Here is a 105,907-nt window from a genome sequence, read left to right on the forward strand (position 1 = left end):
ATCTGAATGACACACTTGACCCATGCTGCTGTTCAGTACCTCTATGGTGAATTCATGGAGAGAAGAGGAAAAAACTGTCAAATAATTGACCAAATTCTTTACGTTCTGATGTAATACCCGGCTTTCACTAGACAAGCTCAATGGGCTCTTTCTTCAAACCACTGAGCTGTAAATGGGTCAATGACATACAAGTTTGTCAACAATAAAGCAAAAGACCAAATATAGTTGAAAACAGATGTGGCAAATTCTTAGAAATGTACTATTTGTATTCACTTTGGTTTTATATGGGTTTGCTTTTATAGCATTTTCAGTTTAAATTGAAAGACTCTTAATCTTAAAATGTCATGTGGTGTGACCGTGAATGAAAGTGTACAATTAACCATTATTAATATTTTTAAAAAATCAATTCAAAAATATAATTTTGTTTTTAGAAGTTGCAGCACATTACATTTTAACATCTGACCTAACCTTGACTTGTCTGAAAAAAAAACAAATGATATGGTATTTTAAAAGACTTGTTGACAAAATCCAGATTTACTTTGTCACAAAAATATCAAAACATTACAAAAAAAAAATATTATTATATATACGCACCTTGGACCAAAAATTTATCCTCCTCTGAGAAAAACAAAATGAAGCCCAAACCCAAATGAGATTAACAAATTAAGTTATTCATCATCTTTTTAAGATTCTGGTAGCCTGCAAAAAGCAATTATGAGAACCTAACATCACATAGTTCATCTGTGGACCAAAATACAACGTGCAGCGTGTGCTGGCAAGACTCTCTAGAAGATCAAAACGACCATCGCCTGGTTTCCAGCATCCCAATAAATGGCACTTGGCTTAAGGCTTGCCAGTGAAAATGGGATTTACAGTAATAGTGTCCCTAGGTGGAAATGGATTAGACTTGAGCAGCTACCTAGGGATGATCAAATGAGCAATTTCTTCTATAGATGGTCACCATAGCAATGACCTTTACACATGCCACTGATGGCAACCAGTACAGCATATTTTAATAAAAATGACAAGACATTTTTTTGGATATCCTTTTCCCTATAAGCTTAAAGGAGTAGTTCACTTTCAAATAAAAAAATCCTGATAATTTACTCACCCCCATGTCATCCAAGATGTCCATGTCTTTCTTTTTTTCAGTCGAAAAGAAATTAAGGTTTTTGAGGAAAACACATCAAGTTTTCTCCATTTAATGGACTTCAATGGCAACCAACGGTTTGAAGGTCCAAATGTCAGTTTTAATGCAGCTTCAAAGACTCGACACGATCCCAGCCGAGAAATAAGGGTCTTATCTAGAAAACAATCGGTCATTTTCAAAAAAAAAAAAAAAAAAAAAATACTTTTTAACCACAAATCCTATTTTAGGTTTACAAGTAGGAGGACCATTCAAAGTTATTGTATGTTGAATGACACATATTTATATGTACTATTTGTGTCAGTTTATTGTTTAAAATGGTCCTTACGTGTGCATATCCTGGATATTTAACGATGTCACGCGTGACCTTTCCAACGTGATGACGTAATGCGTGGCACATCGATCTCAGAGATGGTACAAGACGGGCATTTGTGGTTAAAAAGTATATAATTTTTATTTTATTTTAGAAAATGGCCGATTGTTTCGCTAGATAAGACCCTTATTCCTCGATTGGGATCGTGTCGAGCCTTTGAAGCTGTATTGAAACTGACATTTTTTGGACCTTCAAACTGTTGGTTGCCATTGAAGTCCATTATATGGAGAAAAATCCTGGAATGTTTTCCTCAAAAACCTTAATTTCTTTTCGACTGAAGAAAGACATGGACATCTTGGATGACATGGGGGTGAGTAAATTATCAGGAAATTTTTATTTGAAAGTTAACTACTTTAAAAGGCACCTCTCTGGTTTACTATGATAACATAGTGCAAGCTCTGAAAATATTAGTCAATAGACATCCGAAGAATTTTTCATGTAGGAAAAGTCCCATACTGCCATTCCAGGAACCTTAAAAATTACATTGCTGAATAATTGTAAGACGCATTTTACCTAACCTTTCTAGCCTTGCAATCTGCAGCTTTACTCCCCACGCTAAGGCCTTGTTGAAAGTGAGAATGAAATCTCCAAATAAAGCTGATGAGTTCTGATGAGGACTGACACAAGCAAAGCAGAGCACCCACTGGAACGGCCCTGGAGCATGGGGTCATTCTTTATCCCCCTCTGGGGCAGCTCGTTCACACTATCACACCTGTCTGTCAAAAGAAAGACTTACAAGCCTCAGCAAAGGGAACAAGAGAAGAGAGAAGGTTTAGCTATGCAATGTACAAGTAGAGAGAAATAAAAGAACAGAACTGTGGACAACAGGCAGAAATTGGGTTAGGTTTAACCTCATGTCCTGCTTTGACTTCATGACCAACATGATTTTAAGACTGAACTAAAACCTCCAAGGAACCAAAGCAATTTTCTTCACACAACTGGCAAATTAATTTGCTTAAATCACCTCTCCCTCTTTCTCTCTTAATAAAAGAAAAGAAGAAAAACGAGTGTAGCCTACTGACTAAACCATAGAATGGACTATCCAAAACATGGGATACATTTGCGTTAGATATCATATACCACGTCATAAAAAAATAAAAAATAATTAATTAATTTATCACTTTAAAATAATAAATAATTAAAAATTAATTAATTATAATGACAGAAAGATCCTGAAAGTTTCTTACACAGTTTGAACGACAGACCATAATTTAATCCGCAAAAATGACAATAACAGCTATTTGGCGGAATGGCTATGGGTTAAATATTTGAGAAATTCGTTTTCTAAACACTTTTTACATGCTTAATATGAAATATGGTTCATCAAATTGATGGATCAACCAAAATAAACCAGGATTTGCGTTAATCATGAACCAACAACTCAAATTCACAACACATGTCACGTGTAAGTTAAGGCCTAACTCTTCACGCCGCCACAGCTGTAACGATTAGCCGATTATTCAACAAGTTTGTGTGAGATTATGCATATGAAAACCTTAAAACAATCCGTCCGCCAGACGTGCCTACCTTGGCCGGCTCAGGTGTTCAGGGTGGGCTGGAAATTATTTGGATATCATTTGAATTCCAACATCGTCTCTGTCGTTTAACTGCTTGATGATTGTTGATTTGTTAATTTACAGCGGCACCTTGTGTTAAATAGAGGTAAAGCACTTAAGGGCGTCGAAGGAAACGCTTCATTTTGAATATATTTCAAATAATAATAATCTGAAAATTAAAAAAAAAACGCATTTCACCTTCGTGATAGTAGGCTTATTTATAAGTAAATAATAATAATAATAATTTAAAACTATAAGGAAAAAGCAGTGTTTATTTACAATCAAGCACAAAAGCAGAACAGGCCAGAGAATGTGTATTCTTGCATGTTATCGTCAAGTTCATTTCCATGTAGCCTATGGAGCGACATGAAAATAAAATTACACATTCATTTACAACAGGTTTGAGACTCATCTTAAAACATCTCTTCTCTTTGTTCATAATACTAAAGCGGCTTTTAAACTAAGTTCACCCAAATATAAAAATTCTGGCATCATTTACTCAATTACACAATTGGAGATATCATGTTCAAGCACTTCTGTTGCTTACAAAACAATGAAAATGGTTGTTGACCAGGGACAGCTGCTCAAAAACAGCATTTAACATTTAGGTAAATCGCTTATAGGTAAATAGGAGTTTGGAATGACATGAGGGTGCGCAAATGATGGCAGGAGTTTCATGTTTGTGTAAACTATCCTTTTAATAGAGTTCATTTAGATTAATTCTGCGTAATTAATCAAAGGCTTTCAGCTTTATTGAATTCCTAGAAAGTCTGAAACAATAATAAATACATTTGCTTTATGCAGAGTCGAAATGTGACAATATCTGTGTATGTGAAGTTCTGTGTGTGAGTGCTTTATATGCTCAACCTTAAATGCATTGCAATCACAGTCCCATGGCAGTACACATGCTGACATTTCAACAATCACAGAGTATGCAGAGTTCCGTCAAGTTCCATAATGGCAATGGACTTTAATAGCCAGGTCAGTTCGTCTCTAGGGTAACATTAGTTTGACAGTAGATGCCAGATGAATACCAGAAGGCCCAGAAGGAAGCTGAAGCCCGTGGTGTTTCTGGTGGCGTGTCCTGCCACATTGCAGTCATCAGAGTAGCAGCAGTGAACTTTGACCCCTGGAGCTCTGTAGCCCTGGCTGTTAGCCTGGCTGCAGAAGGATTTGTATGAGCACGACTTCATTACGCCACCTAACAAAGACAAGACCGGTATGAGAGCGTGATTACATATTAATGTGCTTTGATCCTCCTCATAAGGAAGCTGTAGACCTCCTGCTATTTCTAAGCTTGTGCCCAGACAGAGCAGTCTGTCTTCCTTAAACACCACCCTGATCCAGTGCCTCCCCTTAAAACACACGCACAGTCGTTAATGGTTTTTCTAAAGATTTATCCCGCTGTGATTCATCACCTACATCCAAGGAAATAAAAAAATGTTCTCGCCCAGTTTCCTCTCATCCATCCATGCAGGAAGATTAACTATTAACTATGTACCCATTAAACTTACTCCCATGTCCCCGAACAACAGCACACGCATCTGAGTAGCTCGGACACGTTTTGGAGCCCTGGCGATTACAGTCTTCATCTGTAGAGCCCATGCAGGTGTAGCACCTCAGCGCCTCACCTAAAGAAAGACAAAGGGGAGGAATGCAGCTGAATATGAATTTTCCTTAACAAAAAAAAGGCCTAAAGTGTAAGTGCTGATATATACATTTTTATGACTTTTCTTAATCAGTATTTTTGTCTTGTTTTCCAGTAAAAAAATGAAATAGCATTTTTTACTTGAAAATAAAATGTATTATTATTATTAACAAATAATTTATTTAGATTTTGTATTGCTCATTTTATTTAATGTGTATTTATTTGTTAATAGGGTAATAAAAATTATTCAAGATACATTCTCTGAAAACAAGTCTATACATTTCTTTTGTTTTAAGGGTTTTATATTAAAATGTAAAATCATTTATTTAAAATAAAAAGAATAAATTACAATTTTAAAATTGATTAGATACCTCCACACCGTTTTTCTCCTTTGTAACACTATTTTTGTATTTCTTTTTCGACACTTTAATGATCAAAATTGTCCACGTGAACTATGGCTCAGTGCAATGCATGCATGTACACGAATGCCTATAGGCCACGGCTCCAACAATCAAGGCAAATTTCAATCTCCCAGGTGCCATAATAATTTGCATTTGACTAAACAAAGCCTCATATATTTTATTTTTAGTGTGGAGAAGGGAAAATTACACTACTTTACAATGACATACACAGATCTCAATTTCCACCATGAAGCAGCTTTAAGACTGAAGCAAATATGGCATCAACATGAGATCAATAAAAAGAGATAAACATTTTTTATCTAAAATCCCTGCTCTATGAAGTCTATAAACAGAACATTGACATTTCATCCTAGACAGATCTTTGCTTTTGCAAACCCAAGGGAAGTCAACAGAAGTCACAGCAGAGAAACATGTCAGTGTTTTTAACTGTCTTGTAAATGCCCAACAGTATATGTTATGGCTAAGCCTTTTTCATGTGCTTCTTTCTTATCATCTCCTAAAAGTGCTTTTTTTTTAACAAACATCCTTTCAAGTTCAAACCAACAACATCAGACACGCAAGCTCTATGCCAGCATGACTGTAACACCTTCAAAAACAGACATTGCTTTTTAAATCTGCTATGTGTGTTTTAGCACTGCTAGTTCACCCTAAAGACATCCTTCTGCTGCATCTGAGTCACTCTCTTTGATAGCAAAACCTTGAGTTCACAGGATAGACTCAAACTTATTTACTGGCAGGTTATTCGGGCTGTTTGGAATGAACTTTTAAAGTGCTTCTTGTTGAGTTGGTCTCAGTCTCAGAGTCTCAGTCCCTGTTGAATCCTGTACCTGGACTAATCACTAAAGGTATTATTCGTTGTCCTTTAAAAAGTAAACGCACACACATATGAACATTTGAGATAAATCACTGGTTTGGAACTAATGCTGTCTCCTTTATTTTGCCTACACCGAAAACCCTCCGACAGAGGTTAAGAATAAAGTTTGTACATATCATCTGCACACAAAATCCATAACAAGAAAGAACAAGCATACTGTATGTCTCACCTCAGCTTTCACTTGTCAAATATATCCAGACAGTTTCGTATTACAGCACATGTTGGGATATTTCAGCTGTCATTTCTCAAATATACCGGGATAGTTTTGGACTACAATAAAACTATTTTGTTTGTTGGGAGAGAATTTTTTTATAAAATGAATTGCAAGAAAATGTCCAATTATACAGTATCTGAGCCAAATTACCTCCATATACATTTAATATTAGCTTCAATGTGTAATTTTAGTTTAAAAAAAAAGTTTCAAAAAAGCAGCTTTTACTATACTCAATTAACACTTAGGTCTAAACATTTCGCAGCAGATGCATGTAAAGTTTCACTGAAGAATTGTGTTTTCCACCATTACTACTGAAAACGCTGCTGTTTTGGACAGTTCTAAATGCTAAAGTGATTTATTCACTCTTTTTTGGTCGAGCATCCCAAGTAAAATTACGCCACCAGACTTACAAACTCTTTTAATAGCCCTTGATCTGTTTAAGTAATTGATTTGCAACAATTATTTTTTATTAATTTTATTAATTAGTCCTTTAACACCGTCCTCAAGGCCAACAAGATATTCGCAGGCAAAAGGACACTTCAAAAAGGAGGAAATTGGATAATAATTAAAAATGATAAAACTGACAGAGAAGTCTAGAGTAAAAAGCTAATTAGGATTTGTGAGTGTGGCACACATATAGTAACTGAGAGGACACAAGCATAAAACTCTTAAAAAGTAGAAAAGTAAAAACGAGTACTCACTGTGAGCAGCGAGGAGGATGAGGCCCAGGCCCAGCAGCAGGGAGAAGTGGACCGCTCTCATGTCGCTGGTGGTCTATGGCTGTCAGGTTAGCACGATGAAAAGCAGGTTGTTTGCTCTTAAAACCCCTGAGCTTAAGCCCTGCTTTTGGAGAGCTAATACTCAACAGCAGTGAGGACACAAAGATTACCAGCCTTGTCCACTGAGGCCTGTGCTTCTGTCTTAAGATCTGAATGGATTCTCACCATCTTGACTAATCAGAGATGAGGGATCAGTGACTGTGCTCCACCCATACATTATGGGTGTGATACTGCCTCCAGATTTCATTCAGCTAATGCCTCCATGCACAGTGAGTTTATCAGTGACCAGACTCCCTTTGTGACATAGCAGACAGTGATCACAGCCAATCAAACAGTTGATGCAAAGGCTATTTGAATACATGCATGTGGTAAGGGTAACCAAAATTAAACCTTTACACCAAATGTGTAAGTAGATCAGCTTATAATTATATAACCTTCTTCCATTTTTATAACTTCTATTTTTCTTAGTTGTTCTTACAACTATCCTACAACTACTTCCTGTTTTGTATTACTTCTTTTATTACTACACTATAAAAAATTATTGTTGGCGTAACTTAAAAAAGTAAGTTACCTGGTCGCCTTCAAATTTTGAGTTCACTGAGGATACTGGGGATATTGGTTTAATCAACAGAAAAGCAAAATATTATGTTACCTGAACCACATTAATAAAGTATAATTGAAAAAAGAAAAAAAGGTTGATAAATCAATAATTATAAATATAAAGAATATTAATATATATATATATATATATATATATATATATATATATATATGTATATATATATATATACACTCACCGGCCACTTTATTAGGTACCCCATGCTAGTAACGGGTTGGACCCCCTTTTGCCTTCAGAACTGCCTCAATTCTTCGTGGCATAGATTCAACAAGGTGCTGGAAGCATTCCTCAGGGAGTTTGGTCCATATTGACATGATGGCATCACACAGTTGCCGCAGATTTGTCGGCTGCACATCCATGATGCGAATCTCCCGTTCCACCACATCCCAAAGATGCTCTATTGGGTTGAGATCTGGTGACTGTGGAGGCCATTTTAGTACAGTGAACTCATTGTCATGTTCAAGAAACCAATTTGAAATGATTAGAGCTTTGTGACATGGTGGAAGTAGCCATCAGAGGATGGGTACATGGTGGCCATAAAGGGATGGACATGGTCAGAAACAATGCTCAGGTAGGCCGTGGCATTTAAACGATGCCCAATTGGCACTAAGGGGCCTAAAGTGTGCCAGGAAAACATCCCCCACACCATTACACCACCACCACCAGCCTGCACAGTGGTAACAAGGCATGATGGTTCCATGTTCTCATTCTGTTTACGCCAAATTCTGACTCTAACATCTGAATGTCTCAACAGAAATCGAGACTCATCAGACCAGGCAACATTTTTCCAGTCTTCAACTGTTCAATTTTTGTGAGCTCTTGCAAATTGTAGCCTCTTTTTCCTATTTGTAGTGGAGATGAGTGGTACCCGGTGGAGTCTTCTGCTGTTGTAGCCCATCCGCCTCAAGGTTGTGCGTGTTGTGGCTTCACAAATGCTTTGCTGCATACCTCGGTTGTAACGAGTGGTTATTTCAGTCACTGTTGCCCTTCTATCAGCTCGAACCAGTCTGGCCATTCTCCTCTGACCTCTGGCATCAACAAGGCATTACCGCCCACAGAACTGCCGCTCACTGGATGTTTTTTCTTTTTCGGACCATTCTCTGTAAATCCTAGAGATGGTTGTGCGTGAAAATCCCAGTAGATTAGCAGTTTCTGAAATACTCAGACCAGCCCTTCTGGCACCAACAATCATGCCACGTTCAAAGTCACTCAAATCAACTTTCTTCCCCATACTGATGCTCGGTTTGAACTGCAGGAGATTGTCTTGACCATGTCTACATGTCTAAATGCACTGAGTTGCCGCCATGTGATTGGCTGCTTAGAAATTAAGTGTTAACGAGCAGTTGGACAGGTGTACCTAATAAAGTGGCCGGTGAGTGTATATATATATATATATATATATTTGCTATATACTGTATGTTTACTACATCAACTATACCATTAAGCATCGGTTTCTTTCCATGTTCCAAAATTATTTTCATTGTTTGCGTTTATTCTTTCTTCTTCCTTGATTTTTAATAAATTCTAATTCTGAATTCTAATTCTACTACTTTCATAAATTTCTGATCCTTCAGAAATCATTCTAATATGCTGATTTAATGCTCAATTTCAATTTCATTGTCATAATTATTATCAATGTTGAAATATTTCTTGATTTGTTATGTTTTTAAAAGAAGTCTCTTATGCTCATCAAGGCTTCATGACGAGTTATAATGCTGAAAATGCAGATATGCATCACAGGAATAAATTACATTTTAAAATATATTACCATAGAAAACAGTTATTTTAAATTGTCATAATATTTAACATTACTGTTTTTATCAAATAAATGCAGCCTTGGTGAGCATAAGAGACTTTTAAAAACATACAAAATCTTACCGATCCCAAACTTTTGAACTGCAGTGTATATATAAATAACATAATTTTGTTTACTTAAAAAATCAACAATGTTTTAACAAAACAAAAAAAAGTAAGGTCATAAAGAATATAAATATATAATGTATATATATATATATATATATATATATATATATATATATATATATATACACAAACACACACACACAGGCTATATATATTTACCATATTAGCTATACCATTAAGCATCGGTTTCTTTCCATGTTTTAAAATTATTTTCATTGTTTGCGTTTATTCTTTCTTCTTCCTTGATTTTTCATAAATTCTACTTCTACTTTTTTTCCCCCTCACAGACAGTTTGGTTCTGTGCCAGCATGTAATTGCCACTAATATAGCCTGTCTGGTGTGATTTTAAGACCCATCTGCCAGCTAACTAATCCATCTTTTTATGCACATACGTAGGTTCATGTCAGCAAGATTCATTGTTTGTTAATTAACAACATTATTGCTTTTTTAAAATGCCCTAGTGGGAGGCTAAAAACATCTGCTAAATGAATAAATGTAAATGTAATTATTATTGCATCAAACATCATGCCTTTACATTTTGTATAATTACTTTATTTCTATGCAATTTGGGTCAGATAAAGAGAAGAGCTGTATTGCCATCTTTTATTGCACTTTGTAAGCATGTCCTGTATAAATGACAGAGCTTCTGCTTTGTGAAACATCAGCTATAGCAGGACTGAGACGAAACCATTCAGATTAAATTAGCTCAGAACCACTGACAGTAACAAGTGGGTTCTTTTATATATCAAAATAAAATCCAAAAATAAAATCAAACATCAGTGTTGCTAGAAGACAACGAAACAAATGAACAACAAGTATCTACAAAGATACACAAGGAAGCAGATCAAGCTAACAGTATCAAAATCTGCAGTTGTTTTCCTTTACTATATTCAAGTCATTTTTATATTTACAAAACCGTCAAAGCCTACAACATGCATTTTATAATCATGATCATGAATACCACTTTGTGACAACTGAATGATTAATTCATCCGTTTTATATTATATATATATATTCTCTCTTGTCATTTCTGTTTTCAAGTTAAGAAGAGGGTACAACAGGAATCAGTTTAACAGTCGACTCCATCAGCGGTTGTCATGGCATCGACACTCATAACTTCAGACTCACTATAACACATACTCTCTGTCTGTGTGTGTGTGTGTGTGTGTGTGTGTCTGTCTCTGTCTGTGTGTGTGTGTGTGCGTGTGTGTGTGTGTGTGTGTGTGTGTGTGTGTGTGTGTGTGTGTGTGTGTGTGTGTGTGTGTGTGTGTGTGTGTGTGTGTGTGTGTGTGTGTGTGTGTGTGTGTGTGTGTATGTGTGTGTGCGCGTGTGATACAGACTCTCAAAAAAGTCTCTACTAATAGGAAGTACTTTCACAAGACCCTCAACACAGGTAAGTTGGTGTACATTAATACATCAAAATGAAGAGAAAATAATTACAGCCAGAATCTAGTGTGTCCTCCCAGTCGTAGGGACTCCAGTTTATGTGAAGACGTCAGTAGTGTGAGATCCTTTTGTTTAATTGGTTCATTGTTCTGTCCATTAGAAAGAGGAAAAACAATAACGAACCCTTTAGTCTTGCTCCTCTGTCTTTACTCTATTGTCCAGTCATTGTTCTTGTGTCTCTTTGTGGTTTGGACAGAACTCTGTCGATTGGACGGCTAGCTCTTCCCCATCTTGGCAATCAATTCATCACAAATTTTGGTCAGTTCCTCAATCTCTTTGTTCTGTAAAAAGATAAAACATCATGTCAACATCTGAATGTTGGTAAAAAAAAAAAGAAGTCTCTTATTTCACCACGGCTGCATTTATTTGAAAAGAAAATACAGAAAATGCAATCTGAAAATTCAGATATGCATCACAGGAATAAATTGCATTTTAGAAAACAGTTATTTTAAATTGTCATAATATTTAACAATATTATTGTGTTTTTTAACCAAATAAATACAACCTTGGTGAGCATAAGAGACTTCTTTTAAAAACATAAAAAATATATGTTTTTATAAAAAATAAAATAATGAGCAAACCTTTTGTTCCAGTGTGCGCTCCAGTGAGTCCACCTTCATCTGTTCTTTTCTCAGACTGGCCTGATGCGCTGCCTGCTCCTGCTTGGCTTTGGCTCTCACCTGAGAGATGTCAGAGTTCGCCCTGCGGGTGGCACACGGTCAAAGACATGCCGTCATCTCGTATTTCTAAGGACTCTTAAAGAACACTGAGTGCACAGTTTAAGTCTAACCCATAATTTGCCTAACAGTTGTTGTTCCAGGCAACAGAATTCCCGAACAAAGCAAAGCATGTTAAAAACAAATGCATGGATGGACTACCTGTGAAAGGTCTGTACTTACTTATCCAGTTTCTCCTCAGCGTGGATCTTCAAGGCCTGGTAGCGCTGCTCCTCCTTACGGACACGAGACAGGTACTCCTGCGCACATTTCTTCAGCACATCCTCATTCTGATGGAAAAACAAAGAATTGTAGTGAGTAAATTACTGATAATAATGATTAATAATGTTAACCAACCACCATAGTAATTTAGGCATTGTTTTAGATAGCTTGCATTCAGTTTGGCTCCATTTTTGGTAATGTAATGACCACAATCTCTTATAAAATCAAGTCCCGACCTACATTTTTCTCACTGAATATTCTGTTTTGCTCGGAAATACATCACAATACAGAACTGCATAGTAATGCACAATGTCTTTAACCTTTAACAATCTCAGTGCAAAATGACTTACTTTGCGGAAGCCTTCCAAAACATCTTTCATCTTCTCGTAGCGCCGGAACAAGTCAGCAAGAGATTTCTCCACAGAGTTGAGATCAGCTAAAGCCTGGTCTTTCTCCAGGATCAACTGTTGGATAGTGTGATGAGACAAAGTCTTCTCCCTCTGTTCACCCTCTGAGTCATACACACAAACACAAAAAAAAACATTATAGGTATATTATACGATACTCAACCACACAATACACTCAAACAGATGTGCAAATCTGCTTTTGGATGAGGCAGAGGTTAATTTTACGGTCCTCTGAGTATTTCAGATGTGATGTTATACTCTACACCACTATGTCTACATCTTTGATAATGACAAATGAAAATGCAGATTTCGACCCTGCATCTTTGTGATGCATGCAGACAACACACACGCACGCACACACACACTCAATGATGGGCAAACCACTGAAACACGGTGAGAGATGAGAAGACCTTTCAAAGTCTTACTTAGCACAGGACTACTGAATGATTCATTTTAATGAACTTGATAAAAAAAAACTGATTCACTGTTTAAAGGGATAGTTCACCCCAAAAATGAACATTTTGTCATCAGTTACTCACCCAAGTTGTTCCAAACCTGTATGAGTTTCTTTCTTCTGTTGAACACAAAATACTATATTTTAAAGAGTGTTTGTAATTTTCTTTTGTGTTCAACAGAAGAAAGAAACTCATACAGGTTTGGAACAACATGAGGGTAAGTAAATGATGACACAATTTTCATTTTTGGGTGAACTATCCCTTTAAACTGATTCATCGCTCAGTTGTGTGTCTGGAACTAAATTCCCGAACTTTTATTGGAGTTAAATATATATTAGTCTATCACATGTTTCTAATCAATTATATAAAACGTATTCTATTTTTATTCGTTTAGTTTGAATGTACGCTACCATTTAAAAGTTTAGGGTGAGTATTGGTTTTTTTTTCTAAAAGAAATGAATACTGTACCTTTATTCAGCAAGGAAAAATAAATTGATCAAATACAATAGATTCAAAAGATTTATATTTCAAATAAATGCTTTTCTTTTGAACTTTCTAAAAAAAAAAAAAAAAAAAAATCACAACACAAAAATATTTAGCAACTGTTTTCAACTGTGATGATAATAATAAGACATGTTTTTTTTTCTAAATGGTAGCTTGATTGTACTTAGGCTACTTTAAATGTAGTGTATGTAAATGTACTTTAGAAAAGTACAGTATCAAAGTAGCTTCCCCAACACTGATGAGCTGGCGATGGAAGAAGTTTGAGAATAGGCCTACAAAAAGACCTGAAGAGCAAAAACAGATGATGCTAAAAGGAGAGACACAATATCAGGCTATAGAAAGAGAAAACTCTCCTTGTCCGTCACTATCAGATGTGGTGGATTCAACACAAACAATGAAAATAAAGAGTTGCTGTTACTTACCAGGCATGCCTGAGTGATTTATCAAATATTTATGGGGGACAGAGGGAGCAAAACAGAAAGAAGGGACGGCATTAAGTCAAGCCAGCAGGGTGGGACACGTGAGCGAGAGAAAAGCGCGTCTCAAACATGGGAGGATTTTGAAATGAATGAAAGTGTCATGGAAGAAAGGTGATGAAAGCCAGAAAAGTGGCCAAGAAAACTGAACCAAGGAAAAATAAATTATTCAGAAGGTACATAATAGAAAATAGTGAAAATAAAATCAAGTGGAATATTAAGGATGGTATTTTATCACGAAGAATGAAAAAAGGTAATGAAAATATTTTTTTCTTTGTGCAAAGAGAGAAAAGCATGTCAAGGTTAAACCAAGATCCCAATCTGAATATGTAAGAATGCACACAGCCTATAGTATTTACATAGACGTAAATACTGAAGAGGAAAAGAAATTAGATTAATTTGTCAGTGAGTGGGTGAGGCCTGTTTAAGCAGAAGCATGTTTAAGTTTTCTGAGTAATGTGGAATATACAGGGAGACATGAAGGTTTGTGCTTATAACTGACCAGTGTTTGGGTCCGTAGGCACGAAAGATTTGTCTGCAAATTAAATGAGAAATTAACAAAAATGTGTTGGATATGTGTGTTGGTGTGGCATGACTGGGAAAGGGCTGTGGCTGTTCATTTATAGCATTGTAGCACAAGAAAAGCACAGATAAATAGGACTGAAAAAGATCAATTAGAAATCCCCAGGAGAAGATGAAATCATATTTAGCAATCAAGACTCACCAATCATCTCTGCAATGGTCTTTTCATACTCCATAACTATCCTCCTGTGAAGAATAAGCAAAAATCAGATCAGATCCTTTTAAGAATATTGTTTCCCATAAAAAGCTCTAAATAAATCAAATAAGCTGTGTGAATTTTCACAAATAAATGTATTAAAAATGCATATATATCTGTAGTGTAAAAAAGATCCTGTATTCAGAGGAATAAAATAGGACTGATGTACACCACCGTTCAAAAGTTTGGGGTCAGTAAGATTATTTTAAAAGAATTGAACACTTCTATGCAGCAAGGAAGAATACAATTGGACAAAAGTGACAGTAAAGACTTGTACATTGTTACAAAAAAATGTAACTTCAAATAAATGCTATTCTTTTGAACAAAAATGTCTCATGGTTTGCATAAACATATCAAGCAGCAACTGTTTTCAACATTGATGAGAAGAAGAAACATATCTTAATGCACCAAATCAGCATATTAGAATGATTTCTGAAGGATCATGTGACACTGAAGACTGGAGTAATGATGCTGAAAATTCAGCTTTGCCATCCAAGGAATAAATTACATTTTAAAATATAATAAAATAGAAAACAGTTATTTTAAACTGTAATAATAGTACACAATATTACAGTTATTATTGTATTTTTGATCAAATAAATACAACCTGTTAGCATAAGAGACTTCTTTTAAATAAACGTAAAAAAAATTCGACCCCAGACTTTTGAACTGTATAGCGTAATCCAGAAACCATATGTCCTAGAGTCCAATTAAACCGGGATCTGTTTCAGATGATCCAATCACAAGTGGCTAGCATTAAATACAAGTGTAAGCAGGATCCTAAATGTTTTGTGATCTGATCACTGAAACTACATATAGATGCAGAAAATGGGGTTGGGCTTCATCATACAGGTACTTTCGCTAAAAGAACTCAAAATGTATAGAAGGGGGAAATGTGTGCCATTTTTTGCACTTTCTTTCTGTTTCTTTCTGTTCTCTTTGTGATTTACCAACATGCAGTAACACACTGACATAGTGAGTGACACATGTATTCACGAAGTCAGAGACCCTCCCCTCGAAATCCGATCACAAGTGGTCAGTTTGAGACACATTACAACCAGATCTATCTTGGCTGACCACTTGTGATCGGATCACCCCAGACGGATGTTAATACCAGATGTAAACAGGATTTAGAACTGCATTTGAAAGTGTCCCAAATTGGATGTCAAACAATCCTAATTAGTGTTTTTTTTTTCTGTTTGCACGTATGCCGAAAGATCCGCTCTTTCCCAGATGTCAGTAAAAAACGTACGTAAATGTAAATGCAACTTAACAGCACTGACAACAATACATGCTGAGGTGACAATGACATTAAATACTTCTAAACAAAGTTGATTACATGAAAGGTCAGGAAATTGGCCTTTGTTATGTCATGTGTTTGACTACTAGAATTCGGCTGAAAGAAAAGCAGGTTGCCGGCACAGTAAGCAGATGGATTAGCTACGTCTTTCCTTAGCCTCTTAGGCCTTCCTTATCCTGAGCCCAATCAGGCTAATGCACTAAGCTCCATTCTTATCCACACTAACAAGGCCCAGTCCAGCTGGCTGGAATCCTCAACCCTCCCCGATTACCTTGTTCACTTTACCCCTTGAAAACAAAAGGACAGCTTTAAAACATGTCCTGTTCTTTCAGCTGTCTTGTGAATTAGACAACACTGAATTTTCTTTAATAGTGCAATGAGGTGATAAAAAGCTTCAACAATGCTGAACATGAACTGTGTAAAATGACTATCAACTGATTTAACCTCTCATTTAAAAGCTTCTAAAGCAAAAACTAATATAAACCCCCTTAAAATGGCAGTTAATTGAGTGACAAGACAGATACACGTGTTTTCCAAATGGTTTAAAAAACAAAACTACATTATCTTTCATCTATTCCCCCTCTTCTCCTGCCCCCACATCTGACGCATTAAGGCCTTCTTTAATTGGCTTTCTACTTACGCTAGACTTCAAAAAACAACAGGAAACAGATAAACAGATTGAGAGGTGGACTGAGGTTGATGCAGTGCTGTAAGCAGAGCCTTGCCAGGTTTAATGCACGGGGATTTTAAATTATGACCTGAGGGGTGTCATATCAGCTACGGAACATAAGTAGTGAAAGGACGTTTTGGACACTTATTGATTGGAAAAGTATTGAGAGGACAGGAAGTGATGGGAGAATGAAATGGTCGGGAAATGACGCTTCACTCGTCACATCTCACAAGGGCACAGGAATCTTTGTTCTGTGAGAACACCCACCTCATCTCCTCCACCTCCCGCCTACTCTCCTCATATTTTCTCTTCCATTCCATGGCTTCTTTCTCTTTCAAAACAACCTGAAATAAGAATAGCATAACTTCACACAAATGAGCCTTTCACAATTGAAATGGTTAAATCAGTGTCATTCTGATGTTTCAAACTAAAAATCTTCTTATATTAAATAATAATATTCGGCAAGTTCGGCGAGTTATGAGAATGAAACCGGTTTGAAAAAAAAAATCTGTGGAGAAGTAGCGACAGATCTTTTCGTCCTTGTTGTGAAGTACAGCCGAGTGTAATGGTTTAGGGACTTGGTTCTATCCATCGTTTTCATTTAAAGCTGACTTTAAATCTTCTGAAGTACAGAAAACATACTCTCTCATCACTCCAGTTAATATACATGAACTTCCCTCAGACTCTGAAACCAAGCACAGCATTATATGACTGTACAGAGCTCATGAATATTCAATAACATGATGTGTGCATTCAAACAGTTTATGATTTGTTGTCATCTTAGCAGAGCCTAATTTCACACTTTTTAACTTTAACAATTCAGATTTTTTTTATACAATGTGAAATGAAAACACTAAGATTTTCCTCCCACAATAGTCTATTTATTGTGGAGTGGCGTCATGCAATGGGTGAGCATATACCTCTTCTCGGGCGATGCCCAGAGAGTGGTCCAAGTCATGTGGCAGATGAGGGCTTTCCCCTTCAATGTATGATGCTCGGGAATAGAGGGAGCTCTTCGAAACGCCACTGTCCCCCGGTGAGGCCATTTCTCTCTGATGCCAAGGAGAGAGTTGTGAAGAAACCGTTAAAAAACCTGTGAGTATATTTCTGTACAAGAATGTTAATTTCACACATCCTGGAGGGAAGCAGTGCATCAGCTACAGGTTCTACTCAGCAAAGCCATAATGCCATGGAGAGCAGGCTCTTTGTTTGGGTTTCAAAAGCCTCCAGCAGTTTGCGAAAGGCCTGCTGCATTCAGCTGGGATGTTATGATTGACAATCCCCAATGTGAGATGGGTGTGAAAAGCTGTTTGTCATGAAAAGATAGCGGCTTTGACCGAATCCGGGTCAGGAAGTGAATGCTGTCAGATGAGGACTGCAGGAGTACAGGTTGTTTGGTAATTGGAGATAAAAGTTGATGATCCATTTTGAATCAAAGACAAATAAATATCCTTAAAATAAATAAAACTAAAGCATGTATCTGGGTAGTTCATGCAACCAGCCACTAACAAGCTCAAAAGTCTGTATTGGACAATTAAAAAAGAAACACGCTATTTTTTTATTATTATGTCCTATGGGAAAAGACTATACAAATTTCCACTTTCAAATATGAATCTACTGTAATTTAATTTTAATATTACAATAAAATGTTTATAAATGTACCATTTTTAGATGGTAATTGTATCCTCTTTATAGCCAGTGATGGGGTGTTGTTAGTGAATAATCATCATGTTTAGCCCTTAAACCCACTTGCTGATTAAAGCTGATTAATTCTTCCTAGCAGAGCTGGATTAGGAGATTAATTGAGTTTGACTCTTATACGAGGTAGGGGGCCGCGTGTTAGGGTACAAATACAGAATGCCCATCACATAATGTTTGGTCTGAAAGAAGCATTTATGTCTAATACCATTTATTGAGAATTATTGGGCTGCACTCAGATCATGGAGGGGGGCACATAGTACGGTACATACGGTACAACACACAAATTGAGATTACAAACCTGAAACGAAATTTTGAAAATTAAAATCAAAGTCGGAGTATTGATCTTGTGGTCTTGGATCTCTTATGACTACATAAATTAAACATGGTCTGGAGGGGCCTAGTTTTGGTATTGACTCCAACTCATCGATTTTCCCAATAATCAAATTCTGCACTGCATAATCTAATCTATAGCAACTCCTTGAATGTGTGATCCAGCCCAAGAGAAAAGCATGTTGGTCATAACCAATTATAAACACAGTCAGCAGAGGGTGAGAAATGAGGCAGAGGAATAACTCTAAATGTAAATGAGAAACAAAATCATTCTAATTGAATATTGACAAGACAGAGTTCAGTAGAGCAGTGGGGTTGTGATGTAATCCTGTCATCTTCAGAGCAGCTGTATATGTATTTGCATGAATGATAAATTATCACTAACGACAAGAAAAGGTATTTAAAAAAAGAGAACACCCTGGAGAATGTGCTGAGGCAGCATGTGAAATGTGTCTGTGGGACTATTTCAGGAAGAGCGTTATCTAAAAATGTATGTTAAAATACTGAATATTTTAAGAAGATCATCAATTCAGGCTAGCCATCACTAAACCTCATTACTCCATAATTCAGCTATATAATATAGTGTCACTCTTTTTATATATGAAAGTACTCCATAATCCTCAAATGTATCAGTACTATGCCAAAAATACTTTTGATGCATTAAAGCTCAATTCTATTTTGGAAATGAAGTCCAGAGGTTATTCAGGGGCAGAAACTATACCTGTGGAATGCGGGACGTCCTGTGACAGAGTTTGCTATCTGTCTGTGTGGATTTTCCTGCAGCTTTCTACAAAAATAACCACACTAGGTTTGACAGAGTGAGACAAAACCAACTATTATTTAGAAAAAAGCTGAGATCTATACAGTACAATGTTATGTGGATACTGGAGAGTCATTTTAAATGTGTCTGGAAAATGAGTTAGAGTTGATGTGTTTTTAATATGTAGGTGACTGACTTTTTTAGATTCTAATTTGAGGTTAGATTTTGCTGTTCCTTGTTTTAAAAAAATGAACTCTGAAAGGGCAAGAGCAGCACACCCATGATATCTTGGTTTACTGTTTGGTCAAAGTTTTTTAATATTTTAAAATGAAGTCTTATGCTCAACAAGGCTGCATTCATTTGATTAAAATACAGTAAAACGGTAATATTATGAAATGTGATTACAATAAAAAAAAAACGGTTGTCTATTTTTTAATAGTTTTTATTTATTCCTTTGATGGCAAAGCTGAATTTTCAGTGTCACATGATCCTTCAGAAATCTTTTCAAAAATGGAGATTTGCTGCTCACATTTCTTATTATTATCAATGTTGAAAATATTAAGTGTTGCTTAATATATTTGTGGAAAACTTTCAGGATTCTTTGATGAACAGAAATTTCAAAAGCACCACAATTATTTTACAAATCATTTGTAACAATGTACAAGTTTTACTGTCACATTTAATCAATTCAATGCATAGTTGCTGAATAAAAGTAGTGTATATACAAAAATTCTAAATCAGTTTTTTGCAGCAAAAATCTAAACACACTTAAAACAGGGTATTTGGTTTTAAGAATGTTTAGATAAAACAACAAAAATACTGACCAATAAAATGATTTTTGTAGTTAACAGAGAGGATAGGAGAAGGATGAGATGCTTTCTGTCTGTAGACCTATTTTTCTGACTAATGGTGGTTTAGTCTAATGGTGGTACAGGGACAATGGGATTAGAATATACGGACTAGACCTAGTTAGAATTTTAGAGGGATCGTTTTCTGTCCTTCTTACTTTAGCCATGTGGGAACCGTTGAGATTCCAGCGGCGTGGGCTGGGCTTCTTGAGGCGAGACTGTGAAGCGTGCAAGACAACATCATGAGAATGGAGCGGGAAGAATATAAGGCGTCGTGTTAGGGGTTGTAGTATGTATGTGTGCATGTTTGTGTATACCAGATTAGTCTGTTCATTCCATTTCCTGTACAAATGCTGAGACTGTGGTGACAGTCGCTCATCCAACATGACTGAAAGCAGATCTGAGCTAAGCTTTATGTGAAGCCACGCCAGCGGCCTCAGACCAGGCATACAGGTGATCCGTATGCTCACTGTATTCCAATGAGTTAGTGTAAATTAGTAACAAATCGAAACCAGGAACCAGCATGAATGTGACAAGGAATTCAGCTTACAATGTTTTGCTTAGGAAAAGCATATAAATGATGAAATCTACAAATCATTCAGATTTGAAGTAATAATACATAGTTTAAATACAGCATTAATTTCCAAGTCACATTGACCTTTGTTTCTATGGATCTCCTGTCCAGGCGAACATGCGGGATTGTCACAAAGCCCTGGGAGAAACACACCTCTTTTTGTGCAAAAGGGTGCTGGATTGGGAAAAAGGAGCACCAATCGAGGGACAGGAGCTGGGTTAGAGAACCGAGGGGGGGTGAGATGTCACGTCCACAGTATGGTGAGGTAGTTTATGGGTAGGTACTCACACTCATACCCAAGGGTGCAGTCAGGGGGCTCAGTTCAGGGAGTATATTGCATACACACACACACACACACACACGTGCTTGCACACACACACGCGCGCGCTCACACACACAGGCACGGGCTGGTTCAGCGCAATACCTGAGGGGACACAGTGGACAAAGTAGGGCTCTGAGAGATGCTTTTGGCTACCTGTAGAGCCTCTATCCTCAGGGCTGCGAGCACCAGCTCCTCCTGGGCCACAAGGGAGGGTGGGGGGAGGAAAGGGGGAGTGACCCATGGAGTGGGGGCAGGGGTAAGGAGGAGAAGAGGGGTTAGAGTTGTACTAGCCTCACTCAAATACTAAACCTGAAGGGGGAAAACATACATATACTGTACATACACACAGACACACATTTTACTATGAACATTGTGGATGTGGTGAGATCCATCCATCCTTTCCAAGTTTATTTCAAGTGTGTATTTTTAAAGGGATAGTTCACCCAAAATAAACACAAAAGCTATTTAGCAGAATGTCTGAAGAGCTGCTCTCTTCCATATAATCATAGCGAATGGGCACCAGAGGCTTCAAGCGGCATAAACAAAAACCATAACAGCAACAAAACGGTAGTCTATATGACTTATCATATTACTTAAGAAGACTTGAAGGTTTTTTTAAACGTTTTTTGAAAGTCTCTTATGCTTACCAAGGCAGCGTTTATTTGACCGAAAAATACAGTAAAAACTGTAATATTGTGAAATATTAATACAATTTAAAATAAATATTTTCTATTTTTATATATTTAAAATGTAATTTGTTCCTGTGATGGAAAAACTGACTAGTCAGCAGTCATTACTCTAGTATTCAGTGTCACATAATCCTTCAGAAATCATTCTAAATCAGAATCTGATTTGGTATTCAACAAACATTTCTTCTTCTTATATTATTATAATATTCTTATATAGTATTTTTGTTGAAACCATGATACTTTTTTTTTATGAATGGCAAGTTTAAATAAAGCAATTATAAAATAGAATTTTTTTTTTGTAATGATGTAAAAGTATTTACTGTCACATTTTATAAATGTAATGCATCTTTGCTGAATAAAAGTAATTTATTTAAAATAAAAATCATACTGACCCAAACTTTTGAACAGTAGTGTACTTTATGGTCCATTTTTAACATTTTGGAGCTTAACAGCCCCAGTTCCCATTTACATAAGAAAGTAAGGCCCTGTTTACACTTGTTATTAAGATGCGTTTTGGGCGATCGGATCACAAGTAGACGAGGGAGACACATACCCGTTTACACCTGGTGTTTCGTCTCTTTTGTCCACTTTCAACCACTTCTGTCCTGATTTCTTTGAGAGGAGTGTCTATGGGCGGGTAAATGTATGGCCTTATTTAGATCTTTCAATCTATTAGAAAAAATAAGCTCATGCAATTTACATATGAACACGTCCGGAGACGACAGAAAAACACACTGAGAGCTGCAGCTTTCGTTTCTCCGCTGACAGCCGCAAGACCACACCGAACGCCATGAGTGAGTGTTAGACACCAGGAATGGTGAGAGAATATTTTGTGCTTGGTACGTTTTTCATCTTCAAAACAAACTTGAGTCTCCAGCCAACAAATTTTAAATCCTAGAATTTTATGGCTAGCGCGCTTCCCATAATATTTGCGCATTAGAGGTTAGGGTTAGTATGCGGAGAGCTGAGGGTCTTTTGTGGCAATTCAAACACATTCAACCACATGAGCGTTAACGCTATGAAAGCAATCCAGTCGAATGCGACCTACCTCTGGAAGTGGTCGAAAGTGGACAAGCTAAAAAAGTTTTAGACCCCGTTTACACCTGTATTTAGCGTCGTCCACTTGTGATCTGATCGACCAAAACGCATCTTAATACCAGGTGTAAACAGGGCTTAAGTAATACAGGTTTGGAACAACATGAGGATGAATAAACATGAATTTTTGGTTGAACTATTCCTTTAACAATTCCTGACCCCAGCACTAGGGGCAGACAAGGTACATGAAAAACTGGAGGGACAAACAAACACAGTGAAACAAAGCTGAGTGAGGACACACACACACACATAGAAGCAAAGGCCCAGGGGAGAAGAGGTAGTGGGCACAGGTAGGCTTCTCTCTACACACCTGCAGTTTTTGAGCGAAGGCAGTGGGGTTGGTCTCTGCCAGATCAGGCTCCAGGTAGCTGAGAGGGGTGGGTGAATCAGACAGCCTGTCTAAGAGGGGCAGATCTGAGGGGTCCATGGGGCCCTGGATGGGGGACTGCATTGGGAGTGAGAGCAGAAGAGGGACAAGAGGAGTAGGAGGTGCCTGGGTGTCAGTGAGGCAGTGCAAGTTTGTATTTAGCCTAGTGCATCATAACACATCTATGATGGGTTTATGAAGCCTATGAATAAACAATATGCAGTACTGATCCAGGGGGGGAGATCCTGATTAATATAAGAAACATGCTTAGCAAAATAATGTTGTCTTAAAGGGATAGTTCACACAAAAAAAAGTTTGGCCATTATTTACTATTGTTCTAAATGGAAAACAAATTATTATATAGTAAAGAGGACAGTGTACATTCTTCACATAATTGTCTCCTCTTGTGTTCTACTGAAAAAAATAACAGCATACGAGTTTGGAAACGAGGTTGAGTAAATAATGTAAGAATTGGTTTATTCCTTTATAAAGGATGCACTGTCCCTTTAAGACTGAAAAGAAATAAAATAAAAATAAACCCATCTTCACACATTTGTGGTGTAATTCATGCATTTTGATTGTAAGAATACACATTATCTGAACTAATGAAATAAACACACTCTTGAAGGTGCAGATTTTATTTTTCAGTGCTTGACTGGTTTACACTTACCACTCCATCTCTCTCGTTGCTCTGCGTTCGACTCTGAGACTGACTGTCCCTCTTTCTGCTTTTCTCTGAGGCCATGGGGTCACGAGCGCCACGAGGTGGCAGCACAGGTGATTTCCCCTGCGAGATCTGAGCCTCCATCTCCTCAAAGCTCCTGTAAAGTGTCAGACCAATACAATTAAACACATGAAATACAGTCAAAGAGGACACATTGTTCTCACCCCATGAGAATTGAGTTTTGTGGCTCTCAGTTTATGGATGATGGTGGTGTAGTCTACGTGATACGCAAGTATACGCCGTATACCCACTAGAAAATGTCAAGGATTTCCGTATACCCACTAGGAAAGGCCAAGGATCTCCGTATACCCACTTAAAAAAGCGCGAGTATTCGTAACAACATCGTTTTGTGACAGAACTTTCATTCATAAATTCACCCCGCCGTCTGTGTTTGCGCAGCCGATCGAATCGCGGAATCCAGTCACAAATGTAACTTAGCCTACTGTAAAGCGGAATGTTATGGAATTTTTCTCTTATTGCTCTGATTTCAGTGATTCCTAATGATGGCCTCTTCTGTTCTCACGAATGTAGTGAGAGGGGGCCTTTGGGTGATAATTTACTGTGGTTGGGAGTCAGTGGAGGTAAGGAAAAGCAGGTGGTCAAGGGGTCATCTTGAGCATTTGTACTTTATAGCCTAAAGGGTTAAGGGGGCATTTACCTCTCAGGGCCAGGAAGAAATAGAAAAAAACAAAGTATATCTCTCCTGTGAGGGGAGGGCAGAAATAAGGCCTTGGAGGACACAAGATATAAAAAAGACAGACACTGCTTCTCTTTATCTCTCCTCACTGACTCACGGATGTGTATTGGTGACGAAGATCTCTCTTGCAAGAGAATAAATACTTTATAAACTATTAAATTGGACTCAGAGTGTCTCTTACTCAGTGATGATGTTTGTTGGACAGGAAAAAGCCACAACAGGAATTTGGCCATTTTTGAAAGAATAAATCAAAAGTAGGGATGTACAACGAATCAAATAATAATAAGTAATATCACAGTATACTCACTACAAAAAACTAGACTACACCACTGGATGGCTTTAAGGGCATCTATATGAAAGTGCACTTGTAAAAACTGACAAACTTCACCTTTAGCAAAAACAGAGATAAATATAAATGGCTGTGACTTTTTGCCAACAAAATGGTGCAGTTGTCATCTAACAGCAGATGCTAACTTCCTGTTTGAATAGAAAATATGTCAACACAGAAAAGAAAACTATGCCTATCAAGTCATTCATTGCATATTTTAAGTAATATATGATTGTGTGTGTGTCCTGGTTATGGCAATGTCCAAAATCCTTTTTTGGGGAAATGTTAGGGGATAGAATATACACTTTGTACTGTATAAAAATAATTATCTCAATAGAATGTCCCCATAAAACATGAAAACCCAAAGTGTGTGTGTCTGTGTGTGTCTGTGTGTGTCTGCGTGCGTTTAGTTTACCCGGTGCAGGGGGAGTTGGGCTCTGAATCGTGCATGTTGGAGGTCTTCTTTGGACTGTCTGTCACGGAGTCCAGTTTCAGATAAAGTGATGGTTTCTTCACTGAGAGAGGCTGTAAATAAATACATATATGCACTCACATAAATACAAAGGTCTGACTGTAATCTAACATTATTTTGGTGTTTGTCACACACACTTGTTTTTTTGGCAACTGCCCCAAGTTTAGTACATCTATAGGTCAGGTAGATACTCACAGGTGCAGAGGAGCCAATCTTTTCCATGTATTCAATCTCATAGTCTGTAACTGCAGAGAAGGGAAAACGAGTCATATATAACAGGTTCAATGTTTTATAAAGATTATATTAGGAATTGAAAATAATATAAGGCTTCCAAAGAATATTCTTTCTATGTTGATCATCAGTTAACAGACTGACAGAACCAACATGAGAGTGGCACTATAATTCATCTGCTTCTGTACCAATGACCCAGTTATATTCAGGCAGAGTGCCTCAGGGCCCAAATGGTTCCCTATAGGTCAAAGGCTAATAAAACGGGTCAGTGTGTGGTCATTTGGGGTTCCAGCCAAACTTGGATCACGTGGAAAATAATCTGATGGGTGAATATCACAAAAACATTTTACCCCAAAATCAAAAGAAAATAAATACTTTTGACATTTTTAGGACCATTTTTATTATTTTGCATTTTGACATTGTTTTTGAAATTGAAAACATTTTCCCACCAAATTCTCATTAGTACAATGTAACCAGACATTTTCAATGTTAATTCTTATTAAATTGTCATTTCTGCAATACAGTAGTTTATTACTGTAATAAAATTATTTAAAATTATTATATTATAAAAGGCTTCGCGTCGTGGCCACATTACCACCTTGGTTGTGCATTATTTTTCTAATAATTCACATTATAAACATACTCTGTCTGTGTGTGTGTGTGTGTGTGTGTGTGTGTGTGTGTGTGTGTGTGTGTGTGTGTGTGTGTGTGTGTGTGTGTGTGTGTGTGTGTGTGTGTGTGTGTGTGTGTGTGTGTGTGTGTAAAGAATTGGGATGTCACTATGCAAAAAAAATCTTTGAGCATAATATAATTGATAATAATAAACTTAATATAATTGATAAAATAAAATAAAATAAAAAAACTTGATGTTTACTCTGAAATCAATACTGTACTGACAGTCTCATTCTTACTCTTTAAAAATATCTATGTAAAGTAATGTAGGACCATGGACACAATCCTTGACTCATGATTAGAAATAAAGTAGTGACTCTTCCCCTCTCTCACCGTCACTCGGTGCAGGCAAACTGTTCTCGTTGACAAAAGCTGTGAAGTCTGTTGGCTGCGGGAAGTCTTGGAGGTCAGAGGTCAGCTCCACCTCTACATCATGTCTAGTCCATTTCTGATTGGTGGAGGAAGCCAGTTTCTCCTCATCTGTGGCGTGATCTTGTGAAGGGTCAGGATTGGCATTGGGCGAGTGCTCCTGCGGGTGATGATGTGTGTGTGAAGTGGAGGGCGAGAGTGGAGAACACACAGGACAACACTGTTATGATATGAGGTGACAGCAAAAAAAGAAACAGATAATCTTCAGACTGTATGACTGTACTGTAGGTGAATGTGCGCTCATGTCTTAACTTACTTGTGCAGATGGCTCGGTAATCTGAGTCCTCTTTGGAGACTTCTTCACTCTGAAAGTACTACTGTTTAAGAAAACAAGACAGAAGTAATGTTGTTAGTTTTTAAAATATCAATTTGGAATAAAAGACATAATTTTTCATGTGTCCATTTACTGTGTCCTGTCCAACCAATCAGAATATGAATCTTTTAAAAACCAAACTGTGTGCACACCAACCAACCTATGTATTAAACACAGCAGTTTTTAGTTTTTTTTTTTTAAAGACAGGAAGACACTGTACAGATAACGTTCTATTGAGTAAAAGTTTTAGTTAAATAATACATACCTGTTGTGTTGTTCTGATAAATGTTTTAGAAAACCTTTTGACAATGCAAGTATACTGTAATTCAACCAGTAAATGATGGTGCTTATTATTAAGGATTAAATCTCATCAGTTAAGATCTTACGAGTGCACAATGAAATGGATTATTCAGGGCTTACATTATGATTTACTCTTCTATTAGTGTTGTATATGAATGTTATATTAGCTTCTTTTTTTTGTGAATTGTGTTTTTAATAGTAAACGTTCTCCTTTGCTATAATGCCATTTTTATGCCATGTTTTTTTTCTACTCACAAATTGAACCATGGCAGGAAATTAAAGACATATAGCTATTAGTGATGAATTGGAAATATGTCTTGCAGAAGCATGATGATTATGCAGTAAAAATGTGTGCTTTTGAATTAGGAAATAGATACAAAAATAGATACTCTGCCTTAACACATTCACAGCTAATACTAATCCCTGTTGCCCCTGATAAATTGCTCAATGACCTTAGAAAATGACACATGTAACAAGTTAACAGACTTATATCAGATCCTATTATGTTGCTGTTGTTGACCTTGTTCCCATTTCAAAGTGTAACTGTGATGTAAATATTTAATTTCAGCAGTATTGTTGAAACTCAACCTGTAAAATCTGAAAAGACATCTGTGTTGAAAAACAAAGTTGAAAACAACCTTGAATTGTGTGAGAACTACGGAGGGAAAGTCTGCAGCTGAGAAATATATATTAGATGAATTAATCTGAAACTTAAAACTGCTCCCAAATAGCTGCATTAATGAATCGGGGTGTGCAGCGGGTCTTACACAAGAAAAGAATGTCTCGCTCAAGTGCGCAAAAAAAGATTCACTTGTCAACTTTTCAGGTCAAAGTTTCTGCTTACACGTAATAAAACCTGCAATGTTTATTTTCCACCAGTGTGTTAACCACTACTAAGGAGGGAAGCTCTCTGAAGGATAAAAATCTCTGAATTGAGTCTCTGTCTGGATAAGGAATTCGTTCAGAGATTAAGAGATAAGATGTCAGCCTTCACATCTAATTCATTGGAAGAAGTGTAGTCAACAAAGCTCAAATTGGATCACGTGTACATTGTAAGCAAAATCAGACAATGTTTTCTAGACTAAGTGTTCTGGCCTTGTGCACATTTGCACATCAGAACTTGTCCTCTGCCCATGTTCCTGGAATCGACTGCACTTATTGGGGGGGTCCACTAGATGGCAACACGTTCTCATTGGATAATATCAGGCATGGAGCAGAGGAAGGACTGACTAAGAATGATGTGAAATCAGTCGTATGTATCGAAATGAATGATTAAAACAAAACATTAAAATTGATGGTGAGCTCATGAGTTAAAACATGTTAAAATGACATTTTATGTTAATCTATATTATTACTAGGGGTGTAACGGTACACAAAAATCACGGTTCGGTACGTACCTCGGTTTTAAAGTCACGGTTCGGTACGTTTTCGATACAGCAAAAAGAAAGAAATGCCAGAGAAATTTCTTATTTGTTAAAAGAAAAAATATTTTTAAATAACTGAGTTTTCCTACATCTTGAAACTTTCAGGTTTATAAATGGGGGTAATCTTTGAAGGATGAACAAATAATGTTTTGGTCATCACATTAAAAATAACATTTAAATATATATATATTTATTTATATTTTATTTGAGTTTTGAAGAGCTGGAAAAAGATGTGTGAAGTACTTGAAAGCATTTCACTATTCCAGCCACACTGGTTACAGTTAGTGTTACTATATTAAATCCATGGTGAATGTTGCTGGTCTGTGGACGTAAAGTATTACTAGTTCATTCACGGCACAATGTTTCTCCTGGTGTCCACGTCAGCGCTGTTTGATCTAATAGAGATCTACGGTTAATAACGGAGAAATGTGAATGCTTCTCACTAGATCTCGCAGCGATGTTATTATTTCAGTGGCGAATTCAAATGTTTTCTTTACTGGATCTTAGCGCTGTGTTGTAACAGTGTCGCTTGATCGAGATCGGCTCGCGCTGCACATATGCTGCTGGTCAAACGATCCGTGAAGCACAATATAATGAGTAGCGCAGTTTCGTTCCGCTTTCATTACGTTTGCCATTTGATGTTGCGCAACGTTGTGGTGATCGCGCCAGCGCGAATTTTGTCGGCAAGAAAAATGGTCCAAGGAATCGTTCGGTTTGTATGCGTACCGAACCGGAAGCCTCGAACCGAAACGGTTCAATACGAATACATGTACCGTTACACCCCTAATTATTACTGATGTTGATTTTGCTACATCTCTCTACTTACACGAAACAACACAGAGAAGAGACATTGCTGGACTTCCTGTGATACATGAGATCAACAGACAGACATGTGACAGAGGCTGACAAACAACAAGTACTAACACCCACTCGTCCACTCACATACACACATGTTCAGAAATTTTACTAGAAAATTAACTAGAACTTACTGGTCTACACTGGATGAATGGCACACATTATGACCTAATTTGAAATGAAAATGGATTCATTAAAAGTGCAGACTTACGATTTAAGAGGCTTCTTTTTGTTTTTGGCAGGTTTGTTTTGGTTGTGATCCTCTAACTCAACAATGTTATCATTCTCATTCTCATTGTTGGACTGGTCAAAAGAGGCAGCTTTCGTTGGGGGGTTCCCCATATTGTTAGATGATTTGAAGGGATCGATTGAATCATCAAAGGAATCAGTATCAAAGCTGTAGGATCCTTTAGACAGATGAGGAGAGTTCGGGACACCACTGCTTGAAGAAAATGGATTAAAGTTAGGGTCATCCCACTTGCTGGGGTCAAAGTTATATGATGCCTTAGGGATTGGGATATCATCATTGTCATTTGAAAGTGCTGGAATAGGTGAATTGTCTAGCTGTTCAGTCTGGGGAGGAGGGGCCTTCTTAATCCCCAGTTTTGGCTTTCGGATGGGCATCTTGGCACCTAGTTTCTTGCCCAGGATTTTAGGAGGAGGAGCACTGCGTGACGCCTCTCCACTGTCCTCTGAATAGTCAAACTCCAGTCTGACTGGTAGACGCTTGGCGATTGGTTGTTCCTCAATGTTTAAGGGTTGCTCTTTAGCAGGGGAAGGGGCACAGGGCTCCTCTACAGCAACAGGGGTGCCTGAAACCAATGTAAAGTCAGCTTTCCTGCCTAAGACCGGCGAGTTTGCCACTTTACTGCCTCCTGTATGGAATGGGTCAATGTTCTCAAAGTTGTCCGGATCCCATTTGTAGGAGGCACTGGGAGGGATAGGAGACTCCTCGTCTGGGACAGTTGGAGCCTCTGGTACTGGATCAGGAAGCTCCGGCTGGAGTTGAGTTGATATTGAGGCGTTAGTGATCTCTTCAGCCAAAGGCGGAGGACTCTCAACTCGAGACTTTATTCTGTTTCTCCGTAGGGTACCAGCAGGACTAGGACTAGGGCTGGGAGAAGAACTAGGCCGCTCTTGGGTTTGCAAAGGGCTTTCAGGATGGGGTTTCCCTCTCTTTTTCTCTTCTGGTGTGCTGCTAGAGGACACAGTTTTAGGGGAGGAATGCTCTGGGTTTGAGTTCTGCCTGGAAAGAGGCTTCTTCTTTAGTGATCCTGGGCGGGGCTTCTTCACTCTACGAAGGGTTCCCGGAGCGCTCTCTGTTCCTATACTGAAGGACTCTGTTCGTGGGTGAATGGGTTTGTCGGAGGTTCCTCCTGAGGATTTGTCTCCTGGGCTCTCTAACTCACCAGACTGTAGGCTTAGAGAGCGGGTGAGAGGCGCTCGGCTTGATGGTCCAGACCCAAAATTTGATTCTGGCAAGGGGTCATTAGCGATTAAGTGCTCTAGGTTGTAGGCACCGCTAGCAGCTATTGGTTTGTCCTCATCAAAGACTGTAGATTGAGAGCGACTGGCAGGTTTAAGTTCTGGGTCTTGATCTTCACTGGCAGAGATGTCAGCAGTGGAAGCTGTGAAGATGGAGAATGACATGTTACTATTTAAAAAAATTGATTTGAAGCACATCACAGAATAGTACTCACAGATGTATTGATATTATTTTTAAGTTAAAGAGCTGAAGAATGCAGAAGTAGAGTACAAAAGAAGTTTGATTGTTAGTTTTTTTTTTTTTTTTTTAGGTATTTTTTGAAAATACCTTCAACAGCAATACACTGCATTTCCATTAGAGGGAGTACGAGTGCAGTGCTTGATAACAAGAACTACAATACTCCAAGTCAGAGATTAATGGAAAAAAAAAAGGCATTTTGTTTCTTGATTTAAAAAAATTTGGAAAATAAATCTGAGCAAGAAAAAAAACCATGAAAACACTGGGAAAATAAACTGAATTGAAGCAATGAATATAGAATAAAAATTTAATTGGACCTCAAACTGACATCAAAAATTAGCATATAAAATATTCAAGATCTAGTTTATATTTCTAGCTATAGTTACTTAGATAATGTGTTTTCCATAACATTTCTTGGGTTCCAAAGTTAAGAATCGTATATTATGTTGTTCTACACTCTCTGCTAATTAATACTGTCCTTTTTAATTTATATAAAAAAATTACAAAATTTGTTCAAAACAAGAAACAAACTATAGTTTCAATGTCCTACAATGTAAGCCTCGCCTTAAGCATTTAATTGCCAAATAAACCCTGCTGAAGCTATTCAGACAATAAATGAAACTATTTGACTCGATCATTGTAGTGTGAATTGTGATGTAATGAAGATCTTAAATGTACCTGTGTGTTCTGGGGACAATGCCTCTGAGCTGGTGCAGGGGTGTTCTGCTGGGGGCAGTGGTGGGGAAGCGGACTTCACAGGAGTGGTGGACTCAGGGGTTTCGAACGCTCCGTCTGAGTCTGAGCTCCTGCACAAGAGACAACGAGACAGAAGAGAGTCTGAATATATTGAATTAAGAGTTGATATAATAATCTTGTAGTATAAACATCAGGTCTGTTTTGTTTCCATACAAAGAAGTTGCATATCCAATCCAGCACTGATACAGCAAACAAGCAACATCCATTTACGAGGCAACGTAACACAGCTTAAACTTACATTACAGGATCAAATACATTCAGATACACCTGTGTATTAAACAATCAATCATTGTGTGCCAAACCTTGTAAACAAACGCCTGCCTCAGCATATGTCTAGTAGGCCCTGGTAGATTATTACAGATGGAAATCTGAACCTGAAGCTTGGAGACCAATAACAGCAGCTCAAACACAAATTACACTCAGCCATGGTGGCCATTTTCTCTCTCATTCACTAGATTCACTCATTATATGATTTTAACCTACTAAGTATCACAGTGAAGGTGTTATTTTCAAATTAACACATTTCATTGCCATTTCAGTAAAGACTAACGATTGCTTATTTAGTCAATGCAACAAAATGTCGGTTTGTGAACGTTTTTGGTCTTGGCATCAGTGTATAATACACAAATGTGACATAGTATGTGATGGCATAGGTGAACACATCGGTACAACCAAATCAACAGTCCAAATACGGCAACAAAGGCGCAGCCTCAGACAGATGTGCAGACCCCCACCCAGTCTCACCGCAGTAGTCCCTGTCCTCTCCCTGCTGTTACCCCACGCTCACCTCTGCCTGCCGTGGATCATGTAATCGTGTCTGGAGGTCCAGCTGAGGCGCCGGAGGAGCCCTAGGGCTGGGTCTGCCTCATCCTCTCCGGATGTCCCTCCCAGCAGCGTGTCCCAGCCCCAGCGAGCCCACTGCAGCGGAGACAGAGCCTGCCATGCGCTCACTGCCATATCTGCCACCGATCACAGGCTCACGGTCACTCTCACACGTTCCTCATACCTAATGCCGATTCCGAAAATCTGCCGCACCACCGTTCTATGGCTTTGTGTGCTATGTTCCCTTCTCCCTTTTACCCATCCCTCCCTTTTTTTATATTGTATGTTCTCTTTCTCCAGTATCTTGCTGAAGGTGGGCTTTATCCAAATGAAAACCGTTGCAGATACTCGCCACTTGCAGACTCACTACTTGGCTGTCTCTCTCTCTCTCTCTCTCTCTCTCTCTCTCTCCTCAGATCCTCAGACACGGTCTCCCTCCCCCACGTTTAGGAGAGAAGCAGACTTCTCACTCTGGCTCCTGTAGTATAAAGTAAAAACTGTTTTTCTTTATACTATATCCTGATAATTTTTCATTATTCCAAATTTCTTTTTCTTTCTTTCTACTACCCGAGCTGAAATTCCCAGTCAGTCTCTCCTACTCTACTGTACACTCAGAGAGAGCAAAAACAGGGGTTTTCTCTCAATTCTATGATTGGTTTCTCTGTCTGTACTGATATGCCCTATTAGTATCCACAGCAAAGACTTTGGCTGCAGTCATACACTCAGTTTTGCTGCATCAAACACTGATGAATGTATTGACGCCTTTACTTCAGTGCAGTGAACACACCCATTCCCTGCTGAAAAGACCAACACGTGTTTTGGATGCTGGTCCATGGGAAGCTAATCAGAGATCTTAACCAGCAAGACCAGCAGCAAATCAGCATAACTTAGCCTAGACCAACATGGAAATTTTCTTTCTTTTCAGTAGGAGTATTTCTGCATCTGACAAGAACCAGTGCATTCTTACAAACATGAATCACATTTGAGCATGTCAAAATGGTAGTGGTCTTCCACGGTGCTAAATCATATTTTTACGTGCATCTTCACAATAATTTTAGAGTAAATTTAAATTACAACACATGCAAAATATTAGACCACATATGTCCTCTAATGTGACATTTGGATCCAAATTCGAATGATACGCATCCAGCAGTTTATTAGCAAAATAAGAGATTTACTCTTCCTCAGAAGAATGACTGTAAAGGACTCATTCCTTTTCCCTGATCTGATCAGTAAACACAATGTCAACAAAAGAGGATGACACGTCTATCCTGATCATATAATTTAATGCTCAAACACACACCCAAGAACTACAAAAAACTACTCATTCGGACTACAACGAGTTTTTTCCGGATCTTGTGAAGTCATAATGTTACTCATTTAAATAAATCCGCCCACGGAATACGCAAAAAAAGGGGTCGAGGCCTGGTTGAGCTGCATTAGAGAAGAGACAGTGTTGTCGTCAAAGAGACACTGTTTTTTTCAGCTAACCAATCACAGGACATTTCGTACGTTCAGGCCAAACTGGGGAGAGATGTGCTGTAATACTGTAAAATATGTGAAAATAATGTTTTTTAAACAATCAAGCATGAAAACAATCTAGTACACCCCAAAAACTGAATCAAGACTTCGTAAAAGGGCATATTAGGACTCCTTTAATATTCATCTAAGTACATATCAAAACCAAAATGATTGCAATGTGTAATACTCTAATTTGATAAAGACAGAGAATTAGAGCAATACAAAAAGTACACTTCTTACAAGTGTTGCAATGTAAAGTTTAGATTATAATATAGATTTGTATTCAAAGATAATATCATTAATATGACATTCAATATCATTCAAAGACATGTGTGTGCATATTAAGTGCATTTTAAGTCTTCCTGTCTAATTTTGCAGCTTTCAGTGTTAATGACATTCGACGAGATAAGTATCAGTTAATGAGCATTTCAGCCCATGTAGTGATGTTTCCACATATCTGGCAAGCACACTGTTGCCATGGTGACGGTGCTCTCTAGACATATGCTCCCATGTGCTAGACAACGCGCACACTGGCAACTTCCATAAAATCCTGGACGAAGCCTCAAATTTCCTTCTCTTTCGCATAGATCCACACATGCACAGGAAGTCTATTAGAGCATATACAACCCATTTATTTCCTGGTATGGGAAAATAAAACACTGATTTATTTCTGAAACGTCTGCTGGGGTGGAATTAGATGGAGCACTGTATCATCAAGCTTATGTTCCTCTCGGGGGCTTTAAAAAAAAAGGGGTTTTCCACATCCTACTTGAAACTCTCCTCTAGATGATGGGGAAAAAATCTATTATAATAATATATATATATATATATATATATATATATATATATATATATATATATATATATATACATACACACAGTATTAATACATACAGTGTATATAATATATATATATATATATATATATATATATATATATATATATATAAATCCCTGTTTAATTAGTAAATCTTGTTGAACATTTTTATTAACGCCACTCAGACAGGAGCACAGTAAATACAGTAAGTTAAGATAATCAAAATCTGCAAATCTTCAGTACCAAATATCTACTAAACAGGTAAACATCTGCAATAACCATTATAGGTCTGAATATAAAATGAAAAGCTAAAGGAAACAGAAGAGGCAAGTCATTTCAGGTGAGTTTATCTGCTTGGAGACGGTCAGGCTTGTCTGGCACAGAACAGCACTGCTGGGTTCAGCAACAGACACTGCTGTGAGCACGACAACCCACAATGCTGTTCAAACAAAGCAAACCTGAACAAAAGGACAGCTATAGTGTGACAGAGAGGAGAGTAATCAAGAAATTGCTCTATACAAACAACTGCTAAAAGATATTTACACATAGGCCTGCATTAAATCATACTATGTGCATCTAAAATCCACATTATAAACATAACCATAATTAAAATGATCTTGGGAAGAAAAGAAAATAATCTAGGCTACTGGTTAAAAAAAGATTGTGATGTGCTCATTTTTATACCAGAGGGTACAACATGTACTAGAGATTGAGGTATTGACACAGGTTGACCAAAAGAGGGAGACAAATGAAACGGTAATAGAGGGAGAGCAAGACTGGCTGTGCTCCAAATAGACTACTAGCACACTGTCACTGTGTGCTGGTGTGTACATGCTATCCCGAACATAGACCCTGTTTCCAACCCGTCCCTTCAGTAAACTTCAATATATTTTCTTTCAAAGTCAGGAATGTATATCTACATATCTCAAAATTACCAATGGCTATAACAGTGTTTTACGAGTAGATCCCTCCTTTCTTTGGCAGTTCAACACCTAGAATTTATTCATCTCTTTATGAACTGATTAAGCATTAAGCAATCCTTGATTCAGTTCCAAATGAGATATGATGCTTAAAGGGATAGTTCACCCATAAATGAAAATTCTGTCATCATTTACTCACCCTCAAGTTGTTTCAAACCTATATTAATTTCTTTCTTCTGCTGAACACAAAAGAAGATATTTTAAATAATATGGGTAACCAAACAGTTGATGGGCCCCATTGACTTCCATATTCCATAGTTCCATTGTGTTTAGCAGAAGAAAGAATTTCATTCGGGTTTGGGAGAGTAAATGATGACGGTTTTCATTTTTGGGTGAACTATAAGCCTATATTAGATATTAGTTATGATTCATATTTCAAATCAGAAATCCTGCAGTACCATAAAACAGTTCATAAATCTACAGGACCAAGGTTCCTCAGTGGGATGCAGCGATGTACCAGCTTTCACCACCAGAACTATCAAATAATTCAGGCATATTCTCAATATTTTATGTGTTCTAGATCTCCAGCAGCACTGAGCTTATTTCAGGGTTTAAGGAGTGGTGAGAAACAGGGAGAGATAGTACTGGTCATACGCATCACCAAATGGGACGTCTCAAAGCTGAATCACAACTTGCTCATTTTGACACTAGGCCGTCAAAAGACAGGGTGAATTTCTAATGGGCACATGGTGATATCACATACTGTTGGAAGAGAAGGATACATGATCGCCGGATGCCCCTGTGACAGTCCTATTTTAACATGCCATGATACTGCATGGATGACAAGATGATCCTTACACAACAGCACACTCCAGATAACTCGGAAGAGGTGGTTGGCCAATAGTAGAGTACATGCCCAAACTGTCACAGTGTGTGCCAGTCAAACAGTTAAAGTTAAAGCAAGCTACTTGAGCTTGTATCTTGTTCGTGAAAGAAAGTGCAGGTCACATGGTTTCAACCTTCACCAAGTTGAATGCTTAGCAGTGCATGAAATCTCCTGCAGTCTACATGTTTCCCAGGAGAACTGAATGTCAGTGCTCATGGTATGGCTTCAGTGTGACTGCTGAAAATTCAGCTTTGCATCACAGGAACATTATTTACAAAATTAATATTACAACAATAAAAATAGAAAACAGTTTTTAAATTGTAATATTTCACAATACTACTGTATTTTTGATTAAATAAATGCAGCCTTAGTCAGCACAAAACCCTTATTTCAAAAACATTTTAACTGTAAAACATTTGACACTAGCGTATCCGCACTAAACTTTCAGATTTATTATTTATATCCAGTTTTATTATTTTTTATATAAAAATAACAATAATATATACATTTCCAATTATGAATGTAAGATTTTATAAATGACCTTCAAGCTCATGCTTGTTTTTCCATCAGATTGCACTCTGTCCTGATGAGCTACTGGTAGGTGAATGAAATGATAAATCTAATATAAAGCTTTTAGAGTTGAGGTTCAAACTCCCGTATAAACTATGCAGGTACTGTTATGTAAGAATTCTCAAAAGTGGGTTGCATAAGCAACTTTAAACGCTAAAATCTGTTAGTCATGGCTGAATGAGCAGGACTGTATGGTGCTACAATACTTGTACTTACAGCACAGACCTCAGAGCAGGTTCAAACTTTCTCATCATCCCCAGCTGTGTTGCCTAGAGCAACAAATTCCAGGCTTTTTTTGCACAAAGGTCAGTTTCAACAATAAAATAACTATTGTGGCCAAAGGGATGAGGATAAAATGTAGTATACAGTCTTATTACAATATGCTTTATAAACAAAGACACATTTTGAATTTGTTTTTGAAATTCACAAATTTAATTTGTCTCACAATTTACGCACCCTAATGTTGTTCTAAACCTTATGTAATTTCTTCTTTGGGACACAAAATAAACAGAATACCTTAACTCTTTTCCGTACAATAAAAGTGGATGGGGACCAGAGGCTGTAAAGCTACAAAAAGGACTGAAAAAGCACAATAAAAGCATCATAACACTAGTCCATATAATTTATTTAAAGTCTACTGAAGCGAAATGAAGGCTTTATGTAGGCAGACTGACATTTAAGTAATTATTTGTCACAAGTTTTTCAATTTGGCCTTGAAAAACTTGTTTGACAGCTGTGGTGAACATTTACTTTCATTATATGGAAAAGAGCAGCTTGGACACTCTACTAAATCTAATCTAAATCTTGTTTTATGTTCCACAAAAGAAAGAAAGAAATGTGTTTTTGTAAACGATGACAGAATGTTCATTTTTGGGGGCATTATTCCTAGATTTACAGCAGGCTTTTACCACAAACCAACAGAGGTATAGAACCCCGCTCCACCAACACAAAATTGCATATTTTTCATGGTCACTGCCATTCTGCTCTTCTGAATGTATACAACATAAATAGCCCCTCTCTCTCTCTCTCTCTCTCTCTCTCTCACTCGCTCTCTTTCCCCACCCCCTTTTCTCCAACACATTTGAGTGTTCTATTTCAGCACCATCGCTCTCATTCTCTCGGTGCTGCAGCATTAGCCTCCATCCCCCACAAAAACACACATCTCTCCCTTATTAAATACAGCCATTACTCCCCCATCCAGACGTCTGCAAAGCCCGCCAGACTGGAACGCACACATCAATATGTAGAAACACATACACCAGAGCCTTATTACCACCATCAAACGGCAAAATGTAAATAAACATCATGTCCTATTGTGACATCATGAAAACAATAACAATCCCCTCCTCCTTTGTGATTGGCGTTTCTCTGACAAATATTTCTGAATGGTTATTTTTCTTCTCTTTTCACAAGCTGAAAGAATACTTGTGAATACACATGCATTCAACTGACTCAAACCAGGTGAGCAAACCAGGTAGAACAACAACAACACCACCAGCGACGACAATGAGGTCATCAAGAACCCCCATCTCTTCTCCTCTGGTTCTTACTCACATGCTCTCGGGACGCTCCTGAGATGGACAGAGGGACTGTCCGTTCTCAGCGGACTCCACTGCTCCCATCCTCTGCTATATGATCTCCACTGGCACCCGTCTCCTCCTCCTCCCCCCAACCTGCGCCTCCTGTTCCTCCACGTCTCTCGTCCTGAGGGCCCTTGGGCAGGCGTCAGACTCGCGCTTATTCGCTGCAGTAGAGCCGGAGCAGATGGCATCAGGGGCATACGGGTGACCCACACTCAGCCCTCAGCATCACTTCCTTTCGCTCTCTCTGACTCCTTCTCTGTCCCTGTCTACATTGCATCAGGGGGAGGCTGTATCTCTCCGTGTATCCTTGACAACAATAGAACTGCTAAGCCTTATGGGTAGAGATGTGGAAGGATGCGAAGACGAGTGAACAAGAGAGAACGGAGGGAATAAGCGATGCTCCTGCTCTCTAGCAACTCCGTCTTCTCATTGGATTGTTGTGGCGTTTGGCAAAGTGGCTGCTGGTTTTCTCCATAACCCCTCCCACTCTAACTATCTCTCTCTCTCTCTCTCTCTTTCTCTCTCTCTCTCTCTCTACCTCCCTAGGGACCAGAGTGCTTTAAAAGATGAGCAGCTTTTCCCTGTCGATCTGAGCTCTCTTGTGGCTGATCAGCACAGCGAACGCAAACAATAGCCGACCCCACGCCAAGCCAAAACACACAGGTCTCTTTTTCACACACTGAGACACAGAAAGACACAGAGGCATGTGGTCACTCCTGTCTTTTGTTATGCTCTGTTGTTTCTCTGTGTTCCTACTATTTCGTGATTCCCTTAAATCATATCCATCCCCGTCAAAGTAGATTTCTCTAAAGAAACTTAATTGGATAAGAAACTTAACCCTTATGGTCTCTTTAGGGTCTTCCAAACCTGTATGACTTTATTTCTTCTGTGGAACATAAAAGAAGATATTTTAAATAATGTTGGGTCCAAACAACTTTGGAGCCCATTGACTTTCAACGTATCGATTACAAAACACTGAGGCATTTCTTAAGACATCTTCTTCTGTTCCACAGAAGAAAGAAAGTAAATCATGTTTTGAACGACATAATTGATGACAGAAATTTACATTTTGGGAGAATTATCCCTTTAATACAGTATTTGTTTCATTCTTCGTGATTTTTCATCATCTGATGAAAATTAATTACAGTATAAATACAATTTCAGCATGATAACATGCATCACATTAAAAATATTACATTACGTCTGTACATAAACATTCAATTCAATGAATTCAGTGGATTCTCTGATACCATGACATTTCTATAAAGTGCATTTCAAGAGTTAAAGCTTGAAAAATGTCTGTCAAATGGGTTCTGTTGGGGTCAATGAAACATTAAAATACTTCTTGCCTATCACAAGATCAACAGAGTATGTATCCAATAGCAACATCCAATAAAATCAACCAATAGAGCATAAATGAACTGCATGTACAACAGACCTGATTTACTACTGCTCTCTCAATGGTTTCAGATCTTTCTATTTGCTCAGGTCAAAGTCATGATTTATCGACCCCTCTGAGAACAAGAAGGGGTAATGACAGAAGGCAGCCATCAGTCCTGATGTTCTCAAATGACAGAAACAGATACATTCACTAATTCAACTGATATGTTGTGAAAGGGATTGTTGGTTTGATCTGGAAAATGAAATGAGAATGAAAACGACAGAGCATGAAAATGAGAGACAACTCAAAGAAAAGAGTTTATCAGCCTGAAGGGGAGTAACAGCAATTCATACCCGTCGAGCTAATCCATATTGATTTACAGCCTGAGACAGCAGCAGTTGTGGGAAATTGGGACATTGGTGGGGGGGGATCTGAAATATGAGGATTACAAATCTATTGTTCACTCATGAGAAAGCAGAACAAAGAGATTTTCACACAGATCTGCCCATTCACTTATAGAGCCTGAGGACTGGACACGGAGTAGGGAAGGGTTTCATGCCCCAAAGTTAACCGAAGCTTTGTTGTGCTCCTGTGTTTGTATACGACATTATTATGAACCTCTGAAGAAACAATTATTAGCAAAATTAAGATGAACCTGAAACTCTGAGCTTGAGGCCTTGACTCAGGAGTGTGACTCTTCAAGAAAGAATGAAAGAAAGAAATCAACTATAAAAGTTTTTTTTTTTTAAATATTATAAAATAAGAGATTAAAGAGTGCATAAAGCATTTATTTTTCTAAAGAAAGACTGTCCAACAGTGAGCCAAACAACAGATTATAGTAACAAATAAAATTCAAAAGTCATAAAGATCTATTTTAATGTATTTCTGCATTATTTTATGTAAAAAATGTTGAAAAACTTGGTTTAAAAAAATAGTATAAAAAAATAGTGAAAATCTCTTTGTTCTGCTTTAATAAACACAAATACTAGGTACAGGTAACAAGGTAAATGGTGATCCATATGCCTTTAACCCACATAAAACAAACTGAAATACTCGCTGTGGCGAGCAGGACGAGGCCGAGGGCCGTGAGAGAGCATTCTCTTCAAATCCACTGCAGGACAAACCACTACCAAAACATTTTTTTTTTAATATAAAATGATCCAAGAAAGCAAAAACCTCCACCAGTGAATCCATCTTCTATATGCAGCATTTGTTTTCATCTCAGCAGAAACCAGGGGCTACTTTTCTCTCACTCTGATTTTCAAGAGCAAGAGTGATGGAAAAAAGTAGATGATAAATTACAGCAACAGGAGAGGGGTTTTTAAAGACTTGTCACAAGTTTAATGTCTGTCTGTGTCATTCAGCTAGAAGACAGAATGGCATTAAATTACTTATTTTACAATGAAAGACATTTAAAATAATGCTGTCATACAGAGAGTCTATAGTGTGTACTGACAAGTTCATCCTATGCTCAGTCAAAGGAAATTGAAAATTAAGATTTTGATGTGGTGCAACCACTGAAAGATATTGCAAAGGCAGTTTTTTGTTTAAAGATTCATAACATGGGCTTTTAGTATCTAGGTTGAACTTACTTACAGCATCAAGTATAGTACAGGAGTAAAGAGAGAGCAAATTCAGTTATTCATTTTTGGTCTGGGAAAAATATTCATATTTGCTATGACTCTCAAACCCTTAAATCTGCCACCAGTGTGATATATTGATTATATTAAGCTTGATATATTGAACTATATTGAGCTACATTTTGCCATGACAAATGTGTAAACATGCCTGAACATGTCTTACAAACCAGAACTACTGTGTGTTTAAATACTGTTAATCAAAATCATAAATACTAACAAATGACCTCTCTATCAAAAGAGATAAAGAGAAAGACTGAAAAGATAAAGGAGGAATGCCCTTGGAGGCAGTTTCATTCCCCTAATGGAAGTTTTATGTTGAGATGCATCAAGCTGGCGCCTCAGGACATCAGTTTTAATGTGGCTGGATGGTGGGGGTCTTCCTAAAGAAATCTCATTATGCAAATGCTGCTTTTAGATTTTACATCATTTAGATCATTGTTTGTGCATATTTACACTCTCTTTATATAACATAGGTCTGTTTTTTTAACAGTTTGATTTAACAGGGGTCAAGTGTGAATTAGACGGGTAATTTGATTGAACTGTACACTGTCAAAAATGTACAAATATTGCTACAATAGCTTGCCACTCGAAGGTCCACCTCTGTGCCTTATATATCGCTAAAGAGTGCATGTTAGTAGTAATATGCATTCTGTTTCCTTTATGGGTAGATAAGATACAAAGGTGTACATTTGCCATAGTTACAGTGTAGAACAGTTTATTTCAAAACTGCAAACTATATGCCTGTTCTGATGTGTGTTTTTCAAACTGTGCTGCAGTGGGCAGCAGAGCTCAGGTCCAGTGCAGAAAGAAACACATGCACATACATGATCGCCCTCTACTGTCTGATAAAAGAAATGCAAGCTGAGCTCATTGCCTGTCGGCCATGCCAACGTGGCCGAGTCATCCTGCTCTCTAATCCAAACACTGCATAGTTTCAGATAGATGTATAAACTTTTACAACAATGTACACAAATGGAAATTAGTCACCTACAATAGTATCAAAGCACTTAATTGCAACAATTGTATCTTAAAGCAACAGATTTTTATGCATTTGTTATAATGAAATTATAGCATAAATACAGTGGCCACAAAAAGTATTTGGATACTTAAGCCAAGCTGTAAATTTTATGAATGTCATTGCATTAGATAACAAAATAAAAATGTGGCAAATAAGCACCCTTTTCAAGCAAAACATTTCAGTTTTAAATAATTGTTTTGGTACTAAAATACCGTAATAGATATTCTCCTCAAAATTAAAGACAGGAGAGGTGATTTATCCAGATTTTTTTTTTTTTTTGTTATGCTGGTTGAAAGTCTCTTCGCATCTTGATTTCAATCACTAAGTTAAGTGGTTTAAATGTATTTATATGTATATATCGTCTGTGGAAGGCATAAGACCATAAAATGTTCGTCCAGTCAATGAATTCGGTCCAAATGCAAAGATACAATGTCCTACCTTCTTGTCAACATATCTATTTCCATACCTCCGCACACCCTGCTTAAGCAGACATCACACATCATCAGCACGTTTCATACTATTCAGAGTCAGACAGACGTCAGTCAGCGAGCACCGCAACCAAAACAGCAGCCACCTTTTAAAGTTCCTCCTGAACAAAAACAAGCTTATGCTGCGTTCACACCACAATTTGGAAGAGATGGAAACCCAATACTATCAACGGCGAAATTAATCTGCAGCAGTCAGGTGGTCCAAGTCAGTGCTCTAAGTTGTTTTTTGTCCATTATTACTGTAATGTTATGTGCGTGAGACATGAGGTAGTTTAACACCGCCTCTTGCTTTTGTTTGCTCCCGAAGGGAGGATGGGATCTTATGCTTTTAAAGCTAGCTCTTCGAAAATTGTCTACTAGTATTTGAACACTTTCTAACTGTCAAATGTTAGTGGAACATATCCATGTATCATATGTGCTGACATCTGTGTAAACTTGAGGGGAAGTGACTTCAACCACTAAAAATCACCTTGAGGGCAGTTGGTTAACAGTAAATATGTCAACAGTGAATTTAGTCCTAAGGTCTAGAACCATTTGCTTGTAGATGCCACTTGGTTTTACAATTTGGTTTACTAATGTAATAATTTCAATACAATTTAATCGTGACTAAAGTGTCCAAATCGTTTTTAAAACCACCGTATTCTGCATACACAGTGCTGTGAAGATGCATACAAAGCCTGGTGCCAATAGACTTTATGTAAATTAATTTCTGGGTGCTACATAAAATGAATACAGACACAGGGGAAACGCAGCGTGTATTGAGGTACTACTCAGTGTACAGTACTGTACATACTGTACATCCTGTGTGTGGCACAAATGCCTCAGGATCATCACTGCTATTATTATCAGCACAATCAACAAAGACCTACAGACGTAAAGTGATGTTACTGATCCTAAAAGTCAGATGAATCTAAATCAATGTTCATAACTTCTCACCACATGTGAATAGTCATGCCCAAATAGGAAGGGAAGACTGTATAAATGGTAAAAACATTTCTCCTCATTATCTCAAACCATGAAGGTACTTTACAATAAACATGAAGCAAAAATAATAGAAACTGAATTCGAGTGAAACATCATCTCTGAAATTGGGCATTCTAACAATCTTTTAAAGAAGAAAAAAACTGTATACTGTTAAACAGTTAGCCCACTGGGTAAATGATTATATCCTACCTTGCTGAAGGTTCAGAGTGCTGGAGCTGTTGGATTTGAGGAGGCAGAGGGGGAGTCTCAGGTATATCAGAAGGAGCAGGAGGAAGGGTCTGAGGCTCAGGGGCAGCCCTGTCCGGAGGGGTAGGGGGTGGTGTGGGGAACTCGACTGTGTCCTGCAGCAGGTGGGCAGGGAGGGCAGGAGCAATGCTGTGCTGTGGTGGGGGTGATGAGGGAGAGGCGACAGGCTCACTCCTCTCAGCAGATTTTATCAGAGGGGGCCTGAACAACACATACATTTCCAAACATTAACACCACAAAAACACATGCAAACGCACACAGGGCAGGGTAAGGAGAGAAGCAGTGTCACCTATAAAATGGTTCATGTAAAAACCATTATTATAGTATAATAGAAGCAATAAGAATCTGATCTCACATCTCAGACATCAATGAAGTAAGATAAAAAACAAATATATATATATATATATATATATATATATATATATATATTGTTAATAATATTTCATAATTTTTAAACAATGACTCCCAAAATGTAACAAAATTCGAACAAAAAAAATAAATAATAAAACAAAAAAAAATCTACAAAAAGATTTTGTTTTTTTAAATAAATTTGTACTTTTATTAAACAAGGATGCATTAATTTAATCAAATGTAACAGTAAAGACATTTTCAATGATACAAAATATTTCAATTTCAAATCTGTTTATTTGAATATCTTTATCTTGATGAACGTTCTATTCATCAAATAATCCTGGAAAAATGTATCAAGGTTTCTATTCAGTGTGACACTAAAGACTGGAGTAATTGCAACTGAAAATGCAGCTGTGTCACCATTGGGGATAAGTTAAAATTTAAAACATAATAAAATAGAAAACAGTTATTTTAAGCTGGAATAATATTTGACAATATTACTATTTTTACTGTATCCCTGTATTGCAGCCTTGGTGAGCATAAGATGTTTAAAAAGTATTTTTAAAATCTTACCGACCCCAAGACCACTGATTGATTCATAATTGTAGATACATTTACATTGCATAATTGTTCATACAATAATAAATCACAAAACGTTATATCACTCCTACTAAATCACCCTACTACACTCTTGGCAGGGAAAAATGGCAATAGCTGAGCAATATCACAAACAAACCCTAATCCAACAGGCAGAGCAGGAGACAGCCCTTCAGCTGCTCCTATCAAGGGGTGTGCCTCATGTCACATCCTAAAAATACAACTCACTCCAGTCTCCACCACACTGCTTAAACAACTGCACATAGCATTGCGCTATCCTTTCAGTAACAGTTGTAGACAGTTAGCAGAGTTGCCCTCTAATCAGGCCTACTCTTATGATCCTCTCCTTATTTTGCTTTAGCCGGATAGTGGGAGATTGCTAGACATAACCACAAAACACAACTTTAATGTTGTACACAACAAGGTTTAAAATGCACCATAGTTAATAGAAAGAGCCCAAACACACAATCTGATCTCCCAGGAGCAGCTGTGTCTATAGGAATAAGTCCAGACAGGGTTTTTAATAGCAAACAGACTGCAGAAAATAAAGGCAGCAGGAGGGAGTTGCTGTTTTACCAGCCATAAAAAATAACAACGTCACTACTGTTAGCGTAGCCACCATCTAGCCTTTTCACAGACACACTCCATCAAACTGACTGACAGCAATATTTAAAGCATAATTAGACAAGTATTATTAGGGCCTTATGTCTTGTTTTATAATGTACAATTGTTAAACATTTTGACTAAGCACCTCTTTTAAAAGCTTCCCTAAAATAATTGTTTCATTAACTCAAAATAATTGCTATGGATAACACTTGTTGCCATGGTCACTGTTGCTTAGCTCTAGTCACGCATCATAAGGTTTCCAAGCCAACCCCTACCTCTCTCTCTCTCTCTCTCTCTCTCTCTCTCTCGGGAGCTTTTGCATCCACACAGAAACGTTCATTCACTTCAGATGTAAAATTACAAGTGGATTCAAAATAGATTGAATTGAACCCTCAAATGTGGAATAAGGAACAATCCATCCAAATTACATGGAACAGTTTGGAAATTACATATTCAGCTGCCCTGTATAAAATGTGTGAAGAGTTGGAAACAGAATCCTGTTGTATGCGACCTATAATGGTAACTGTGTGGTGGGCACTATAAAAATTAGCATGAGCTCTCAAATAAACTTAACCTTAAATTTTAATTCAATACAATTGCAGTCAGCTGGATATTATGGTAATTTTATAACACTGCTGTGTTTCCATTCAGCTGTTGAGGCACTAGTATAAGAAAAATTTGCAGCTTCCTAAATAATACAGAAAATAAGCTCTCTGGTTTCCTCTGAAGGGAAACCTAAGAGCTTTAACAAATGGTAGCTGCTCAAGCTTTTATTAAAATTGGCACAGTTACCTTAACAAGATAATATTAGCTCATTGATGTGGAAAGTTGGTAGTTAGCCTAAAACATCTGACTATATACTTCAGGCAATAGTTGTGCACTGTAATTCCTTTATACACTGTACAAACCCTCAAAAGCCACGTCTAGTTGAAAACACCATCTCTGATTATTCCAAAATTCAATAGAGTAAATTCACATGTCACAAACTATATGCATTAGCATTTTATCGGTTCAAGTCAAAAAACAGGTCTAGCGGTGACACAAGGTTTTTACAGATGTTTATCTCACATTACCAAGAGCAAAGGTATCTTGACTGCAACCATAAAGTCCTGTGTAATCTACTTCATTGCTTACAATAACGGAATTTAACCTTCTGTCAACACTGACCAAATCATTAGCATCAGTTGTCTGATGCTGTCAAAACAAAGCGTGAGCAAGCCAGCAAATTTGAAAGACATAAAGAGACACACTTCCTTATTTCCTCCCTGTCTTCCTACTGACCCTCCCCCCATCTATTCAGTGAGATCATCACAAACCATCTGTAATTAGCATCTCTCCAAATACCCATAAGCCTGTATTCTTCAGCAACTTCCACTATTAGTCAAATCAAAAGAGAAAAACATCATTTTAAACAGCAAAGGACAGTATAGAACTCACCCGAGATCAGCACCCAAAGTAAAGAGTGCGACTATTCTTTTAGGCAAGCCACTCAAAATTCCTCAGGCAGCCACTTTACACCCCCTCTCTCTTTTATTTCTCCCTATCTCTCTCCCTTTCTCTCAGTCTCTTGTGAGTATCTATCTATCTATCTATCTATCTATCTATATATATATATCCATCTATCCATTCACACGGAGTAGGCTAATATTCTCAACTGGAGCTGCCCTGAACGATGGCTTTTGTTCCAGACTGACAGACCTCTTGGTATGACCTCATGTGAGGGCGTTGGTGCAAATAGCAAACACATATGCATGCTTTAGCAAGACATGTGCATACACACACATACTGACAGATACAGGCAAAATTCCTTTAGTCCACATCTATGTCAAGTAACAAAGTGTGGGGCGCTCAGGGATACTGGGTCAAATGCACACAGTCAAAGTTTGTCTCTCTTCTTTCCCCTCTTTATCATTTTGTCCACCACTCTCTCTTTCCTTTTATCTTTCTGTCTCTCTGGCTCCCACGTGTCTTTCTAAATGAGGCTAAAATCTTTGACTGACAAGCACCAAGTGCTCCACTTTCATCTGTTGTGGCTGCTGCAACAGAGCAGATATAGAATGAAGAGAGGGAGTGGGGGGTACTATCAAAATGAGAGAGAACAAGAAAAGTCACCTAAAGGAAGCCAAGTACGATGCTCATTGATGTTAAACCTGTTCTTTAAAGACAATTCAAGAAATAGATCTTTGAATACCCACATAGCAATATGGTTAATTTAAGCAATGAAATAGACAGAATCCTTCACATGTATCCAATTTAGACCATCCAGACAAACATCGAACACAGACATTTATTTATTTTTAAAGAAAAGAAGTGATGCCCCCACCTGCACTGCATGAGCCTTCTATCATTAATGATATTCCCTGGACCTAAACAGCATTATTTTTACATCCTGTATCCTAAAATAGTCATTCACATTCCTGTGTGGTTTGTAGCAGTAGATTCAATAACAAACCAAAGAAAGTGCATAAGGGGTATTTACAAAAGTCTCACCTGCAGTCTTCTTGTTCTTCTGGCTGCTCAGTAACGGAGAGAAAACTCTCCTCAGGCGCAGTGGAAAAACTCTCCTCAGTAGCAAAGGGCAAACTCTCCTCAGGAGCAGGGGGGGAACTCTCATCAGGAGCAGGGGGGAAATATTCCTCAGTTGGGGTTCGGAATTCTAGTTCAGCCTGAGGCGAACCGAGGGTCTCAAATGGTCTGGAAAGAATAATAAACAAAAAGAGCAGATGAATAAATTATGCTTACTGTTTGTCTCAATGCAAACGTCTTATAGCCTGTATGCATGCAAGTGTATGTGTTGCGCTCAAATATGAGAAGCCCAGTGTGTGTTTGTGCGTGGGTATGAAAGGATTCTTTCTTGCCCTAAAGGGCACGAGTTGATGTCACTGTTGAGGTCACTCTCAGGAGATAATGGGCTTTTCACACAAAACATCACACAATCATAAAACACTTGTTTACATCTATGATTATATTCAATTCCAGGTTCTGTGATACACTGTTCTTAATAAATAATTTAATATGTATATGTGTGTGTCAATGAAAACCACTACATTTATTTTGACATTTCTGTGAGTGAAACAAAGTCACTTTCCCTCACTGTCTCTCATTTAAAAAAACAACCACATCGATTTGAAAAGTACCTGTTTTCTGTAGCTCCACAGGTAGTCTCATCTCTGTGCTCTGGAATGATCTGAGACATGGAGGCTGCTTCCTTCAGAGCTCTGAGCCAATCAGAACTTTCAGAAGAGTTGACTGAACTCTCACGTACAAAGACTACACTCAGGTCTTGTCTATCTGAACTGTCTCTAACCGGTGATACCTGAACGGTTCCTGGGTCTGAACCCAGAAACACATCTGCAGATTCTGACACCTTGCTGACTTCCGCTTCACTAACTTCACTGTAATCTTTCAGTGTTGCTTTTGCAGTAAGAAGCGATTCTATATCTCCACAATAGCTATCTGCTGTGTCAGGATTTTGCTTGCTACTACTTTTAGATGCATCTGTGACAGTTTCACATAAAGTTTGAATAAAAGACTTGTTGGTGGGCTGCTGACTAGACTGTTGATTGACTGTGAGAGGGGGCTGGAGGGAATCCTGAGGGTCAGTCACTAAGTAGACAGCGGTCTCAGGGTATGACAATGACACAACCTTTTTCATTTCAATCAGTGTCCCATCAGTGACTTCCTCTATTGGCTGGTCTACATTACCAACTATTGATTCATCAGGGGAAGATAAAGAGTGCTCCTCCAGCTTGCTTTGGTTTTCTTTGGATATGCTTTCTTTCACTGCAGACTCTGAAGACTTAGGTTCAGCCCTTTTGGACATCTCTATGCATTCTTTTTCAACTGTCTTATTCTCTTCTTCATCCTCTATATGTTTATTTATCTTTTCTTGAATTCCTTCTGGCTGTTGTCTGTCATTTGAACCGGTGTCTTCTGCTTTCATAGTACTGATTGTGTTTTCAGAGCCTGAACAAGTTCTTACATGTTGTGACTGCATGAGCTGCTGTTCAGAACATTGTGTATCCTGCTCCTCTGTGATTTGGGTACGGACTGGGACTTGCTCTGACAAATGCTTATTAAGCTGCTCCATCCTCCAGGCGGCTGTCTCAGATTGCTGAGAGGAATTAGGAGCATTGGACTCTACTGCATCTTTAGAAGCATGGTCCACAATTATCTCTTTTTCCTCTTCAATACTTTCCTGGAGCACAGAAGCAGATAAAGTGAATGTGGTGGAGAGCTGCTCATCAGAGGGCTGAAAAACTAACTCTTTCGCTTGCTGAAGTTGGAAAGTTCCTGCAGGAGACATCTGTGCAATATCACTCATTGAATCAGGATGGATCTCAGTGTCTCCAATGTCTCCAGGGGTAACAGAACCGAAATATTTCTCATTTGTCTTTAGTCCTGCTGCATGGTGTGAGAGGCTGGGAAGTACAGAGAATTCACTTGAGTCATTTATAGGAAGTTCTGAGCCTTTCTTGGTGTCAAGGATTTCATCCAACACATTTACATGCTCGTCCACACTAGTCTGTGATTTGGTAAATTCTGCATGTTTACTCACACTTTTCTGTGATGCTGAGATTGAAGGCTCTTTTACCTCTGTAGCCTCTATAACCTTTTTGACTACTGAAGTTTCAGAAGCTGACAATGCTGTGACAGACAAGGTGAGAGCCGGCTGTGTTTGAATTTCACTTGAAATACTTTCGACACAAACAGGAAAATTCCCACCACTAAGACCTATTTTTTGCATACTCTGCTCTTCATTCTGTGGACATACATTGTACACAGCAACATCTGTGTCATTGCTCCCCACCAATATGGCACTCTCTGATGTGCTGTTTAGGGAACCTTGAGCCTCTGCGCTACAATACACCATCACTTTCTCTTGCGTTTCACTTGCCTCAGCATCTGCATGATTATTGGTCTCGGCATTTTTTAAACCATTTCTTTTATCCACACTTAACACTGCTTCTGGGGCACTCATAAACTTATGTTGCTGCTGAAGCTCTTGGGATTGTGAAAATACCAAATCTGACTGGCTCAAGGCCCTCGGATCTTGTGTGTGGTCTCTCTCAGGAAAATCAGGATCAGGCACAAAACTAGACTGCAATTTTCCTCTTGGAATGGTTTCATTTAATAGTTTTTCTTCTCCTGATAACTTGAAGTGATTTATTAATGTCTGATTCTCTCCTTGTGTTTGATCAAAATTTTCTTTTGCCGCAGTCTTCTTCTGTTCTTCAGAGGTATTTGTCCTTTCTTTGCTGTTCTTTTCTGTGACAGATTTTACGTTGTGTCTCTCATTTTCTCTCACACACTCCTTGTTTTGCTCTCCTCCCATCACCTGCCTGAACCCTTCGGATACATCTTTATTAATTCTTACATTGTCTACAGACACATGTTGAACAAGTTCTTCAGTCAGAAGTGTATCGCCCTGTAAGTGCATCAGAAGCGAATCACATTTGATGTCATCATTAGGACTCTGTGTTGTCAAAGCAGATTGAGAATCAGCACAAGATGCTTCAAAGTTATTTGTTTCCACTCTGCTGTGCTCGGTAAAAGCCATACCTTCTTGTTCTTTTCTTTCATCCTGCTTCCCATTTTTCTGTTCATTTCCTTCTTCCTGAGAGGCACTAGTTTCATTTTTTGCACTGGATTCTTCTTCAGTTTCCTTCACACTCTCCTTGTTGTGATCTTCTCCTTTCGCCTGCTTGAATCTTTCAGATTTGTCTTCATTATTTAACTTATTGTCTCTAACATTTGTAGGTACATTGCATAAATCATTTTCATGTTTAGAATTTACATGTCCTTCTCTCTTCCCTTTTTGACCAATATCAAATTCTAGAGTGCCCGTATATGCTTCATTCTCTTTCATCTTTGCATTTACAACAATATCTGGGGTTTTTGAAATTAGCGGTGAACAACCTGCCTGTTCTAGTCTGTCAGTTGTGAGCAGAAAGGACCCAGATGATGCTGCAATTTCCTGTGCAGTATAGGGCGGATCATCTGCATTTTGTTTTCTTAACATGTTTTCATTTACATCTGACTGCTGATTCGTTTTGTCTGCAATATTATTTACAATCTCTGTATCAGACTTACACACAAGGTTCACACTGCAATGCTCCCCGGTTCCTGCTACAGCAATATCACAGTCATTAATGGACTCATAGTGACTCAGCATTGGGCCTGGAGCCTTTAGTACAATGACAGACACATCTCTGGCATCACTGTTACTGCTTTGTTTGGTGGTTGAGGAAAGATCACTTTGTGCTGGTACTATAGTTTCCGCTGCAGGAAGAGAGGGGACTGTTGTATCTCCAGCATCCACTGCATCACTTTTCATTATTTCACCACTAAACTGTGATTCTGTCTGATAGGTCAGCATGTCTGCACACTTATCAGCTTTTGACAGGAGTGGCACCTCTGAGGTTGTAGTAGGATGCTCGGTGTTGGATTTCTTGTCTGGTTGAGTGCAAGGACACATGCTGTCTGTGTCAGGGGCTGCTGCTGGAGACATGGAGCTGGTTTTAACCTGTGACTCCTCTTCATGTGTGTATTTTTCTATGCATAACTCATGCTCTCGACTGTCATTCACAAAATTCTTTGAATTACCTGGACATATTACTTCTATATCATCTGCTTCAGGTAACGCACCTCCCTTTATTTTGTCAGTCTCTTCATTCAGCCTTTCCTTGCTGCCAAATAGCATTTCTATATGTCTCTGTTCAACTCCTTCAGACACAGCAATATCAGCCCGCTCACCATCCACAGCAGGACTGCTGTTACGACCCTCTTGTAGAGAAACGTCCTGTAGTAAAACACTATTCTTCTCAGTGGATGCTGACTCATCTGTATCACTTGGACTGATCTGAGTAACATTCAAAGACTCTTTATATTCTTGGTTCTGTTTAATTGCTTCAGTTTCTTCCAGAATTTCATTAACCACATCCTTTGTTTCAGTAACCCCGGTCGTCTCATCTGCAGCTGACAGTGATGAAAATATAACATCAGTTTCATCTGTCACTTTTCTACTTTCTTCACAACCACCCACATTTACATTCACATTTTCTTCAAGTTTTACAGTAGTCTCACCCTGCTCTTGAGATGTGCTGGTCGTTTCTCTGCAGTCCTTTGACCCTTTATATGTCGTTTCCACTTGTTCCACTTTTTTTTGCTTCCAATTTCTTTCCTCTTTACCTCCTTCCTCAAAAGCAGTAGGTTCTTTTAATGCACTGGATTTTTCCTTTTCTATTTCTGGTTTGTTGGTGGTGAGAAAACCTTTAAAGTTAAAGCTAGTTTCTTTTACCGGGTGTCGTAGACTTTCAAATACCATCAGTGGAGGCAGAGAGGCACATTCAGTCATTTGGCCTTTCAGCGCTGTATCCTTTTGGTCCTCAAAAGAGGTCTGCATACCTTTTGGAGACATACGCCCTTCCACATTGGTACAACTTCCAGCGATATCCCTCATGTTCACTTGTAGCTTAGTTGATTGAGATGCGTCTTCACTTGTAGGAGTTGTTTCTTGTTTTTGTTGCTGTGTTTCTGTCTTGATGGATGTGTCACAGCTTGTGGTTCTAGTTTGTGAAGAGCTCTGTACCTGTTGATTGTTGACTTGCGCAGCAAGGCAATCGTTTTCCAAAGAAAATGCTGGCGGAAATGATCTATCACTGCCAAGCAATTCTGCTCCTGATGCTCTTGGGCTTGGATTCAGATTAGCCTCTTCCTCTCTCTGCGTTTCTGTCTCTGTAGAATTTATGTGGGAAAGAGGAGGGGGTGGGCTGATGGAGACGCAGTCGTTTATTCTGTTGATGGTCAGAGGAAACGGGGCTGTGCCTGCTGTGACAGGAAGGATGAGGTCACTCTCGTCTTGTGTCGCCGCTAGTGATGCTGTGATGCCGTGGGATGGACACGTCTCGGTTGCTGCCTCTGTCTGTGAAACCCTGCCGGCATGTGCTGCGTTCTGTGCCCCTCCTTTGCTTGTCTCTTTCCCCTCCTCTTCACTCTCTCCTTTTCTCTTCTTTGATCGGGAACTCCCCACCTTCCAGTCACATGTTCCAAGGACGCCTGGAGAGGAATATATGACCAGAGCTTTGTCCTCTGTGTCGACCGTGCCTGTATCCTTGTTTCCAGCTGGGGAGAGTGTGATCGGCAGACCCCCTCCCTTCTCCTCGCTCTCGGTCGAGTTGTGTGGCATTTTGTTGCCACAGCTCTCCTCAGTCGCCTCCTCTTTCGGAACAGGTGAGCACTTAATCTTTGGAAAGATTACTGAGGTGCATTGCCGTCCCTGTTCAGCCGTAATTTCAGTTAATGTTCCCTGTGAGCTTGGAGACTCATCTGCTTCCAGCACTGTCGATTCTCTCTCTGCTGCTTGTACTATCATTGCGACACTTTGGAGCGCATCATCTCTCTTCTTCTCTCCCTCACTTTCGATCATTTCTGGCATCGTGGGTGTTTGTAGCAATGTGGAGGCAGCGGACTCTGCTGAAGCCTGTTCAAGGGCACTCTCTTCCTCCTCTTCTTCTGCACCGGTTTGGTTCAGAGAGTGTGAATTCCCCCACAGTGCTGCGTTTGCATCGGCTCCACTGCCTAAAGAAGGTCCATTCTCCGGCTCCAGTGGACATGTCTCTAAGTCATATCTCCCTTCGGGCTCATGTTCAGGGGCTGTTTTAGCTTGGCAGAAATCAATCACAACAGCAGATGCATCAGACACATTTTTCTCATGTTTTACTTCCCCTGTCGTACAGTGGTTGTGGTGTATGGTTTCACCTTCTGATATTGATTTGTAGGGTCCATCTGTCTGATCCTGGTCATCATGTTGCTCTGGCCCCTGTGGAGGGTGCAGTATCAGGGCAGGTGGAGCCTCAGCCAGTGAAAAATTAGCTTGGTGAGCCTTGGGTTCTGGAGGTGGGGAGCAGATCAATTGTTTACCCACAGGACTCAGCTGTTCTGAGAGTCCTATATCCGGTCTTTGATGCTCAAGGCTTGATCCTACTTTTGTGTTTGTTTCTATCTGTCCACTTATCTGCTGCTGTGTCCCTGACTCCACCTGTTTTTGTGTGTTTGGTTGTAAGCTTATTTTAGCTTCTAAGTGTAACGTATGACCAGCATGTTTATCCATATGTGGGGATTGGCATGCCAGTAAATCACTAATTAACTGACTATGCATCTCTATTTTCATCTGTGTAGCTTTTGCAGAACTGATGACTTCTTCGATCACAGGATTTAACTCTTGAAGTACTCCGGTTTCTCTCTGGGTTGTGTGTGCTATAAAAATTATTTTGTTTTCATCTTGTGTGCTCTCACCTTCCAGGGTGTTTTTCGAAGGGCAGATATTTTGTGTTGATTGATCCTGGGTAAGTGTTTCCTTTGTTGTATCCATCTCTGATGTTGTTTGTGTACCTGTCCATATGCTATGTGTTGTTTGTTGGCCAGCTATGTTCTCAGCTGTGTCTATTTTTGTCTCTATCTCTGAATTTTTTTGCTGTTCTGCCTCTGACAGCTGGCTAGCTTCCTCACTGTGGTTTTCTGTTATATCCTTGATGTTTTTGACATCCTTAGCTCCAGCTGTACAAGTATTAGTTATCTTTTTTCCTAGAACATAATCGCTGAAGCTAAACACCCCCTCTTCACCTGCTGAGGAGTCATTTTTGTGTGCTCCATTTTCATGGCAATCTCCATGAAATTTGATAGGTTTATGTGAAGATGAACCAAAATCCTTCATGACTTCAGCCTTCTCAGTTTGTTCATTTTTCTCATCATTTTCAGGCAGGGCTAAAGAGAAACACCTGTCCAGATCACCTGCAGTCCATGTGTCTGCATGGGAGGTTATGCCAAGAGCAGTCATTTCATCCTCACATTCCTTTAAAGCTTCCTGGAGTTCATAATCCACCTGGGCAGCCAAAGGATTAAGGGATGGAACATCTTGCTGAGGTGTGCTAGACAAGTGGTTCTGGGTCAGCGATGTGGTCTCAGTAGAAACTTTGTCACCATCACAGCTAACAGCGTTCACCAAAAAAGAGACATTAGAATAAATCTGCTCTGAGGTACATTCAGTTGTTTATTCCACACCAATCCAAAGCACTCAACTTCACCTCATGCCAGAGACAGGATGAGAGTTCATGCATGGGCACAACTTAGTGCTTAAAAAGCAAAAGAAACTAAAGACACACACATTGCAAAACATGTTTGTTGTCTTAAAACTAGGAAAACTTTTCTTGAGAAGCAAAAGTCCATAAGATAATAAGAATATAACTTGAATTAAGCTTATATTCCTCATCTCAATAGCATTTTGCATTTTTAAAAACAAAATATAGTGGATTTTTTTTTATTGAAACATTATTTTTTTCATTCAAGTTTGCTTCTCAACTAAATGCATCTTATGTTAAGGATGTTTAGATAATTTTGTTGGAAAACAACGCTTAGAAAAACTGATGATAAAAAATATTGCTTAATTAAAGTTTTTTTACCAGTGCACAGCACATATCAAAAAGGTCTGACTAGTATACACTGTCATGATTTTTTCATAGGGTAAACCTCTTCAATTTCTAATTTCAACTTTATATATCACTTGCAATCATGTGTAAGAGTATAATCAGGATGCTGAAATATTATTGTAATTTTGAAAAGCTGAAATAAGAGTGTTTGCCAAGTAAAAGCCTTCATAGAATCCATAGCCTCAAGTCTTATAGACTTGGCAGAAAAATCACGTTTTATATGAAGGTTAATGGATCAATGCTTTTAGTGTAGTGTAATTAGTGTGAGTGGCTACCTATATGATATAAGAAAACCAGCCAAAGAAAACAACAAACAACCTTTTTACGGCAGACATTATACAACCTGGTGAATCACTGTGACTATATCACGTTTCCAGAGCTGAAACACAGTCAGTGACTAACATCCCAATAAAGTACGACAAGCATGCTTCCTCCACACTGCCTGTCTCACCTAGTGTTCTTCTCTCTCTGTGCCTCCAGGGGCATTAACAGAACAGAGACAGCATGGCTAACACATTTATGCCTGTCATTTTACACTTAAAATCTATCAATCACCTTCACCTCAAATGGAAACAAATGAGGGAGCAGATCCTCATGTGCTTTTCTATTGGACCACAGAGTGGTCATGTGATCAGCCAGCTTGGCTTGCTGATGACAACAGGCTCAACCACGCAGCCTTTTTCTTTTTTCAGGAAATGATTATGACTGGAAGCTGACACTCCCATTCAGAGGAGGCCAGGAAAAAAAGTTTATAACTCTTCTCTGGCATAACTGGAAAGTCAGACAGCTGTACTGCAGTTTAAGTTACGGCATTTATGCTTGTATATGCTAAAATCCTGAGGCCTTTTGGCATACTGCACGTCTGCATGAATTACAGAACTGCAGCCACTCCCTACTACACTGTCAGGCAGCATTTCAATACCCACAATCCTCTGCCCTTCGCCTAAGCGTTTCTATAGCCCTTTCAGCATAAAAACATGATGTGGAAAAAAATATGAATAAAAATATAAACAGTATTTAAAACAGTTTACTCTGACATGATACACCATATTTAGTTTAAAGAGAAACTAACATACCCTTAAAACATGTCAAGTATGAATGGAGATCCCATCTGTGTATGCATTAGCAACCAGATTTGTTAATGTGTTGCTAATTCTCTCAACAGGAAAAAAAATTAACACACACACACACACACACACGAAACCACCGCAAATATACACACACCACACTCAAACATGGCTTCCGGTTAAGGAGGACATCTCTCACGCTGTACATTGATTCAGCGTGGTAAACCATACATTTTCACAATGCAAGCGTGTTAAAGAGTAATTTCAGCTGGTCAATCAAAAATCAAACAAAAACAACTCTAGTTTAGTTCACAGCAAACAAGCTCAACCAACTGTAAAGCCAAACATATTCAACAGACCACCAACCCAGTAAGCACAGCTACGTTGTAAATGTTTTTTTAAGTTGTGAAAAGGTTGATAATGTTTTAAATACTTAAATACTTTTTTTAAATAATAATGTTTTAAATACTTACAAAATACTTAAATATGTAAGTGTAAATAAAAAAAAGAAACATTTTATATCATTTTATTACCACATCCAACCTTTGACGCTTACATTTTAAATGTGTTTAGACTGTTTACCCTTAAAAAGTAAGCTATTTCTGGTTGTATTTTGTTTATAAATATGCATTTATATAAATTATAAATAAAAAAAATCAGGAAAAATATTTTACGCCTTTTTCATTCAAATGTGCTGATTGCAATGAAATATAAACAAGTTTTGTGCTTACTGGAAGGAAACTCCATTTACACAGCACATATCATTTGCCACAGCCAGAACACAAAATGGAGCAAAAGAGATCTCACCAAAATCTATTACATCAATGAAAACATAAATAAACTTTGGCCCAATTAAAAATGTCCATCTATTGTGCCATAGCAGACTGGTATCTCTCTGTCTCCATTTTCATTATTACTCGGTTACCTCTTCATGAGGTCCACTACTGGTGGACTGGCCTCCATGTACTGCTCTAGGCCTGCCAGCAGAGGGTTGGCAGTGCCACCCAGTGCCACAGTCTCATTCTTCATCTCACCCAGGCCTACCTGCTCACAACTATACACACATTCACAAATAAATACTCTTTAATATATGAGCCTCATAACACCGGGCTCATTATTTTAAAGAATAAATGACTAATAAAGTTTTAAAAGAAATCAAAGCCGCCAGGTTTTATCAAAATACAAACATTATACGAACAGACTGTGTGATGCATTGTACAATTTATTTGCGTGAAATTCATAACATTTCCAATTTTTGCCATTTTAGTCTTAGAATTGACAACAGATATTTAAAGTGATCAGGTCGTAGAATAAATATTTAAGTACTGTAGAAAGAGATTTCTCCGCAAACTCTAGCTGTGTTCATCAATATGAACTGTTGTTAAAATCCCACTAATACACTACATACTAATAAAGACAGAGTATATTTCATAGAAAAAATATGTATAAATAATGTAATTCATAATGTAAAAAATGATGTCTGCAAACAAGCCTTTCATTTTCATAAGCATTACATCCATAAAATCATGTAAAATAAAAGTCACTGGATTGTACCTTGGCTGCACCACCTTAACAGCTGGTGAGGTTTGCGGCTCTTTTGTAGGCCTGCCAATAGTCCATTCAGTCAAGTTTTCCATAGGAATGAGTCAGAGATTAATGGAATTCACTCTGTGTTTATCCATCCAAGTGAGTATAAGAAAGGATCTTTATAGAATAAGTCCAGTGTTTTGTTTTGCTCTTATTGTGAAACAGAGTAAGATTGTAAAAATGTGGGCAAGTGTCAGAGTCCGATCCAATCTGTGGCTTCCAGTTTCAAGACAGATATGAACTTGCGTTATTCTTTGTGTCCTCAATTCCCAGGTGAGCTCACAATTTAATGGTCTCTTTAAAAGATAGTTCATCTAAAAATGAAAATTCTGTCATCATTTACTCACCCTAATCTCATTTCAATCCTGCATGTGACATTTTTCAAAATATCTTCCCTTGAAAGTCATTCAAATTTAGAACGATATGAGGGCGAGTAAACGATGAAAGAAATTTCATTTTTGGATGAATTATCCCTTTGATTAGACTAGACACATTAACAATTATCACGTCTTTAATCTCTTTATTTTTGTCTCTAGAGTACAAAACTTGCACACAAAAAAGAAAAAAAAGTTTTTTGTTTACCAGACATGTGTATGCAAAACATAACTGAAAGGCAGAAAAATTTGCATCAGACGTGTGAACAACTTTTCAACAGAATCAGCCATCCTGTTGAAACTTGCCCCTTGATAAGTGTCTGATGAAGGTCTACTACTCAACAAAATTCTTGAGTAAATTAGTGTGTGTGAGGGAGAAAGAAATAGTTGAGACTTACCCAAGTGAGGTTCCCCAGGTGAGATTGAACTCAGTGCTGAGGTCAAGGTCTATGCTGGGCAGCAGATCATGGGGAAACTCTAGCTCCTCTTTATCCTCCTCTTCTTGTCTTTGTGGCTTTTCTTCTTCGTCAGCAGGCACCTGTGGCTCCGTAGTGACTGAATCAGTGTGGACAGACTTTTCCTTCAGTGGGCTCACCTTGTCAGTGTTTACTGCGGCCTGAGAATCGCAATAAAAGTAGTAAGAGCACTGACTGGCGCAATCTGTTTTTAATCTGAGATCCGTAAATCACTCAGACCAGCTGCACACACTTAAAATGGCCTACTTGCCACTTAATGAACAAGTTAGTCGTTCAAACCGAGATTATGTTTCTTTACATGTACAGGGCTTGACTTTTAACATAAAAAGAAAACACACCCACCATGTCAATAAAATGCTGAGGTGATTAGACTACACACCCTGATCAGTGTGCCATCTGTATTTTTAGACAAATCTTAAAAAATAAACATGTTTTCAAGGAATCCAACATATCAGCAAGGCATTAAGGATAAGTTCAGACATGCTCATTTGCCCTCAGTTCAGACGTGCTCATACACAACATATGCTTGTAAACTAAAAAGGTAATTCAAGGTTCGCAGGGAACTTCCACAGAATTCATTCGCTTACTGTTTCTTTCCAAATGAGGCAAAATAAGCGACTGTGATTTCCTAATGAAAAAAGATGGCTTCATTCAACTGAACTACAAGATTAAATGCATTCTGAAGCATTTTGTAAAGGGTTAGGCCAGGCCAAACAAACACAAAAAATAAATGTAGAATTACTATATGCAGAATTTATTTACATATAGTGTTTAAATTTAGAATGCATTTTTCATACTGCAAGACAATTGAACTACAAAACAGAAGTCATATTTTTTAAGAAATTACTTCAATTAAATTAAGTGGTTACTTAAAATACTTCCCTTTATACGTTCAAAGAAATCTCCTTCACTCACATTTGGCTGTTCATATTAGGGGTCAAAATAGCGGATCATCCGCATATTTATTTGGCACAGGTTTTACGGCGAATTATACATTCTAAGAAAATATTCAACTAAAATCCTTATGTTAGGATATGATGTTAGTGACATGACAATTAGATGTATTTATTTAATTTTCAGTATCTCCTTTGCATAATAAAACCCTTCAAAACACAGACACACACTCATTTCACTCATTGATCGACAGTATGATTCACAGGCAAGTCTTTGTGCAGCAAAAGAAGATCATGTTGCAGGCTCTCTGGAACACAGGTCACATTAGAGATACATTACACAGAAGCCCCACATCCATTACCCATTGTTTTTATCATCTTAGACTCCAGTGCACACTCGATATACGCATGCATTCCCACCTCTGCTGTAGGTTACGTGTTATACTCTCTCTGAGCTTTAAGACATGAGTGAATTCATACATTGATCTACATTCCCAGGCCTTTGTGAGCACAAACACCACTCAATTTGAATCAGGTCAGAGTATCGAATGAAACTCCCAGATCTAAGTCCAGACAAACTCAAGGGTTCGGATTCCATTAGCGTATTCAGAATTTTAATTTGTTTGCCAAACCTGGAATAAACACAAGGGTTTCAAATATCAGTAAGATTTTGTAATGACAGACGGCTGGGTTTTCAACAGAAAACAGCAAAATCTCTGAAGAACAGTATGCACTTCACACACCGGTGAACAATCACTGTACTGTATCACTGTATCCCTAAATCAGTCTCCCTCAGCCCCCTGTGTGGACCCGACCCAGTGCTAGACCATTCCAAAAGTCCTGTCATCAAGCTGAGACGTTTACACTCCCTCAGACAACAAAACAAGGCATTATGATGTCATTTTTACTTAACAAATCAAGCTACATTTTTATTTATGCAATTGGGGAACAGAAGTCTGCCCAGTAATAGTAAAAATACTTCACCAGTTTATTTATTTATTGCAATAAACTACATTATCAATATCGTAAAACAATTTGAGTTAAAAGTTTAACTGAAAAGTTCACATAAATTTTAAATGTTCTAAAAGCATCTTGTTCTTCAATGGAAACACAGAAAATATATTTTTGGTATAAATGGGTTAAAGGGGTCAGTATCATAAATCTGCATAAACATAGCATTACTGAACTAGAAATTGTAAATAACAAAATCCTAAAACTTTTTTTCCAGGTTTAAATTAGATATTGAGTAATACACTAGATTTTGAATCATACACATTTTGTTGAGCTATAATGCTTTATACTGTATATTATATAACAAGTTAAATCATGAGCCAAATACATAATACAAATACCTGAATCATAAAATAATTACTTTTCCTTCATTGAATCATTGAGGTTTTGTTCATGCTGCATAAACCACATTCATTCACACCTCCACTAGAGTTTAATAGAATAATACCACACTTTATCTGTTTATGATCTTGTTTCTCATGGTTAGTTTCAAGTTCCACAGCTTCCTGTTTCCTGTACGCTGTTAACATGTAGCCTATCTAAACCCTAAAAAACTCAATTGAGCACACAGTAACTAAAATAAGTCACTCTCGATGAGTTACATTTGTCTGTGTGCTAACAATGTTAAAGCTGCATGTGGGCATCTCTTCCCCAGATATGAAATAGGCAACCTTTAAAAAAAAGAGCAGTCTATCATTGTCCTTTGACCTACAGCATGAGTGGCCCTGAAAAGCGGACCCCATATGGTCTCTTTTGCCCTGCCTCTTTAACAGCCCACATTGTCCTCCACTACAGTAAATCCCTGCTGTTAACTACCATGCGTCCTGACTGTGCAGGGTTACTGGTTGTCATGGCAATCATATAAGCCCAACACAGCAGAGTCAGACTGACCTCTACATAGTTGTGGGATAAATACACTACCCATAAATTATATGCCGTCCAGTTTTGAATTAGTATAGCCAATAAAATAGACCAAAATATTATCCCTCTTCAGAAAGCACACATTACTGTACTCAGCTAACACATGTAAATACAGAAGCAATACAACTATTACACCGTAAAAAATTACTTTATAATAAGCTTTTAATTAGTGTTTTTTTCACTTGTTAAGAGTCTAAAAAATATGTTAAAATAACATCTTAACGTTAAACTACGAAATACACTCTGAAAACAAGTCCTGATATCTCATGCAGCACTCACTGCAACATTGTAATACTATCTTGTTTTAAGGATTTGAGAGATTAAACGAGAGGTGGAAATGCTTGAGAATATAGGGATTTTTCAGTGTAAAACGCACTAAATGACTGCCAAACTCACCTTCTCTAAGGAGGAACACACATTTGCACGAGAACGCAGCGGCTCCACAGTGCATCAGAGACGTGTGTGTGTGTGTGTGTGTGTGTTTTGGTTCAGCCGGGTAAAGACATAAACATGCTGCAACACATGCTGCCTATGTTCCTGTCTCATCCACAGACTCCTGACTCAGCTCCCTTCACCTCTCCTGCTACAGATCCATGCCCTTCAGAAGAGAACTCTGCTAGTCCCTGAAAGTGTGAGACAGACTGTTCCTCCTCAGAAGCAGTACTAGGAAATCTCAGACTAGGACACTCACAGAGCAACTTGAGTAGTGATCCCTCCCCCTTCTCCGGGTAACTCGTTGAGCATGACGCTTCTGCCCTCTGATCCCTCCCTCTCTCTCGAGCTCCTGCTTCTGATGTGTGCTCTGCTGCTGTTCTGTCACTTCCTGCTGGGGGACTGAGAGAGGAGTCGGACTGCACTCTGATGCACACGCTGCAGGTGTACACTGGGAAATGGGCCAAAGATCAATCTCAAAGTAGCTAGCATGGGGGGGAACATGATATAGACTAACTTTTGAGGCTTTTGTGAACTAGAAACATATATTTACACTTAAACTCAATGATTTTAAACAGAATACAGACTTGTTAAATAATAGTAGCCTAATGCTGAATTTTAAACATTGAGGCTGACTCTGCAGTGGTTCTCAACCTTTTTGACTGCAAGGCCTCCCTTTGTCCTCCACAATAATATTCAAAGGCCCCATGACCTTTCCAGTTGTTCATGATTACTGCATAATAATTTTTTTGTAATATTCTTTACTCACAATTTTACCTGATAAAATATTTTAGAGCTTGGCATAACTAGAAAAATTAATATTTAACACGGTTCTCGTGCAAATGTGTGTGTTTCTCCTTAGAGAAGGTAAGTTTGGCAGTTATTAGTGGCTTCTTTTTTTAGTGGCATTTTCCACTGCAAAAATCCCTATAGGCCTATTCTCAAGCATTTCTATAATCTCTCAAATCCTTAAAACAAGATAGTTTTATAATGTCGCAGTGAGTGCTGCATGAGATATCAGGACTTGTTTTCAGATAATGTTGGCCTGTTCTAATACTAGAGTATTTCGTAGTAAAACTTTTTTATTTGTTAAAGATGTTCAAAAAAAATAATTCTTAACAAGTGAAAAAAGACTAATTAAAAACTTATTATAAAGTAATTCTTTGCAAAGCAAAGCTCATTCCTCTACTAATAATAATAATTTTTACAACAGCCTAAGCAAGTTTGCTGACATCCAAGGTTTGTCTGGTTTTGTAATTGTTTTATATGACCAGCACTATTCAGCTAGTCATCTATGGGAGACAAGTTGGCCATCCAACTAAACACCAGCTAGACAAGCTGAAAACCAGCTTGGCTATGCTGAGAGACATTTAAGCAAAATATTAAACTAAATCCACATGTTAACTGCCCCTATATGTTCTCACTAAATATTTTGTTATCCTGGGCTGTTTCTGAACCAAAGTTAACGTAGAAATACCATGCACACTGTTAGTGCAACTTCACACACACATGCTGAACCCCTCCAGCACCTCATTTACCACGGCAGACTGTGTTTCTTCTGGAGGAAATAACACCACGTTGTCTGGAGCGCCCTCCTGTGGCAGAGACATATAGGTGTAATGCAAAAGGAGAGATGGATACAGGTTCTGGAGATATAGGAACAGTCTTAGGAGAAATACATGGCAGATTTGAGTCATCATATACCTCAGGCAGTCTACGGTGCTGTTGTTGTTGTTGGAAGTTTACAGAGAGTAGCCTAGGCCTACTTAACGTTCGTTCTGGAAACCTACCAAACTGGTTGGAGTCATCCATGAAAAAGCACAGAGCCAAATAGGTTGATCCTATTAAGATAAACCCTGAATTCCAAGTTGAGTAGCCTTTCAGTTAGGCATAACATCGCCCAAATTATTCCTTTCAGGGTCCATTGAAGATCAAACCACATTTCGGAATTCATAAATGAATTTTAACTCTTTCCCCACCAGCATTTTTGAAAAAGATGCCAGCCACCGCCAGCATTTTTTTATTGATCATTTTCGCAAAAGTTTATGAATATCTGAATATGCAATAGCCTATATCAAAAGAAAGAATAGACCCTCTCCTTTAAAAAAAAAAAAAATATTCTAGCTTCATGCATTCCTTTTTTTATCAACACTTGAATGTGTGAAGTTTCATTTTAAAAAAAGCAACATTTTGAGCAAAAAACTGAGAAAATCATGTTTTTGTTAAAGACTAGGCCTACATCCTTCAGAACGATGATCAAACATAGATGGAGCGAGACCATCAACACCCCAACGCCTGCACAGTCCTACCTCGTCCTGGGTCGACATTTCATTCAGTAACATTATTAACCAGTTTTGATGCTGTTTAATGTTGATGGTCATGTTATTTTACTTGCTATCGCTTGTTTATGTCGCCTGTGTTTTGATCAGGAGATTCTCTACTCTTTCAGAAGTAGCCTAGAGAATCTACCGTATAGCCTAACAGTGAAAACACGGAAAGCCAGAAATTTCTGTCAATGGTGGGAAAGAGTTATTATCACATCAGCAGCAAAAGATATGTGCGAAAGATTTAAATTATGGGGATCATTGTTGGAGAAGCTACTTTGAAATAGTAGGCTAGTTAAACTAATCATTTTAAGCTACTGTTTTGAATAAATAATTAGCTAGGTTAATAGTAGTCAGATTATAGGCCTATTACCAAAAGTGTAGGCTAGACAACGTTATGACAAAACAAAAAAATCAAGTAATTTGTATTCAGTAATGGACTACTACAATTTATAGGCCTAATGGTGACAGTCATGGTTACAGTAGCCTAGATCACAAGTAGTCTACAGGTAAATCTATATTAACTATAGCCTAACAACAACAAAAAAATCCTATAACTTGGTAAAAAACAAAGAACCTGAAAGAACTGAATCAGTAGAATGAAACAGAGATCCCAGCGCTACAAATGGGCAGCGTTTATAACAAACCGATTCACTAGAATGAATAGGGCATTCTAGTGATTCATATGTGAGATAGAACCGTTTAGAATGAATCAATTCATTTTAATTAATTGAACCTTCCAACGCTAAGAGAGAGGACCATTGAGGTGAGCGCGTTTGATTATTTCATCTGCTCAGACATACAAAATTAAAATAAAAAACATGATGTAGCGGTTGGTCACGCGACACCACTAGCCTAGGCCTACTTGTTGAAAAATGTTACTCATTGAGCTAGCTACTGGAAAAGCTGCACGTTAAGCAGCCAAATGTCTGTCATGCTACTGAGAAAATGTAGTTAATATAGGCTAGTAGCGTCTCTACTTTTAGTGATGGAAACAGCATAGTGGTTAATACTGGGGGGAAAAATCCCACACAGAATGACTAGCCATACACTGACCATCTGCACTCTTTCAAAACGAAATGCAGTCAGAATGTTTGACAACACAATGAAAACAGCAGCGCATGATTTTTACCACAGCACTCTTTCTGTCTATATATGTGCTGTTATCTCAAGCACAGCTTGTCACCGGCAGTATGTCAGTTGTGTGGGAATGCTAACAGATGTCACCAAAAAAAGTCATAACAGCAAGTGTAGTTTCATTCAAGGCACACAAGCGTTGTAGTTCAAGCCTGGGAAGCATTTCAGAAGAGACGAATAATGCGGTGCTGCTGAGCCAGGTATGTCCCAACAGAAACCCTCTTACCGGAAGCTCTGAAGTGCTGTTCTCATTGCCCATCTTGTTGAGCGGGGCTGGCAGGGGACCCCTTCACATCAGACCGAGACCAGACCGACTGAGAGACCAATGTGAAGAAAGCAGACACTGTCAAGGAATTACAAACACTATTTCCTCATCAGACATCCAGTGAAACACTAAGCTTTGAGCGATCAGGGAGTGAAATATGTGTGCAAGTATGTCATGTGTTGAGATTAAGAGGCTCTGATGAAAGCAGAACAAAGTGCAGAGATGCTGTCCCGTAGAAAAACTTAAGAATATTAATATAGTCATGGCTTTCAGGCAACAGTTATACAATAATTTGTACAATAACTATTACGTAAAGGCCTGAATGAATCAAACAATCTGTTAGAGAATCCAAACTCTTCACAGAAGTTCAGATTTCAAGTGCAGGTTTTGAATCTATAATTCGAATGTTAAAGTCCAGAACACAGACTAAATAAACCAGATTGAAACCAAAGAATACGAAAACAAAAACCCAGAAGAAACTGTGACAATCTGACTCTCAAAAAAGAGGGACAGTATAGCCAACAGAGGAGTATTATACCCATTGCACTATATTTATCACTCAAACTGCACTGGGGCCGGTTCACAGTAAAGTTCTCGTTGCTGGTGCCATAGTGTCATATTCTAAATAATGATAATTTTAAATCAATAGACTGTGGGATAAAAGAGAACATTTTTGAATGTGATTATGCTGGGTGGGCAATATGTTAACTTATATGTCAAATACACACTACTGTTCAAAAGTTTGGTATCAGTAAAATGAATAGGCTACTTTAATTCAGCAAGGATGCATTCAATTGTTAAAAAGTGAAAGTAAAGATTTATATTTCAAATAAATGCTGTAAAAAAATTAAAAATAAAAAAAATAACGTTCTATTCATCAAAAAAATCCTATAGGGAAAAATTGTGTCATGGTTTCCATAAAAATAATAAAAATCTAGAGTAATGGCTGCTGAAAATTCCGCTTTACAGTTCTTTTAAATTGTAACAATATTTTCCAATATCACGGTTTTTACTGTATTTTTGATCAAATAAATGCAGACTTGGTGAGCATGAGAGACTTCTCTCACAAATTGCACTGACCCGAACATTTGAATTATAGTGTACATTTAATCACAACAATTTTCCTGGTGAAATATAAGAAAAATTAACATTATATATTCACAATAATTTGAACGCACTTTTTCTTTGACCATTAAGTCCATTCATTAAAAAATGTGTGTAGTTTTTATGATCCTTCTCTGCCAACTTGCAATTACGAGAATGACGTTTTAATACCATCCTTGATTTAAAGTTCATTATCGATTGATATCCATAAATAATTTCAAACTGTCCGTTTTTCACCAAGCCACAATAAGCGAATGATATTTTCAGGCCCATTGCACATCTGGCTTGAGAAGTTGCTCACTGTGTGAAGGTTAGTGAGAGTGAGTGGAGGAGTGCGTCTTATTAGCCCATAAAAAAAGCTCTTCTAGATGGGTCTAACAGAGCTCTGGCCAGAATCTCTTTTAAGAACACCACAAGCTCATTATAAACATAAATCAGCTTCCTGGAGCATTTCGCACACACTGTTGACCCGCGGCCAGCACTCTGCAGAAAGCTCCAGGGCCCATCAGTCAAGCTGTCGCCCCCTCAAACAACCACAACTACAGCATGTTCTAATGTGAAGAAACTCATACACGGGATCCCATCTATCTAAACCTTCTGTAAAACACCATATCCCTATCTAGTGCTGTGTTTTATTCTCCATGAGCATTCACTGAAGATTGAGGGTGTGATCTTAAATTCAGAAATACTAGTCCTCCTAGGTGTATAATATTAAACATTAAGGTTAGTTTTTTCATATGGGCACAAGAGAACTTAAGATCAGTGACATGTTGCATGGCACAATGGCACAGTTTTAGCTCTGTGAGTGGGAGTCTGTTTTTGTCCCATTAGTGTTAGTGGGTTAATCTGGTGCAGTAAGCTCATCATTTGACAGATTGTGCTAGTAGATGCGTGTGACTGGGAGATTACTGCCGAAATCAACTAGTCAAAAGAAAACCCTCTCTGTCTCCCCCTGCTGAGAGTCATTACTCTACAAATCTTGGAAATTAGACATGGTTTGAGACCTTAAGACTGTACTTCTATCCCTTACAAACACATTTTCGGTTATAGACACCAAATTAAATATGGTGTCAACCCTAACTGAAGGTCCATGATCACCAAAACATAGATGTAGAGTGGGAAGTGTTTGGAAGGAAGTCGATAAAATTATATAACTACTGGAGATTTAGCTTTAAAATGAAATGTAAAATACAATATCAAATACTTTTTGTGTAGCACCTTCAAAACACAAAACTTTTGTGTCAAACAATGTTCCAGATCATATCGAAGAGTTGATAAAGACTATGTTTGTGTGTCTATGCGGCTCTGCTGGGTGATCAGTGCCTGCTCAAAATCCTGGAAACCTGAATACGAAACTTGTTATAAATAGATGCTGTTCCTGACTCTGGGGCAGCGCCAGAGAATTTTTAACGCAGGTGCTGAGGGGGTGCTAGATCTTTGACAGGGGGAGCTGCGCAATTATATATATATATAATATATTATATCAATACTATTCATAAATGAGCAAAACTTGGCCACTCAATATTTAATATTCAATTATTTTAATTATCACAATTAAAGTTTTAATTTTATTAAATTGAACAAGCACAACATTCAGCATTCAATCAAATAGTCTTAAAGATTTATTATTATTAATGTTATTTCAACATAATATCTCGTTATTTCGACATAATATGTGTGCTGCAACAAGCAAGATGTGCATTTGTAAATCCGGTGACACGCGTGCATTGATTTTTATTAATAAACTAGTGTTTTCTATGTCAGTGTCGGCTGCAAAGATGAAGTTGATGATCGCCATCTCCATGGTGAACGTGCCTATAGAGAGAAATGCACATAATGGATTACATAATCAGAGAGTAGCCTATTTCTTTTCATTTTCAATTGTTTAGTTTACAGACATTTTAAGCTTTCTATCGATATATTTCTCATGTCTGTGAGGCATACACTGAGTTTCGGTTAATTTATGATGAGATCCGCTTCAGTTCACGCGCAATGCAAGTGACCGCGTCGGCGCCTCCATGTCATGATTATATTGCCTGCTCTATTTGCTTTTTATTTATTAAATCCAGGCAATTTGTTGATGAAAAATGTATTAAAATTAAGATACAATTTATACAAAACGAAATTCACTTTAAAGAAAGGCTTTCTACAAAACAAAACTTAATGAAGTGGTCAAAATCATGTCTGACCCACTCCATATGTCTTCCGATATATTGCGCATCCTATCTTACTCATACTGTTCACTTTTCATAATCAACATAGATGGAAAATAAATATACAAAAAAAAATAACATTATAAATGTTAACAAATATGAAACTAAATGCGCTTATTTAATGGCTACAACACATATAGTAGGCCTACAGACTCCCTATTTGTACAAATTGCTGCACATTCATTTAATTCTGAATCTTGCTCACATAAGTTGACAGGCATTTGTTTTGTGCATAGTAAAACATATTTGCAACATTTATCAGGTTCACGGATAATTGTGCATGCATTTACTTATCATTATGATACTAAAATCATATTAAAGTAGGCTTTGTGTGTACAAAAAACCAGATGAGCCCAGATGAACGCAACGCATTTAATTACACGTTAAGCATTTTCCTCCCATAGAAAACTATTATAAGAACGCTTAATATGGCTTAATGCAGATTAGAATGTCCCCTTATTATGTCGAAATAAGTTATTATTATGTCGAAATAACGAGTTATGTCGAAATAACGAGATATTATGTCGAAATGACGACTTATGTCGAAATGACGACTTATGTCGAAATAACGAGATATTATGTCGAAATAACGACTTAATATCTCGAAATAACAAGATACTCTTCACCATGCGGTTCAGGGCTCCCATAGAATACAGCCTGAATATAATTGTTTCCAGAAAAAAAATTTGGGGGTGCTATCGGGGTGCTTTGGTCTTTCTTTGGGGTGCTGAAGCCCCTCCCTAGCACCGCCAGTCTGTCACTCATTATTTAAGTCTTCCCATAAGTTTCCCTTCCAAACAAACTGTGCTATGTAATAAATAGGCCTATACAATGATTTCAATGCAATGTCTAAAGACAAGAGTCAAGTTTAGATTTGGCCGGGCTTTCAGAAACAACCGATCAATAAGATAAACAAGAGAGAAGACAAAAGACGGCAGTGTTTTGAGCATGTCGTTCTGAGCTATTTGAGTAAATGGAGGGTAATTCCATCCCTGATTATGTTTGTGTCATCCAACGTAATATAAACCGAAACAAAAACAGACTTCTAGATGTCGTATTTTTCACACACACACACACACACACACACACACACACACACACACACACACACACACACACACACACACACACACACACACACACACACACACACACACACACACACACACACACACACAAAATGTAAATATTATCCAGACCCATATCTTCCACTAATAATTTAAAATCACCTTCCTTTAGCATGGCTGAATCACTTGCAAGCATGAATGCCTGCTGACATAAGAACACCCCTCAAGCAGAACAGAACGGGTCCTCCTTATTCCTGGACTTCTGGCTTATTATTGAAAAGGAAAAAAAATATAGATTTCTTATTTCGTACAGAATTTTAATTAAATAGATAATAGCTACTGAGAAATGAATGACAGAATTTTCATTTTGGGGTAAACTAACCATGCATTTAAAGAGTTAGTTCACCCAAACATTTTAATTCTGTCAGTTTTTACTCACCCTCATGTTGTTCCAACCCCGTAAGACTTTCGTTCATCTTCGGAACCCAAATTAAGATGATGAAATCTGAGAGCTGTCTCACTCCTTCATAGGCTGCTAGGTAATTTCATCTGCCGGCCCAGGAAAGTTAGTAAAGACATCATTAAAATCATCATAAGAGCGCCACGACGCATGCGCGAGAACTGAGAAGATGACGCAGATGGGTCTTGATGTAGTGTTTAAAATGGTTCTAAAGTGTGCATTTCCTGGATGTCTGAATCCTGAGAAACCAACGAGAAAACGTAAAAGTGCCTTACCAATGCCGCTAAATGAATACCTTTCACACTTTCCCATCAAATGATCGTGAGTGTCATCTCAGTTCTCGCGCATGGGTCGTGGCGCTCTCGTGAACTCACTCAGAGGCTCGCACATAAGAAAATGAATAGTTGAATAAAGTATTGTTATTTTTATATATATAAAAATGTTGTTATTTTTGTTGTTTTTTGCGCACAAAAAGTATTCTCGTCGCTTGATAAAATTAAGGTTGAGCCACTGTAGTCACTTGGACTATTTTAACAATGTCTTTACTAACTTTTCTGGGCCGGCAGATGCAATTACCTAGCAGCATATAAATGAAGGAGTGAGACAGCTCTCAGATTTCATCAAAAAATATCTTAATTTGTGTTCAGAAGATGAACAAAAGTCTTTCGGGGTTGGAACAATATGAGGGTGTGTAATTACTGACAGAATTTTAATTTTTGGGTGAACTAACCCTTTAATAATTTGCTACAATGCACTTATTGTGTGCATGCATGTTTTTACATTGTATTTACATTTTTAAAATTTAAAAATTACCTGCATTTTATTACGACTGTAATTAATTATGTAATTACATCTATAATTACACTGACCCTTTCCTTAACCTACCCATACCACTAAACCTGTGCCTGCCTTACCCTTATCCCACTTCAACAGCAGCAAAAGTGTTTTGCAATACAGCATGAACACAATAAGAATATACTTAACCTCTTACAAAATTTTTTTTAAAAAGGTTAAGTACATAGTATTAAAAACACCTAACATAAAGTGTGACCAAATTTGATGTGCCACAATATTGCATAATACAACCTTAAAACAACAGAAATATGATTAATTTATATGGGCATTTGTTTAGTTTTTTCCCTATATCACTGATCTATGAAGTCTAAGTGTAAAAATGGACCAAAACCTAAAGTGAACGAAAGGAAATCTAAAGTGATACTAAAGATTTATGTCAGTTCAGTAAATCACCTCATTTGAACTAGTAATGGTCACTGTGTTAAATTCAAAAGTAATAACAGCATATAGTCACGTCAAATTCACTCACCCAGCTCACAGAGGCAGAAGCATTTATCCACACTGTCACAGAGTCAATAGAACTTTAGGTTGTGTTCTTTGCAGCTATACACCACGGTAAACAAACTTGAGACAACTGGCACATCGGGTTCTATATCTGCACAGAGTATGAGCAGGCAAGAGGGCAAATACAGGCGAGAGGGGGTAAGCAGTGGGTTGACAGAGAGACCCGTGTGGGGGGGGTGGGGGGGGGGGTGCACTGTTTCTGACGGGGTAGAGATGACAGAGTCAGCTGGACGGTACATGGCCCTTGGTAACACTTGTAAACAAACACAATGCCATAAACTAAGCAGAAAGGATTTTACCCTTCCCTCAACCCTCTTAGCCTGTCAACAGGGCCCCAAAGCAATTACACAGCACTTTTCTCTGAGCTGTATCCTCCATCTCTTTCTTAAAGGTGCACACAGTCGTTTCGGATAAATTAATTAAAAGACTGGAAGAGTCGTCATATCAGAAGCCTAATAAAATACATTTAATTTTACATAGAGCAGGTCACCTCAAATTGCTATCTTGCTTTCTCAGTAACCTTCATATTAACAAATATTTTGCTCACAGAAAACATTAATCATAGTTGATTGTGAATAGAGAATTTCTACAATGGCATCAACAACTGAAAACTTGTCATTGAGAAATGCTACATTCACACTAAGTGTTAACGTAATGCTGTTCACACTGAAAGTGTTTTTACTTCTGGAGGTCGACAAGTCACTGTACTGTTTTGGTCAAGGTATTCGCACTGCTGGATTCCCACATGTTTGCTGTGTAATAGCCATTTTAATTGTGTAACCAAAAGTATAGTGTCAAATTGATCCAGTGATGTTAAATAACTAATGTAATTTAATAAAGCACATTTTTGCCATGTAGCCTACAGTAAATTAGTGAAAAACGTTAACAGGGCAAAGGAATATAACTTACCAAACCAGTGTTTTCAGCTCTTTCCGCCATTCTCCAAGACCTTCCATTCAAAGACTATTTCCAGTCGTTCTTGCTTAACTCCCTAGATTGTGATCTTTCCTTCGAACTCAAACTTAAATTCAACCACACAGCTGTTTCCCATTGGAAAACCATGCAATGCATAATAATAATACATAAATGCATTATTTATGTATTCTCCATTATCTGCAACCTGTTAACCTCACCCGTTTACACTCTTAAACACAACAACACTCCATTTCACTTATTCACTAAATAATCATTCACACCTTTTGATACATACAAAATACAAAACCACCTTTTAAAAGCATAAAGAAAACATGAATTAAAGTATTTACTGGTCACTGTAATAAATCCTTTTTTAATTGCTGGCAGTCACGCAACACACCCCTTCTCCTCCCTGATATCATTGCAGTATTAAACGATTAAGATTATTATACAATTATTAAAATAAAGTGACTAAACAAACATTCCTATTCAAAATGCCTATTAAAACAAGTATAACATGACTGTAGTGCATCTCATCACTTAAGAGAGGCTGAATAACAAGTTATTAATAAATCATAAAGACAGCATTTAATGTCTATAAACAATCATTTCTTATTTACGGATCAGTTATGTATAAATTAAGCATTCACTTAACAGATACTGAATGCACAAATATGTCTTGTTGTCATGGGAATCAGTTCCTTATTTAATTCTCTCAAACTATCTCTATTTTGAGCACAAGACATCATTTACTTGTTGCAATCTTGCCTAAAATGCAAAGTGTCTAGTGCTTTCCATTTATCCATGTCTGTCATTCCTTTCCCCGCTCACACTGTACAGATATTGTCAGGGATCTCTTTGCACCTCCCCCTCTTTTTTCCCTTCCATTCCCGTCTCCTTTCACTCTCTTCATCTCCACTCCAGAGCTCCGACCACAGGCCAGTATGAGACGAAACAGCCAAAAATACACGCTTTTTCTTTCATATCCCCCTGACGTCAGCCCAGTCCGACACAAATACTCCCCCTCATCCCCTTTTCTTCCTGCATTAACAACCACCAAACAGCCGCCGATGTCTTCTCACTCATTCTCGTTTGGTTTTGCCATTCTGTCTGCAGTATCTGAGAGATGCGGTGTTACCTGGCTCCGTGCGACTCCGATGCAGCTTCCCATCCTGTATTCCATGTCCTCCTGAGGGGAGGTGACAGAAGCACTACAAGGCTTGCAAAAATAGTCTCTCCAGGATTGCATCCCCACTCCAAAGAAATGGCATCGCTGAGCAATGCAAGCAGGGTGTGAGCAAGTGAGTGCAAGTGTGCAAGGATACCCTCATGTGTATGTGTGTGTGAGGGAGTGTGTGTGAATAAGCATCATCTACTGCAATGCCCAGGGTATAAGTATGACATACATGCTCATTCTCTTATATAATAATGCAATTATATAAATAGCACAGTTGAGGATTCAAAAAAAGACTTTTTCCCCCCTTCCTTCGTCTGGGTTTGCAGTGATGCTAAGAGATGCTGCTCTGCAAGTGGCTAAAAAGCCCCTCTGTTTTCGACAGCGACCGTCACACAAGCAGAGAGAGGAGGGGAGGACAGAAAAGGGGAATGAGAACGAGAAAAATAAAAGAACAGAGCATCTGCGGGTTTATAAAAGCAACAGCAGTCGGCATGATGACACGGTGCTGAGCATCAAAGAAAATCGCCAGAGGAAATCTGATGGAGCCACTCAAGTGAAATGGGACAGTGGCAGAAAATAAAGGAATTTCAAAATATAAAAAAAAGTCAATGACACAGATAAAGCCGTACGAAGATTCACAGACTAAATTGAAAATATTTATTCTCTAACTGGCATTAACATGAAATCATAATTGTACCTTGTTTTTTTTCTTTGAAAAAAAAAAAAAAGATGAAAAAATTGGAAAAATTCCTCCAAGCATTAAAAAAATAAATAATAATAACAACATTTATTTATTTTAAAGTTTAAAAATATCATCACTGAACATTTGCAAGGGCAGGCTGCAGTTAAGTCAATCATATTCAGATTTGCCTCCAATCCAGCATTGCCGTGTGAGGCAAAATAAAACACATTAAAAATCACATCTGGACCATCATTAAAAGCACAGTTTATCAGAATCATATCTCTTATCAATATGAATGAATTTAATATAGCAATATTGGTCAAAATGTACTATTTAAGTGTTTGACGCCTAAAATAAGAATGACAACATTGACACTGACAAAAACTACTGATTTTAGTTTAGCACATTTATTTAAGACTAAATTGTTCTGAATTTTTGTATCAGTCATTACATGAAAATAATGAACAGTATTGGACAGAATTTTATTATCTGTGCATCCCTATGGAAAATGAGCTTTCAACAAAAAAGCAACCTTTACTTTGAAATGGAAGGAAAAATTCTCAAGAGTTCAAATAAACACATCATGTGTTTAGATGCATAACTTAATCTAAATTATATGAACTAAAAATGGACAGCAGGCAAACATACTGCAGTTCCCCAAAACATTTAAATTATAAAGTCTTTAATAGAAACTACACAACAGCTCATAAAAGACTAGGAAAAAGTACAATTAAATTAAAAGCTATTAAAAGCAATTAAAAGCTAAATAAATAATTTCCCATTATTTGTATATGCTGACATTTTCTTAAAAGTAAGACAGGATCTCTGCCACTTTGAATCCCCCCCCCCCCCCCCCCAAAAAAAAAAGCATATAAAGCGCCTACAACAAACAAATAATAAACTTTTAAACAAATAAAATAAAAAATCTGGGGTGAAAAATCTAAAATGTCATTGGGGGAAAAAAACACACACACAAAACCAATTACTGTAAGAAACCAACAAAAACAACAGCTGCCCGAAACTATACAAAAAAAATCACAACTTCAACCACTGGCCTGAAAACAGATTTACACCACACCGTCCAAAAAGTCCCTGCTGCCGAGAGGAGCGTCTTGAGAACATAAATGTTGCTCAGACAGCAGGCAGATCCCTCCAAAAGGTTTCAGGTGTCAGTGGGTTTAAACTACAGGGCAGTTAATCCAAGCTTGGACCAATCTGTGTGCAAATGGAGGGTCACACTAGTGCACGCATGGACAGCTCTATATCGCTGCCCTGCATAAGCATTTAATATGATATGAATCTGTAACAGACAACAAAGTGCAAGAGAACACAGATATTCCCATATGACCGTGCAAATATCCCCGGTTAGAGACATCAGTCGAGATAATGTATTCAATCATTTTTTTGTGTGGCTTAACCAGTGCATTCAGTTACTTCACCACTAGATGGTGGAGTTCAACTGTAATCTAAATGTAATTACTGACAAGGAAGTCAGGATATGGCCCATTTGAATAGGTTCATCTTAGTTTCTACACTAGTGACAAGATTAATGATTAGAGTTGGGGAATCCAAACATAAACCTGTCATCCACACTACAAGCAACTTTAGTTAATCTGCAAGGATACATTCTGTTATCTATTAAAAAAATCATAGATTTCGGGCTGTGTGAATGGAGCTGTGTGAATGGAGTTTTGACTTGCAAATAGGATTATATCTTTGCGTAATGGTTTACAAAGCAAACTTGTTTTATGAAATAATGGTCCCATGTGATGTTCACCGTCTCTGTGTGCAAAACAGATCTGCTGCTCTGAATATTTGAGATTCAGAGAAAGAGAAGAGAGGTTTAAACCTATAGACAGTGGAGAGTTATGAACCTTGTTTCCATGAAATGAAAATATTTCTACCACCTAATATAATGTTGACTGCAAGTTCACTTTACATTTATTGTATTAAACACAATTATTACACTTTGTACAAAATCCAAAGATATAACTCTTAAAATTGAGATTCCAAACATTAAAAATATAAAAAAGTGTTTGTTTTTTATTTTACAAACGTTTCGGTAGCTGTTGTTAGCCATCCTCCAACTTAGCTTTCTTGAGACAAAACCTCTGGAACTGGAATCAGAGCTTCCTTAATATCAAAGGCATCAATGATTTCCTGAAACACACGAATGAAAGATTATTTAACATAAAAAACGACCTATACCATGCTGAATAAATATCTGCTTGAATTTAGTGATGCACCAAAATTCCAGCAACTGAAAATATTCAGCCGAAGCGGTTTTAGATTTCTTGATTTTAATCAATCTTCATTTTGATGAACCGAGGTCTTTTAGTCCATGCGGTTTTTAATTTGCTTACCATCCAATAATTGCAATAAAATTTGTGCTTTGTTCATTTTGTTACAAAAAGTCTGAGCCTTTAAAATTCTTTACATTTTTTAACAAAACTCAAACAATTAGCGTTTGATGCTCTTAAATATGGTCACCGTGATTTTGCCAAGTAAGACATGTTCCTGGATTAACATATTTTGTTGATCCTGGAACAACATTCCTGTCTGAAAATGTTGTCCAAACTAGGGGTTGAACCACTTCAGATTTTTTTTTAAGTCGACATTTATGTGATTAAAGTCGAGTTGACGTCGACTAGTCGCTGATGAAGTCATTAACTAATAAATAACCCTGAACCCCGAGCTGAGACTCAAACGAGGGTTGCTTTGTGCACAGCTATGGCATATGACACAGCACTCCTACATAACAGCTTATTTTTAATCAGTTCTTTTGTCTTTGGGTCATTATATTTCTCACAGATTTCTGTTGTTCTAAATCAAATACAGATAAAGTAGCACAGTAAAGATTACATTTATATGAATGCATTATAGCAAGTGATTGTGTGTGAATTAATTCTACATGGCAGTGTCTTCCTACTAATAGTGAAGCTGTGCGTTTTAGTTACTAAGAACTAAACAGCAGAAGGTCTGGACTCTATCGCAGCCCAAGAGGACCTTTGACTGACGTGTAAAGCAACCAATCATAGTTTGTTTTGTTCCACGTCATGTTTAGGGGATTGAAAATGTAAAGTTGAAGTCAATGTCCCTACAATAATAGACCAGAATGCATCTAATAAATTATTCATTCAAGATCGTTGTGCAAGTTTACTGCAACAATGGAGCCAAGAAATTCACATACTCCAAAATCCAGTGTTTAGTTGATCCCGTTAAGCGCTTATTGTCACAGTTGTAAACACTACGGCATTCTTTTTCCACAAGGGTGTTTGGCGACATATATATATATATATATATATATATATATATATATATATATATATGATAAATATAAACATAAAATATAAATATAAAAATTGGAGTAGAAACAATAAACATTTAAAGATTGATATAAAATATATATTTTTTAAAAGTTTACATTCAACTTTATTTGACAGTTAATTAAGTAAATTTAATTAATTAACTGATTATTAAAGTCACCATGAAATCCAAATGAAGTATTTATAGAACAATGTATCGGTGTTTGTTTAATAATCATAATCTTTAATCATAACTTAATCTTGAAATAAATAAACCCTCCCTCTTGCAACTCTTCACTTCTCTGATGACGCGTTTACTGAAGCGAGGGCGGGACAACCTGTCACTCACATGAGATCAGAGCAACAGCAAATCACAACGAGTACATTTTTTCTTGTTTGAGAAGCAGTTTCATTTTGATATACATCACGATAGAGAAGAAAAGAAAAATCAAAACTTCAGTTTCATGCGATATTAAATAAACTTTCATTTCGGTTTCAGCTTGTGGCTAAATGAAAACTTTAATTTCGGGATGGGTGAAAAAATTCTAATTTTGGTGCATCACTATTGCAAATAATCACCAAACGCAGTCATAATGTGCTCACCCTCCAGGATTCCTGGTTGATGGAGATGACACACTGATGTCGGATGGAAGCTCCACCAGGCTCTACCTCACCTTCCTCTACTGGAGCTACAACACACAGATAATAATATCATCTGCGAGTACATTCAACCAAATACAAACACAATAATGACTTATGAATTTGACCTTATAGAATATCGAATAGGTTGTGCGATTATTGTCTAAAAAAAAATATGTGAGATAAGTAGGGCTGTCCACGAATTAAGTTTTTTTCTAGTCGACTAGTAGTTGTTCATTTAAGCCATTAGTCAACTTATCGCGTATTTATATTAATTTAATTACTTAAATATATACTGGAAAGAATACTAAACATAATAAGTGTTTATATAACCTATTCCGCACTCAAGCGCACGCATAAAGCTTGCCACAAAGAACCCGCAAAAGTAATGATCATGAACGTGTCAAATATAGCAAGGAGAAATTGTAATTGTTTATTAATAAACTAATGTTTTCTGTGTCAGTGTCGGCTGCAAAGATGAAGTTGACAATGCTGACTCTTCATCTTCGCAGAAGTGAACGCGCCTAGAGAGAAATGCACATTTCATACGGATTACATAAGCAGAGAGTTGTCTGTTTCTTTTTGTTTTAAATTGTTTTGTTTAAAAGTAGATATTTCAAGCTTTCTATAGATATATTTCATGTCTGTAAGGCCTATACGCTGAGTTTCTGGTCATTTATGAGACGCACTTCAGTTCACGTGCAATGCAATGAGCACGCCGGCGCCTCCATGTCCTTATTATATTGTCTGATTTGCTTCTTAGTTATTAAATCCAGGCAATTGGTTGACGAAACATTGATTAAAATTAAGATACAATTTAAACAAAACAAAATTCACTTTAAAGAAAGGCTTTCTACAAAACAAAACTTAATGAAGTGGTCAAAATCATGTCTGAGTCTGACCCACTCCATATGTCTTCCGATATAATGCGCATCTTGTGATCCTATCTTCCTCATGCTGTTCACTTTTCATATAAATCAATATAGATGAAATTAAAAAATAACATTATATTATTTAAACATAAATATGAAACTAAATACATTTTCTTTAAAGGCTACAACACATACAGTACTAGTACTACAGAGAAATTTAATCAGGAGCAGGATTTGAGTGAATTCTGTTTAACCAATGAGCATGTGGGGGAGGGGTACGATTTTCGAATAATAATCGAATAATTCCCAGCGATCATCGAATATTATTTTTGCATGAAATGCCCATCCCTACTTACCAATACAAGGAAGCTCATCATTATCCAAGAACATCCTCACCAGACCATCCTGAGGGTATAAAAAATAATTGATTACATTTTTTTATTGAGGGACCTATGTTGAATTTCCACAGCTATTGTAGAGTCTTGACTCACCCTTATGAGAAATGATGTGTGGAAGATATTCTCCACAGTCCGGGAGAAGGAGTTGGGGTCGATGACGAACTCGTAGTATGAAATGGGTTCCCCAGCTGTTCCGAAAAAAGCCATTTATTATAGGTTTTGAAATAGTCAGTGTCGCTAAGCTCTGACACTAACTTATTCTAGTATGCTTACAATCATCAGCAAAGTAACGTTGCAGACATCCAAGAATCCTTTCAACCTCTTTCTCTGTTGCCTCCTGGTGTGATTCTTCCATTTTTTTCAGCTGTGACGAGAAGATATTTTTTAAAGTCAGACAGATTCTGAAGGATATTTGAAAGACAGTGAGGGTTTGCATTATTAAAATGATGAGCACACCTGGGTGGGCATAATTCGTTTAGCCTCTTTGCTGGGGGCTTTTTTTTGTCTTTCCACCCTCTGCCGTGGTGGAGGAGGCTCTGCCAAAAATGAGCCCAATCTTGAATTGAAAAGAAAAAATAAATAAAGGTTAGTGCACATTGTGTTTGTAAACTTAAACGAAGAGGTGTCAGCAGAGGTTTTGTTTTTGTAAACTGTATAGCCATTGTAATAAAAAATAATCCAATGTTTAGTGTGAAGTCAAAAAAAAAAAAAAAATGTATACACTACTTATGGAAAATGTTTAATAATTGTATTTATTTGCACCAATATAACAATACTTTGTGTATGTTGTTAAATATGACTTTATTACTACCACGCAAGAAGTCTCTCTTATGCTCACCAAGGCTGTACTTATTATATATTATTACAATTTAAAACACCTTTTTGTATTTAGATATAATTTAAAATATACAATTCATTCCTATAATGGAATTAATGAATTTTCAGCATCATTACTCCAGTCTTCGGTGTCACATGATCCTTCAGAAATCACTCTAATATGCTGATTTGGTGCTCAATAATAATTTCTTATTTGTATCAATGTTGAAAACAGTAGTGCTGTTTAATATTTTTGTGGAAATCAGAATACTTTTTTTCAGGATTCCTTGATGAATATGAAGTTCAAAAGTACAGCATTTATTTGAAATAGAAATCTTTTGCATACAGTAATTTTAAATGTCTCCACTGTTACTGTTGATTAATTTAATGCATCCTTACTGATTTTCAAGGTAACTAATTTACTAACCCCAAATTTTTTAAATAGTAGTGTATGCTTACTTACTAAACCATTTTAATATATAAAATACCACATGGGGACATTCATGAACATTTCTGAGGGATTGATGCAAAAAAAGTAACTTAACAATTACAACACCATCTACTGTAGTTTGCCTACAGAGACACTATAACATTTTTATCTTGACACGCTCATACTCACAAGTCATGGGACAAGATGGGAATCGGGAAATAGGTCAACTTAAGAGCTAAAAAAAAAATGCTCTAAAAATGTTGAGCTATTTTTTTTTTTTATAATTTCAAATTTAATGTGAATTTTCAATATATACCCTAGCCTTACATACTTAGATACAGTTACCTGATCACCATCAATCACATTTTACTTCCCTTACTACAGCTATACTTACATGTAGTGGAATGAAGGGGCTGTTTTGAAGCAGGACTCAGATCTATTTGCAAGCTTATGCCAGGCTCCTTGAGGTAAATATCCCTCCAAGTGTCCATCCTGACCACTTTCATCCTCCAAACGATTCAGACCCATGAAGGACAACTAGAGAGATCAATATGAAAAATCAACCAAGGAGAAAAAATCCTTTTAGAGTGAATTTGCCCATTGCAAAATATAACATCTGGCTTTCCTCTCACAGTAACTTACCAAATGTTCTGCAAATGCAGACGGGTCAAATGCAGAGCCTTCAGCATGTAGCTGGCTGGCCTTCTCCTTCCCTAGATCAGTGGCTAGTACCAGGAGCTGAGCATCCAGCGCTGCTTCACGAGCCTGTCTCACTGAAAACAGACACACACGATTAACAAACAAGCAGGAGAACATCATGAAGACAAGTTGTGCATGCATCCAACTATATGGAGTGATATACCAGGATATGGAGTGTATAGAAACAGAGCTATTATATGGTTAACTTAAACTTAATTTAGAATTATGGGGGGGTTGTTATGGGGGGTTGTTAATTAAAAAAAACATTAACTGAAATGAACGTCTAATTTTAGCTATTGCCAAGGCAAAATTTCTCATTTTTATTTAGTTTACCTTGATGTACTAAAATAACTCAAACTGAAATAAAAAACTATATAGACATAAAAAATAACTAATACAATGACTAATAATAACTAATACAAAAACTTAAATTGAAAATACAATAATAAAATATATATATTTTTAAAACATAATAGTATCTCAATTATACAAAAAATAACACTGTATAGAAATAATACCATTGACAAAAAGTTTGTTGGCTTCTTCTAAAACATCAGTGAGTTTATTGTTAGCCGGGTTCAACATGTCCTCACGATTTTCTGTGAACAAAAAAAAAAAAAAATCTCAACAAATGCACTTCATAAATGAAACATCAAACTGTATCATTGAAACAAATTTTAACAGTATTAATACTCACGCTGGACTTGATTGATCAGATCCCTGTACTTGCTCCTAATCTCTCTCCTGCGTGTTGGATCATCATCTTCCTCACTAATACCTGATGGTCCACCAACAATATCATCTTCATCACCCATATCAACCGCTCTCTCTGACCTGTTCCGCCCTCCCACTCCATTGGACGGTCCTGCTGGCTCCTCTTGACCGCCTCTAGACCTTCTCCTCGAATCAGACATCTTCAATGTTTCTGCTTGATTTTCTGTGCAGAGAGACACATATGTCAGAATACTAATAAAACAGAAACTTAAAATTCCTACAGCTATAAAGTTGATAAAAGATAATATTACAATAAATATGAAAGACTTAAAATTACAGTTTTGCACATCCAAAATGACAGTTGTACGCTGGCATGTTTTAGAAAATGAAGTAGGTTTCACTCAAGTATAAAAGGATAACATAATATATGATATGATATGATATAAATGCATAATATGCAGCATAATTTAGTAAGGTATAGGTTTTTATGCTAATCACATGGCGAGTAAACAGTATTTTACTGATACACCAACAGATGTTAGTGAGACTTTTAAAAAGTTTTTTATAAAACAATTAGAGCATGTGTGCGTGCAATCCGTGAAAATATATACATTATATTTTACATAAATATTTCTTGACACTCAGTGATCATTTTTACGATTCACTGCAGTTGGCCTAAAAATGCAACTAGACATCGGAAAATTAAGCCAGAGAAGAAACGATAAACACTGATTTACACAAATTAGCAAATATTTATAAACTTACAAACTTTAAAACCTGCTGGATTCATGTCTGTCATTAGCATCAACGATGAAAACTTCGCGCGAAGGAAAGGAAGTGGGTTTTCTGCCACACGTCATTTCCGACTTATTGTGACCAGAGCCGATGCATAGATTACAAACAAGATTCCGCATTGGTGGCTGTGTCCATAGACATAATGGCTGTGTCTATGGGCCGCCACATTGGAACGGTCAAAACACGGGGCCGTAAACACCAGAGCAAGGTGAGTTTACTGCAATATACTTCATCAGATAATTCTGCTGAAATAAACTCAATACAACAAAACGAAGGTGTCAGCTAACATGACATTAAAAAGTTACCCGCAGTATAAAAACCTGTCATATTGAGTTAATACCCATATACATACATACACAAACCAACACATTCTCACCTGTAAGAAGTTATCCCATTTCTTCGGGAATTGAAATCTCGTCAGTTTCACAATCACAAGCTCCGCAATGTTGTGGCATTTGTTCTTACTGTGAGTGACGACACACTGACCGTTCCAAGATGGCGTGCGCGCCAACGTATCTGGAGCGGTCAAATGTGGTTTCTACATATACATATCTTGACTTTGGCCAATGGCTCTTAAAGTCTTCAAGTAAATTAACCACAAACATTAATTTACTCGTATCGAAAACCAAAGAAAACCAAAAATTAGTTGATTTTCAGGATACACATTTTTACAGAATGAAAGACACCCAGTTGCGAGTTTGTATTTTTTAGCTAATTTGATATTGCTGAATAAAAATGTGATTGTGCAGACGTGAACTGAGATTATGATTTTACACACACACACACACACACACACACACACATATAGGGTAGAGTGGGGGAAAATCCCCCTGGGGTAAAACGCCCCCCACCCGTTTTTTTCCAAAACCACTAGATTGAATCAAGATACATTTTTACTATTGCTATGCACTACGTTGACAACGGGGATATACAAATCTCCACGGAGAAGCAGACACCAGCGACGTATTTGAAGAGAAGAGGATTACATGGAAAGTGCTATAATTTTCAGATATAAGTAAACAAGTGTTTAATAGAATATTGTTCACAGTGATATCACAGTGATGTATGATAGATGAATAGTGAAGTCTGTAGTTTGAGAGCATATGTTATTTATAAGGAATATACTTATATTTTTTAAAATATATATTTTTTTAAAAGACATAGCTTGTGGGGTAAAACGTTACGCCCCCTATGCTGAGGGGTAAAACGCCCCCCAAGGGGAATAGTTTCTCTTTATCATAATTACTATAGTAACATATTTCTGTTTATCAAAGTCTTTATTTTACACTTTAATGCAGTATAACTAGGTGTTAAAATCAAAATATTTGAACAAAACATGAAACAATTACCTCAAGTGAGCATTACTAGCCAGCTTGGTGGATGCAATGATGGAAGGTGGTTAGGTGACCATTACTTGCCTTTTACTTTTAGAGATTAAAAACTATGTTAATTTTGCTGTTGATCTATTATCAAACTGGTTGGTAAGAAAGGGGGCATTTTACCCCACCGCTGGGGGGCGTTTTACCCCACCGCTGGGGCAAAACGCCCCCTTTGTACAAAACTATTTTCAGTCAAAAAAAAAAAATTATGAAGGTTGAGCAATTTAATATTTGGTAAATAACTCTTGCCATAGTCACTCAAAACTGGGATGGCAATTCTAGTCACATTTATGTTTTCTTTCACAGTAATGTCACATTTTCCTTAAGGGGGGCGTTTTCCCCCACTCTACCCCTACGCAGTATGTACACAAATAAAATAAAACCTATAACGTTTTATATGTAAAATTAGATGCAGAGTGATGAATGAAACTCCTCCCTTCAACGGAGCAAAATTAAAAAATAAAAACAACGCATATAGGACGTGTTTAAAAATGTAGTAAGCCCGCTATGACATGATTTCTGGCTATCAGTCGCGATCGTTGTTGCTCAGTAATGTTCCCTGGATAGTGGGCTCACTAGGTTTTGAAACACAGCCATTATATTCCGGAAATTAACAAACTCGTGATGTCAGGAGGAGTGGGAGAGAAACAGACAGCACAAGAGAAATATACGTGTATTTCCCAGGATTTATGGACTGTATAGATATTACATCGTCATATGATGGAGTTAACGCGTGAAATAAGCGCTGGACATGTTTCTAGGAGATTGTGGATGATCGCTGGTCCAAACTGAAAGTGTTTTCACCCGCGTGTGCTTCCTATTACAGATCGACATTTCAGCAAACATGACGCTGCTCGCATTGGAACAAGTGACTGATTTCGGAGATTTCACGAAAGGAAAGGATCTAAAAGAGTTTTTTAAACGAGAATACTCCAACATCTCTACTCAAAACTGTCTGTCCGAAGTGCGTCTGAGTCCAGATGGACGTCACATTCATGTCATTGTGCGTCAGCCCAAGAGTGGTCTTATGACATATGACAAATATCAGCGAGCCCATCTAATGCAGTGCCAAAAGCACGTTGATTTAGTACTAACTCGAAATGTTCCTATTGTGGATGTTATTTATATCCCTCAAAGCAAACCAGATGATGCAGCCCCTGTGTTGGGAGTGATTTTTGAGAATGGAAAAGTGGAATTCTGGAAATTCCTTGAGACCAGATCAGGCTGGCATCTACTCCAGTCTGTGGATCTGTGTAACAGCCCTCGTGCTAAAGTAGTTTCTGTGTCTATGTGTCAGAATTTCATCATATGGTGTGAGGAGCGACCACCATCTGAGAACTCCAGTAGTGTGTGCAGCAACTTCAGGTTCTGTATCTGCAAAAAGACTGTAGAAGTTAATGAGGGAGGTGTCAGTTTGGGAAATGTGAAAATTGCATTGCATAATAATCCTCGATATACGACCATCAGTTCTGGGGATTTGGTCTATCTGCTCCCAGACATGCGGGAAAACTCTTCAGTGGGTGTTTCAAAAGTGTTTCTTGTATGGTCACCTGAACATGACACCTTTAAAGTGCATAGTGCCTGTAGTTGCACACTTATGAAAAGCTCAAGCAAAGAATCAGACTTCAAAAGGCTTGTTACAGACTTCATTGGCCTTCTATCCACACTAAATCCTCCTGATATCTGTGGATTCTCTCCCACTGGATGTGGAGACCTCCTCCTCCTCCTCAGCACTGGTTGGGTATGCATTATGAAGAGGGATGGCTGTCTTCGCAACATATACAAACTTCCTGATAATTGCCTAAGTGCTAGTGGGACCCAAAACAGCCTGAATATGTATAGTGAAGTCCTGGCACTAACAATAGGCAGGACCCTCTTCTTAATTGACACCAAATGTGGCCTGGAATTAGAAAGAATAAGTCTGAAAACCGAAGGTCTTCTCTTCGTAAACTCTTTGGACAGTCACTCTCCGCAAATGCTGTCAGAGACCGGGTTGTTTGTGGTCACGCAAACACAGAAGCCTTCTTCGATACATTCAGAAGACTCAAGTGCACTCTTGGTTGAGGCTGTTTTCGAGGAGGCGTGTAAATACTATCAGCAAAGAAGTCTAAGTAGCACACAGCTCACGGTGGAGAAGCTCAAAAAAGGTGGGATGTTTCAAGCTCCCATATCGCTGGCTGCCATCCTCAGGGATTACCTCAGCAACCAGAAGACCAAAACTGGTGAGAAACATTCCTCGGGTCAAGAAAGGCTCATGAGCTCGCTCGAATCAGAACTTAGGAGTCTCGTTTTGCTAGAGGACATCAAAACGTCAATGGTGAAGGCTTCTGAGAAAGATCTAGCGAGCTATTGTGAAACCTTGGTGCAGCAGGAGATCTGCCGGCTGCTTGGCAGTGAGCTAGAGAGGGAGAATCTTCAATACCTGAACAGCATCTTCCAACTCTTTCCCACTTATTCCTGGCACGCCGTGCAAGCGGTTCTGCATCTGAGGTGCAACGGTGAGGGATCATTGTCTTCTAAAGCTCCTGCTGAATTGTGGAAAATCATCCTCAGCTCTGTGCAACCCACAGCGAACTTTGCTCAATGCAACGGTCAGCAGAAACACACTACAGTGAACTTGCCTGTTTTTGAGCTCTTGTGCCACTCCATCTTCAAATTCCAGCCCAGCTGGCTCCCCAGGTTTCTGGAATTGGCACAACAGCAGATGGGCACAACCTCCACATCTTCGTGGAGTTATGGTGTGAAGGAGAGCTCTGAGAGTTTGCCGCTCTATAAACGGGCCCTGACTGTGCTCCCTTGCAAAGGGTCCAACCAACACCTGGAAGTGGAGCTGCTTTTGTGCAGTGAGAGGCCTAAAGCGATAATGCAAGCATTGCGGATTCTCATCGAACAAAGCCAGTGGGAACGGGTGACACAAGTAGCTGAGAGGTTCTGCCAGAAGAGCCCGCTTCTGAACAAAGAGATTTTCAGCGCTCTGCTGTGTGAAGTGTCGCAGCATAGAGACCTGGACCCTTATTTGGACATGCTGTGGACTCTTTGTCCAGAGGACATGACTGTGACGAGCATACTTAATATTGTACTGAAAAACCTGCCGGATTCGACGCAGAACTCAGGACCGTTCGAAGCTCACGGCAGCCAGGTCACCATTGGGATTTTGAAACCGCTTCTCAGAAAAGTTCTCCAAAGGGAGACCAAACCTAGCCACAGGTATGCAGATATTCTTCAGTCACCTACAGTTCCTCCTCTCACGCCTCCACGCCAGCCAAAGGGACTCTCCAGAGATGCTGAACACAAGGAAACCAAGCAGAGGACTTCCTCTTGATCTCAAGTGACGTCTAGAGCAAGCCTGGTCTGACAAATCATGTCTAAAACCTTTCCATAGACTGTTATTAAATATCACCCAAAAATGAACTCGCCCTCATGTTGTTTCTAAACATGTATGACTTTCTTTCTTCTGTAGATAACAAAAGAAGATATTTTGAAGAACTTTTTGTCCATACAATGAAAGTCAATGGGGTCCAAAACAAACTTTGGACCATATTCACTTTCTCTGTATTGACAAAAAAAAAAAAAAAAATTATCTTCTTTTGTATTTTACAGAAGATATAAAGTTCAACAGGTTTGGATAGACACGAGAGTGAGTAAATGATGACAAAATGATCATATTTGGGTGAACTGTACCTTTAAGAATTATGTACCTTGCATGGTCTAAACAGAATTATGGGCTTCTCCAGATCAGATCATATTTCATTAATCATTACAATTGTACAGTATTTACTGCAATTCACAGATGTTTAACTACTGCTTTAATTATTCCTGATATTGAATGTAATATATGTTGTTTTTATGTATGCTGCATTTCATCTTACATGTCTTTGGTGTTTTTTAAACAGTATTTTTCTTTTTCATAACCTTCAGATGTGTCGTTTTTATGAGTCATCACATGAAGGCATGCTGTTACCCTGATCCTTTTGGAGATGACTAAGCATTATTCACATTTCATGCTCCAGATAATTTATTTTATAAACCTATAGCATAATAATATCTTTTTTTTTCTATTGACACTACAGTTTGTCATCATATGCTAGTGTAATTATTATTTTATGAAAATCGCATGTGGAAGACCTAAGCTAAGAATTGTTATTAATAAAAGTGTACAGTAATATAAAATGTAATGTGCATGCTGATGCATCTGACTATTTAGATTTGGAAATCTCATGTTAAATGCCTTGCGTGTTTTCAGGATTGCTCTTGTATTTATTGCTACCACAGGGATTTTATCATTGTAGGAAGCAATTAAATATGACTCATGTATTGCTGCCACTCATTTTCAGGTCTCTTTCTTAACTAAAGTGTCACAGACTTCTGCTGCCCTTAGTAAGTTATGGTTGTGTTGTCGGAGAGGGGAATTCTGATGTGTTTCCATTCCAATGAAAAGCTTTATGTATGTAGACATACTTACTATGTCTGTACAGCCCCACCCTCTGCATTCCTTCTGGGCTCAGCAGCAGCATTCACAGCACTGCTTTAAATTCAATTGAACTAAATTGTATTATACAGTGACCAGCTTCAAACTCGGTCACATTGGACAGGCTTGTGCTGCCCTGAATTGATGCGGCATAGCTGTATTTGGAGAGCTGAAACACTTCTATTTCTCTTTGTGATCCACAAGTGTTTACTAAATATTGGGTTGACTGAGTTTTCTGAGCCATCGTTCAAAAGTCAAATAAAGTAAAAGAAACAGTAACAGTAAAGACATTTGAAATTAAAAAAATATGTTTTAAATACATGTTGTTCTTTTGAACTTTCTATTCATGCAAGTATCCTGAAAAAAAATCAGCATAGTTTCCACACAAATAACAAGCGGCATAACTGTTTTCACCAAATTAGCATATTATAAGGATTTATGAAGGATCATGTGACACTGAAGACTGGACTAATGACTGCTTAAAAACTCACTCAACTTTGCAATCACAAGAATAAATTACATTTTAAAATATATTAAAATAGAAAACAGATATTCTAAATTGTAATTATATTTCACACTATTACAGTTCTTACTGTATTTTTGATCACATAAATTGTCTTGGTGAGCATAAGAGACTTCTTCAAAAACAATAAGAACTGACCCAAAACTTTGAACGGTAGTCTATTTTTTGTGTGGAATGTAAATAGATACATCTGGGCATATTCTGCAGATTAATTCAAAATGATTTCTCTGTACATAAACTATTTTTCTGTTCTGTAACCTTTAACATGTCTCAAGAATCACTGTAATCATTTAATGGGCTTGTAATCATTTTTCTCACGCCCTAAATAGACATAGCATGAGAGTGCATGTGGATTAGATTTAAAATATTTCAGTTTCATGGCCTCTCCTCACGCATGTCTATAAAGTATCTCTGGCACTTGCTAATCCAAATGCTAATTACTAGCCTTAATCTCGAGCAATGGTATGCTTTTAAATGATACCCTTTTATATGACATAGGTGTTTTTGAAAGGTAGTATACTATCACTTTACTGAATATTTAATCCCATGATTGCCCCCTAAGCAGCACAAATATGTGTGGAATGCATGTTTCACTACTCTAGTACTTCACTCTGATTGGCACACTTTTGTAATGGCAGCTGCACTGTACCGTAAGGCCTCGGTCACAGGATGTAGGGTGGACTGGAGGAAGGGTTTCTAGACGGGTTGGCAAGACAGAGAGTGGCAAGTGATGCTTAAGTTTACACCAAACAAACAGGTTCAGCATGGTAGTGTGAGCATCTTTTATTACTATTGTGATTAACACATGACATGAAAGAAATGTTTAACAGGCCACCTCTTCAAAACGAAAACAGTCAATGTCTGCTAATTCCTCATTTGAACAGTCTGATAGAAATGTTGTTGTTTTAAAATAAACTGTACTGTACAATATCAGCAGTATATGTGTAACAGATTATTTCTTATTGAAAAAATGGCATAAATAAATCTCAATGCCTGCAGGACCTCATAAAGTGCTTTCTAAAACTTGACCTCCCATTAATCCCTTATAATAAAAAACATTACAGTTGTAACAGTAAAGTTGTTCTTTTCATTTAAATATTAAGTGCTGAAATCATTTGACACAAGAAATTATATTTATGATACAGTCTCTACAGCACTTAAAAGTACTACATTTTCTACATTCTTTATTACGGAGCCCCGGCCTAAAGGAACGTAGCGATGGAATTTTTTATTTTTTTAATGCTTTAGCGTTCCCCCGAGAAACTCAAAACTTTTCCGTTCTTTGCGAGTGAATGCATTTCTCAAGGAAAGCAAACGTTTTGTGAGGTAACGCACATTTCTCAGGGGAACGCAAAATATTTCCGAGGGAATGCAACAGCATTGACATAATTTTTTTCTTCCATCTCCATGTCCCTTTAAGGGCTGCATAATTTGTCCACCATTGTGAATTCATTGATATGTGGGTCGGCGTGTGTAAATCAAACTTTTACTGTCGTTTTTATTTATGTATGTATGTAAAAGGTGGTTGTTTCTCATTTTCCAATAATTCAGGTTTTAGGTGAGCCTTTGGGAAAGAATGCATCCTGATGTTATTATAGGAATTCCTTTAAAAAGAGAAATAGGGAGACACTTTGAATCAGTCCATACGTAAAACATTATCTGCCTTACATTTAGGAAACAAATAAGATATCTTACTCATGAACATCTGAATACTTCATCCTGCGGTAGTACTTGGCCAGTTTAACTGAGAAAATGATGCTGGGGATCAGGAATATCATACACCAGCCCAAACTGAACCAAAAGGCATTCTGGGAACAGACAGGACATCGTTTGTTAAGGCTTTTTTAGATGGCAACTGCATGGGCACTTACAAATTCATCAGCACTAGAAAAAAGAAAAAGAGGCAGCTACAGCTGCTGATGGATTCTTACCACAGATCCCACCAGGTGTTTACAAAGAAGATCCACTGATCTTTCTAATGCTGCCGCTACAGGCCCACAACGACCCATCTTCTCTGTGATCTGACACAGAATACAACACAATAATATTAATAATCATTCAAATAGTTGGCAATTTGAATATTAATAAAGACAAATATATACCGTTTGATTCGCCCAACTAACATATGCCTGAAAGATTTTCAGCTGACAGTCTATGAATGACATGCTCTCCTGCAGGAAAGAAGCGACAATTGTTATTTTAAGACATCCAGTAGATTGCTTCATCATTTTACATAGAGTAAACATCCTGACAGATGATATACTGTAGCTAAATATAGCATTGATTTTGCACTCACATTTTTCACTATTTGTGATATGTTGTAGTTCAGGACGTCCTGAGCATAACCAACATTTTTAAGAACATTCTCCACAGTTGCCTACAAAATGAATGAAGAGAAGAAATTAGAAAATACTGAAAGTGCTTTTTTGAATTATGGCCATAAAGATAAAACAAATATATATATATATATCTACATGGTTAAAGTCAGATCAAAGAGTTTTGTTTAGTACTTAGCATTATACACATACAACATTTATTTGAACAAAAATCTAGTAAAACTGTAAAATTGTAATATATTATAACAATTTAAAGTAATCGTTTTCTATGTCAGTATTTTAAATTCTAATTTATACCTGTGATGACATTTCTTATTATTATCAATGTTGAAAAAAAGTTGTGCTGCTTTTTATTTTTTGTGGAAACCGTGCGTGATACAGTTTCTTTCAATATTCTTTGATAGATAGAAAATTACAGCATTTATTTGAAATAGTCATTTTAGTAACTGTCACTTTTGATCAATTTCTTGCATTCTTGCTGAATAAAAGTATTAATTTAATTTAAAAAAAGAATTGACTTTCAAACTGTACTGTATATGCTAGTGAACTGTGATAAAATGACCAAATCATCATATTTCATGGAGTCTTTAATGAAATTGTTATAAATACTAATATACAGTATTCTAGGCAGTGAGTCAGAAAGATATGATGACTTACATTGATCTGCGATGCTACTGCGCTGAGATTCTTAATGGTAGCATTCAGCTCCAGCTGCAAAGAGGAAAAGGGTGAAGGTCACAGTAAACCAAACTGATGCAAATATCAATTGATATTAATGATTTGATATTAATATTCACTTTTTCCTAATGATAACGTCACAATTAGTTGGATTTTAAATTTTGAACAAGGTATTTTGCTTGCACACCAGCAAAGGCATAATGTTGGACGTGATGTCAGTCTGGATGTCTCGCAGATCTTTAGCTTCCCCACGCAGTTGCTTACTGATATTGTTGTTTGTCTGAAAGACACAAATAAGTCTATGTGATTCACATCAGTCTTACTCCAGAGCAGGAGGATGTTAACAAGACAGTAAAATTCACCTGTTTATCAGCCAACTCATCCAGACTTTGTGCTGCTGAGCTCAGATTTGTCCCTGACACATCATTAATCTGAAATATGAAAGAATAAAATAATTACCAGCCTCACACTATACAAGTATATATTTTCAGATTTTAAATAGATTTCAAAATACACAATAAAATGGCCAAAAATATATCACTAATATACATTATTTTCGATAAATCTTACATTTTCTCATATATTTTAACCATTTTATATATAGTTTCAATGTAAATATACTGTATATATATATATATATATATTATTTTGCTTTCCCCAAAAAGATTTTAAGATTAAATTTTTAAATGAAATCCTTTATGTAGCCTACCCTTTATTAAATTATTCTTTATTTAATTACACAAACAGTATGCGCTAGTCTATTTGAGAATAAACTGTAGTTTACCTGCTGTATAATGTTGCTGAAGTTCATAGTGCTGGCACTGCTAGAGAAGTTGTGTAGCTGGGACTCTACCTCCGGACTGAGGACAGTGATGGTTGCAATGTTGAGGTTTGCATCCTCAAAGGTCTGATAAATCTGCCTTTCGTACTGTTGAGAATATCAGAAGGCTGAACTATTAGTGTCCAATAAGTGATGCACTGGGACAAGTAGAGGTAATAAATTCTCACCTTTGAAACATTTAACATATTATTTAGGTCGAAGACCTCATTCAGATGTAATGTGGTCCACAGGGGCTTGTTATTTTGACAATCACTAGAAATAAAATAAAAAAGATTTATTTATTTATATTGGACAAGTTATGCAAATATGTCAGCCATCAGTCATACTGCCTTGTGAGATGTACCTGTACACATTAAAAATGCTCAGGTTTGTTTTCAAATTCAGAATCTTGGACAAATCGAACCCTTGAATCAGCCCTGGAGTGTCAAAAACCTATGAAACAATATGATTGATTACCAAATATGCTGGGATACGTTACGGCAAAATTTACATTTACTGGAAACTAGCAGTTATTTTAGTTCCTAGCAACTAGTCAAAGTCATATGTTTAAACACAATGAGTTAATGTTTCTGGAAATACCTGGATGAGTTCCTTGTTCTGCCACGGTTTACAGACCATGGTGTAGGTATTACCTCCCACTATGAAAAGTATCAACACCACTAACATGAAGATCCAGGAGAACAGGAAGCTAAAACCTACTCCTCTAAAATGAGACAAGAGCAAATATTTGTATGTGTACCGTGTTATTTTATTGTACTATATATAACAATAGAACAAATGCACACCCTGGCAACAGTTTCCTGTTTCGCAAACACAAATCCGGGAGTCATTGTACTCACGCCATGAAGAAAATTCCTCCACAGTTGGATGTGCCGGAGCGTTCAGTGGGATTGTCTTTAGCATTTAGTCCAGCTGTACCCAGCAGCAGACCCAGAATATTACAGATCACCACCAGCAAAATCAGACAGCTCAGGGTCAATCCAATAGCCCGGCTAAATACACACACACACACACAGTTTATTCTTCACTTTGATATAATTGTAAATGTTAAAATTCAAATATATTTGAATAAAATGTATTTGAAAACAAAGTGAATCATGGGAAATAGGAATACAAGATTTGTGAAAGTACCTGATTTGACTTGATCTCTCTATCTCTGGAGTATATTTTGAGATGAAACCCTGCACGTTAGATAATGGTCCTGAAATATTCTCCAATGTATCAAGGGGAAGGTCTTTAGTCACACCTGAGATCTGTTTTTTTAACTTGTCAAGCTCATACTTAGCCACTTTAAAGGACACAAGACAAAATATCACTTTAACAACTAGACTGATCAGCAACTTCAAGTACATTACACTACTGAAAACCTTCAGTGAACAAACATTTGTGGAAGTAGATAGTCAGATCAAATGATTTTCCAGAAAGAAGCAAAAAACTCTTTAATACACACACACTTACATATCACAGTTGTTGCCGTCTGAGTTTCCACCTTTTGAGGAATACTATCAAAAAAGTCTCTCCCCTGAGAAACAAACATGTGTAGACATTGAACAATAGTTAGTAAAAAATCATCATAACTGTTAAATAAAGGACATTAAAAAAAATTAAGTTTGAAGTTTGAAATTAAGTAAGAAAAAAACATATATAGAACACATTACACTGATCAAAAGACTATTACTAGAATATTACAAAAGATTCCTGTTTTAAATTCCGGTTTTAAATTAATGCTGTTCTTTTTATATTCATCAAAGCATCCTGAAAAAAATCAGTTTCTACAAAATAATAAGCAGCACAACTGTTTTTAACTGATTATTCTTGACTAGCAAATCAGCATATTAGATTTATAGAATGAATTTCCTCATTTTAAACTGTAACAAAATTGTACAATATAAAAGTTTGTACTTTATTTTTAAACAAATAAAAGTAGCCTTGGTGAGCAACTGTGTGTGTGCGTGTGTGTGCGTGTGTGTGCGTGTGTGTGCGTGTGTGTGTGTGTGTGTGTGTGTGTGTGTGTGTGTGTGTGTGTGTGTGTGTGTGTGTGTGTGTGTGTGTGTGTGTGTGTGTGTGTGTGTGTGTGTGTGTGTGTGTGTGTGTGTGTAAAAATGCACTCAAGTGAAAATGTATACCTGTGAAAAAAAAGGCACTAACCTTTTCTGCCTGTCCAGTGACATTAGCATTTATGGCCTTGTCTATAGCAGACCTCAAATCATTTTGACCAGAAAACTATGCAACACAAAACACATTCAAAGTCATTAGATTGTCTCATTATAAATTGCACTATCAGCATAACAACTGGAGTGAAGAAAAAAATACATGTTAGGGTGTCCCCTTTTGCTTTTACAGCAGCACTCAAGCTAGCATGAACTCCACACCCTGAACAAAATGATATATGAGTAGATTTTTTGTAACAGTCATGTGATCTCGACATGATCACATGACTGTATGAAAACTAATCATATCTCAGACATGATCACATGACTGCATGAAAACTACTCATATCTCAGACATGATCACATGACTATGAGAACTACTATCTCATTGACTTCAGTGTGTGTTCATGCTAGCTTGAGTGCTGCTGTGAAATATGACATCACCTTGCTCCATGTAAAATAAATCAGCTTTTATTAAACTACTGATATGACTGTATTCTGAATGTACATGATTTATAATATAAAATAATATAAATTATACTTATAATATAGTCCTATATTTTCAATGTTGTCTCAAAAAAGACTGTCACTGTCAAGCATTGCAAAAAAATAATTATCAAGCATAGCACAACATTAAACACTAGAGGGCAGTAAAGGCAGTGACACATTCTTATTTTTCTCTACAACAGAAAGCCTGTATTTATGGAAATGTCTTTTGACCAGGAAAGAGTTAGGTTTCCAAGAGAAAGAGCTTGTAAACATTGATGTGTTAACAATGACGTCTTGAGTTACTCCTTATTGTTTGTTTCTTTGTTCCTGTCCCTGCTTTCCTTCAATGAGGGTGTTTGTGCCTTTGTGTGCATAGATGACTGGTAATACAATTTGGTCCTCTGTACTGTACTAGAAAAATGCTATATAGTAGTCAAGTAATCTAAGCCAAAATATTGTGTGGGTTTTCTAGTAGTGCTTATGTTTTCCCCAGAAGATTGACGCAGAACTCGCTCTGCTTCAATCACTGACCTGAGACCACAATCATTAAATGTCTAGAGCTTCAAAGAAAGTGAGAATTATTGTGTAATGATCCATCCACGTTTGAGCATTTATTTGCTCTTAATGTTAAACCTGAAACTACCACGAAGCCTGAAGTAGAATCAGGATATAAGCAGGATGCTTCACTGAACAGCCATAACAGAATTTCCCATTGAACTTTTTACTGGTTTGTTCCCATGGCACCTCTGGTTTAGCTTACTTCAAGACTTCCATCCAATGACAGTTTGTCCAGTTCTGGCTGAAAGGAACTGCAGTTTACACAGTCTGACATATGCATAGTGTTGTTAATCCGCTGCCTCACTGCTGATAAATTAGCTTGCAGTGTATCCACCTTCGGTTTCAACAGATCCAAAGTTTTATTAAGCTGAAGCAGCCCAGTGCTGGTGCTATTTATCACTGTAACACACATACATGTACAATATATATTTCAAAATCAATGGATTCATTAATGCTGCAAAGTTGAGTCAAGAAGCACAGCCTCGTTCATGGAGGGAGTTTCCCAAAGAAAGGGACTGTGGTGGGTGGACTGCTGCATCATTTGATTTTTATATGCATACTGTACATACCTTTAGCTATTTCGCTAATTGATGTGAATGCTGGGTCGAGGGCACCTTTAAGACCATTCTGGATCGCTTTGCCAAGCAAAGGCCCTGTTTCTATAGAAATAAAAAATGTATGAATTCCGTGTGAGACATAACTTTTTTAATAATTGGCAACAATTTTTACTTTGCCCTAAGCTCCTATTCATTTCTGACTCTGGTCTTGAGAGATACAGGACGTACTATTTAAGTTGTTTTCAACCTTATCCACAGTCTTAGAGCTCTCATTCGTCACTTGTCGGATTTGCTGTTGAGGATATAAAAGTATAAAATTTCCATTATGTATTAGTTGCATTAAGTTCAATTCAGTATTGAAATAATTTAATTTAAATTGTTAAGATAAATCACCCTAAACAGTGTCTATTCTAGAAATAGAAAAAAAATAAGGCTTTTTTTATTCAGCAAGGATACATTAAATTGATCGAAAGTTAAAGTAAAGGTATTTAAAACATTACAAAAGATTTCTATTTAAAATAAACAAGGATCTTTTGAACTTTCTATCAACCAAAGAATCCTAAAAAAATGCATTACTGTTTCCATAAAAATATTAAGCAGCATGATTGTTTTCAACATTTATAATAATAAGAAAAGTTACTTGTTAAATGTTACACCAAATCAGCATAATTTCTGAATGATCATGTGACACTGAAGAATGGATTGATGGCTGCTGAAAATTCAGCTTTGCCATCACAGGAATAAATTACATTTTAAAATATACAGTCGTGCTCAGAATTATTGGTACCCCTGGTAAATATGATCAAAACTGGCTGTAAATAAATCTGCATCGTTTATCCTTTTGATCTTTCATTAAAAAAATTGCCAAAAATCGAACCTTTCATTGAAGTACAAGAATTGAAAGTGGGGGGGAAATCACATTATGAAATAAATGTTTTTCTCCAAAACACGTTGGCCACAATTATTGGCACCCTTTTATTAAATACTTTTTGCAATCTCCTTTTGACAAGATAACAGCTCTGAGTTTTCTCCTGTAATGCCTGATGAGTTTGGAGAACACCTGACAAGAGATCAGAGACCATTCCTCCATACAGAATCTCTCCAGATCCTTCAGATTGCCAGATCCATGTTGGTGTTTCTTCTCTTCAGTTCACTCCACTCATCAGGTCAGGGAACTGGGACGGTCATGGCAGAAGCTTCATTCCGTGCTTCGTAACAAATTTTTGTGTTGATTTTGATGTTTGTTTTGGATCGCTGTCCTGATGGAAGATCCAAATATGGCCCATTATAAGATTTCTAGCAGAAGGCGTCAGGTTTTGATTTTTTATCTGTTGATATTTGATAGAATCCACAATGCCATGTATCTGAACAAGAAGTCCAGGACCTCCAGCAGAAAAATATGCCCACAACATTAAAGATCCAGCGGTATATTCAATTATACACATGGTGTACTTTTTATCCTTGTGTGCACCAAACCCATTTAGTGTGTTTGCTGCCTAAAAGCTCTTTTTTTAGTTTCATCTGACCACAGAACCCTGTGCCGTTTGAAGTTCCAGTCGTGTCTGACAACTGAATATGCTGGAGTTTGTTTTTGGAGGAGCGAGGAACATTTTTCTTGAAACCCCCCTAAACAACATGTGGTGATGTAGGGGTTGTTTGATTTTTTTTAATAGGCTTTCTGACCCCAAGACTCAACTAATCTCTGCAATTCTCCATCTGTGATCCTTGAAGAGTCTTTGGTCACTCAGCCTTTCTTCCTCACCATCCATTAAGGCAATATAGACACACGTCCTCTTCCTGGCAGATTCGTAACATCTTTAGGTGATTGGAACTTTCCTAATTATTGCCCTGATGTTCAAAATGGGGATTTTCAATTCTTTAGCTATTTTCTTACAGCCACTTTCTATTTTGTGATGCTCAACAACAATCTTTTGATGCACATCAGAACTATATTCTTTGGGTTTACTCATTGTGATGGATGATTAAGGGAATTTGGCCTTTGTTGTGTTTCCTCATATTTAAACTCCTGTGAAACAAGAAGTCATGGTTGGACAATTTCATGTTCCTAGTCACCCTGGTGCTAAAAAGGTAAACATAAACGGGAATATACTTCAGAGATATTTTACTCGTAAAAAATTCCAGGGGTACCAATAATTGTGGCCAACGTGTTTTGGAGAAAAACATTTATTTAATAATGTGACCCCCCCCCCCCCCCCCCCTCCCCCCTCCCCTCTCCCCTCCCCCACTTTCAATTCTTTTACTTAAATGCAAGGTTCGATTTTGGGCAATTTTTTTGAATGAAAGATCAAAAGGATAAACGATGCAGATTTATTTTTTTTACAGCCAGTTTTGATCATATTTACCAGGGGAGCCATTCATTCTGAGCACGACTGTATAACATGGTATTTCATGCAACATTTCACTTCTCCTTTCTGAATGATGTACCTCAGGAACAGTAGTAATATAGCTTTTGACATTCTCCAAGATGTCTTTGAGTTCTGTGGAGCTGCCCATCACAGTCTCTGAAGTGTATGTACTGCTCAGGAACATGCAAACGTTCCCTGCCCTGCACAGCAATTCATATTAATTTAGCATACTGATATACACTCACCAGCCACTTTATTAGGTACACCTTGCTAGTACCGGGTTGGAACCCATTTTGCCTTCTGAACTGCCTTAATTCTTCGTGTCAGATTCAACAGGGTACTGGAAACATTCCTCAGAGATTTTTGTCCATATTGACATAATAGCATTGGTGGGGGGTTAATTAACAGGTTAATTAACAGAATTAACCTGTTAATTCTCGCTACACCACTGCGTTTAAACGATGCTCAGTTGGTACTAAACGGCCCAAAGTGTGGCAAGAAAATATTCCCCACACTATTACACCACCACCTGCAGCCTGAACCATTGATACAAGGCAAGAGGGAATCATGCTTTCATGTTGTTTACGTCAAATTATGCCCCTATATCATCTGAATGTCGCAGCAGAAATCGAGACTCATCCGGCCAGGCAACGGTTTTCAAATCTTCCATTGTCCAATGTTGGTGAGGTCGGCGAATTGTAGCCTCAGTTTCCTGTTCTTATCTGACAGTAGTGGCACCCAGTGTATCTTCTGCTGCTGTAGCCCATCTGAACCTCTTCAGAGATGCTCTTCTGCAGACCTCAGTGGTTATGAGTGGTTATTTGAGTTACTGTTGGCTTTCTCTCAGCTCAAACCAGTGTGCCTATTCTCCTCTGGCATCAACAAGGCATTTTAGCCCAAAGAACTGCTGCTCACTGGATGTTTTCTCTTTCTGACCATTCTCTGTAAACCCTAGAGATGATTGTGCGTGAAAGTCCTAGTAGATCAGCAGTTTCTGAAATACTCAGGCCAGCCTATCTAGCACCAACAACCATGCCACGTTTAGAGTCACTTAAATCACCTTTCTTCCTCATTCTGATGCTCAGTTTGAACTTCAGCAGATCGTTTTGACCATGTCTACATGCCTAACTGCTGCCATGTGATTGGCTGATTAAATATTTGCGTAAACAAGCAGTCGAACAGGTGTACCATAATAAAGTGGCCGGTGAGTGTATATTACATAAGATGCATGATAATATATACCAGTTACATTAAAACAACATTAAGCTTTTGTCTTAAGATCACTAAATGTTAAACTCAAACTGGTGCTCACAGAATTAGTGCAGTTATGATAAATGTGGAGCAGTAAAAGCTTCTTCGCTTGCAGTGGATGTTCGTTTTCTGCTTCTGGTACATGCGGCCCCCGCAGTTACCACAGCAACGACAGCAGGCGAAGAATAGGCCAATTAGAGGCATCAGGACAATGTAGAGGATCCCAATGGCTACACAGACAAGGAAACCTACCTCATATTGCAAAACCTTGCCACAAGTAAAAGAGGTTAGACAGGTTGGTTAGTGTGGGTATTATGACTCAGTAAAGCAGTAAAGATGAGATTGATAAAAAAAATAAAAAAAACCTTGCTGACATCGAATAGGTGTACGTATGTGTGCTCATGTGCTCTGCTTAAGTGTGTACCCAAAACATGTCTGATGGTGAGATCAAAATCAGCCATCGAAACTGGCAAATAGTGAGTGTTTACACAACAAAATAAAGTTGTTGGCGTCATTTACTTATGGTAAAAAAAAAAATTCCTAAGAAACCTGTCCCAGTACACACATATACAGATTTACTGAGAATTTACTATAATAAGCAGAAGACAAACAAGTTACACATTTTGATCTCCACCTAAACAAACAGAATATATGATATAAGATATAAAAAATTATTTTGTAGGTATTACATCCCAAACAATGCTACTTAAGGGCTTCTCTCATATGGATTAGTTATAGTTATGTGGTCTGATCACCTTTAATAAAAAGAAAGCCCATAAGTACTTATTCTTCTACATAAGAAATTTTAAATTTCTATTGCATAAATCTGACTAAGGTGTTATTTTACATGCAGGTGAATTCTATTACATACCTCTTTAATCATATCCGTTTGTGTGGTTCCGCTGCCTTTTACCAATCCAACCACCAGATCTACAGGAAAAAAAAGTCAAAACATTGTACATTTCTTTTTAATATTCATTTACACAACACATAATCAGTGTTCCAGCAATTTGATTGTGCTTTGAGAGTCTCAGAGGCCAACAGTGATAAAGTGGCCACGGTCAAAGGTCTAGCAACTCTCTACTGTATAACATTAACACAATTGTGCATACCTAATTTCACGATTTTTTTTTTCTAAATAGCTATTGATGTCACCCAGTAGGTATTATAATAAAATACTTAACTTGAGTCAAAGTAGAAAACTAGACTCGGTACAATAAAACTCTATTGACGAGTGATGATGAATAGACATTTGTCATTGTAACATGAACTTTCAATGAGGTTTCTATGGAGTAAAATTTCATTCAACAGCATTCTATGAAGTAATGCTTCATTCTATTGTTAGGAAGGGATGTATTAGTGCGTGTTTGATTATAGATCAAAGCGACATTGTTAACATTTTATGAACACTTTTGAACTTTATGAGGTCATGCAATATAAAAAGTAATTTTCTTTCAGCATAAAATGAGTTTGCAGGTAATAATTAACCTAAAAGTGTTGTGATCCAGACTGTAACTATACATTCTACTTGAAAGGTACACAGCAATAACGTATTTTTGAGGTAAACAAAGCATTTGGAATGGGGAGGGGTGTTGATTCAAATCTCGTGGACATTTGCATGGTTATTTGCACTGTGGTTTTTGTTTCTGACAATTAACTGAGTACATTTATCCCACCTGAATGAACACCATCTAACCATGTGCATCAAGCCAGCCTATAAACCTCCTCTAATGAGTCTAATACAGCCATTACACTCTCAGAAGAGCAAGTCTGATTCATCTGTGCCACACATAGCATCTTGTTTGCGTATAGATCACCAAACTTTTAATGACAGATTACTCAACATAAAAAAAAAACATTGGCTGTTTGTACTGAATACGCCTTTGTCAAACACGTAGATCAAAACTTACCTTTAGGGAATGACTTGGTCTGGACAGAACCCAGGAATGAATTTACAATTGGAGACATAAAGGCACTGTTGAAGGTCAGCTTGGAAGGTTTCTCATTTGGATTTTGTAACTCTGTTCTTATCGTCTCTACAGGACAGGATGGTTGTCCGCTTACAAATGTGCAGAGAAACAGCAAAACGCCACTCCAAAAACCTCCTTTCATTCTGGACCTCATGTTTTCAATCACTAGTCAGTGAGTTTTTAGGTCATCAATTCTTATGGGCATCAGACATCACCTTGAGATGATAAAGGCCAATTAATAATTAGTCTATTCATTAAAAGCTTCTTTAGAACATAACAAGTCAGTCATCATAAGCATGACCATTGTCTTATAATTACAGCAATAATTGTAAAAATTAGAGAAAGATGAAAGGCAGCGTCTGCCAGCTGTACTTACATCCTACAACACATCCTCCTTGCAAAAGTATAAAAACAAAAACATTGTCAGGAATGGAATTGCTCTGTAGGCAGCACAGAATTTTTTTTAGATAAATACAATCACCCTCAAACTTGTTTGTTGTATAATTTCTTACATATTAATACAAACAGAAGCAGAACTCACTCTTTCACTCTCACCAATTTAGACAGGTTAAACGGATCAGTGCAACTGAACTGAAACTAAACTGTTTACCTAAAAACAGTAAACTGAGAACTAAGTAAAGAGAGAGGAAGCTAGAGAGAGATAGAGAGAACTTATATTGTTCAGGCAACACACAAAAACTTTTAGAATTAGAACCTGTTTTACCTTTAAAGTCTATTGTTGAGTGTGTTCCTCTTAGTTCAGTTTAAATGTGTCTGTAGTCTAAGATCCAATGTCTTTATCCCTCTGAGAGAAACCTGATGTCAACACTGAAGTTTAACTGCATTGAGTGAAGCAGTAAATGAATGAAAGACTGAAATGGGAGGGACCGAGAGAGAGAGAGAGAGAGAGAGAGAGAGAGAGAGAGAGAGAGAGAGAGAGAGAGAGAGAGAGAGAGAGAGAGAGAGAGAGAGAGAGAGAGAGAGAGAGAGAGAGAGAGAGAGAGAGAGAGAGAGAGAGAGAGAGAGAGAGAGAGAGAGAGTATTGAAAGTCTGGTCAGTTTTCAGAAAGGAAGTGATCAAAATAAAAATGAGGGCAAAAAATTTAAATTCTGTCATCATTTATTCACCCTCATGTTGTATCAAACACTTATTA

The 105,907-nt window shown here is 37.5% G+C and overlaps 6 protein-coding genes across 23 annotated transcripts; 1 reads left to right on the top strand and 5 right to left on the bottom strand.

The window, feature by feature from the left end:
- Window positions 1–3,780: 3,780 nt before the first annotated feature.
- Window positions 3,781–7,263, bottom strand: ly6pge (lymphocyte antigen 6 family member pge). Its single transcript, XM_056238033.1, has 3 exons — window positions 6,936–7,263; window positions 4,591–4,707; window positions 3,781–4,277 (listed from the first exon to the last, which is right to left on the bottom strand). Exons 1-3 carry the CDS (start codon window positions 6,994–6,996, stop codon window positions 4,081–4,083), a joined length of 375 nt encoding a protein of 124 aa, XP_056094008.1. The 5' UTR covers window positions 6,997–7,263; the 3' UTR covers window positions 3,781–4,080.
- Window positions 7,264–10,946: 3,683 nt separating this feature from the next.
- tacc2 (transforming, acidic coiled-coil containing protein 2) lies at window positions 10,947–52,038 on the bottom strand. Of its 18 annotated transcripts, none has more exons than XM_056238045.1 (23): window positions 49,707–52,038; window positions 49,060–49,263; window positions 44,959–45,216; window positions 32,062–32,189; window positions 29,872–31,288; window positions 29,632–29,667; window positions 27,025–27,085; window positions 26,673–26,868; window positions 25,632–25,681; window positions 25,380–25,489; window positions 23,886–24,036; window positions 23,159–23,293; window positions 21,167–21,259; window positions 20,327–20,386; window positions 19,282–19,347; window positions 17,450–17,581; window positions 16,797–16,873; window positions 14,506–14,549; window positions 14,284–14,316; window positions 12,290–12,450; window positions 11,901–12,007; window positions 11,583–11,703; window positions 10,947–11,282 (listed from the first exon to the last, which is right to left on the bottom strand). In XM_056238045.1, exons 1-23 carry the CDS (start codon window positions 52,007–52,009, stop codon window positions 11,217–11,219), a joined length of 6,009 nt encoding a protein of 2,002 aa, XP_056094020.1. In that variant the 5' UTR covers window positions 52,010–52,038; the 3' UTR covers window positions 10,947–11,216. The 18 variants fall into 18 exon arrangements, with proteins under 18 accessions (XP_056094020.1, XP_056094017.1, XP_056094016.1 ...); XM_056238042.1 differs by having other exon boundaries at window positions 25,632–25,675; window positions 26,673–26,928; XM_056238041.1 differs by having other exon boundaries at window positions 26,673–26,928.
- Window positions 52,038–73,803, bottom strand: LOC130072798 (uncharacterized). Its single transcript, XM_056238063.1, has 8 exons — window positions 73,712–73,803; window positions 67,505–67,592; window positions 65,356–65,412; window positions 60,483–60,700; window positions 59,049–59,177; window positions 53,761–56,558; window positions 52,132–53,718; window positions 52,038–52,045 (listed from the first exon to the last, which is right to left on the bottom strand). The coding sequence occupies exons 2-8, from the start codon at window positions 67,535–67,537 to the stop codon at window positions 52,038–52,040; spliced, it is 4,830 nt and encodes a 1,609-aa protein (XP_056094038.1). The 5' UTR covers window positions 67,538–67,592; window positions 73,712–73,803.
- A 4,646-nt stretch (window positions 73,804–78,449) lies between these two features.
- nsmce4a (NSE4 homolog A, SMC5-SMC6 complex component) lies at window positions 78,450–85,188 on the bottom strand. The gene is made up of 11 exons (XM_056238039.1): window positions 85,159–85,188; window positions 84,377–84,616; window positions 84,198–84,278; window positions 83,623–83,753; window positions 83,375–83,517; window positions 82,191–82,290; window positions 82,008–82,098; window positions 81,828–81,922; window positions 81,693–81,741; window positions 80,429–80,514; window positions 78,450–78,680 (listed from the first exon to the last, which is right to left on the bottom strand). The coding sequence occupies exons 2-11, from the start codon at window positions 84,591–84,593 to the stop codon at window positions 78,609–78,611; spliced, it is 1,065 nt and encodes a 354-aa protein (XP_056094014.1). The 5' UTR covers window positions 84,594–84,616; window positions 85,159–85,188; the 3' UTR covers window positions 78,450–78,608.
- Window positions 85,189–87,164: 1,976 nt separating this feature from the next.
- On the top strand, window positions 87,165–90,894 carry LOC130072780 (BLOC-2 complex member HPS6). The gene has a single exon (XM_056238027.1). The coding sequence runs from the start codon at window positions 87,412–87,414 to the stop codon at window positions 89,887–89,889; it is 2,478 nt and encodes an 825-aa protein (XP_056094002.1). The 5' UTR covers window positions 87,165–87,411; the 3' UTR covers window positions 89,890–90,894.
- Window positions 90,895–92,829: 1,935 nt separating this feature from the next.
- prom2 (prominin 2) lies at window positions 92,830–105,238 on the bottom strand. The gene is made up of 24 exons (XM_056238037.1): window positions 105,131–105,238; window positions 104,695–104,969; window positions 103,656–103,714; window positions 102,846–103,051; window positions 101,613–101,733; window positions 99,396–99,459; window positions 99,180–99,269; window positions 98,813–99,009; window positions 97,562–97,636; window positions 96,872–96,935; window positions 96,545–96,701; window positions 96,253–96,405; window positions 95,993–96,116; window positions 95,757–95,845; window positions 95,581–95,665; window positions 95,357–95,500; window positions 94,935–95,003; window positions 94,760–94,852; window positions 94,552–94,605; window positions 93,855–93,935; window positions 93,661–93,729; window positions 93,490–93,579; window positions 93,254–93,366; window positions 92,830–93,162 (listed from the first exon to the last, which is right to left on the bottom strand). Exons 2-24 carry the CDS (start codon window positions 104,906–104,908, stop codon window positions 93,057–93,059), a joined length of 2,517 nt encoding a protein of 838 aa, XP_056094012.1. The 5' UTR covers window positions 104,909–104,969; window positions 105,131–105,238; the 3' UTR covers window positions 92,830–93,056.
- Between the last annotated feature and the right edge of the window lie 669 nt (window positions 105,239–105,907).

The sequence above is a fragment of the Rhinichthys klamathensis genome, unplaced genomic scaffold, assembly GCF_029890125.1.
Source record: "Rhinichthys klamathensis goyatoka isolate OS25496 unplaced genomic scaffold, OSU_Roscu_1.1 h1tg000505l_1, whole genome shotgun sequence".
NCBI classification, from domain to species: Eukaryota; Metazoa; Chordata; class Actinopteri; order Cypriniformes; family Leuciscidae; genus Rhinichthys; species Rhinichthys klamathensis.

What these genes read in the sequence shown, in the direction of transcription:
- ly6pge (XM_056238033.1), bottom strand. Translation starts at nt 6,996, where the DNA reads ATGAGAGCGGTCCACTTCTCCCTGCTGCTGGGCCTGGGCCTCATCCTC. An exon ending in CATCCTCCTCGCTGCTCACA is followed by an intron (nt 4,708 to 6,935) that starts GTGAGTACTCGT and finishes GTCTTTCTTTAG; the next exon opens with GTGAGGCGCTGAGGTGCTAC. An exon ending in TGTTGTTCGGGGACATGGGA is followed by an intron (nt 4,278 to 4,590) that starts GTAAGTTTAATG and finishes TGTCTTTGTTAG; the next exon opens with GTGGCGTAATGAAGTCGTGC.
- tacc2 (XM_056238041.1), bottom strand. Translation starts at nt 52,009, where the DNA reads ATGCACTTACAGGGCGATACACTTCTGACTGAAGAACTTGTTCAACAT. An exon ending in TTTGCCTGCACCGAGTGACG is followed by an intron (nt 25,682 to 26,672) that starts GTGAGAGAGGGG and finishes CCTTCTCTGCAG; the next exon opens with TTACAGACTATGAGATTGAA. An exon ending in CCCAACTCCCCCTGCACCGG is followed by an intron (nt 24,037 to 25,379) that starts GTAAACTAAACG and finishes GACACTTTACAG; the next exon opens with GAGCTTTGAGGAGATGGAGG.
- LOC130072798 (XM_056238063.1), bottom strand. Translation starts at nt 67,537, where the DNA reads ATGGGCAATGAGAACAGCACTTCAGAGCTTCCG. An exon ending in ACCTGGGGAACCTCACTTGG is followed by an intron (nt 59,178 to 60,482) that starts GTAAGTCTCAAC and finishes ATGTGTGTATAG; the next exon opens with TTGTGAGCAGGTAGGCCTGG. An exon ending in GTAGTGGACCTCATGAAGAG is followed by an intron (nt 56,559 to 59,048) that starts GTAACCGAGTAA and finishes GAACGCTGTTAG; the next exon opens with CTGTGATGGTGACAAAGTTT.
- nsmce4a (XM_056238039.1), bottom strand. Translation starts at nt 84,593, where the DNA reads ATGTCTGATTCGAGGAGAAGGTCTAGAGGCGGTCAAGAGGAGCCAGCA. An exon ending in CAACAAACTTTTTGTCAATG is followed by an intron (nt 83,754 to 84,197) that starts GTATTATTTCTA and finishes GTCTGTTTTCAG; the next exon opens with TGAGACAGGCTCGTGAAGCA. An exon ending in ACGTTACTTTGCTGATGATT is followed by an intron (nt 81,923 to 82,007) that starts GTAAGCATACTA and finishes TTTTCGGAACAG; the next exon opens with CTGGGGAACCCATTTCATAC.
- LOC130072780 (XM_056238027.1), top strand. Translation starts at nt 87,412, where the DNA reads ATGACGCTGCTCGCATTGGAACAAGTGACTGATTTCGGAGATTTCACG.
- prom2 (XM_056238037.1), bottom strand. Translation starts at nt 104,908, where the DNA reads ATGAGGTCCAGAATGAAAGGAGGTTTTTGGAGTGGCGTTTTGCTGTTT. An exon ending in AAACGGATATGATTAAAGAG is followed by an intron (nt 103,052 to 103,655) that starts GTATGTAATAGA and finishes ACTTGTGGCAAG; the next exon opens with GTTTTGCAATATGAGGTAGG. An exon ending in ATCATAACTGCACTAATTCT is followed by an intron (nt 101,734 to 102,845) that starts GTGAGCACCAGT and finishes ATTGCTGTGCAG; the next exon opens with GGCAGGGAACGTTTGCATGT.